We start from the raw sequence: 144179 nt of genomic DNA, 5'->3' as shown, positions 1-144179 counted from the left end.
GACAAAGGTAAAGTCAGTTTTCTCTTATGGAGAATCCCTGAATGTATCAACCACACTGCAGGACAGATCTCAGGAGTAGTTGGCCAATAGAAACTGAACTCTATCTTTTTTTTTGTCTTGTTTGGGCATTTTTTTTGTCTAATTAGTCTTTTGATTGTTTATTTTGATTTTTGTTTTTGTGTGTTTTGTTTTTATTTTATTTTTTGAAAGAGAAAGAAAAAAACATAAAGTTGGGTGGGCAGAGAGGTTGGGGAGATCTGGGAAGAGTTGGGGGAAGGAAGAAACATTATAAAAGTATATTGTATAAATGTTTTAAGATAAAAATTTATTAGTAATTATGTAATTATTTTTTCACATGAATTTCATTACTCCATTTCTGCCTATAAGTGCCAACAATCTTCCTCAATAACTAGGTAAATAATGAAATCAAAGAATTATATAATCAGGTGTTTGTGGTGTATGCCTTTAATCTCTGCACTTGGAGAACAGAGGCAGGTGGATTTCTGTGAATTTGAGACCAATCTGGTCTACAGAATGAGTTCCAAAGCTACACAGAGAAACCCTGTCTCATGCAAACAAACAAACAAACAGAATAGTAATACATAATAATATAGTGAAAACTAGACACTACAATCATGAGCTAATATCATTAATGATTTGGTACTATTTAATTTAAGCAGTACTTTTTAATTGGGAAAAAAAGTAGCTACCTGTTTGTTATTGTATGCACTACTGGTGCTTCTTTAAACATATATGTAAGCAATAGTATCATTATTTTTTCCAAAGACTCTCTACTGCTTTGCAGTTACAGTTGAGAGATGCTACACTCTTCTGTGCGATCACTAACATGGTGGGAGGACAGTGAATGTCTGACACTAAGGACAGACTCCTTGAAACGGTTAACCTGATTATCTAAGCAGAGGTTATAATAGTTACTAGTAACAGGAATAGCAGTAGTGATGGCAGCGGTAACACTAGTTGGTAATTAGCACTGTTAAAATTCAAAGCCATAAGTGCTAGTCATGGACAGCTCATTGACTGACATGACCCGCTCATATTTATAAATGATGCTTGCCATTGGAAAATCACTCAATTCTGGGATATATACTTTAAACACAGCACGCTACCATCTTTCCTTGTCATATAGCACAGAGTCATGTTCTGGACAGATGGCAGACCTAGAAATTCCATTACTTGGGATTCTAATACCGAATCTACCTACAAGCACTTTCTTTCAATTTATGTAACTAAATCAGACCCAGTGCTGTCTACCAAGTTAAATTCCTTATGTATGCTATCTGAAAAGTCATATAGTTAGCAAAACTTAAGAAATGCTGCAAAATATATTCTTCAGAAAAAGCTCAAAAAGAGATCCTGGCTGGGAAGAAGGTGTTTGGTAGAAGTGGAAGGAGGAGCTAGAGATGCTAATGATGGAGGGAAGTGAAAGTGGTCAAAATACTTCATGTAAATGAAAATGTGAAAGAACAAATAAACGTTAAAAGGTAAAATTATCTATAAGAAAAAAGTAATGAAAAAGTTATGAAGAAAAGGCATGCCCTTTGGAGGGAATGGGAGATAACAGATATTTCAGTTTGTATAATGAGTACCTTATGAAATTACTTTCAGAAATTCTGAATGACATAATCTTTATTGCCTTTCAGTATCAAATGCCTACAGTTGTAAATATTAATCATACACATACACTCGCGCATATATATATATATATATATATATATATATATATTTACCCATTTATTTGTACTAACTTCCAGCAGTCCTACTAAATCTGACAGGATTATGCTGAACCCACACAGTGTGTAATGCTATGGGTGGAAAGTATACTTTACAGTCTTCACAAATAGCTACAGCCCACAAACATCAAATTTGCCCTTTGAGGCTCTTCCAACTGGTTTTCTGGCACAGATTACTTATATTCCCCATCAGGCTAAAGTAGAGCTTGCGTTAACCATCGCTTATTAGGTGTAATGACAATGATTTTCCATTGAAGTTAACTGAATTATAGTTTTACTTGCAAATGGGTGTGCATTGTAACCATCACTGAAATCTTGGTGCTAATGGTGCAAGGCAGAATTCAAGTATTTGCTTTATCATTCTTGAAACTTTTGAAAAGATTTGCCTGGGGAACGAGCATTATTCCCCACTTTTCTGGCTTTTCAAGGAGCTGGTTGAAGCTGAAGCTACCGTGTGTCAATTTACTCTTCCTGTGTATTTGTGAAACACGTACAAAGAGGACTTTCCTGACATCATTTTCACAGCCATAGTTCAAGGTTACAGATGTGTCAAGAATGGCGTTTAGCGTACATTGGAGCCCTTCTATGATGCAGGAATTGAGGGACTTGAAATTCCAATTTCCACCCACAATCAAGAAGTAAGAAATTAGAGTTATTCTTCATGAGTGTTTCAGGTGGTGAGATTGAACTTATTCAACATATTATCCTCAAGTTTTACCCACAATCAAGAAGTAAGAAATTAGACTTGCTAAATGGAAAGATGTCTTCCTGCAAAATTGAACAAATGGGCAATTTGACAAAGTGCCATTATAACATGATGGGCTGGCTAAGCCCTTCCAAAATGAGATACCCTGTAGAATAAATGAACTCACTGGGAAAAAAAAATGAAGGAAGAAATATCTAGTGCGGAAACTCTGAACTGGGTCATTCTCTCCTAAAAGAATTTTTAATGGTTCTCATCCGAATCGAAAAGAGTCTTAATGGGGTAAGTTGGCTTCTTTTGTGGAATTTTTGTCTGGCACATTCTTCCAGCTTTCAGTCAAAATTGTAACAGCTAGTGGCTTAAATTGAAAAATTTGACAGACATTTCACCGAGTGCCTTCTTTCTCTTTGTTAAAAACAGATACAGGTCTTTAGTTGACCCAGAGGCTTCTTTCCTTTCAGGGAAGTGTTTTTGTTCATTGCAGGTTTGCCCTGGTGGTGACTGTGTATGTGGTCCTGTGGGAGTCCATATATGGACCAAATGATCGAAGAAAGATGAGTTGCTTATTAGTGTAATCCGGAAGTGTGGGTGTGGAGGCCCAAAAATGTGAGCCTATTTCCACCTTGTCTGAAGGATAGAGAGCTTTAGCTTGTTCAAAGTTGTTGACAACGAGTGTGGCTGCACACCCTGTCCTAGGGTGAGATTACTTGGTGTTTTTTGTCATTAAGATGGCCCATACAGGTAGATTCATTCCACCCTGACCAGAGGTCAGGAAATTCAAACCTACTTCTATTCCTTCTTTTGAATTAAGAGGTTTGCCCTAGGGAGTAGCTACCTTCAGGATACTAATCTAGGATGGGTTCACTGCCTAAATAACAGAATGCTTTTCTCGTGGATTAATGGCTTGATGGCTCAAAGTATTGAAGCAAGTAATTGTTCTAGTAGTCCTTTGTGCCACATTAAAGTAGTCTTTTGACGTCTTCCCCTTTTTGCATTGGGGTGTAAAAGTGTATGAAAAATAAATGTGGGTGAATTCAGCATTAAATATTTGCTGAGTTGTCTTTCCCTTACTATTCTATGTCTTAGTGATTCTTTCTTATCTCTCTTCCTCCTCCTTAATATTTTTCTAATTCTCATGCGCCTACCCTGGTAAGTGGTATACTCGTCGAAGCATGATCTCCAACATGTGAGGAACAGAAAACACTCCCCCAGCAGTGCACTATCTGTGTAATTTTTGGAATGTTGGTACAAATAACCAGAGTCTCACCTTCAAGTTTCATCTTCTTCCTGGTGGGTGAGCTCTGGCCAGTTCCTGTGTTTCCCTTAGCTTTGGTTTTCTCATCTATGAAATGGGGATTGTGAACAATGCCATGGGATGGACAGAGGAAGCAGATACCCAACACTAGGCATATTTTTTTTGTCATGCTAAAGTTTTAGATGTGATGTGAAGACTGGATGTGAAGACTCAAATGGTTTTCAGGATGCTTGGGGTGCTCATATCTAACAGGTTCATCAGTAAGGTCTTTGTAGATCACTGGAAAAAGAAAAAACAAACACAAATTGTTTCTTCACAGCTAAGCTCAACACAGTTGTTTAAATTGCAGCAGCAACAGCAACAACAACAACAATTCTTTTTTTTTAAAAAGAAAATAAACTTTTGTTTTCATTTTGCATACCAATCCCAGTTTCCACTCCCTCCTCTCCTCCCATTCCCTTCACCTTTCCCACCCCATCCACTCCCCAGAGAGGGCAAGGCATATTGCTCTGAGGAAGTGAAGGTCCTCCCCATTATATCCGGGCTGAGCAAGGTATCCATCCAGAGATAATAGGTTCCAAGAAGCCAGTCGAAGCAGCAGGGATAAATCCTGGTGTCACTGCCAGTGGCCCTGTAGTCTGCCCCAGCCATGAAACTGTCACCCACATTCAGAGGGTCTAGCTTGGTCCTCAGCAGCAGCAATTTATTTCACAGTTATAATGTCACCGTTGCACCTAGGTTCATATATCTATATCTATGTATATGTATGTGTGCATATATATATATATATATATATATATATATACATACAAGCACAATACACACACACACATATATACATATATTGTGCTTGTATTTCTGGCTCTGGATTAAGGACACCAGGAAGAGGTAGAAGAATCAGCATGGGGTTGATAGTTGAGTGACAACTATAATTTTCAATGTAACAGAATTTTTGATAACGTAAAAGCTACCTTCTACTTAGGCAAAAGTTTAATGAAATGTAAGTACAAAGCAGTGTTTTCTTTCCAACAAAGAACAAATGTAGTCACAGAATTTAGCATGTTGAGCTATTCTTTCCAAAAATCAACCACCTGAGGACCAAAGAATAAGATTTAAAACAGAACTTCTATGCATTCTTTTCTTGAATGAACAAAGCATCTGTACAGTTAAACTGGGTAGCTGTAACACAATTTGGTAATGTTTCTATTTGTTGAAGAAATGCTGAATATTTGCAGGAATGGCAAGAAGGAAAACATAATTCTCATCTGCATGTAACATAGTCATAACATAAAATTATGAGCTCAGAGATATGATTTCTGGAAAGATTGAATTAGCATTGTGAAAATAAAGCCCTCTTATTTGCATAGACCTGGGGACTGTTGCTGTATGACAAAGCTGGCAGTTTCTTTGACAGTGGTAGAGAGTGAGGTAGGGTGACATTTCTCAGCTTTTGCTTACCCATGTAAATCAGCTGTGGGAGTCTGCTCTTCCTAGAAAGATGTAGAAGTCTATACAGTGCAGATATCACTCCTAAATCAGAGCTCACCCAAAATAAAGAGGCGCCGTAGAAATGTGCATCCTTACATATAGCTCCTTGTGGTGAAGATCTCTTTGTGAAGGAAGAGCATAATTATCTGTTGAACACAAAACTTTATAGCCTTTTCAGCTTATTGATGTTTCCTCCAGGTGACCTCTGATTCTTTGAACTCATAAGAATTTAACTTGGAAGGAATCAAAGCTTTAACCTGGAAACTAGGAAGTGGCTGATGACTTTCTGGGGTCATGTGATCATTTCATATTTAGAAAGTGAGACAAGGAAAAAAAATCATTGAGAAAGGATCAGGAAGCTGCCTCTTTTCTGAACTGGCTAATATACATCATACCAAGGATCAAAGTCTTCCCTGTTCAGCAGCTCTTTTGTTACTCAACTAATGCCTAATGCCGGACTGAAGGTGCAGGAGTTGAGGTGAAGACTTGAGCATGGAGTGGAGATGGCAATGTGTCAGTCAGAGTGTTGTGTTGGGAGATGGACAGGAAAAGGAAAGGAGTGCATCATAAGTAAAGGCATATGTGTGTTTCCTTTTCTGCATATAGGAGATAAGATCTGTGGGCTGAAATGGGAGTGTATGTAAAATATGCAATGCATTGACCTAGGTATATTAATTATGGTTCTTTAGAAAAAAAGCCAATCAGAGATATAGATAACTTAGATTACTATTGCTGTAATGAAGCGCCATGACTAAGTGCAAGTTGGGTGGGAAAAGTTTATTAGGCTTATATAACCTGAATTGCAGTACATTGAGGGAAGTCAAGGAAGGAACTCAAACCAGGTAAGAACCGTGAGGCAGGAGCTCATACAGAGACCATAATGGAGTGATTCCTACTGACTGTCTCCTCATGGTTTGCTCAGACTGCTTTCTTATAGAACCCAGAACCAGCAACCGAGGGATGGCACCATACACATCAATCACTTGTTTTAAAAAATGTGCCTTGTAGGCTTATTGAGGGAGACCGCTTGTTCATTCCTGAAATAACCACACAGAAACTGTATTAATTAAATCACTGGTTGACCTATTAGCTCTAGCTTCTTACTGGCTAGCTCTTACATCTTAATTTAACCCATTTCTATTAATCTGCATATTACCATGTGACTGTGGCTTACTGGCAAGGTTCTGTTGAGCATCTATCTCTGGCAGGGCTACATGCTTTCTCCTGACTCCACCTTCTTTCTCCCAGCATTCAGTTTAGTTTTCCCCACCTAGCTCTGTTTTGCCCCGCTATAGGCCCAAATCAGTTTCTTTATTCATTAACCAATAAAAGCAAAACATAGACAGAAGGACCTCCCAGACCATATCTACATCCCAATCTTAGAGAGGCATTTCTCATTTCGTGTTCTGTCCTCTGATGTGACTGTAGCTTGTGTCAAGTTGATAGAAAACTAGCCTACTATAAGGCAAGAGGGAATTTATGATGAGGTGGGGACCATGTGATTATAGACACCAAGACGTTCCCTGATGTCAAGTGCAAGCTGGGAAAGCTGTTGCTTCAATTCCCAGTCCAAATGAAGACCTGAGTGCTGTAGAAAGTCTTACAGCTATTGGCTACCCACCCACTGGGGCATGGCCTCTTATATTATATATGCTGATGTAGAGCCTGTGTTCAGCCTCTTTTCCGGCCTCTCTGCTGTGGTTGTGAGATTTGTTTTCTGATCTCTGTTCAGAGGATTATGATTTGTGAGTCTACCCCTAAATAAATAACCATCTTTTTCTCAATTCTGTGCTAGGCTTTCTTTTAAGTGTCCTTCTTCACCTGAGAGCCAGATACTTCAAAGAGGAAGAGAGAGACAAGAAATTTTCTCTTTCTCTTTCTTTTTTGAAAAGGACTCAAGTGGACTGGACCGCACCTGCCCACACAGGTAAGGTAGATCTTCTTTACTTGAAATACTTATTCAAATGCTGATCTCTTCTGGAGGTATTTTCTTAGACACTTTCAAGAATATTTTTTCACCAGTTCTGTGAACATTTCAGCCCTGTCAAGTTGACATTTAAAACCAGTCATCAATGAAAGTGGTGTATGAGGAGTCAGTAGAGATCCACCCATGTGGGGACGAGAGCAACAGGATGTGAAACATTAAGGTGGAAAGTCTTCCTGCTTCCCTGCTGCTGAGATAATGGTTCTTATCTTCAGCCAGGCGATCAACTTTGCACCTGGGTGTCTACAGTGAGCCTCTTCCACAATCAAATTACATTTTTCTTACAGCTTCCTTTTTCAATACTCAGAGACCCAGGTTCATCTGTTGAACATTCTTGAAAACAAAAGTAAAGAATGAGTGGTAACAATTAACAGTATAGTGCATTGTTTTCCTTTCATCAAAATAATGTCCTTCCTCAAATGAACAATTAGGCAAAATAAACACAACGGCACCATAACATTAAATTTACAAGGATATTGAAAACCAAAGAATAGAGGTGGAAATGGGTGTTGTTTTCACTATGTACTAGGTAAAATGTATTCATGAACTCTTAAGCTCTGAATACTTTAATCTCACACTCTATGGAATATGAAATTCATAATAACAAAGACAATATACACTGAACCAAAAAAGCTTAGAGTGCTACATAGAATGGGGGTGAGGGTGGGCAAAAATCTAAGATGGAGGGCACCATGAAAGAGATCAGGACTTTTGTGCTTGTTTCGGTGTAAATAAATTATGTTTTTCCATTGACTATGTTTTTCCTACTCCCTTGCACTGAGAATTAGGCTTTGGGCTTCCTGCAAGCTTGTGATCAACCACTGAGTAACCTCCTCAGCTTGAGAAAATAATTTGAGGTGGTTGTGGTGGTTTGAATGTAATTGACCCCATAAGCTCATAGGGAATGGCACTATTGTTAGAGTAGGTATGGCATTGCTGCAGTATATGTGCCACTTTGAGGTCTCATATATCCTTAAGCCACACCCAGTGCCCCAGTGCCTCAGACCACTTCCTGTTGCATGCACGTCAAGAGTTTGTACGAACTCTCAATACCTTGTCCAGCACTATGTCTGCCTGTATTCTGCCTTGCTTCCCACCATGACCACAATGGGCTAAACCTCTGAACTGTAAGTGAGTGACCCCAATTAAATGTTTCCCTTTATAAGACTTGCCATGGTCATGGTATCTTTTCACAGCAATGAAAGTCCTAATTAAGACAATGGTCAAAATGTGTGTTGAGATCACTCCAGGTGAAGGTAGGTGATTGAGTAGAAAAATACTCTATCCTTAAGGAATGGGAAATTATGAAAGGAAAGGAGATAAGTAATGACAATAATTTGGAAAGACAATAGTTTAATTTGGTGTCAGATGATTCAACTAGTAGTGGAAGAATAAGGGACAAAAAGAGACCTGGTTTTTTCCACACTAATGAGTTTCATTTATAATTTAGGAATTATTACAGTAACTAAAAATTATTAGTCTTGTTGTTTTGTTTGGTTATAATGAGTAAACTACAATGGGTCAGAGAAAAGAAATTGTTTAGGAAACCATGGATTCAAAAACAGTCAACTAGAATAGTTATGGCTGCAGATAAAGTATTTTGTTGTTATAAAAATAATAATCAGTTCCAAAGTGAATATTTGAAAACAAAAGGTTTGCTTATTTATTTATTTCTGCATGTGTACCTGTATGTGCGAGAGTATTCACACCCAATGAGAGCACATCCCTTGTGTGCCTGCAGAAGCCAGAAGAGAGCACTGACCAGCCTCCTTTGTCACTCTTTGCCCATTTCTTTGAGTCAGAATCTTTCTCTGAACCTGGTGCTGTTGTTTTTTTCAGCTCGCCTGGAAGCCAACAAGACCTTGCAACCATTCTAGGTTTATTTCCTTTGGGGGTTTGTTAAGTAAATCACTTCTTGGCCAATAGCTTAAGCATATTTCTGGCTAACTCTTTTATCTGAAATTAACCCATTTCTATTATTTTATATTTTACCATGAGATTTGTGGCTGGCAACTTGCATCTTTCTCCTCTGGTGGCTCCATGGCGTCTCTCTGACTCTGCCTTTTTCTTCCAGCATTCACTTTAGTTTTCTTGCCTAGCTCTATTTCTGTTAAGCCACTGGCTGAAATAGATTTATTCATTAACCAATAAAAGAAACACATAGACAGAAGGACTTCCCACACTATTTCCTCTTTTCTGTTTAAATAAAAAGGAAGGTTTTAACTTTAACATAGTAAAATTACATAACAAAACAGGAATCAAGCAAGAATTACAATTACAATACTTATACATATCTTATCTTTTATCATAAGAAAGACTGTAACTATGAATATCTATTCTTCAACTCCATTAAAGACTGTAGAATGATATAATATTACCTAAGTTAACAGGAAGTGCATTGTAAGCAACCTCCAAGCTCTGGAATTGATAGAGACATTTCCCTGCCTGGACAGCTACCTAGAGATCTTCTGTACCATTGGGGCATCCATCTTCATCCTACTGGCCCATAGTATCTGACAGACTTTCCCATGAAGCAGGAAATTTCAAAGACAATTCCACCTATATTCGCAATTTGTTAGTCACTTTCTTCTGTGTCTTGCAGAATGTTTTGCAGACTCTTTTATGAAACAGGAACCCCTAATGACTATGTCACCTTCTTTAGGCAGCTTCAGCAGTCATTTCTCTGTGGGTCCTAAAAGTCTAATCAAACAGTCCAGGCAAGAGCAGTTTCATGTCCAAATGGCTAACAAACTCCATGAAGACCCTTTTTAATGCCCATTTTCCTCTTGAAATAATTGGTGCTGCCAGGAGCAGATGTGTCTCACTATTATGAAAAGTCCTAAGTTATTAAAACATTTTAAATGTAATATTCTGAAGGTCTCTGAAAGATTTGAAAAATACTTATCTAACAAATATATCTCTATATATCTAGAAAACCTAACTAACATGACTACAAGCTTGACTATTATAAATGATTATCTATTAACCTATATTTCTTAATTGTCCATTACAGTTTTAAATGAGTGGCACAAACACAATATCTTAGTCAAAGCAGAAATATACATATAACAATATTGACCTAAAATTTATATCAATAAACCAAGATCCATACTGATGCAAAGTATTCATCTTTATATCATGTCCCTCTTTAAGTGAAAACAAACATTTATAAACAATATTTGGGAATAGTTCTCTCCAAACTGCTTCCTGCTTTTTGTTGGGCTAAGTATTTTTGGGAATGTTTATGGTGACTTTTGCAGTGATCTTGGTACATCAAACCACATTAGTCTGGAATTAATCCATAGGTTCTCATCTTCTGTGGAAACAAAAGTAGAACCTCTTTTCTGAAGCAACAAATCCTTAGACCCAAATTTTGGAATCAAGGTATCTTTAAAATGTATAGGTTGGTTCAGCTGCAACCCATACAATGAAATGTCTCTTTGTACTTAGCTCCTTCACAGTCAAAAATTCAAAGAAAACACAATAATATATATAATTCAAACTCTCTGTGTATATTCCATCTTTCCATAGCTTATTTTTCTTACTCTATTACTTTCTTACAATTGTAATATTTATTTTATTATCTTTACTCATTTAATCTATGACTGTCTGTAGTTTTTATTATATTTACTGCCTCTTTACTCTTTTTCTTCTTTCTCCCAAGCCTATGTACATGTTTTAAACATATTAGTATACTGTACATTAGTTAGAGGTGTTTTATGTCTGAATTTGTCCTATTGTGTATCTGTAATCCTTTTCGGTTCTGGAGAGCTTTTAAAATGGTAAGCAGCTTGGTCACAGTGTCCCTGGGTTCTGGCTCTGCCTCTCTCCACCTTTCAAAGTGGTGGAGGTCCCATTGCTGCCATCTCTGGGACCACTAGGTAGAAGCTGAGCTCACCATTTTAACTCTGAGAAGGAGTGAGCAGCACATAAACCCTTTTCATCTGAGTAATAGCTAAATATGCTGTGCAGCGCAGTGTGAGGCCTGGAAATGTCTCTGTGTATGGCGGCAGGAATCCACTACACTCTCCTGCCTGCGTGTGTCTAGCAGACCTGATTCTGCCTCCTGCCCAGGTGGGGAGTGCTGAACTGTGGGCGTGGTGTCAGCTAGTTTTCTATCGATCCTGAGTGGCAACATAAACATCCGGACCCAAAGTGGGTGGCAGGCATCAGCCCCAAATATTTCAGACCACGCTGGGGAGCCAATTTGTTGGGGGAGGCTGCTTGTTTGTTCCTGGCTGCCCAGACCATGAAGCAATCACTCAGAAACGATATTAATTAAATCACTGCTTGGCTTGGCCAATCACTTAAGCGTCTTTCTGGCTAACTCTTATATCCTAAACTAACTCATCTCCATTAATCTGTGTATCGCCACATGTCTGTGGCTTACAAGGTAAAGTTTCTTTCAGTGTCTGGCGTGGTTTCTCTGGTGGGGCTACATGGCTTCTCCCTGACTCTGTCTACTCTCTCTATATATCTTTTCCAGTCTGGTTATATTCTGTTAAGCCATTGGCCGAAAGCAGCTTCTTTATTAATGGATGGTATACAGAAGGGAATCCCACATCAGGGGTTTGATATTGCAGGCTTGTGTAGGACGCCTGACTTGCTGTTTGGGTGCTGGAATCCAAACTGTTGCCCTTATGATTACATAGAAAGTATTCTTGCCTGCCTTGATATCTCTAAGATCCCTAAAGTATAGACGCTTTGATAACATTGCTCTCAGTAAAACTGAGCAAGCCTCTTTGGAAGGTTGTTTATCTCAACTATGTTCCTTGACTGAAATATCCGTCAGGAGATAAAAACCTGGAATAATGATGAGATCTATTGCAGAACATTTGATATCTCATTAATACTGTCCTCTTTTGGCCCAGTGTTTGAGAGTGTCAAATACAGCAGACAACTTCTTTTTGGTCAGGGTTTGTAATCTAGATGACTAGTTTATTTGAGAAAACTGAAAGTCAGAGCAAATCTTGTCTTCTAAAAAGGCGCACACCTAATCAATGTACTCATAGGAGAGAAAAAGAAGGGATACAAACTTATTTTATTTGAAAATTTTTTGTTCCTTTTCAACTTTTAAGTATGATATGTCAATAAGAATGAAAGGAAAAGGTGTCAAAGACCTTAAATCATTTCCTCTTTTGCCTTTTCTAATATGCAGCAATGCAACAAGTAAAAAATATTCTGGTATTGCACTTTCAGGAGTCATGCTCTATTTTATATTTTTTCATACAATTCAGTCCTCGCCTCTTACCCTTGGAGTGGAGGGAATGGATCAACTTGACTGAATAAGGTGCAGGTCAAAGCTATGTGGTTGGAGTGGCAAGGGGCCAGGTGGCTTTGGGAAGGGAGCTGTGAGAAAATCTTTGAAGTTAACACAACCTTTGTTAATGCCACACCATGAAGGGTCCCAAGACTGGCAGTGAACGCCTTTGTGTTCGCTCAGCTGGATTGCTTCATTAAAGGAAAAGGCAAGACCAAGCTTCATGCATATTCCATTGCTTCTCAAGGGAGGAAAGGGTGAGCAGAGGGGTGGGTGACTGCTTCAGTGCTTTAACACTTCCCTCTGTAGAGATGATTTCTTCGGCATCCTTTCCCTTCTCCTACACATATGCTTTTCTCATTTAGCCTGCGACCTTGAGCAAACTCATTTTTTCCTTAAAAAGGCAGATGCACACGCTTAATTATGCACATTTCTCTGGTTCGAACAGATAAGCAAACAGATAAGCAAAAGAAGAAATGAAATCTAACTTTGCAAATAAGACAAAGCCTGCGTTGCTTCAGCAGATTTTTCTGCTCCGAGATCTAGAGGCAAGCCTCTGGTGGATCCTCCTGAAGGGTGCTGCGCGAGGGAGCAGTAGCAGCTTGCGGACACGCTGGCTGTGATTGTAGATTGGTTTCTGTAAGGTTTCTGAAGTCACAAAGAATTGTTAAAAGCAATTTTAAGGCAGGAAGCCAAACAATGATTTCTGTGCTCACGAATGCCTGGTTCTTGTAACCACCTGGGTGTGCTGCCTTGCTCCAAATGCCACCAGCATTTGTCATTTCACTTTTCTTTTGGCATGCCAGAGAAATGACACTATGGGGCCTGGTATCAGTTAAGACAGAGAATAATTTGGGGGACTCTGTCTCTGTCTCTCTCTGTTTCTGTCTCTCTCTGTCTCTGTCTCTCTCTCTCTCTGTCTCTGTCTCTCTCTCTCTCTCTCTCTCTCTCTCTGTGTATGTGTGTGTGTGTGTGTGTGTGAAGTTACAAAATTAAAGTAATAGCTGAAACATCCTCTGGTTTCCAACTCAATATCAATCCCATGTGTCGGTTTGCCCAAGGGAAAAGTAGGTGGAGGGGGAGAGTGGGTTGATGAGATATTACCAGGTGCTGTTGTCTTCGGAGGCCGACACAAGGAAGATCAACTTTATTACTAATAAAAAAGGTGGAGGCAGCTGATGGGGGCAGCTAATAGGTACTTGGAGGCACAGAGATGAAAGAAAAACCAGAGAAACGGTCTCTAGTGATCCTAAGCTGAATAGACATATTTCTTTTCTAATGGTGGCGCTAATGAGCTGGCACAACTTAGGTATCACTTGGCTTTTTCCGGAATCTAAAAGTGTAGGGCTTTAGGACTGTACTTCTTTTTTTTCAAGAGACTAAGCAAGTTTCAGGGAGACCACACCTTTGAGAATCACCCAGAAAGGCTCACTAAACTCCACTTTGTTTATAAATGTGAAGAGAGGGGAATGAATCTCTTCCCATAAAGATTTATCTGATTAAAAGATGATTTAAATGAAAGAAATTAAAAATCACTGTGCCAAATGTTGATGAGGAAGTAGCTGAAAGCGAGCCTTAAAGTGGCTGCTTTCCTTGACTAGAAGGGACTCTGTGATAATAACTTATTTGGAACAACATGGTAGAGGAATGGAAAACTTCGCATAGCTTGTTAAGTTAAAAGGCATGCAGGAAGCAGCGAAATGTCAGCTCACAGTTGCTGGTGCCAACATGCAGTGTTAATCTAGTGAAAAGAATTATGAATTAAGACATAGTGCAACAGAAAGTCAACTCTGAATGCACAGTATCTGAATTTTAGCCTTAATTCAACTATTGACTACAGTTTTATAAAGCCATTTAGCTTTCCTGGGACTGACTCTTTCTACATGTATAATAAAGATGTTGAATTTGATCGTTTCAAGGAATCCTTCCCAATCTGAAGTCTCATAGTTTTTCATGCAAAGATAGTAGTTTCTCTTTCTAATTAAGCAGCTTTCATACCTCTCTGCTTAATCTGTAAAAGCTAAAAACACATATGATAAATTATCCTTAAAAGGCAAAATTAGGTAAATTATGCGCAGCATAAATAAGCTGTACTGAGTTGAAAACGATCTTGTATTCTCCAGCTAGTGACTCTGCCACCCATATGTTCCTAAGGAACACTGTGGTTGTTTTATTGTTCTCGCTGGCACTGCCAATCATCGTTAGCACTAATTAATGAAATTCCAGGGTGCTGTTTGCCAGGCGGTTCATGCAATGGGTGAAGCAAACTACAGTGGCAAAGTTTCCATCATTTATATTGCTGTGACAACATTGGCTCAAGTTTCAGAAACAGTGATTCCAGCTCGGAGTCCCTGCGAGAACAAATGTAGGTTGATTTATGTTCTGAGCCTCTCTAGCATATTGTCAACACCGTGATGGCTGCCAGAGCTCATCCGACAAAGTGCTGACATTTTCTGGGAATCTGCTTGCCTTTACACATATTCTCTCCAATAGCTTCCAATTGCACACATTGCTGAATAAAAATTTTTTTATTCTGAGGCCTAAGGAATGGGCTGTATGAAATTAAAATCAGCCAGACATTATTAACTCAATTGATACCAATACAAAATCTTTTGGGATCAAGTTATGCTCAGAACTTGAGGTGATAAGTTTTCTTTAGTTTGCATTGGTATGGCCTTGAACAGGCTTTAAATTTAGTGTGCTTGTTTTAGAATCATGTGGCTTTCTTTAGTAATTTCTCTCTCTCTCTCTCTCTCTCTCTCTGGCATTATTCTGAACCTGTTTTTATTGGTAAGTGAACCTCTCTTTTCAAATTCGTTTCTTTTAACCTAACTGGTCCCAACAGTAGGTTTCTGCCTAGCCTATTACTTTGACGAAGTGGAAGAGTTAAGTATTGCACTGATTCTTGCAGTCAATGACGGACATATTAAAGAAACATCTCCAGGTGGGTTTGAACACATACATTGAATGGCTCTCTCTACTGTGTTGTGGGACATCAAAGCCTGTCACATGACAGGTTCTTGTCTGAGATGCACATCACTTCAGAGATTCTTCCATGGACAAACTTCAGGCTTCAATAAGATTAGTTTTGTTTTTTTGTGTTTCTGAGTTGGAACATTTTTTTTCAGTTTTGAAAAACTGATGAGAAATGTAGGCAGTGTGTTCTTCTAAGTAGTGTTTGAGCAGCCTTGTGCTGAGCTAGATATGCTGTTAGTTCATGGCCTGCCCCAGCTACAGAATGAGTCCAAGGTCAGCTTGGTTAACTTGGTGAAACACTATCTTTTTAAAAAACTTTTATTTAAAGGCTTTTTTTGTTCATTTTATATACCAACCACCGTTACTCCTTTCCATCCTCCTGCTCCCCCCCCCCCATTTCCCCCCACTCACCACCACATCCACTCCCATGGGGAGTCAAAAAAGTCTGGCATAGCAAACTGAGGCAGGATTAAGCCCCTCCCCTCTGTATCGAGGCTGAGCAAGGTATCCCACCATACGGAATAGGATCCAAATGTCAGTTCATGCACTGGGGATAAAATTTGACCCCACCGCCAGTGGCCCCACAGACTGTCCAAGCCACAGACCTGTCACCCACGTTCAGGGAGCCTAGTTCTGTCCTGTGCAGGTTCCCTAGCTGTCAGTCCAGAGTCAGTGAGCTCCCACTAGCTAGGGGCAGCTGTCTCTGAGGGTTTCCCCATCATGATCTTGACCCCTTTGCTCATATATCCCTCCTCCTCTTTTTCACTGGATCCTGGGAGCTTGGCCCAGAGCTTAGCTTGGATCTCTGCATCTGCTTCCATCAGTTACTTGGTGATGGATGGCAATCACGGTAGTCATCAATCTGATTACAGGGAAAGAAGGGCAGTTCAGGTACCCTCTCCACTATTGCCAGGAGTCTCAGCTGGGGTCATCTTTGTGGATTCCTGAGAATTTCCTGAGCCCCAGGTTTCTCCCTAACCCTAGAATAGCACTCTCTATCACGGTATCTCTTTCCTTGCTCTCTCTCTCTCTGTCCTTCCCCCAACTCCGTCATTGCATTCTTTCATATTCCCCTCCCAGCTTCCCTTCACAACCCTCTCAACTTACTCAGGAGATTTTGTCTATTTCCCCTTCCCAGGGAAATAAGTGTCCCCCTTGTTATCTCGCTGTGAGACCCTATCTTAAAATAAATGAACCAGGAATATAGCTCATTGGTATAGAACTCTCCTAAATAGGCATGAGATATAGTTGCAAGCACTACACACACACACACACACACACACACACACACACATACGCACAAACACAAGTTCCCTCCCACACAAATACACATGTACACATGCCCCCTCCAACATAGGTATACATACATACGCACATGCATGTACGTACACACATACACACACGCATGTACCACACTATAGCACAACAAATTTGCACCTTACTCTTGTAATGATAATTAGACAGAACTTTTCTCACGTTCTGGAAAGACCCTTTCTCTAGTCTCCAGTTCATCTCATCTGTGTAGGGGGTGGTTACCAAAAGCTGTTTCATAGTGAAAGTGAATGAATAGTTAATTTTTTAAAATATCAGTTTTATTTTCAGTTTTTCCTTTATTGTTTTTGTCACAGCAGATTTTCTCTATTTTCAAAAATCCTGTTTTATTTATTTTTTCCTCCGAAGGCTATGGGTGCTGACTGCTGCCAGTCTAGCTGTCATTGGCTCCTGCTAGATAACTTTCTGAAGGCGGATGCTTCTTGTTGCCCCTTATTTAATTATTAACAGAGAAGTGGATTTGTCATTTTTAAAGAGATTCCCAAGAGGTTACTTCTGCGTATGAAAAGACTAGAATCTTTCAACTGTTTGTCAGTGAATTTCTTTATCGTTGCACACAATTTATTTTTATTGGTTAGCCTCTGCAGAGGGAACAAATGGAACCACATCTTCCTTTGGATTCTCATTTTGTTTGTAGTCAGCAACATTAAACTTTTAAGGTCCACTCTGATGGAGAGAAGACAGGGTGAGACACTGCGCTAGTGGGTGTCTTTAGAGGTGAGTCTAGCATCTCTCTGGGGTTCCAGACAGGAATGAGATGCAGCCCTGGCAGAGGCAGTGGGTCACATAGGCCAGGAGCATGGCTTATTGACTTCTGAAATCTGGCTTCCCTTGGTGGCCTGTGCGGAGTGCCTGGCTTCCCACAGTGGATGTCTGCAGACTCAAATCCAAGTTTCTCCACCTCATCACCACTAACCTTGGAGACTCAGTATGTACATGTGTATCAAGCAGGTAATGTTTATCCAATCCATCTCAGAAGTTTTTCATGATTTATAGCAGCCTCATACAAGCAAATACTACAAACCTGCTCTTCCCCTTTCCTTGTTAGGAAGCTGACATATAAAGAGATGAAGGGTCTTCCTCCAGTACTGAATCTTCCTTCAGTGGTGTGATTCGTCATAATCAGGTCTCACAATTATAACCTGGAGGATTTGTGCCCTGGGATACTCTGGAGTCAGGGAATTCTTCTTTGGCTTGAAGGTCTCACAAACTCTTCATAAAATGGGTTTTAGGATTTAGGAAGATGGTCCAATCCAAGACAGGTTTATGCCCCTCATTTTTCATATGATTCATCTTGAATCATTTCAGGCTTGTGATTTCCAGAAATAGCTTTTCCATGTAAATATTACTTCAGCTTAGCTCTTACAGCACTATGGACTAAGGGAATCTTTTAAACCATGAGCTTTTCAAAGTGGATGCTATTAGGATTTAAGACTGTCAGGAACCTGGATTAAGACAGCACTGGCTATAGTGGGTAACTGATAAATATTTATCAAATGATCGAGTGCTTCTCTATGGCTATTATGTCTTAGTATGTAACAAGGAATAAGACCAAAAAAAAACTGTTAAGTTTATAGCTCCATTAATACAATAGTCGAATTTATAGAAATATACTTTTATTCAAATGCCATGGATAAGAGTAGTTAAGTGAGCCTTTCTACATTGTTTGAAAATTGTTAAAACTGATAGAGGTGTGAGCTGACAGAAAAATAATGAAGGTAAGATATTCCATTTACTGGCTGATGAACAATAGCAATATACTATTTAAAAGAATAGCAAAAACCAAGACAACAACAAGATTTGCACAAAAATGCCAGACCTGGTTTTCTTTTCTCTCAGCCACTGGATCTTAAGAACTGTAGATGGCAATCCCGCCACAAAAATAGGTAGGGTTTCCTAATTTAGTAGTGGATTTTCCTTTTCATTGTGGCACACAATTATTTTGCTTGTAGAGGGTAGCATGTAAAATGGAAAATCATAAAAACAGAAGCAAATGTTAAAGAAATGGAAAACAAGGTATGTATTTTTTGCAGCCCTTTCTTCATAAGTTCCACTATACATATAAGTTTACAGAATGCAATTTTGGGCTCACGAGTTAATCAAGAAACACCATGAAGGCATTTCGAACTATGGATAGTAGAAAATCTCTGTTTCCATGGAAACAAGATACCATACATGGGAGCAGGCCACATCATATGGAAGATTTAATTACACTGAAATGATAAATGAATAAAGGAATTTTTTTAGCCTATTTGCAACTAAAGTCCATTAGAAGTCCAGTTTCCAAGGCAACTCATGTCTAAAAACAGTAATAAGAAAAAATATGGAATAAGATGAACTACACTTCAAAAAGAATTTGAAAAAAAAAGCCTCTCTGCCAGCTGAGAAGAATATTCCTAACTTTAAAAGATCCTTGTGGAGATGCACTTAGTTTTCTTATGAGAATGTTGGGCTAACTGCCGAAACAATAATGTCAGTAATTCCTATACAAAACAAAATATTGTTTGACTGAAAAGTGTTCATGAATCTAAGTTTAAGGATACAATTAGAATGGCATATTTAGACATGTTTTTATTTTGAAGTGATCTTCATTATGATATCAGAAATTAAGGCATGGCCGTGACACATAACACGATGGTGTCAGCAGGTTGCTTTGATTCCAAATGTTGTATTCTTTTTAAACCAAATTTGCTGCTTATTTATTCAAGTGTGTTCTGAATGAGCCAACAAGAAATATGCCATCTGGAGGGCCCTTTTTGTATAAGACTGTGAGCACAAAATATTCACTACCCAATGTTGTCTTCAAATAGTAAGCTTAAGTCTAGGGGCACTCAAGGAGTCCTTAAATCAGAATATATTCCAAATAGTCGGTCAGTATTGACTGGTAAGCATGTCCACAAGGTGAAGAGCTGTGATAGGGAGCATCTATTCTAAATAGTGACTATTTATTTATTTATTTATTTATTTATTTATTTATTTATTTATTTATTTGAGATAGGATCTCTCTATGTAGCCCTGCCTATCCTGGTACTTGTTTTAGAGACCATGTTGGCCTTAAACTCACAGAGATGAGCATGCCTCTGCCTCTGGAGTGCTTGGATTAAAGGCTTGCACCACCACACCAGGCAGCAGTGACATTTCAAGTCAGAAGAAAATGATCCCTGCTCTTTCATCATGGAATAGGAATATACTTAAAGCTGGGGTATGATGAACAGTAAGAGGAACAAGCCTTGGCAACTAATCCTTAGGACTGCCATGGAAAGTCCTAAGGATTTGCATGCCTTAGGACATGCAACCTTACCTTAAGCAACCTGGATTGCTGGTTTTTCAACCCTGTGATCAAGTATTTGACAAGAGGCAATGTAAGGGAAGAACAGTTTATTCTGGCTCATGATTTACGGGATGGAGTCCGTTATGGCAGCAGACAGCTCCTTGGCCATGGGATCCTGTGGCTTAGACTTGGTAGAACAGAGTGAAGAAACGACACAGGAAGCCATCTGCTATAAGCCGCAAATCCTAGCCCCCAGAGACCCATTTCCTTCAGACAGGGTCCGTATTTTAAAGGTTTCACAATCTCACCACAATCAGGGAAGCCAGTATTCATACGCCTGCAGGAGATATTTTACTCTCACATCGCAGCAATCCACAATTGTACTATCTGTGGATTTGAACTTTAAAAGACAGTTTGAAGACGATGGGCTTTAGCGTGAGACCAATATGGTTTTAAATCTCATATCTGTTCTTTATTATCTGTATATCCTTGACCAAGGTACTTGGACTCTTTGACCTCAGTATCTCTATTAGGTAAACAACTATTGCTGAGGATATTAATATCGATATATGTAAAGCAGGATTTCTCAGTCTTGCATATGGATATTTTCATATTGATATTGAACTGTCAGACAATTCATTGTGAAGTCTGGCCTGTGTGCTGTGACATGATTAGCAGTTTCTCCTATTTTTACCAAGATGACATTCATTAATAGCTTGTCCCTTTTGGCTCTGGCTTTGACAACAAAAACTGTTTTGAGAAACACAGCTGTCTTCTGAGGCTGGAGGAGCACAGACAGGAAGTAGCAGGCTAATAGTAGATAGTAAGCAAATGCTAGTTGCATGTTGTATGTTTTTGAGGGCTTAGAATAAGTGGGTAGAGGCTCAGATGATTTCTCTCATGGCCCATGCCTTTGCATACCCTTTGTTCCTTTTGGTTTTGAAAGTGTGTTGACAGCTGTCTCTTCAAGCTGTTTTTCTCTTCTGTCAATTAAGTATGCTAATGATAAGCATGTCTTTCTTATTGTACTGTGTTCTGTATGCTGCCTTCCTTCCTGGTTCTTTACCACATAGGTACTCTCTTTTCAGGGAAGTTTTCTGTTTATCTTAGCTGCCGAGTGTTTTCTCTTTAACTTCGGTGACTGTAGTTTTGATTTGCAGTTTTGTTCATTTTTTAACATCTGCTTTCCCTAATGTTCTTTATTTCCTTCCCCGCATCTCACGGTTATATAATGATAATCATATTTAATCAAATTGCATTTTTTTTCAATTGCCTTGTTATCTCTGATTTCCCAGTCTGTGCTAACAGAGATGACATGATATTTTTCATATGCTTTATAACTTTTGACAGCCTATTTTTGATGACATTAATTATTTTTTGTGTTTATTTATTTTTTGACTTATTGAGTTGACTATACAGACAATTCCATGGGTTTCTGTGGGGCAGAACCATATGTTCATTCATTTTGGGCAAGTTTGTATGGTACTTTTCTACTTCAGGGTCTCCAGGCATGTCATGAGTTTGGATAATGTATATTGGTCAGATGTAGGCTGGCAAATCTGAATTCCTGAGGCGAACTGTTTCAATGCAAGGCTCACATTGATAACTCAGTTTCCTGTCATGGCCTCAACAACTGGGACTTTGCCCAGGGGATACTTCTGACTTTAGTCCAAGATCAGAAATTCAGTTTTCTATTAGATTTTTGCTCCTTCATGCTGACAATTTTAATACATACATGTAATATCAATTGTCTTTTTACCATATTTTCTTTTCACTTTTGAAACCTCCAGAACTACATTTCTTACCTAGAATATTTAGTATTCACTGTAGATTTTTTAAAGAAAGAAACTTTGGTTAGAGGATGGAAAATCTCTGTTAGATTACAGTAGGTTCAATAGATTGTGTATATTGGTAACTACTGTTAAAAAGAATATATTCTATACTTTAATTTTCAATGACAGGTTTCAAGTGGTTTTTATCACAAAAGCTTGTAAGCTTTATAATACATAAACCATGTAGCTTCATTCACCTTTAAGTATCACCCTTATTTATCAAATATTCCATAAATTAAAAATGCATTTCTGTAAAAATATTAAAGCATTGCATTTCCCTTAAAACCTAGTATTTCCTATTCTAAAAAAATGTCAGAAACACTCATTTCTATGTCCAATTATTCTATCATCTTGACTAGAAGTTCCCATTTACATCTCTCTGAACCTCAGTTTCTGTAAGTACAGTAGTTAATGAAAATGAACTTTACATTCCCCAAAGCAATGTGCCTTACCCTCTCTGAAGAGTGGAGAAGCATGGGGTGTGTGTGTGTGTGTGAAGGGAATGGGAGGAGGTGGGAACTTGGACTGGTTTGTATAATAAAAAAAATAGTTTGTTTCCTTTTAAAAATTAAGAAAAGAATACAAAAGAGAATGGACTTTACATTGGAGAGATACTCTGAGGATTTGAGACAATGACTGTAAAACACGTCCTTCCGGGACACATAATAATTGTTCAGTGCCTGTTTTTATCATGTAAATCAGCTGATGTGCCTTTTGTTAAACTTCAGATGCTCAGCAATTCATCCTTATGTCTTAGTTCAGGTTTTTATTGCTATGAAGAGACACCATGACCATGACAACTCTTGTAAGGACAACATTTAATTGGGATGGCAGTTTACAGTTTCAGAGATTTAGTCTGTTATCATGATAGCAGGGAGCATGGCAGAGTGCAGGCAGACATAGTGCTGGAGCTGAGAGTCCTACATTTTGACTCAAAAACAACAGGAAGTCGATTGGCTGTTTTACTAGACGAAGTGTGAGAAAAAGATCTCAGAGCCCACCCACACAGTGACACACTTCCTCCAACAAGGCCACACCTCTTAATAATGTCACTCCCTTTGGGGGGCATTTTCTTTCAAACCACCATACCCTAGAATCTATAATTATCTATGTTATTATGAATCTTCACCTCATATACATCTATTCACAAACAGAAACTGGATTATAATTGTGGTAAGTTATGTCAGAATTATTGAATTATCTCCAGTCAGAAAACCCAATTATTTTGAAAATTATATACATGATATACTTTGAGTGTGACAATGGTTCCAAACTAGAAGTGATTTTTGCCTCCAAAATATATCGGGTAATACCTGAGGATAATTCTAATGGCATCAGAGAGATACTGGTATCTAGAGAATAGAAATTGGAGGTGTACAAGACTTAGACTCCTTAGGATAGAACGTTTCTTAAAACATGAGGGTATGTTACTTGCTTAATATTGTTAATGCTGGTTGTAATTCTAACTTTATAGTTGATATCTGTTCCTAATGTACACAGTTTTATATTGGGTTTGGAACTCTCTTATTTAAACAAAATGGGAGGTGCTGTGGGAGCACATTCTGCTCCTTCAGCCAATAGCCTTTAAAATATCAGCTCACTTGGGTGTGGTCTCTTATATTGTAAAAGCAGCTGTAAAGTGTGCCTCGCTCTCTTGCTTCCAGCTGCTAGACCCTGTTCCTGTTCCCTGTTTGTGTATAGGACTGTGATCTATGGCAGTGATCTGTGAGTCTCCCCTAAATAAATAACCCTTTATTGTACATAATTCTGAACTAGTGTGGGTTTATTTTGTATATTCCACCATGACTATATATTACAGGAAAGCCTCATGCAATAAAAAGTTACTGATCTTAAATTTCAATAATTAAAAATCAGTGAACTAAGTTATCAAATGTCTTCATGTTTTAAACAAACTTCTTTAAAGCCCTTTGTCTCTAACAGGTGTGGTGAATCATATTATTCATTGAGTTAACATGATGCCGCTTTGAAGAAGGTGATCAGGAGCATTGGTCTGATTTGTGGAGAACCTTGCAGTAGAACTTGGGTTTCTTTAGCAGCAGAGGATGAAGAACAGTTACCAAGTTCTCATATCAGTGTAGCAAAGAAAAGAGTTTGGAATATTAACACAAAATCACAATAATATAAGAAATACAACAACAAAGACTCACATACAGACCTTCTTGTGCATACATAAACAGCCACACACACCAAGGACAGTCCATGGTAAGAGAGAATGGTGTTTCAACCAGGGCTATCAAGATAGTATCTGACACCTTCCAACAGCTCTGCACTTGCTATGGATGCACAATTAATTTCACTCTCTCCCACTTTCTAACTTTCATAATTCTCTATTTTGTCCTGTTAATCACACTTTCTTTTTTTTTTTTTTTTTGTAGTACTGCAAATTGAACCTGGGATCTTGTAGGTACTAGGCACGCTGGCTGCAGCTGAACTACAGCCCTAACTTTCTCCTTACTGTTTGTTTTGAGGTATGATTTTACAAAACTTCCCAGGCTTACCTTGAACTCACTCTATGGCCTATGCATGTTTCGAACTTGTGATCCTCTTGCCTCAGTCGCCTGGACAGTGGAGACTACATGCCTGTGCCTCAAGCCTCATTTTTACTTCATACTGTTATAATACTTTGTGTCTCTATTTTCTAGAAATTACCTTGTCTTTCTTATTTTCATTCCTACAACACGATGTATGTAAGACATTTAATAAACATTTGAATTGCAGAAGGCAAGGTTATATCCAAGTGTACTAAGATGCCTAATGATATTTGAGGTTGTATGATGCAAGTCAGTTAGACCCTAGAGAACTCAGGAAGCAGTTACAAAATGGGAGAGAAAATATGAGCACAGACAGAAGCCCAGCCTCAAACAACACGACAAAATTGCACAGGACTGGAAAACAATGTCGGCAAACTGGGAAAAAAATGACATACAGCAATCCAAAATGAAATTTGAACAAAGACTGAAGTAATTCCTGTTGTCTCAGAACCAGACAAACATTGCTAGTCTCTGCAAATAGCAATGGCAGTCTCAAAGCCAAAAACACACTTTGCTTATGTGTGTGCTTGTGTGTCCTGAGTTGCTGTTGGTGTGAGCCAACCAGGCAGGCTTCTGCCAGGCAGAGGAGCACAGCACCCAAAACAGACTCTGTATAAAACAGATAAATTCTCACATCATCAGATCTTGAATGAACACATCATTTATTGCCAGCGCTCATACACTCAGATGTTCCATTTAGGGAAGGAGAGCAGCAGCCCAGATCTACAGAAATACAGCTTTTTGTTTTTCTGGTGAGAAATACACTTTTTAAATTCATTTCTGTAATCTTCATGGATTGACACAAGTCTAGTATTTTGTGCTCCTTCTGAGGGTAACCTCTTACCGCATTTGCAATCATGATGTTGCTATGACCTCTTTGTCTTATACATGAGGAACCTGAACTGAAAAAGGATGAAACAGCTGATCCAAGATTGGGAAGTCCAAGAGAGGTTCCAGGTTGGGTCTTTGAGTGTATGGTGGCATCACTTGTCAGGGTAATGGCTGCTTTTTGGGTGCCTTTCTCTTACATGACTGGGTGCTTGACTGGAATTGCTGCAAAGAGGAAAGATTGACTTGGTTGTTTGGTTTTAGGAGGTTTTTGGCCCATGACAGAGTAGAAGGCATGGAATTGGGAGAAGCTCTGTCGGTGCTGGTTCAGACTGTGAGGCAGCATAATATGCTGACTAGAAAACAGAAAGTGGGACCAGAGTGCTATGTTTTATCCCTTAATAGCTCATCCCCAAGAACCCACATCTAGGAGCTGGGATCCACAACCTCTCCAAATAGTACTGCCTTCTTGAAACCACAAATTTGAATACACAAGTCCTTGGGAGACATTTCAGATTAAAATTATAGCAAACATACTTGACTTTAATTTGAACAAAAGTTTTTATTCTTGGTTATAATTACTCAGAAATTTCTCTTGTTATTTAACACCGTGCTAGGTACTATATTTTTGTGCAAAAATGATGCTGGTTTCAATTTTATTAAATTTTTATATATCCCAGGCTACTAAACCTCACAGCCAGGATCTTTCTTCCTCAATTTCTTGAGTTGTGAGATTACAACCACGTCCTATACTGTCTAGCTTGATGTCCTTCTTAGGAAATACATTCTGAAGCTGGGATATGGCTCAGTCAGTAAACTGCATAAGTATGAGACCCTGCATTCAGATCCCCAGCACCTACCCACATGAAGGTCTGTACTTGGAGGTGCATGTGTGTAATCTCAGCATTGAAAGGTAGAGACAGATGGATCTTTAGGGCTTGCAGGCCTGCTATTGCTGACAAATTTGTGAGCTGCAGGTTCAGCAAGAGACCTTGTCACAAAAATTAAGATACTATGGTAGACACTTGGTTATAAATCTTTGACTTCCACATGCGTACATGTATGTACATACGTGTACATGTGCACACACACACATACACACAGAGAGATACTTTGTTTTCTCATGCATGCTTAAACAATAAAGATATTTCAGTTACTGACGAACCCTAAACTTTTTGTCAAACAGCTTTTCAATTTAGATTTAAAATGTGAATAGAGCTGGGTGGTTGTGGTACACACCTTTAATCACAGCACTCGGGAGGATCTTTGAGTTCAAGGCCAGCCTAGTCTAGAGTTCCAGGGCAGCCAAGGCTACATAAAGATACCCTGTCATAAAAAGCAAACAAAAAACCCCAAACAAAACACATATACAACAACAGCAAAAACAAAAACAAGAAAAAACCAGTGGATATATTTTTGTAAAAGAGGACAAAGAAAATATCAGAGTCCTCCACATCCTTGGTCTTTCTTTCAGAAGCAGACACCCAAACCAGTAGTTTATCGTTTGTCTAGATTCCTGAGCAGCAAATTCATTCTCTTGCTCTGCTTGTGGTACAACAGCTGAGAGGCATGACTCTGTCGATGAATTTTTCCAGACTGTTATACCAGATGGCTTCCTGGAAAGCTTTCCAATAGGGGAGGATCTGGGGCGGGGCAGTACAGGCATGGCCTCTAAGTTTTCCCCCTTTCTATCAGTAGTACATCACTTTCATCAAAGCAATGCACCTCATTATCTGTGTTCTTTTGGCAACCCCAGAGCCAATGGCCGGGACTCTAGAAACTGTGGAAGCAGATGGAGCTCCCTCCATTCAATGCCCAAGCCCACCTCTTTGAAATCTTCCTCTGTGAACCAAGAATTTAGAAACATCCCTTCTTTCTTTAGGATTTTCCAGACCTTTTCATTTTTCTGCATTTCCCCCATGTCTCATGTGTATTCTCTTATCCTTCTCATTCTTGTGTCAAATCTTCTCTGGCTGAAATATGGTTATTTTTTATTATTCTAATTGAATTTGGACAGGTGCACACTATGTCCAGGTAATAGTGCATTATTTTTCTCAGCTCTTACTTATAAAATATGACTGGAGAGAGTTCATACAAAAGTAAATCAGTAGCTAGTATTATATAAACCCAACTGTGAAGGAGATGACAGTTGGCACACATAGATGCAGATGTCCAGAACAGGAAAAGCTGTGAAGTGTTTGCAGATCACACCCTGGGAGCAACTTCCCTGAGTTCACTGGTACATTGGAAGGTAAGTAGGCTTGTCCATGGGCTGGATTTGTGTGCCACAGGGCTCACCACAGGGAAAGATTGGCAGGGCTGGGTTGGGGGAGCCTCTAATATTTAGTGAGAACACAATTCTGTGGTTTGCTTTGTATTTTTGGATTCCAAATTCACACAAGACAGTGACTAGGTCTTAGAAGCATGTGGAAACAGAATTTTCCACAGCGTGTCATGAGCATCCTCTGTTGATCTAGGCAGAAGGAAACGGAGCAGAGACCAAGACTTCATCAGTACCTAAACCTTCGAGCCACTTTGGTAAAGCACTAAGACACCAAGAAAGCTGGCCTCTTGTGTGTGGACACCAAGCCTGTGCTATGGGACCCCAGCCCAGCTATCTTCCGGGATCTTCATTCATTCTTCTTTGTTGTTTGTTTTTGTTTTGGAGACAGGGTTTCTCTGTAGTTTTGGAACTTGTCCTGGAACTAGCTCTTGTACATCAGACTGGCCTCAAACTCAGAGAGATCTGCCTACCTCTGTGCCCGACTTCTTCAGTCATTCTTAACTTAGCATTCCATTTGAGTCTCCTATGAATTTTCTGTTTCCTATGTTCTGTAAACCCTTTTTTCTTGGCTCATTCCTCCCTTTTTGTGGGGGAATTCTTTAGTAGATTCTGAGAAATATTGCATGTGAAGCAAATATATTTTAAACTCTGGATATCTAACAATAATTTTACCCCATTCTCCGATTTGATTGACAATTTCCCTGCACATAGTGCACAGATTGGGAATAATTTTCAGTGCTCGTTTTGAAGACATTTCAGAAATTTTTATTTAAACTTTCCAGCAGTTCTGGGAGGAACCTGAAGACATTCTCCCATCCTGTTCATATATTTTTTTTTCTTTTATAAAACTTGTAAAACCTTCTCTTTTCCTCACCTGCTTTAAAACTTCAGGATAGACTCACATTGAAGTGTTTCCTTTTTTGGTGTGTGTGTTTTGTGCACCCTTTTAGTTTAGTTTGGAGACTTGGAGACTCGTGTCTTATGGAGTTAGGAGAAATGTACTTGAATTATTTATTTGGTAATTTCCTCCTCTCCTTTATCCAATTTCCTGCCTTGAGCTTCTAATACACTGTACCTTTTCTCTAAGTTTCTACGAGTTTGTGACCTATTTCCCACTTGATTTGTGAATCAGCTTTCTGTAGATTTTCCATCCTTCTAACAGCTGGTCCTTTTTCATCTTTGTCCTTGGTTATTCCTGAAGAGGGCATCAGAATATTTCATTTTCGATGCCTAATAATTTTCAGCTTGTTTCTCATCTCTAGGAGATTGAGTGCCCTGAAGCTTCTGAAATCTAGCGTAGGTCTACCAGCTTTTAGCTTAGGGCATGCTTTCTTGCCAGTCCACCTCTTACAAATAATCAGTTGGGCTTTTATGTGCTTGATTCCATTTTGCTCCCAATGAAAAACCTATACCCAAAATTACTTTAAAGGCCCGCCTGTCCTCTAAGCTTCACTACAGGTGCAGTACCGTAAGACTTCCGAAGGTCCACAACCTTAAGTTTTAGAGTCTTTAGAGAGTTAAGAGCTATTTTTGTTTTGTTTTTATTGATTTTTATTGAGCTCTACATTTTTTCTCTGCTCCCCTTCCTGCCTCTCCCCTCCACTTCAACCCTCTCCCAAGGTCCCCATGCTCCCAATTTACTCAGGAGAGCTTGTCTTCTTCTATTTTCCATGTAGATTAGATTTATGTAAGTCTCTCTTAGGGTCCTAATTGTTGTCTAGGTCCTCTGGGATTGTGATTTGTGGGCTGGATTTCTTTTTTAAGAGGACTCTGTGTTAGTCTTCACTGTCAACTGGATTGGGGATAATCTAGGCTACATACCTCTGGTCGTATCTGTGAGATCATTTCCAGAAGCTTAAATTAGAGGAAAGACACTTTCTGAACATGGACAGCATCAAGCTATGGACTGGGGTCCTTGGCTGAACAAAGAGAGGAAGAAAGAAAGAAGGCAGTGGCAGACTATTAGTTTTCTCTGCTTTCTGACCACAGATGTTGCAAGATCAACTGCTTCAAGCTCCTGCTGTCTTAACTAGAGCCACCTTCCCCACTAAGCTTTCCCATAACGGTCTGTACTCTCAAAATGTGAACTCACATAAACCAACAAGACCCTCTCCCCCCATGCCCCTTCCTTCCTTTCTTTTTATTAGGTAGTTCGTTATAATAAAGAGAAATGTAATTGGCTGAAGCTACTCTTATTTCTGCTCCTTTATTTACTTATAGGCCTCTCTCTCTCCCTCCTCTCTCACAGCTGTAAACTGGACTGACTTGAGTGGTCCTCACGCAACCTGAACACCACAGACTAGGGAGTCTCTACTTTTTGCTCCTCCTTTCTTGTTCCCTACCAGCCTCCCAGATGTGTGTTATCATCTAGGCCTGGTTAAAATGGAGCATATGGCAACAAGGTAGTATGTTAGTTCAAAAGTGGTACTGAGCAGTTCTTGAAGGTAGCCAGAAAGTGGTCCAAGCTTTGGGACAAAGTTTTGTAACTCTGGGAAGCGGGGTTAGGACATGGTTGGGAATGTGTCCCTGGGTTAGAGGTAAGATCAATTTTTAATGACAATACTTTGAGAGAAGGAAGGCACACACTGTTTACTTTGTCTCTGTATTTGCTATAAAAGGGGAGGGTATGGAAAACGGACGATGCAATCACCATTCAACCTCTTTCATTTTTACTCCCTGTTACGGGGATTGAACTTAGGGCCTAAACACTGACTGAAAGTAACTTGGGGAGGAATAGATTTATTTTATCTGAATAGCTGACAGTTCATCATCCAGGAAAGTGAGGGCAGAAACTAAAGGGGGGAACCTAGAGGCAGGAGCTGGTTTAGAGGCCATGGGGAGGGGAGTGCTGCTTATAGGCTTGATCCTCATGAATTACTCGGTTAATTTTCTTATATACCCCAGGGCCGTCTGCCTAAGGGTTAGTACCACCCGTAATGGACTGGGACCTTTTAAATCAATCATTAATGAAGAAAATGCCTCATAGGTTTGACAACAAGCTAATCTGGTGAAGGCATTTTCTCACTTGAGCTCCCTCTTATGATTTTAGCTTTGTCAACTTGACAAAACACTAACCAGCCTAAACAATACTATTTTGCTCCAGGAGACTCTCAACTGTTGACCAATGATTCAGTGGGCAGAGCTTGGGATGTTGGATAATCGGAAAGTTATGTGATCACTTCAGTTAGCAAGGCTAAGCAATTTAGATTCTGTAAGTATGTATCATTTATACAGTGTGGACCTGGGTTGTAAGCAGAAGCTAGTAGACATCAATATTAGCTTAGATCTCTGAGGAGATGACAGCAAGTGAGAGCAAAAGCAATCATCGTATAGCAGAAATGCCATGAGGGTTTTACTTCTAAAATCATTGTTACTATTCTTAGAGCCAATTTGTACATTAATTGCCTGCTTCAGGTCCATCAGCTTACCACAGTCTCAGTATCGTCCCATAACTCAAGACCAGGAAACTGGATGATGTTTGCATTTACCTGTTAGTAGCTGTTGCTTTTGATTAAAAAAAATGGCTCTTATGTTCCTGTCTCTGGTTCTCCTTTATAAAAGAGACTACACAACCTGGTGTAAGTGTTAGTAAAACCCTGGCAAGCTTAATCCTTCATTTTTGTCATTAGATAATTTTTTGTGGTAAGATGTCTTAGTTCCTTTTCTTTCTTCTTTTTTTTTCCTGTGACTAAACACCATGACATAGGCACCTTATAAAAGAAAGCAGTCAATTGGGCTTATGGTTTTGGAGAGAGTCTAAAATGACCAAGCTGAGGGCTCCCATCTTTTCCTACATTTTTCTTTCATTTTTGAGATTATAATATAATTATACTATTTCTTCCCTTTATTCTCTCCAGTCTTGCTCATCTCCTCCTCCTTCTTCTTTTTCAAATTCATGCCATCTTATATGTGTGTATATAATATAATATAATATAATATAATGGGACATTTATATTCTTAAATATAATCTGCTCAGTCTGCATAATGTCATCTGTGTGTATGTTTTCAGGGCTCATCATTTGGTGCTGGACAACATATTGGTGTGCTCTTTCCTAAGGAAGACTGTTTCTCCTACTCTTACCCATCATTAGTTACCTGTAGTTCTTTGTGTTGGGTTGGGGCCTGGTAGTCCTTCCTCTATCCAGTTTGTATTCATCCAGAAGTAGGATGGAGAGAACCCTGGAAATAGCACAAGTCTTTTGAAACCTCAAAGCCTTCCCAATTGAAACATCTCCTTCAACACGAACATACCTCCTAATTCCTTATGATAGCATATAATTTAGTATTTCCAGAAAGACTACTTTTCAGAATGGAAATGCAAATTTTTTTTTTAAAATTTAAGTAAATCAAATGAAGTCTCAGAGTTATGTTGTTTGGGGACTTGAACCTAAATACAGACTATGAGGCTCTAAAGTATGCTTAGATACTACCTTTAGCCTATGCAAATCTATCCAAAATAACCCCATTCAAGATGAAAATTTTATGGACAGTTGAAAGACTGGCTTCTATTAATAACAACCAGCTTAAAGTCTTTCAGGAATTGCCAGGTAAAAGAAGGAAGTGATGAGAAGGACAATTGAAAGATTCATGGCTATGCGATCCTCCAAGTCCCCTGGCTGGTGGGAGACTGCAGGGTGGGATATAGAGAGATACACCATGCAGAGAAGGATTGGTTATAGAGTTTATTTAATGGGTAAGGGGGTTATGGAGCAGAGAGAAAGAGAGAGAGAGAGAGAGAGAGAGAGAGAGAGAGAGAGAGAGAGAGGAAGAAGAAGAGGAGGAGGAGAGAAGAGAAGAGAAGAGAAGAGAAGAGAAGAGAAGAGAAGAGAAGAGAAGAGAAGAGAAGAGAAGAGAAGGGGGAAGGGGAAGGCAGTAGTTACCTCTTCAGAAGAGGGACTTGGGGGGGTGGAGAGACAGGATGGAGAGAAGGTGCAAGATCAGTTTGCCTTGGGAGGAAGGGGAGAATGGGGGTGGGGAGGAGGGGGAATGGGATGGGCAGAGTTTGTTTATTTTTTTTCTTTGACTCTGTTTTTTTATTTATTTATTTACTTTTTGGGGGGGTCATGTTCTTTATTTTTCTGTCCTCTAATTTCTAATTCTTTCTAGTTCTCCTTTTTTTTCAAAGTTTATTAAATGATAAAAGTTTCCATTTCCGCCCCTCCTCCCAACACCCTCCCAATCCCCCCACTCCCTCTCCTCCTCCCTCTCCATCCCCTAGAGCAGTCAGAGTTTCCTGCCCTGTGGGAAGTTCAAGTTCCTCCCCCCTCCCTCCAGGTCCAGGAAGGTGAGTATCCAAACAGACTGGATCCCAAAAATCCAGTATATGCAGAGGAAACAAGTCCCAGTGTCATTGTCAATGGCTTTTCAGAAAGACTCCGGGCCAGCCACATTCAGAGAATCTGGTTGGATCACGTGCTCGTTCAGTCCCAGTCCAACTGGCCTTGGTGAACTCTCATTAGATCAGTCCCCTTGTATCAGTGGGTGATCGCACCCCTCGCAGTCCTGATTTCCTTTTTCATGTTCTTCCTCCTTCTGCTCCTCATTTGGACCTTGGGGGGCTCAGTCCGGTGCTCCAATGTGGGTCTCCGTCTGTATCGCCATCCATCATCGGATGAAGGTTCCCTCTGGTCTTGCCTTCTTTGCTCACGTTCTCTTTCCTTCTGCTTCTCGTTTGGACCTAGGGAGTTAAGTCCAGTGTTCCAATGAACACTGACGCAAAAATTCTCAACAAAATCCTGACAAACCGATTCCAAGAACACATTAGAAAAATTATCCATTATGATCAAGTAGGCTTCATTCCAGAGATGCAGGGCTGGTTCAACGTATGCAAATCTATCAATGTAATCCATCATATAAATAAACTGAAAGAAAAAAACCATATGACCATCTCATTAGATGCTGAAAAAGCATTTGACAAAATCCAACATCCCTTTATGATAAAGGTGTTGGAGAGATTGGGGATACAAGGATCATACCTAAATATAATAAAAGCTATTTACAGCAAGCTGTCAGCTAACATCAAACTGAACGGAGAGAAACTCAAAGCCATTCCATTGAAATCAGGAACAAGACAAGGCTGTCCACTCTCCCTATACCTCTTCAATGTAGTGCTAGAAGTTCTAGCAATAGCAATACGACAACATAAGGGGATCAGGTGATTCGAATTGGAAAGGAAAAAGTTAAACTCTTGTTATTTGCAGACGATATGATAGTATACATGAGTGACCCCCAAAACTCTACCAAAGAACTCCTACAGCTGATAAACACCTTTAGTAACGTGGCAGGATACAAGATCAACTCCAAAAAATCAGTTGCCCTCCTATACACAAAGGATAAAGAAGCAGGGAGGGAAATCAGAGAAACTTCACCTTTCATGATAGCCACAAATAGCATAAAATATCAACTCTGACCAAGGAAGTGAAAGACCTATTTGACAAGAACTTTAAGTTTTTGAAGAACGAAATTGAGGAGGATACCTTAAAATAGAAAGATCTCACCTGCTCTTGGATTGGGAGGATCAACATAGTAAAAATGGCAATTCTACCAAGAGCAATCTATAGATTCAATGCAATTCCTATCAAAATCCCATCAAACTTATTCACAGACCTTGAGTGAATAATAAGTAATTTTATATGGAAAAACAAAAAACCCAGGATAGCCAAAACAATCTTATATAATAAAGGAACTTCTGGAGGTATAACCATCCCTGACTTCAAACTCTATTACACAGCTACAGTATTGAAAACAGCTTGGTGTTGGCATAAGAACAGAGGTCGACCTATGGAACTGAATAGAAGACCCAGATATTAACCCACAAACCTATGAACACTTGATTTTTGTCAAGGGAGCTAAAGGTATACAATGGAAGAAGGAAAGCATCTTTAACAAATGGTGCTGGCATAACTGGATGTCAACCTGTAGAAGAATGAAAGTAGATCCATATCTATCACCATGCACAAAAATCAAGTCCAAATGGATTAAAGACCTCAACAGTAATCTGACCACTTTGAACCAGATAGAAGAGAAAGTGGGAAGTAGTCTACAAGACATAGGCACAGGAGACCACTTCCTAGGTAGAACCACAGTAGCACAGACAAAAAGAGAATCAATGAATAAATGGGACCTCCTGAAACTGAGAAGCTTCTGTAAAGCAAAGGACACTGTCAGTAAGACAAAAAGGCTACCTTCTGACTGGGAGAAGATCTTCACCAACCCCTCATCAGATAGAGGCCTGATCTCCAAAATATACAAAGAACTCAAGAAACTAGACACTAAAACTCTAATTAACCCAATTAAAAAATGGGGTGCCGATCTGAACAGAGAATTCTTAACAGAAGAACTTCGAATGGCCAAAAGACACTTAAGGTCATGCTCAACATCCTTAGCGATCAGGGAAATGCAAATCAAAACAACTTTGAGATACCATTTTACACCGGTCAGATTGGCTAAAGTCAAAAACACCAATGATAGCCTATGCTGGAGAGGATGTGGAGAAAGGGGAACTCTCATCCATTGATGGTGGGAATGCAAACTTGTGCAGCCACTGTGGAAATCAGTGTGGCAGTTTCTCAGGAAACTGGGAGTCAACCTCCCTCAAAACCCAGCAATTCCACTCTTGGGAATATACCCAAGAGATGCCCTATCATACCACAAAAGCATTTGTTCAACTACGTTCATAGCAGCACTATTTGTAATAACCAGAACCTGGAAACAACCTAGGTGCCCCTCAATAGAAGAATGGTTAAAGAAAATGTGGAACATATATACATTAGAGTTTTACTCAGCGGTAAAAAAACAATAACATCTTGAATTTTGCATGCAAATGGACGAACATAGACAATGCTTTACTGAGTGAGGTAAGCCAGACCCAAAAAGAGGACTATGGTATGTATTTACTCATGGATTCTAGCCATAATTAAAGGTCTTTGAGCCTATTATTCGTGATCCTAGAGAAGCTAAATAAGAAGGTGAACCTGAAGAAAATCATGTAGTTATCCTCCTGGAGATTGGAAATAGACAAGAGTCCCAGGTAACCTCGGGTGCATGGGGGGGTGGGAGGGTTGTTGGAAGGGGAGAGGGTTAGAGAGAAGGGAGTAGAGGAGGAATGTGGAAAGCTCGGGGGACTGGTATGGGGGGGAGGGAGGAAGAAGAGTTTGTTCCTTATAAAGACAGGGTACCCAGGTGACAAAGAGGGTCAGCAAAATGATAACAGTAACATCATATGTTTACTTATGTAGTTGCACATGTATATGAATATAGTATTTTACACATATATTAGCTGTACAATGACTTACCCAGGGAGAATTTTAAACTATATCTTGAAATTTCAGTCATCATTTTACTTTCTGAAAGTTTATTTGTAAACGAGCCAGCTGTTGTTCAGGAGAGGAAGCAGGGTAGGCCATGATCTGTTCACATCACCAGCACACATCGTTGAGAACAATGAATACCAACATCTTGAAGGCAATTGTCCCGGAACATTATTTCTCTGGATTATTGTCTAAACAAAATCAAAGGGATAGGTCAAACAGCTTGCTTTCTAGTACATTATTTACAATAGAAAACACATTAAATCCTGTTTCAAAAAGCTTCCTGACAAAACCATTTACCACTGTTACATTTTCCCTTGTTTTTTGCAAAGGTTGTCTTGGCAAGAACCTTATTTCACTTTGGTATGTTCAGGTCCTTTGGTGAATATTCTCATTACTTTGCAAGTGAACCATTTGGCCATTTGGCTTAGAGTGACTTCACTCTACTTCCAGAGATAACAAGAACTTATCCTAACATGTTTTCTACTGATGCCCTGGGACCACATTGATTACACATATCCACAAAACTTAATGCAAACTTGTAACCATGGACAGTCATTTGACCTTCTAATCTTTATTCCATTTGAAGGGTCAAGTGTAGAGTCAGGTTTCTCTAGGAGTATTTGATAGAACATGCATCATTTCTCCAAAAGCTTTTATAACACAGCTTCAACCAACAGAGCTCTAGAAATAATACACAATGTAATTTTCCATTGCAATTAATTCCATAATTATTGCATTAAGGACTTGTTTACAATTGAGAGAAAAATTAACAATATTTGAGCCATAATTTTTGAAATCTGTCTGTCCAGGTTAAATTGATCATTGATCTTCCATGCATGAGATTTCTTGAAGCCTGTTTTGAGAAATACTTTTCCTTGCATAATCAGAATTTTTGGGGATTTTATTTGTGCTCATCACACAATGTAAGAAAACGTCAGGGTCCCTCTTGAGTTTTGTAATATAGTTAATATAAGAATTTAAGAATAGACTAAAATGGAAGGTCAAGACAATTTTGTTGACATTTAAAAGAAAAGCCCAAAGGTAGACAAGCTGTAAACCTGTTCAGAAGAGAATGAAAGAGAGAAGGAAAAAAAAAACATGGCTCATTTGAGTTAATCCATAATGGAGCTGGTCACAAGGCAGACCAGTAGTTACTTAGCAGGGATAGGATCTTTAGAGAATGAAGCTCAAAGTGGGAGAGAAGCACCAAGTGTTAGGAAACCCACACATACCAAAGAGAGAAGAAAAAGAAAAGCTAGCCTCTTCTGAGTGTGGTAGTTTGAATGTAATTGGCCCCCATAAACTCATAGAGAGTAGCGCAATGAAGAGTTGTGGCTTTGTGGGAGTAGGCATGGCTTTGCTGGAGGAAGTATGTCACTGTGAGGGTGGCCTTTGAGGTTTCTTTTGCTCAAGATTTATTTATTTATTTATTTATTTATTTATTTATTTATTTATTTATTCTTCAACTCCATCAAAGACTCCCAAAGGACATAATATTACCTAAGTAAGGAGGAAGTGCATTATAAGCAACTTCCAAAACTCTAGAATTAACAGAGACATCTCACTTCCAGGACAGTCACCAAAAGTTCTTCTGTACTGTTGGGGGCATTCATCTTCAGCCTACAGGCCCTTAGTATCTGGCAGACTTTTTCATGAAGCAGGGAATTTGAAGATCTGTTTGCCTTGACTTTTAAGCAAAGTCCATCAGTTGCTTTTTCTGTGTCCTGCAGAATGTCTGGCAGACTCTTTCATGAACAGGAACCCCAAAGGACTGTCTCACTTTTAGGCAAGTTTAGCAGTCACTTTTCTGTGGGTTCTGTATGTCCAGTTCATATAGCATACCATCAAGCAGGACAGGAAAGAACAGTTTCTTGCCCAAATGACTAGCAAACTCCATAAGAAGCCTCTTCGATATTCAGCTTCCTCTTGAAGTTATTGGTGCTGTCAGGAGCAGATGTGATTCATTGTCAGGAAAAATACAAAGTTCTTAAAACACTTTAAATGCCATATTCTGTAGTATTTGAAAGATTTATGGAATGCCTATCCATCTGAAATAGATCTTTGTACATCTATAATACCTAACTAACATAACTACAAGCTTGACTATTATAGATGATTATCTATTCACCTATATTTTTAATTATACATTACATTTTTAAATTAGATGTACAAACACAATACCTTAATCAAGATCATAAATACATAGATATAGTATAGCAAAATTGTCCTTAAATTTGTATCAATAAACCTAGATCCATACCAATGCAAATCTCTATAGCATATCCCCCTTTAAATGTAAACAAACATTCATAAACAATATTTGGGAATTTGGGCTTCTGCTCTCATCTGTTGCTGGATGTAGCCTCTCTGATGATGATTGGCCTGGCACTGATCTATGAATATAGCAGAATATAAAAATCATTTAATTGACTTTTTTTTAAAGTCTTAATTCAAGATCATCAAGGCATATCTCACCTAAAAATCCTAGTTATTCAATTTTAATAGAATGGTATATTTGAGACAAATCAATATTCTTGCTATTTGTTTATCCCTTTTGCAGTTTGGCCTTGGGTATTTTAAAAGACTTATTCATACAGAGGAAGTGGAGAGAGTAAAAGTTTGTTCGAGGACTTTATCTTTTCTCCACTCATATCCTTATGAATTGCCTTAATAATTTTTTCAGTCCCTGAGTTTTCAGTTTTGATTGACTTATTTGGACAAGAATCTCTGTTAATGAAGGGCAAATCCAGGCATAATGAGCAGCTTATGGTAATGGGTAGTAGCTGAGATGTAGAATGGCTAATGCTTTTTGTCAGCTTTAGATTTAGGAAGACCCTGGTTGTAATGTGGACTATGCTGTTTACTGAGTATGTCATATTGTTCTATGTGATGCAGTTTTTATTGATCACGTAGAATATTTTATAGATTAAACTAATATATGGAGGTAGCATAGTAACATTAATGAAAGGGTTTGGAAACCTTGCTTACCTGTATTCTTTCATAGCTTGTCCTACTTCTGAAATTCTAGTTATCTGAATTAAGGAACATGTTGCTTTTGGTTTAATTCAGCTTAAGTTGAACTTTTATTGCATGTAAAATAGGGAATCATAACTGATAAATATACCTTAAGCATATTATATAGGGAAAGAAAAACAAAGAAGGAAGGATAGGAGTAACTACTGCAGAAGTCAAGGAGGGCTGGTGAGAAAATTATCTTTAGGAAAAGACCTGAAGGAAGGTTGGAGAGGCACTTAAATAGGGGCATTCTTGGCAGAGGAAGACTGAATACAAAGACTCAAAAGTACTTCCTAATGAGGGAGAAGATGTGGATGTGTCTAAATTATTAGGAACAGGTGAAGAGTATGACATAAAGTTAGACAGGTAAGGTGAAGTCGAAAGACCTTGATGGTCTTGAGGCCACTGTAAGTATTTTGGCTTTATTCTAAATTAGAGGTTGACAAAGGGGTAAGAGTAGAGATATGACATAATCTGAATCATGATTCTAAGGGATCAGATGCCATTATTTTGGATATAAATTAGGTTGAGTGCTAATGGTAGGAACAGGGATACAAAGGCTATAAGCAAGTTGGAAAGGGAAGAGACAGATTTGGAGAATAAAGGTAGAAGGCTGACGTATATTCATTCAAAGTAAATATGCTGAAGTTTTAACCTCCAAGGTGCTTGTACCTGGTGCTAGAGCCTGGGAAAAGGTAACAAAGATTTAATGAAGAGAGAAAAGAGAGGTAATATCCTGCTTGGTGTGGGATTCCCCTCTATATGCTGTGAATATGTTTATTATCATTGGTTAATAAAGAAGCTACTTCGGCCTATGGCAGGACAGACTAGAACTAGGTGGGAAAACCAAAAAAAGATATGAAGAGTGAGTAGGCAGAGTCAGGAAGACACCATGTAGCTGCCAAAAAAGACAGACATTGGATACTTACCAGTAGGCCACAGCCTCATGCCAATACATAGATAAATAGAAATAGGTTAATTTAAGATTTAAGAGTTAGTTAATAAGAAGCCTGAGCTAATAGACCAAGCAATATTAGGATAGTTAATTATATTATATAATATTTATTAATAGAATTATAATTATACTATAATTATAAAATATTGATATAGCTCTGTGTGATTATTTGGATCTGGGTGGTCGGGAAATGAACCTGCAGTCTCCAATTACAAAATTGCATCCACCATCTGGGGCATGGGTCCACACAAGACCTTAAAAATAGCTTAAGAAAAATAACAGCTTTTCTAGACTCACAAAAAAGGGAACCAAGTGTAGCTTCTTGGTAGCTGCATTTTTTCACATAGGCCCTGTTTTCGGGTGGTGAGCAGAGGCATCCTGACTCAATATTAGCAGCAAAAGCTGTGTAGCTGCTTTAAGAAATGGCAGCTTCCTGGTTTGTGCTGACAGCACAAATTCTGGCTCTTTTGAGGTCCTGCATTTATATCGGGTTTGTGAGCTCTGTGTTAGGAATTGCTTAATGGCGACACAGACCCACTGTGTACCTGAAGCTGTGGGGGGTGAGCATGGTTCTCAGAGGTGGTGAATTTACCTCTATTATATTGGACTGGGCAGAGCCAACAGGCAGGGCTGAGGAGTTGTTCCTAGCCATTAAAACAAAAAGGCGCTCCTAGTCAGAAAATGATTACAGGTACACAATAAAGACAGATTCAGATAAAAATAAACCTCTGAATAGATCACAGTTTGTTAAAAAAATGAATGTAGGCTTGGGAGACAGAGGAAAAAGAATATTGACATGAATATAGACAGTCATAGATTAAATGAGTAAAGATAATAAATATTAAAAAGTAATAGAAATAAGCCACATAGTGAAGGACTTATCACAGAGAATCTGAATTATGTATATTATTGTATTTTCTTTGAATTTTTTGACTGCAGAGAGACATTTAATTCTCAGGACTGCTATGCTAAACCAAGATATATATTTAAAAGGTGTCTTTACTTCAACATTTGGGTCTAAGGCTATGTTGCTTTGGAAAAGAGATTCTGCTTTTGTTTCCACAGAAAATGAGAACCTATGGGTTCGTTCCAGTTAATGTGGTTTGATGGAACAAGGCCCCCCCCAAAAAAAAAGTCTCCATGAACCCTAAAAACACTTCACCCAACAAACAGCAGGAAGCGGTTTGGAGAAAACTATGCCCAAATTATCAAAATGATTGTTTATAAATGTTTGTTTTTATTTAAAGGGGAATGTGATATAGAGATGAATATCTTGCATTGGTATGGTTCTTGGTCCATTGATACAAATTTAAGGTCAATTTTGTTACACTGTGTATATATATACATATATATTTCTACTCTTGTTTAAGGTATTGTGTTTTTGCAGCTCATTTAAAAATGTAATGTATAATTAAAAATAACAGATTAATAGATAGTCATCTATAATAGTCAAATTTGTGGTCATGTTAATTAGGTTTTATAGATACAGAGATATATTTCAGCTAGATAGATAATATTTAACACTTCAAAGACCTATGGAATATCACGTTTAAAATGTTTTAAGAACTTAGACCTTTCTCAACAGTGAGAAATGTCTGCTTATGGCAGCACCAATTACTCCAGAGAGGTTGATGGGCATTGAAGAAATTCCTTAAGGAATTAACAAGGAATTAATGCCTCTAATGTGACAAAGTTAGCCATTTGGGCATAAAACTGTTCTTGCCTGGGCTGCTTTATGGTATGCTTTATAAACTGGACATGTAGTACCCGTAGAAAAGTGACTGCTGAATTTTCCAAAGGATGGGATGGACCTTCAGGGTTCCTACTTCACAGAAGAAACTGCCAGACATTCTGCAGGACAAAGAAGAAAACAACTGATTAACTTTGCCATTACTAGGCAGAACAAATCTTCAAATTTTCTGCTTTATGGAAAAGTCTGCTGGATACTATGGATCTGTAAGCTGAAAATGGATGCCCCAACACTACAGAACTTTTGGTGACTGTCCAGGCAGCAAGATGTCTCTGTCAATTCTAGAAATTTGGAAGTTGCTTGCAATGCACTTCCTGTTTACTTAGGTAATAGTATATCCTTCTGGGGTCTTTGAAGAGTTAATGACAGATAGTTATAGTTTTCCTTAGTTATGATTAAAGATAAATTAGATATGAAACTTTAGACTCACAAAGCAATATTGTAACTCTAATTCTTGCTTGGTAACTGTTTCGTTATATGTAATTTTACTATGTTAAAGCTAAAATCTTACTTTTCATTTAGACACAAAAAGAGACATGGTGTGGGATTCCCTTCTGGATGCTGTAAATATGTTTTATTAGAATTGATTAATAAAGAAACTTTCAGTCAATGGCTTAGCAGAGTAAAACCAGTAGGGAAATACGAAGGGAGATGTGTATCGAGAGAGAGTAGGCAGAGTCATTGAGATGCTGCCAAAGGAGATAGATGGTGGAAACTTACCTGGCAGGCCACAGCCTCATGGTGACACGCAGAATAATAGAAACGGGCTTATTTAAGATGAAAGAGTTAGCTAGAAATATGCCTAAACCATTGGCCAAACAGAGTTTTAATTAATACACTTTCTGTGTGATTACTCAGGTCTTGGCGGCTAGGACCTTATACTTGCTAGCAAGAGTGCCCTTACAGGAAGGGGAAAAGATGCTGATCTCTCTCTCTCTCTCTCTCTCTCTCTCTCTCTCTCTCTCTCTCTCTCTCTCTCTCTGTCATATAAGACATAGAGAGAAGGAAGAGACTCTCACCAGAAACCAGTCATGCTAACATTCTGTTCTTGAATTTGCTGGTCTCTGGAGCCATGAAAAAATAAAATTCTGTTGCTTAAACCACCAAGTTTGTGGTATTTTATTATGGCACCCAAGCGACCAAATATACTCTCAATGCTGTGATCAGGTGACAAGGAAATTAATGTAGACAGATAGTGGACTTTGTTGACACAGAATTCTGTCAGAGGTAAACTACAGCAGGGTGAGAAATTTTGCTGCTAATTATTTGAGATAATTAAAGACACAGTTCAAGCTATGATCATCCTTCCCCAAATGAATGAACTCAGAGTAGCAAACTGCTGGGAGAGCTGATAATTATATCTAATGGACTGTACACAAAATCCTAAGTGCACAGCACCTTTGATTTTATTAACCTTTCATTATGTAGAACCTGTGAATTTCAGCTATCAGATGAGAGGACCTAGATCAGTTGTGCTGAAAGGATAGAGGCAAGGAGAGCAGGAGCAAGAGATACTCATAGAGCATTTGGGTCGACGAGAGTCAAGCCAAAGAATGTCCCTTTGATATGTCTTTTATGGCAAACATGTCTCCATTTAACCACCAACAGCAATACACTGACCATCTTATCATGTTCCAAAGCCAAGAAAATGCTACTCCGTTTTAAACAAGAGTCTTACTTTAATTGAAGTCTATGGCCATTATCTACAAAGTAGAAGTGAATGGCTGTGATTAGGCCCACTGAAGAATGGTGAGAAGTTACTTGTATTGTTCTTAACTCATTGCGTTGGTTTCTGGCTGCTTTTAGTTAGTGTACATGTCTATATCTCTATATGTATTTGTTTAATTAAATTTATTTAGATTATATTGATTCCCTGATTCTAACAAATTAAGATTCACGTAGATTAAATGGAAACTATATTAAAGTTTCCTTTGCACATGAACATACCCAGGAGAAGGGAAAGGAAGCAGCATTAGAACCTGCTGGCCTGTGGTAGAGGCTGGTCTGCTTTGATTAAATTCAGTTTCGGATAATACTCAATGAGTTTAATTTGCATCTAGAAAATTTGTTATACACAAAACCTGTAGCTATTTGTGATCTATTATTTCCCCTTTCTTTTATTCACCTGATAAGCAATGGTCAAGGTTTATTTGGAGATATCCCCGGGGGCCCCTGTGAAATCATTCTGTTCTCTCCCAGGTTCTGATCATCAGGAAACCTCCGGGAACAGCAGGCTCTTCTCAGATTCTGTTGATTAGAGTTTCGTCCCTGACCCTCTGTGTGTAATATCACAGCTCAGTGCCTGTCAATATTTAAATTGAAGGCCCCGAAGGAGCTCCAGTCCCTTATGTTGTCTCCCAGGGATGATTTTCATGGCCCCAGCTCTTCGCACGACCTTTATGCTCTGATATTTTGAAGAAAGATTAGATGGCATGGTACTGGGCAATGATGATGAAGGTTACTAAAATGACAAATAACTGACCCTTTAATAAGATTTAAAACAGGTTTATTGAGCTGTGAGGTTGTCAGCAGTAATGAGATTTTATTCTCATTTTCTCACATCTCTTTTAATTTACAGCAGTGTTGGGAAAAAATTGTTTTTAAGGGCCACCAAAATATGATTCATGGCTTCTGCTCATGGGTATCTTAAGCTCATTAGAAAATTATGAAGATGCATAATGCCCAGGGTAAACTAAAGGCTCATAAAACATTTTGCTTAAGGTAAAATTGATTTCAAATGTGCTGGGGGAAGTGAATATTAGTTAGCCTTAGATTAATTCTCTCTAGCTTCGAGACTACATTGTATGGGGGCAAGGTAGTTCTTTAAATTAAAGATGGCATAATTAAAAGTGCAATAAATTGAAGAAATTGCTTTATTTGATATAATTTCTATGCAGTCTGGCTGCGCTGTCTGATTCTGTTATGGTATTATCAATGAGTGGTGACGTCTAGGTGCTGGATTTAACTGTATTATTCTGCACTGTAATCACCCTTTATTGTAATAGTTATCTGCAAGGGTACATCGATCAGAAAATGCCCATTAATTACACTGTTAATGGTCAGCAAGTCAGAGGATTATTCTAGGATGAATAGAAAATGAACTTTAAACACCCTTGGGGGAGTCATGTAGCTACAGCAGTGGTACCCGGGGCAATGCAGGATTGGTAGGCAAAGCTACCAGCCAGAAACTAGTGGGCAGCTTGCATTAATGACCTTTCTTTTACTTGGAAAACTGCAGGGGACAGAAGTCCACCATTAACAAGTGGTACTCTGAGCTTGTCTGGCTTGCCAAGGTTTGCAGAGTTCAGTCCTCTGACAGTGTGCAGAGGTAAAGGTATTTCAGAATGACACATTTTCATTTTGAAGGGTGTTGATCATTTTCTTTCTGTTCTGAAAAATGAATCTGAGACTTGAATCCAAATCTCTTTATACCTGAATGTAAAATAGACCGAAAAAAATGAACTCTATATTAGTTCCTTCCAAGTATTTAGAAAGCTAATGGGTGCATTTATTCAGTGTACTCATGTGTGCAGGTTACTAATCCTGACATGCTTTATTTGGAATTATTGCAATGCTTACTAATATTCAATGCAAGACATTAAATACCACTATGTTTTAATCCATTGGACTTAAGACTTGTTCCATTGGAATTAAAGTTACATTTTGTTCCATTTAATCTATATAAAGAAAAGGCACCGAATTTCTTCAGTTTTGCACAATATTATAATATCAAGTTTGAGAGTCATAGGAAGGGAAGTTGAAGTGATTTTAAGTGACTTTAATAAAAGAATGAAAGAGCAAAATTACATAAATCCAGATGATTGTGATTCACTCACTGAAGGAATCAGTTCAAAAGTTGATTTGAAAGAAAATGGGATGGAGGGGACAGGCTAGGGAACTGTAAACACTTTAAAAGGAAATGGAATGATCTTTCCTCCTTATCCAACCTCACTGCCAGCCTGGAAGGGTGAGAACATTTCTGAACTGAGAAGTAACCCAGATGAAGAAACAAAGAAATACTGGTTTCTTGATTTAAATATACGAAAAACTGAAAATAATCATAATTGGTCTGTTAGTTTCTCGAAAAAGTAACTCAGTTTTTCAGCTCATTTCTTTGAGTTTTCTGCCAAACAACTTTGTTTTTGTTTGTGTGGATATATGGTTTGTTTTTGGAGTAAATGAGGCAATACTTCCTTTCCCTGTTCATGCCAAATATGGAACACATTGCCAGTCATCACACCTCTTAGTGGGGAATTAAAATACTATTACATTGCTTCTGAATGATTTCCTTTATTACAAAGATATATTTAATTAGGCATTTAAAAATGAAGTGTTCCTAGAAATTTGGAAGTAATTTTATTATTTCCATAATTCTCTTGCCAAATTAATTAGATATCCTGGACCAAGTATGTAGTTTGAAATCATCAGATTAATGCAAATGACATTTTGTATGTGAAATTAAATAGAAGACTTTGAGAGATTTCCTAATTTAATCTGAAAGGCAATTGTGAAAATAATTCTCCATACTAAAATTAAAGATGTTCTTTAAAATTAATTCTAAAGTTAAAGGACATGCATTACTTCAGATTAAATGCTAAAGGACGAAGATTAATGGTGAAAAATCTTTAATTAGTAGGAAGGAATCGAGTGGAAAATTATTAAGTTGTTCCTTCATAAATCTTTAAAACTAATTGATTGGTGCTCTATATTTAAGAATATAATCACCGGAGTATAAATAATCAGTGTAACCTTTCTAAATAGTGGTTAAAGCATTTCCCCAGCCCTTTGGGAGGCACTTCCTCCTGGGCTTGTTAGCTCATCCTATTCTGGGAATATGTGCTGTTGTGAGAGTAGGAAAAGAAAATTTTCATGAATTTTATAAACAGACTTTAAGTTTTGAATCTGTGTTACTCTTCTATGAATATCACACTGGATATTTCAGAATTGCTAAATTTACCACTGCCATTGAATATTTGACTCCTTAGATTCTTAAATAGTCATTTAGAAACATCCCTTAGAGTTTATTTTTAATCTGACATTTCTTAGAAGTGTCAGTACTTGTCCATTCTCACGCTGTAGTCACACTGCAGGTATTTCCAAAACGAATGGCTGCATTAATAAATGTAACTAGGAATCATTCTCTTATCTTCAGTAGTGACGGCTAAGAAGTAAGTACAGAATAAAAACTAGAAAGTATTTTTACGAGCATGTAAGTGCTTAAAGAAAAGTTATCTATTGATTTTCCTCATGAGGCAGCCATGATTAAACAATTTTGCCATCTAGTTACCCTCAAGGTCATGTGTAGGTAATGAAGAAAAACACTGCTCACCTTCTGGGGATGAGATAAACAGAATAGTTTGTATCGTTTCTAGGTGAGAGGTAGGAAGAAAGGTGGCCAATCTGTCAATCAGTAAATTTACAGCATGCTATGTCTTGTATGACATGACTAACTCTATATTGTTTGCAAAAGTCTAAGATGGTGGGGCTGGAGAGATGGCTCAGCGGTTAAGAGCATTGCCTGCTCTTCCAAAGATCCTGAGTTCAATTCCTAGCAACCACATGGTGGCTCACAACCATCTGTAATAAGGCCTGGTGCCCTCTTCAGGCATGCACGAAGACAGAATATTGTATACATAATAAATAAATAAATATTTAAAAAAAGTCTAAGATGGTACTGAGTGTCAAACAGTGCTGATAAAAGGTTGGGCAGAGATAGTTTTCACTGAAGTAGAGGCCAGGGGACTCTTCCAGACCTAGAACTGAATGCTGACATTCATATAACTAAACAAAAGCATTATATCAGAACACTACGGAAAAATATCCAAGCCATGAACGAAGCTGAAGGAGAAAGTCAGCGTAGGCTGTAATGACAGCAAAAATGGCAAACTGTGGAGTCAGAGACATTTCTCATACTTCTGGAGATTGTAAAATTCAGCATCTAGGGCTAGCTGCCTCTAAGTGAGGGCCTTCTTAGAAGGATTATCTTTACACTGTCTTACACCTATGATAGCATTTCATCGTGTCTTTTCCTAAGAAGAGTTAGATTTTATTTATGAGGGTTCTACCCCAACCCAATTTCATCCTAGAGGCCCACCCCAATACCATCACATTTGAGGATTAGAGCATCAATGCATGATTTTTTTACAGGAGGCACACATACTTTGTTGGTAGTGAAGCCCTTTGCAGGAGATGGGGGAAAGTTGTTTTCATTGAGATGTACTGAAAAACTAAACTTGGTAAGACAATACTTTTGACAGTATCTTTTTAGAAACAAAGTTTTAAAATGATTATTTGCAATAAATATATAGTAGTTTCTTTGACTTAAATAGCATTGTCACTTTTCAGAATGCCAGACAAAATACAATCTATACTAACAATAATTTCTGGAAAGGAGTTCAAACGTGGCTGAAGGTGCCACAATCATTCCTAACATCCTGTGTTTTTAAATGATGTGAACACAGGCTTAGCAGAGAGTATCCCAAGCATGAGAATAAAGTAGAGCTGTTGCTCAGTTTCTTCCATTGGCTGATGGATAACCTTAAGAAACTGACATTCAGTGATGTGTGTCATTCGTTCTTCCTTTTAATAGTACTGTGCTATTGAGCTCCACCCAGCAGGTTGCCATTCTGTCAGTGGATACTTCCTGTAAGGGAAATACAGCATTCCATCTGTAGGTTAGCTGTTTATTGGAGTAGCTTTTTGAACGGAGGGGGCTCATAACTAGACTATGTTCCTTAGACTCACTTGTGTTAGGTGCATTGATGTCATTGTATTCTAGATGTTAGAACACATACTGAGTAATGTTTATTTTACTTCCAGGTCTGACTCATAAAAATTCACACATTCTCTCTTCAATTCAATTTCTCTTTTTACTGGTTTGATGACCCAAAAATAGTGACATTAGAAGCCAAGTGAGGGAAATAATGGATCTATTTGTAAGGTATTTGTTACATATCAGGAATTTTGTTTTGAATGCTATACCAGGAAGATATAAACCTGTTCTCTTCTCTTCCTCTTCCTTCTCTTTTCTCACTCAGTCCCTTATTTTTCTACTTCTTTTGACAGATTCTATGAACACCTTTAGGAATATAAACATATGTAGCTTACATCATAGATTCAGGGAGAAGGGCAAATCTTAATTTCTTCTTTATCTCTTTGTTTTTCAGTTAACACAGTGTAATTGGTCCCACAATCTCATAGGGAGTGGCACATTAGGAGGTGTGGTTTTGTTGGAATGGGTATAGATTTTTTTGGAGGAAGTATATCACTGTGGGACTGGGCTTTGAGGTTTACTACACTCAGGGTACCGCTCAGTGTGTCAGCTGACTTCCTGTTGCCTACAAGATGTAGGACTTTCAGCTACACTAGCACTACATCTGTCTGAACACTGCCACGTTCCCTGTCCTGATGACAATGGACTGAACCTCTGAAACTGTAAGAGAACCACCCCTATTAGATGTTTTCTTTATAAGACTTGCTGTTGTCATGGTGTCTCATCATAGCAAAAAAACCCTAACTAAGATACGCTGGTAACTTGTATCAGTGTTGTGACTATCAATTTTCTCCTTTACAAAAGGAGCAATGTCTGTGTTCCTTATAATAGAAATGAAGCTAGCCAATGACTATATGGAGACAAAGCACATAATAATTAGTAGATGTTGCTATTAAGTAAGGATATCTCCATTGTAAATGCTTTCACAAATGAGAGAGTTTTGTTTGTTTACTTGGAACTTGAGTCATTGTCTTCATCTGCAAGATATTTTCTTCATTTGTAGCTTGGATCAAACTACTTGTGAGCTTTGGCAGCCAAACTATGTATTTTGTTCTGAATCCCTTTTCGTTTTCATGTCCTTAACTGCAATACCTCTAGATGATCATCCTGTTTTGAAGGGGAGAAAGAGTAAGGTGAATACTGTATTTGGCTACAATTAATCAAGAAGGAAGCTTTTGGAGAGATGAATGATGAGCAGACATTTGAAAGAGGCAAAATATAAATTTGTAGGTCAGAGGATGGGGATTACATGAGCAAAGTTACAGAGATGAAAATGAACAAACCGCACGTGGGAGATGGCAGACAGATATTGCTGGTGGGAGTGGAGAGGCTGCGGTGAGAAGTAATGAGAAATGAAGGTGGATGGGATCCTGGAGGGTGTAATATTAGTGGAAAGCTCTGAGGACCAGAGAAGGCTTGGGGTGTGCATAATAAGTGACACCGAAGCCTGGGAGATCGTTGAGCATGAAAGATACCTAAAGGAAATAGAGTTAGAGGAAACTCATTAGCTTTCCATGGAGTAGGTTTGGTCTAATGAAGAGATGGGAGGCAGAAATACCTAGTCAGAAGCCATCATTCCTGTTCAGACTTGAGCTGAAAAGGACTCTGGACTGGGTAATTGTGAGTGTGAGGAGAACGTGTATTAAAATATCATTTTGATTATCTGAGTAATTAAAGGAACTCTAAGGTTGAAGTAGCATGGTTAAAGGGAGGCAGAATGGGGGCAATGGGTAAGAGAACAGAGAAGTATGTGTACAAAACTTACACATTATTATACACAATATAATTATGGTAATGAAAACCTAGAACTGAACACATAACCTTGCATCAAAGTGGGAAAATTTACACTAAAAAATATTTGTAACACTCTCAATTTCAATCATGGGCAATCTTAAGCCACAGAATATTTTCTTTTGATTTTTCACATGGACACAAACGCAGTATACTGGACAGAAATGGTATAGTGTGAGTGTTCCCTGGGCTCATGAATCCAACTCCTGCCTTTCCTTCTAAGCATTGAGTTGAGTACCTGTACTTTGAGAATGGACATATCCGATGAAGTTTTCATGTCAATTGGTACACAACGGGACATGTCAGAGATGTCTTCAGGGTGATGGATGCAGGAATGTAGGGACTTCATTAGATGGGGAATGCCTTATGTGCCATCGAGTTGGCATGGGATCAGAGATTTTAGTGACTGGCACATGGTGAGCTCTTAGCTCCTGAAACTGTGCTCCATTTTTTGCATATGGCATTTCTTAAACATGATTGCCTTTGCAATCTCTATGCAAATTGTGCAGTCAGTATTTGGAAACAAGTTTTTCCCCATAGAAAGCTTCTGTGGATATCAGTTTCAAATGCCTTTCTCAACTTTCTCTGTGTAGAAGGAGGGGAAAACAGTGCCCTTTCAAGTTTAATCAGATCACAGAATTACTGTTATCTTTTACACCTTTGAGGTACCTTTAACTGTGAAGTAAAGTGCAAATTAGCAAGGAAAACATGTTTAGTTTGTTTTTTGAATAAGATAGGGAAGTTTCTGTAGTTCACAACTGCTGTTTTTCAGTCTCAACTTGTTCTGATTTTCATAGTGCTGACAAAACTTTTCTAAAATGAGGAATAGCTAATAAATGTAAGGTACCAGTTCCTGCCACATTTTCTGGTTGATTACATACAGAGAGTCATATACTATTCATATGAATAATGAATGTATTCAATAGTGAGCATATTATATATCTTTTGCATAATAAAGATATATGTATCTGTATAACACCTATATCTTTTTAAATTTTAATTAACTTTATTTTACTTGCATTTTTGTCTGTGTGTTTGCTGTGTACACCCACATGCATGTTCATTTGTGTATGAGTTAGTGTGTAAGTACTGTGTGTCAATGCAGAAGTGAAAAGACAACCTTAGGCATTATTTCTCAGACTCCATGCATCTCTTTTTACTAGCAATTTATTGTTATTAAGACAGAGGTTTTTTTTCTGTCTTGGAGTTTGTCATGTAGGTTAGGCTTCTGGAGCTGAGGCTCCAAAGATTTACCTGTATCTACCACTCCTGTGCTGGGATTGTGGGAAATGCTGCCACACTCATTTTTGTTATTTTGATAATTACACATGTACAGAATGTATTGTAATTATATTCACCATTACCATCTCTTATCCCTTTTCCATTATAGTTGGCTCTATTCTCCTCTATTATCCCTCCTTCTACTCCTGTATCTTTTATGTTTTTGTGTGAATCGTCTGCAGGCATCCATGACTGTTGAGTGTTCATGATTGAGACACCTTTCCTATATCCAGAAGACTGTTTCAGAGTGCTCTTCTTCATGTTCTGGCTCTAACTATTTTTCTGTCCCTTCAGAGGGCCTTGGAAGGGCTGATAGAGATGTCTACTTTAGGACTGAGCACTCAACCACTTTTTCTCAGCACTTGGACTAGTTTTGCAGTTCTCAGACTCCATATTAACTGGCGCCCATGGCAAACAGAAGCTTCTCTCACAAGTCAGTGAGTGCAAACATAAATGTTTAGAATTCCATTTGGCTATATGTGTAATCAGGAACATCCACTTTAAACATAAGTTTTTTATTTTGGAGATTATACATTATACATTTGATGATGAGCACTATAAAGAAATCCCACACTAGCTCAACGGTGAGTATAATAAAGGGTTATTTATTTAGGGGTAGACTCACAGATCATAGTCCTCTCTGCTTGAATGAGGAACAGCAACCGAATCCCGCAGCTGGAAGAGAGACCTGATGCTCTTTACGTTGGCATTTATAATATAAGAGGCCATGTCCAAGTGGGCAGGTAACTTAAAGGCTACTGGCTGTAGGAATTCCTACAACACCTCCCTCTTTTGTTTAAACAAGAAAATTCCTAAGCATAATACAAAATTATATACAATAAGAAAAAGTATCAGGTATAAAAATTACAACCAGCAAACCAGCATAAACAATATCAAGCAAGAAACATGCAATAAATATTTCAATAATTATTCTATCTTAAGGAGTTTAAGTCTTGAATTATAAATAACTTGGCCAAGTCATAAGAGGAAAGTGACTATAATTATCTGGTCTTCAACCCCATTGAAGATCTGAGAAGGGAAATAATATTACTTGAGTAAGCAGGAAGTGCAATCCAGCAAGTTCCAAAATATGCAACGAATGACATGGACAACTGACCACCTGGGCAATCACCCAAAGTCTCATTTGCAATGTGGGAGCAACAAACTTTGGCTAAGGCCTAGAGTAACTGACAGTCCATTTCTAGAGTCAGGAAATTTTTCAAAACCATCTTACCTTGTCTTGGCAAGTCTTTTTTCCTTGTCCTGTCTGGACATCATACATTTTATCAGTGGTCGATGTATGGGCTCCTTGACCAAAGGCCAGTTTTGCCAAGAAGTAAACAAGTTCCAAGGAGAGTGTCTTCAGTGCTCAATATTCTCTCAGGAATAGATTGGTACTGCTAGGAGCAATCATGTCTTACATCAACAGAACCCTAAGCTATTTAAATGCAATATTCTACAGCTCTTTGAAGTGGTCGAAGATTACCTATCTATACAGAATACAATCTTTATGTATCTAAAGAACCTGATCAGTCTAACTATAAGTATGACAAACATGGATGACCATTGGCCTGTAATTCTTAATACCTATATAACTTAAAGACTAAGACTTCATATGAGAATATTAAACAATCTTTAAACAACTGTGTAACAAACGAGAATAATGATCTCAAAATGTAAACAATGTATAAGTATCTTGATCAGAGATAGAAATGTATATTGCAAAATTATAAATATATCCTAAAATTGTATCAACATAAAAAAATGTCTTAAGCAGAGGTAGAAGTATGCATGAATACAATATGACAAAATAACTTTGTCTAGGTATACAAGTATTGTAGACAAAAATAGAAGCATGCTCAATATAATTTAAGTTTATATCAATATACAAGAATCTATACCAATGTAAATTGCCTATAAATAATAGTTCATAAGTATTCACTCTGTTACTATTATTATTAGTGCGTTAGTGTGAGTAATCTATTATTCCATCCAATTTACCCCTTTTCTCCAAAGAGATCCCTGAGCTTACATAATTCTCCTCCAACCCCCAACCCTATAACAGTCATAATCAACCCCTAAATGGTGTTCTGAACCCTGAGGACAAACTTTTTTGGGAGAGGGAATGTTGTCTTCTAGACTTACTTCCAACTGTCATGGGGGCAATATTCTTTCTTTGGGATCCTGTGAAAGTAAAATAATGGTTAAGTTTCAAGATTACTATCTGGTATAATTTCAAATAGTCTCTGAGCAATTGGGAGGGTTTTTTTAAGGTTCCTATTTGGAGTTCTTGCCAGAATGTTGTAAAAGAGTGCAGTATTTCAGCTAACCAAGTTGGAACCATCTTGAGCAGCTGGTACCCCAAACAGGGCTTATATTAGCATGATCAACATCATGATGTCATATCAACTAGGTGGAGTTGTTGTGGGGCCCCATCTTCTTCCTGGAAACTTCAAAGATTACTGCAAGAAAATTCATTGTTCATTGTGGAAAACTTAAACATTATTTATACAGACATATATTCAAGGAAAGATATGATAGAGATAAAATAGGTATGGAGAAAAGTAAAATATTTTCTAAATTCTTTCTTCTTTCTGTGCCATACCAGATGGCCCCTGACATGACACAGAAACTCTGAAATTTTTTTTTAACAACATGCTTGGATTTAGAGAAGGATAGAGCCATTGTCCAACTCCAAAACCAGCTTTGATTTTTAAGTGAATCATTCTATTATTCTATTTAAGATTCAGAGATTCTTACCCTCAGATGACTTGTTCTCATAAGTCATAATTTTCTTTGTTTGGTGATCCTATCTGAATAATTCTGTTTTCTTATTTAGGTGTATAAATGTCCAGTGTTTTTTGACTTTTTGAAGATAGTATTTTCCTGCAAAGATAAGAACAGAACCCTGCCCCAACCCCTATGAGGTTTCCTTATCACCTGATTGGTTGTCACCTCTGTGGATGAGCTGTTTATTTCTCTCTCTTAAGAGATTTCTCTTTTTCAAACTAAATCTTTATTAATTTTGATAGTATCCATTTTTCTTCTCCTGTGGAAACAAGAACAAAACCCCTTTTGCAATGTAGCACATCTTCTAGCTTCCAATGTGAGTTCAATACATCCATGAAATACACTGACTGATTTAATTCAGAAGACTTTTCTATTATCTAATGTCTCTCTGCTGCTGTTATCCCTTTCTCATTAGTGTTAAGATAATTCAAGATCAATAAAGCATTATGCAATCTATTTCTGGAGGTATATCTATCCCATTCTGTTTGTTTAACATATCCTTTATAGTTCAATTTGATCTTTCTTATTTTTATTTTTTAAATCATTTTTATTAAGCTCTACATTTTTTTCTGCTCCACTCCCTACATTTCCCCTCCCCTTCAACCCTCTCCCAAGGTCCCCTGTTGTATGAGGCACGGGCTGCATTTCTGGTGCCCAGCTAGCCTAACCCCCTAAATAACCACACAGAAATTGTATTCATTTAAACTACTGCCTGGCCTATTAGCTCTAGCCTCTTGTTGGCTAACTCTCACATCTTGATTAACCCATTTCCATTAATGTGTATCGCAACTTGACTGTCGCTTACCAGCATGAGTCTAACCAGCGTCTGTCTTGAGCAGGAGAATCATGGCATCTGCCACTCTGCCCTTCTTCCCAGAATTCTGTTTTGTCTTCCCCACCTACCTGAGATCCACCCTATCAACTAGGCCATGGCAGTTTTTTTAATAACCAATGAAAGCAACACAAATACAGAAGGACCTCCTACACCAGTCCCCATGCTCCCAATTTACTCAGGAGATCTTGTATTCTTCTACTTCCCATGTAGATTAGGTCTATGTATGCCTCTCTTCGGTTCCTCATTGTTGTCTAGGTTCTCTGGGATTGTGATTTGTGGGCTGGTTATCTTTGCTTTATGTTTAAAATCCACTTATATGTGAGTACATGTGATAAGTGTCTTTCTGTATCTGGGTTACCACACTCAAAATGATGTTTTCTAGCTCCATCCATTTGCCTGCAAAATTCAAGATGTCTTTTTTTTTTTTTTTTTTTTTTTTTTTTTTTTTTTTTTTTTTTTTTTTTTACTGTGTGGTACTCCATTGTGTAAATGTACCACTTTTTTTTATCCATTCTTTGGTCAAAGGACATTTAGGTTGTTTCCAGTTTCTGGCTATGACAGACAGTGCTGCCATGAACATAGTTGAACACAAGTCTTTGTGGCACAATTGAGCATCCTTTGGATATATACCCTAAAGTGGTATTACACATCTTGAGTAAGGTTGTTTCCTAATTTTCTGAGAAATCATCACACTGACATCCAAAGGGGCTGTGCTAGCTTGCATTCCCACCAGCAATGCAGGAGTGTTTCCTTTATCCCACAACATCTTCAGCATAAGTTGTCATTAGTGTTTTTGATCTTGGCCATTTTTATAGGAATAAGATGGAATCTCAGAGTTGTTTTGATTTGTATTTCTCTGATGACTAAGGATGTTGAACATTTCCTTAAGTGTCTTTCAGCCATTTTAGATTCCTCTGTTAAGAGTGCTCTGTTTAGACCTGTACTCCATTTTTTTTATTGAATTATTTGTTCTTTTGATGACCAATTTCTTGGGTTCTTTGATCTTTCTATAAATGCCTTGCCTGTAGGATTGTGAGGTATACCTGTAATATACTTTATATTATAATAAGCAAAAAACTGTCTCATTTTCTTAGAGATATCTGCAGGACAATTATCTGTCTTTATTTGTACAGGTATACCCATGGTGGCCATAACTTCTAATAAATGTGTGATTACTGAGTCAGCCTTCTCTCAACTCAAAGCAGTTGTCCATTGAAAACCTGAATAAGTGTCAATGGTGTGGTGTACATATTTTAATTTTCCAAATTCTGAAAAGTGGAACATATCCATCTGCCAGATTTTATTACTTTGAGTACCTTTTGGATTACTCCCTGTAGATGGTGGTGTTTGGTTATAGAAAGAGCAAGTAAGACATCTCTTTATAATCTCCTTAGCTTATTGCCATGTAATGGAAAACTCTTTCTTTAAAACTTTGTTATTGACATGATGTTTCTTATAAAATTCTGAGGCCTTCAACACATTTCCAATCAATAATTGATCAATTTTTGTATTACCTTGTGCTAGAGGACCTGGCAGACCTATATGGGATTAGATTTCCCTGCTAATCAGCTCAAATAATTTTCTCAATCATTTCAAACCTTTTTACTACTGTCTTTTGTAAAGCCTGAATCTCCTGGCCTATATATATCTCTAGTGATTTCATTGAGATACCTAGCCTCTGGTCCTCGTTCTTGTGATTCCAAGGTCTGAATTTTTCCTTTAAAGATAACATCTCATTCTTGGACATTACTTGGATAGTGTGCAGATTTCCTTCCTGGAGAGATATTCTGTTTGCTAACTTACCATACCTTTTAAAGAAATTTTGATTGTCAAATTCAACACAATGAATTCTTTCAGATAATTTCTCAGTAACCTTTGACATGGATTCAATTTTGTCTGTCACAGTAATGTTACCCTTTTCAATAGTATCAATTTTTTTCAGGTATCTTTTGATATTTGATGGTATTAACCTGTCAACTAGCTGTTCAATATTAGTCTGTAAAGACTGTGTCATTTCTAAAAGTGCTTCATTCATTCTCTGCTCTGAAATTCAAACCATTTTCTTAAGAATATGAAAAAGATAACTGAGTCTGAATAACCAATAAATGGATGTATCACAATAACCATCTAAGCCTTTCTTTAAGCTCTAGCTGCCTGTCAATCTGTCTATCTATCTATCTATCTATCTATCTATCTATCTATCTATCTATCTATCTATCATCTATCTATCTATCTATCTATCTATCTATCTATCTATCTATCTATCTATCTATCATCCTATTCCTAAATATAAAAATACAGCCTACTCAGTCTGTATACCGTTGTGTGTATGTACATGTTTTCAGGCCTGACCACTAGGTATAGCTAAACAGGGGATGTTTTCTCTTGCTCTCGGCATTCCTTAGTTACATGTACTTCTCTGATAATATTAAGAGATTTAATTCTAACAGAAAATTTCATGATTCTTTGGTGTTTATAATCTTTATTCTCTTCTGCCATAATCTCTGAGTTTTAGGTGCAGAAGTTGTTTCATAGATGTAGAAGCTATGATGGGAATCCACAACAATGCAATTTGATCGGTGGTGGTTGTGGTTTTCTGTAAAGGTCTCTGTTATAAAGACATTTCCTTGATGAGAGCTGAGACTTAGATGTAGGCATAAAGAAACATATTTAGGATATCTTGGGGGATTTTTCTGCTTTTGTTAAGCAACATGCTTCTTTTTGGTGGGTTCTTTGAATTGAACTCAGGCCCCCAGGTTTGCAAGGCAAGCATCGTGACTAAGCCATCATCCAAGACCCTGAACACTATTATTTTTGCGTGTCAATGATTTTAGCCAAAGTTTTATAAGGTCATTACTTTACTATTTTTAAAGATAAGTTCTCACTATGTACACCAACTGGCCTCAAATTCACAGAGCTCTGCCAATTACTGCCTTCCAAATGCTGTTATTAAAGTAATGTGTCAACCAAGCCCAGCTCTCAATCTGTTTTTAAAGCTAATATTGCATGGTCTAAAGATTTAGGTTAAATGTGCATATTCTATAAGTGTTTAGTTATTACCTTGAGTTCCTATCACTAAAACAAACATTCTTTCCATTATAAATAATTCACAGTACAAGTAGGCTCTGTGATGACATTTATCTGTAATCCCAGCTAATTGAGATGCAGAGGAAGGAAAATTGTAAGTTCCATGTCAATTTAGGCTACAGTGTGTGTTCAAGGCCACCATGAGCAAATTTTTTAGACTATGTTCACAAATAAAACAATTAAAATAAAGACTGCAGTTATAGCTCAGTGAATATATCTTGCTTAGCATGGGTGAGGTGCCAGGTTCAGGTTTCACACATACAAACATAACAGAAGTAACTTGCAACACAGATCTGGTATTGTAAATACGCCTAAGAAATAATGGCTGTAGAGCTCATTGGCTCCAAAGGTGTGAATATGCTTCTAACATTTTACTAGAAGACCATAGTATCAAACTGCCCTCCAAATTCTTGTCTCTGAATCCACGGATTCAGACTTCATCAGAGCTCTCAGACTTCATCAGAAAAGTTAGTGCTGTAGACAGTGGTTAATGCAGAAGTTTGCATTAATAACTATCAAACAATTATCAAAACTATCAAATATTAACAATTATCAAAGTTTGGAGAAGAAGTACCTATGGAGTACTCATCCTTAAATATCCTTTAGTGAGATGTCTATATTACACCCTTACCCACAAGGCTCATGGAATTAATAGCATAGAATGGTAGGTGGAAAGATTCTAAAGATTCAGAGGTTTGGGAGAATCGTCCAGAAACAGTATTTTCTAAACACAACAGGACTACCTCACATTGGGACTCATGGCAGCTATGGTTGCCTGCATCAGACCTACACACGATCAAGCTGATCAATATTCTAGTATGGAGGGGTTTGAGGCATCAGAATCCCCTATCCCTCACTGAAGAGTGTGTAGACAATTAACGGCTACTTGAGAGTGAGCCAGTTTTCTTTGGGGGAATGGCTCCCTGCAGGTGAACCACAGTCTGGTGATGGGGCTCAGCATGTTATATAAAAGGATGTGAAGTACAGATAGAGTGGAAATGGATTTGGGAAGAATTAGAAGGAAAAATGGGGGTAGTATAATGCATTGTGTGCATGTATGACATTCTCAAAGAACTAACAAAAATGATGTATTTAAAATAAATGAGTTATATCAAATTAATATATATTAATTAATTATATATGTGTGTATATATGTATAATTAATTATATATAGGCAAAATATGTGTAATTTAGAAGCTTACATGCTTCTTGATATGAATTAGAAAATAAACTCAACAGCAGAAAACAATATACTTAGTTGGAAAAAATTCATGCAAAATGAGCAAGTAAAATAGTCTCCAAATAAATGGTTTTCATATTTGATCAGCTCTGTGTAGAATTAGGTGGAAACCTGGGATATGGCCAGCGTGCAGGCAGAAGAAATCCTCATCTTCAAGCACACTGAAATTCCAGAAAGTGTGTTCTCTATTCCCAGTTCATTCAATGACTATAGGAGCCAGAATGTGCTTTTCAAATTTCATTCTACAGTTTTCGGACACATCTTTGAATGCATCAGCTTTTTGAAATTAAGTGATTTTGACACTCAGGCTTCTGTCAAGCAGGCTAAGCAGTTCTTAAGCCATGAATTGGAAACAGGCTCCTCTTCCTCACCTCCCCCTTTAAAAGGTTTAACAATATTCTTGTTCAAGCATTGGAAGGACACGGAGGACAGTTCCTCGGTGATGTCTCTCACAGTACTTGGACGAAAGCACAGAGCACTCACTGTTCTCCAGGATCTTGCTGGCTGACTCTGCCTTTCTTGGGTACTCATCACTTCTCTGTCATCTTAGAGGTGTTTACCCGGTCTCCAATAAAGAGACTTTCAGCTATAGCCCTTCCCTGCTCCACGCCTGACCTCTGCATCAGCACACCCACTCCTAAACCTAATTTAAAAATATTCCTGATGCAGAGGGGTCAAGGACACCAGGAGAACACGGTTTGCAGAAGCAACTAAGCAGGACTTAGCTATTAGAGATTGAAGAAGCAGTCACTGAGCCCACATGGGTCTGTGCTAGGGCTTTTGCATGTGTGTTATGGTTGATAGATTGGTGTTTCTGTGAGACTTGACCAGTGGTTGTGAATTAAAGGATATTTATCAATTCACAACGTGAAAGGTATGTTTCCTCAGGGAGAACAAGGCTGAAATGATTTTCACATGGTGATGTTTTCCCCTTATTCCACTGGGCCATCATTTTAGTGGTGGTTCCCTTCACCAAGAGACTCCCCTTTCCACTGCGTAACATTAGCTTCTTACCTAAGCATGACATTATTTGAGATTTGTTCTGAGGGTGCTATGGACAATTAACTCTCTAGAAGAAGGAAATCATTGGATGGACAGGGCTGTATGACATTTTATCCCAGAAAGAAAGTGAACTTAGCCCCTGAAGCCATGTGATCTGTGGAAAGTGAATGGGAGCGGGAGGTGTGGCTAGCAAAGCAACAGGAATCACTTCTGAGGAAAGAGAAACAATCTCTCTACTCCACATTTAGAGAGAATGCATAGATATTTAAAATACACCACATGTACAGCTCAATTCTGTATTCGATTTATTGATGGCAATACAACTATCAAACGTCATTCATATTATATACTTGAGGGAAATGTTTCAGGTGTGTATCCATAATTCTCTTTGCAACTGATACTGAAAAGACCAACTGAGATGATTTGAAACCTTTGAAATGAATTGGGTGACTAGACATGAACTTACTTCAAATGTGGCAGCCAAATTTTGAGAGCTATAAATGAGGTAGCTGAAATCAGAAAGTGAAGGAGACAAAAGAAAATTACAATAGATGCTGACGTTATGCAGTCCATTATTTATCAATTTTGTTTCAACTTAAGGATCTTCTTAAAAATGTGTTTCATATCCAAAGAATGTTGTGACATGACTTCTGAATAGAAGCCTTTATTCAAAAAGGAAATCATATATTCTGCTGACATCTTATTTATTCTTAAAAATTTACTTCAAGTAAAAATCTGCAACTGTCATTGTTTCATCCAGTTTTATTTTTTACCTTCCCTTTTCAGCTTCACAGAGTACTGGATCAGGCCTCTAGTTCCCCTGCGAATGAGATCTGTTTTGTAAACAACTGGTATGCACTGCTGACAGCTCCGACAGGTCTTGGAGATTCAAAACAAAGAAGGAAAAAAAATTATTGCTAAAATCTACATGGTTCCAAAAGTGTGAAATACATTTCATGACAATATTTTCTATTATATGTTGTTGCTCATTTGATCATCTTAGAAGGATTCATGTATACATATTTATATGCCTGTTGTAATTGATAGAATAAATTACCCCTCAAGTAGCCAGGATCTGGACAGTGTTGCCAAAATTATATTGGACAGAATTAAGCCCATAATTGCACTATCTTTTAGGAACATCTTGTCCTTTTCTATGAAGTGATATGGTTTTGCCATTCAAAGAGCTGCTTCCTAGATATACCACTTTGGTTTGAAGAGACAGAGGGGAGAGCAAAAGGGAGAGATTTGGGACAAATGGATCAAAATTGAAATTGAGTTAAAATGCAAAACTATTCAAATGATGTTGAGTACCTCTAAGTGGAAGAGTAAAATGAAGAGGAAGACTTGCTTTAGGGAATGTTCAAATATGATTGGTAGATGGCCAACTATTTTTTTTAAAGAAAATATGTATCTTGTTGGACATGAAACCAGTTACATAAAAGAATGAATCATGATGTTGCTTCAGTAAATGAGCAATGTTCATGTACATTACATATTATTCTATGTTTAAGTTTTTCAACAATTTGAAAGTATGAAACTCATTTTCAGCATGAAGGCAATGCAAAAATAGCCTTCAGTTGGATTTGGCCTGGTGGCACCTGGTTTTCTGACATGCTGTACAGATTATAAGTATACTGTTTTGGGAGATATGAATATGTGACATTTTCTTTGTTGATTCTTCTCTTGGAGAGAAGGCAATATGCAAAGCTATACACTTCATTTTAAGATAAGTGGATTTTGCCTGTATCTTTTTACGATTAACTAATTGGTGATTTGGTTATTTCCAGTGGGGATTTACCTGGTATTGCTTTTTCCTGATGCAAGTTGAAGCATTGCTTCTTGTAAACAGGATCTTTAAGTCTTGGGAAAAATTTAAAAGGCCCAGGAAGCAAATCAGGCTTACAGGCTCAGGAAGCTCTTGAGTCACAGTATTTGCGTTTCCCCTTCAGGGAAATATATAAGCAGTAACAGTTCTTAGGAGACAAGACTCTAGTGCCAGTCGAGCTACCTGCAATTCTTGTTCACAACTTTGCAGGAAAGTCACACAATGCCTGGTTAGGGCTGAAGTCCTTGTGTGTGTAATTAGGTGATAACTTAGTTTGGCTGGTCATAAAGTTTGTGTGTAAGACATTATTACAGGAGAATACTGGAAAAGTGAATGGGAACCAGAGATATTGCTGCTTAGCAGACTAGGCCATACTTCCGAAAGAGTTGGCTTGGAGGTCTTTCTGTATGAGAATAATTTGATTAACATTATGCTTTAAGTGATTTAGTGCTTAGACCAGAAAGCTGGAAAGAAAGGAAGATAAAAGAATATACACCTAATACTTTAGTTACTTGTTAAAGATTTTCTTTCATATAGGAGCCTAGAGGGGAGGACTGGTTTACATTGTATTGCATGGAGGAGAAAGGGGAGCATGTTAGTTAGTGCTCAGTTGTTAAGACATACCTGTAACAGGAAATTATATAGAGGAATTTTGATTTTGGCTCACAGTTTAAGAGCTCTCAATCCATGCTTGTCTGGCTCCAGCGCCTTTAGGACTGCAGTGAGGAAGAAACATCGTGGTGGGAAGCTGAGAAAGAGTAGAGCTACTCACCTCATGGTAGTCTGGAAGCTGATACACAGACCGATGTAGAGGCTAGACAAAACATGCCCTTCTAAGGTATGCCCTACTGACTTACTTCCTCCAACCTGGCCTTACTGCCAAAATCCTCAATAGTGCCTTCAGACCGTACATCCTTCAGTAGATCAATTCATCTATGAATCGTAGTCCACTCTCCTTCCAATAACATCTCTTGTGAGAGGCCAAGACTTCAGCACATAAAACCTGTTGAGGAAGCACCTCATATCTGGTAGAATTCTAAACTCTTTTGCTTTAGTGTAAATATAGAAAATAAAAAAGAGAATAAATTTGAAGATAACCTAATAGTTTTCTAGATGAGATGACTGAATGAAGGACTAAAGGCGCTGAGAGAATTGTTTCCTCCAAAGAAGCTTTGGTTAAGGATACATACATAGCCAAGACAATTATAGTAGGCCAGAAGACCTAAGTTCCAAGATAATGAGCTGAAAACTCATGAATCTCTTGGTAAATATGGTCTGAAAATGATTCTCAAAACAGTTCTCGCACAGATAATGTTAAGTGTCCTTGCTCATATGGGGACTTTGCCTTTGTGCTGACAATAAAAATATACTAGTCAGGGAGGAATAAAGTTGATAGTATGTATATATAAACAAAGGGACTTTATAAGATTGGCTTATTTGATATGACTTGGTTAGAACAGCCATAGCTGTCCATTGGAAGAGCTTAGAACTCAGTGGCTATTCATTCTATAAGGTCGAATATTTTAGTAGTCTCAATGTACCACTGAAAGTTTGGGGGATTCTGGGAGAGCAATTTGCTTCCAGACTTGGCAATCTTAAGAAGTTTGATTCTCATGTCAGCAGGGCATGGCACCAGCAGTGCCAGAAACAGGAGAGTAGATGCACTGATCAACACAGAGGGAAGAAGAAAGTGGAAAGCAACATCATTTCCCTTGGAACTCTGGAGTTCTGGACTGGCATGGAAGGTGTTGTTCACTCTTGGAGAGGGTCTTCCTCCTCAGTTACTCCTTACAGAAAACACACTTACAGACTTGTACAGAAGCAAGCCTCTTAGTTGATTCCAGGGCCAGTCAAGTTGACAACCAAGATCAGTGAGTATTCTAGGAAACTACAGAATTTGTGGCTCAGTAAAAAGGTTTCAATAATTAAAAATGTTGAGATTTTAAGGAAAATGTATACATTTGCATACATAGGCATACCCAAAGAAATCATGAACTTAGTAATTCCAGAAATTGAATGCATTACAGGAGTAAATTGTTTTAGTTCAGGATTAAATATGTCAAAATCCATATGTTTAGCACCTTTGTTTAACATATGTGTCTAACATATTTTGTCTTTTCTTCCCTAACATTTGGTTTCTGAGAAAAAAAAATACAGCAGTTAGGTATTTGATTCAGAGAGACATCATTGTTTGCCTTATGAATTGCACCACCTTATTTTTATCCAGAAAAGAAGATTCTTTATGAGAAGTAAACAGCTTCCCACTCATCCATCCCCCCCAAGTTTCTTGTGGGATTGGACATATGTGCCGTTGCACCCTGGCTGCCTTCTGAGTGGCTCCACTATTCTGTCAGCTTTGATTATCTGTCTGCCAACCTGCTCACATTTTATAATTTGGAGAATTAGTAACAATTTCTTGTGGTGGCATCTCGAGTGATATGCTTTATTGGTGTCTGTGGATGCCAAGGGGCCTTTCAGTCATGGTCCCTGCTACTGTCACATTCTGGAGGATGGAAAACTCACACTACTCTCCTGGCAGACAATGTGCCCAGAATTAAAGAGGTGGCATCACCTGTTTATGGTTTATTGTGAAAGGCAAGCCACTGTTGCCTGCCTCCCCTCCCATCTTCTCCCTGCCTCCTTGCTTCTTTTCTTTCTTTTCCTTCCCATGGAGCTCAGCTTAGGTGAAGAGAAGGACACCATAAACTACTTCAAATCTGCTAAGCAGGAAAGGTGCATGAAAGCTTTCACAACTGATAAGGATTCCAAGAACACAATAGGGAAGTCGCTGTACCTGGAGACCCTCCTCCTGACGAAGAAGATGCTGAAGCATGCATCTGGAATCACTGTAGTATTACTCAGGGCAAGTTATTCTGCAGTCACCAGAATAAACGAGTCAGAGTTTACCAAGACATGCTAATGTCTCACTGACAACTTTTAACTCAGTTGTTATGGAAAAGGGATGCAAGAAAATATAGTCCCCAGCTTCTCTGCAGTTAGAAGTTAATACAGTTATAAAGGAGGTAATGGCAATGACAATGAGTAGACAGGACTCTGGCACATTTCTTAGTCTCTGTCAAGCCAACGATGAATGCAGTGACTTCTACCCTCCAAATTCATACACTCTGAATATGTAGACCATGTGTTCATTTTCTAAGATGTTAAATCTTACTGAAAAGCTATGCAAGGACAAAACCACTGAGTCCAGTCACAAAATGGCTAACTCCAGTTTGGCTATATCATAAACTCCTCCCAAGTCCTTAGGTTTTCACATCTTCTTATAGGAAAGTATGCCATATAGTATTTGCCAGAAATATAAACAGTGTTCTCTCATATAGATAATATAATGTCACTAAATTTCATGCTGCTTTTAAAATAAGACTGTCACCTTCTATTTTTTTTGACTGTCACCTTCCATAAGGTATAATTCGGAGATAAGTTATTTGCAGGTTATATCTCCATTGAATGAATAAAGCCTCCCATTGTGAGTGGAGTAAAGTCTTACACAAGGAAACATCTTAAAATTTCAGAGTCGCTCTGTTCATTCGTGTGCCATATGTCACTACATTATCGAGCAGCTTTTAAATAGGATTCATCACCAAGAGATTATGGGAGAGAATGGGAAATTCCTGTCTTCATCCTGTCAGGGAGAGGTTACCTTGCCATAACACATCTGGCAGTTAATGAGAGGTGGACATTATATGCTATGAGAAATGAGCAGCACTTAGCCATTCCATTAAAGTGATGCAGATACAGGCCTGGTTTTCTCAATAGGCTGCATCAAAGTTTAGAAGAGTGAGAACCCAGTACTGAAAAGTGATGTTGAAATGGTGCATTTGAAGCAATGAGTGACCACACATCTCTACATAGACTCCCCAGTGGTCAGTGAGGTAATAAGGATGGTAATAAGAAAGTACAAAGGAGTGGCTTAAATAACAGAAATTCATTTCCCAATGATTGTAGAAGCTGGAAAGTTCTCGAATGAGTTTTTAATATGATTCAGTTTCTGGTGAGGCCTCTGTTCCTGGTTTATAGACAGTTGACTTCTTGCTATGATTTTAAATAGTGAAGAGACATCAGAAAGGAAAAACAGGAGAAAAAAGAGGATGAGGGGGAAGAATAAAGGAGGGGAAGAAGCAGAGGATGGGATAGAGGGAGGAGGAGAAGAGAGAGAAGGGAGGCAGAGAATGAGGGTAGGAAGAGGAGGAGAAAAGAGGGGATGAAGAGGAAGGGGTAGGGGGAGGAGGAGAAGAGAGGGAAGGCAGAGGATAGGGTAGGGGGAGGAGGAGAAGAAAGAGAGGGGAGGCAGAGAATGGAGGTCGGGGGGAAGAGAAAGGTAGGGATACTGTCCTCCTCTTCTTGAAAGTATATAGTTGAGTTTGACCTCATGGTCTTCTTGAACTTATTGTCTCTTAAGGAAGACTTCACTGCACACAGAAGCTGGGAGGTAAGGCTTCAGCAGGTGAACTTGCAAGACAGGCACACCCCATCATTAGGCTGCAGTACCTAATGCCATAAGCAGAGAAGATTCACCATGGCTGAAGCATGGCTTCTCTAATCTCTGAACCTGAGGTGCCCTCACGCTGGCCACTCTGATAATGTTTTAATTGAAATAGCATCACATCACTTTTCCTTCCCTTTCCTCCCTCTAGCTCCTTCCAGTTATGCCATGTCAACTCTCCATTTTCAAACTGATAGATTTTTTTCCTTTGGTTATGTTTATTACATGTAATATATATGAAAAGTAGTGTGTGTGTGTGTGTGTGTGAATGTATGCATATGCACAAATATATGTAAATAGGACCTGATGAGCCAGCTTTTATTGTTTGTGTGCATATGGTTTTAAGGTTTCATTCTGCAATAATAGAGATTTTTCTTTTCCTAGTGTTTTCACGATTTTCTTGCTATTTCATATTTGAGTATCTCTAGGTATCTATATATGTATGTATGTATGTATGCATCTATCTATGTATCTATCTATGTATCTATGTATCTATCTATCTACCTCTATCTATGTGTATTATGTAGAGATAAGTTTTTATGCAGAGGACAGTTTCCTGAAATTGACTCTCCCTTTACCTTGTGGAAGCTGGGAACTGAGTTCAGGTTGTCAGGCTTGAAGTGAAGTGTCCTCAGCAGCTGAGCTGTTTCTCTGGCCTTGGGTATCTCTGTAAATGCTGCTTGCTCAGATAGTCGTCCTGTCCTCCCCTTTACTTGGGATGGCATTCCAAAACAAACTGACTTCTACTCATTTTTCATAGTTCTGATTTCTGCCAGATTCTATGCCTTTTATGTTCCCATGGGAGCTGGTGTGAACCTCAGGTTTTCCACATACCTTTGTATTTTAATGATTTGCTTTAAGTTGTCTGCATAAGACTAAGCCAAGCAGATACTGTCCTTATGCAATTTGGCATCTTTGAGTTGGCCAGAAGTCCCAGTACAGAGCAACTACTCATTAACTGACAAATGAATGAACTAATAAAGCTTGGGAGCAGGAAACTTCTAATTGCAATGATAAAATGAATAACACAGGACTACTTTGCATTTATCCTCACTTAATTACTTTATAACTGCAACAGTATTAGAGCTTTTTTATCATAATTCTATAAAAATGATTGGAATAATAGATCTTTCATAATGCTTTGTCCAGTGCCAAGTATTCTACTGGGTGCTAGTGTGCAATCTGAAACTCTTGCAATAATGAATGAAACTGGCCTATATAGATAGTTGCCTCCCCATTAATTCAGTCTCTCCAGTTTACCTTGCAAATCCAGATGCGGAGATAAGCCCCAATAGTTATGGGGTTAAAGAGGAAATGGTCATAATTTTTATTTAGTGTTTTCCATATAAATGCACCTCATTATCTGCTGCACCTCATTATATATGATCTATTTTATGACCATTTAGTTCTCCTTAGCAGGCCCATTTTTATTTCTTTACGCTGGCTGTCTAAACTCTCAGCTTTATGACTCCATCACCCCGGCTCTCTGCGGCTCGCGGTCCCACTCCCACGTGGATAATGTAACTGTGCTGTTACCAGGCCAGCATTTCTAATAAATCCCTCACACACAGACAGACAGCAGCGGAGCACATAGCGGCCGGTGTCAGGCTTTCATATCCCATCACCAGACTCTCATTAGGTCCTTGTGAGAGAAATTACCACTGTGCCTTCTCCAGGCACAATAGCATTAATGAAGTTAGGAAATGACTCCCACAGATGTTTGACACTCAATCAATCCCACTTAATTTAATTACACTCCTCAAGGAAAGACAAAGGAGATGCTCTGGCAGTCCAACCCTTGCTTTTTATTTTCTCAATCGCTTTTACCCCCTTCTGATTTACTTAATCCTTGCTGAGAAATATCAGTGTAATTAACTGAAGTTATAATTATTTAAAAGTGGACTTTGTTATAATACCTTGTATCATTTTCTTCCTCTCCACCCCAGCACACCGTGTGTGTGTATGAATACTCTCCTATGGAACTAGAGTGGGAGAGTGGGCAGAGAGGTACTCCTGACTCCCCGATGATCCCGCCACTTCTTCGGTGTGTAATTAAGGACACCAGTGGCGCAGGCACTTAAATGCTTCTGTCTTGAAAGTTTGTTCACTAAGATGCTTCAAGGACTCCTCTTCTAAGTAAACAGATCCTGGGAAATTTTCTTCATACCAGTCTCAAAATGGTGGACTAGATTCATAAAGTACCCAAATTGGAGGAAAAACAGAAATTATGTGGCATTTCCTTGTCCATCCTCATGTATAACATTCTTTAATCTTGACAGAACTTTAGTGATATAGGTGTAAGCATTATTTTAGAGATAAAGACTGAGACAAAGAGTGGTTAGGTCATTACCTGGCTAAGATTTTACTTTCCAATACACAGTGATCTTAAAATTTTGACAGTCCTTAGTTCAGGTATTAAATAATTACTGCTGCCACACTTAAGTTCCAAACCATTTCTGACACTGAAGAAGTTGAAAGGTAAATCGTGATCTAAGGCACTGTGACAGGCAGGGTGGGAACAGAGCAGAAGGGGTCTAAGGAGTCTGGCATATCTAGTGAAGTAGAAGGGAATCGTTTGGAGAGTTTTCCCTTGTGAGGAAGGTGATCAATCTGAGTTTTCAAAGGGGTCGATTGGCTTTAACATGGACAGCATGACAGCAACCTCTCATAGCCACCATCTGCAAATTCAGTTCCAGGGAATCTGATGGCAGGGGCCAGCGGCATGCATGTGGTGCAGATGTGCATGCAAGCAAGACACCTGTGCACATGAAAGAAAGTGTCTCACAGGATGGATTCTGTGGCCATCAACCAACATGACACACATAGGAAGAGATGCTTAATGGGGAAAATATAGCAATTTGCCCTTGAACTTAATCTTCCTGATATGGGGCATTGAGATAGTCTCTGGCTCCTTACTAAGACTTCAGCTGTGGGTATGGTTTGAGGGGTATTCATGCAGAGAGGGGTGTTGATGAGCTTTCTCATTGTTGAGATGTGTAACACAAGAGCCAGAGGGGGCTGCAAGAAACATTGGGGCTTATAATAATGAATGGCTCTGACTCCTCAAGAGGGGACATAGCATCCAAGTCAACTGTCTATGCACCGGCTCTGTGCCTATGTAACAGTAGCGAGATAGGGCAGAAGGATGATTAGACTGGCTTCAAAACTCAGATCTTGTTTATGCTCAACTCATAGCTTCTCTGTGGAACAAGGATCCACCCTCAGTTCAGATTGTCAGATGCCCTGTCCCTGGAGGGAAGTGCTGTACCAGGCCCCTCCTGAACTTTCTGGCCTCTGCTGCTATGTGTGACAGAGTCTCAGTGATCAAGGCTGTAGGATGAAAGGTAACTAGATGTGGAAGACAGAGAAGGGACTGTCTAAGGCAGAATCAAGTTCTCCTGGCATAGGCAGGCTCATGTGGGCTACAGTTGCCGCCGGCATTCCTGGAGCTGCTAAGGAGAGCAGGTTTGAGAGTCATTCATCAGTTCCTCCAGCCCCTACACGTTCTACATGTTCTAGCAGTCTTTCTGGGTCTGATCCTTGGCCTCTGCCCTCTTTTGGTGATCAGGGAGGTGACCTATATAATCAACAACTGACTCCTAAAATGTTTTTGAAGCCAGGCATGGTTGCTTATGCCTTTAACTCCTGCACCCTGAAAGCAGAAGCAGGCAGATATCTGAGTGTGAGAACTGCCTGGACTACATACAAAGATCATACACAGGAAGACCTAGTCTCAAAAAATTTCAGTATATACATAACCACATTATATAATACATTGTTATGTGTATGATCATATAGTTATTAGAGAGAAGTATCATTTACTGATTTTTCTACTTAAGTGTTGAGTACATGTGCTTTTATATCTATTGTATACCTATAACAAATCATCTTTCCTTCAAAGTAACTATGTTAGGAATTATTTATCCAGAGTCTAAAAAAATGAGAGGGCTTTCTAAGAGCTCATGAAAATACAGAAGAGGTAAGGTAAATATCAATCTGAACCTCAAAAGTTACACTGTAACCTATGTTATTATTATTATTATTGCCTTCACTACTATTTGTATTAACAGGAAGTTAATTGTGATTAAAGGTAACTTTATTTATCAACATACATTTCATCAAGAATTAATGTGTTTCTCAATCCTCATCAGAGAAGCTTCTATATGTAGTAAATGAGGATTAACAAAGGGACCCACACCTGGTGCGGAGGATACACAACTGGCATGCTCAGCCCCAAAGGGATGTATGCTAGGTACAGCAAGGCAGTTCTATTCATGAGCTCACGATGGTTATGATAACATGTGCAACATCGGTGCAAGCCTAAGCCAGACCACACTGTAGCGTGGACCGGGGAGGCGGACATCAAACACTACCCCTAGAAAAGGAGATATTGGTCATCTACAGTCACACACGCACATGCTCGTGAATGTGCGCGCGCGCGCACACACACACACACACATAAAGAGAGAGGGAGAGAGAAAGAGAGAGAGAGAGAGAGAGAGAGATTTCTCTAGGAGTGTGACTTTAAAAATAATCAGGTTATAAAGCCCATAAAGTCAAGTATATAGCAAGAGGGGATGATCTGGGAAATCTTGGGGTTTTTGTACAAACTTCCCCCAAAGCTAATAAAATATATAAAAATAACCACTAGAACATATTTATGGAAAATGGCAGTAGAAGTGGTACTCATATAGCTCACCTAAGGACGTCTGACACCTCGCTAACAAAAGTTTATGTAGCTTTTCACTCGGTGTCGTCCTTTTTCTTTTATTTTTTACTTTGTCGAGCTGGATTGAGTTTGATTTGAAGTTTTTCTTAGAATTTGTATACATTTATGGAAAGTGTTTGCAGTTCTTTGAAGCATGGCTGATCTAACATGTCCTTTTCTATCCTCATCTCAAATTAGTCTGTTTCCTGTCCTCTATTTTCACACGATACGAGGGGGATAAAAGACTCCATGGGGATTATTTGTGCCAGGAAGGATCCAGTGCATAAATGTAACTGACTTCGAAAGAGTGTCTGCACCTTAAAAATTCCTTATAATAGATACCGCAGATAGCAGACACAGTACAGGCTGCCTGGTTCAGTTTGAATTGCAAACTAAAAGTGGACTCTTTTACTCTGTGTCGGTCTCGGTTGTCACTGGAGAGGGTTGAGTTGATGAAATGGGAGAAAGCCCTGGGACCTCTATTATATGCTGCACATTGGCAGGCCTGAAGTACAGTGAATCAAGTAGGGGTGTTTATAGTCTTGGGTTCCAAACTAGTGGACAGATCTCAACTTGAATCACATGGTGCTGCTGAGTCATAATGACATGTTTCATTTTGTGTGTGTGTGTTTTTCTTCATGGATGTCTGTGTGCTGTGTGAGTACCTGGAGCCCATAGTGGCTTAAAGTGTGTATCAGACCCTCTAGAACTGAAGTGACAGTGAATTCTGAGACATTTGAGGGTGTTTGAAATGGAACCTCAGTCCTCCACAAGAGCAGCAAAGGCTCTTAGCCCAACTAAGTCTCTCTCTGTCTCTGTTGTTCTGTCTCGGTCTGTCTCTCTTTCTCTCTCTCTCTCTCTGTAGTAGGAGGATGAACACTACAGAGGCTTGATACTTGGAAGCTAATTTTCACTTTAAAGCTAAGCTTTTTGAATTTTTACAGTGTGGCCAAGCCTATGCTGAGAAAAACCTGTTGTTTAGAGACATCATGAGCTGTGACAAGCAAATCAAAAGCAAAAAGTAATTTAAGAACTTTGGAGACAGACAGTTTATGTTTCAAGCTGAGCCATGCCATGTCACCTACTCACCATGTCACTTTGGGCGAGTTACTTAATTCACTGTATGGCAGGTTTTTCAACTGTGATGTGTGTCTAATGATAGTATTTGCCACCAGGAGTTTTTGCAAGACTCCAATGAGGTACTGTAAGAATGAATCAGAAACAGTGCCTGCCACATTGTGAGAGCTCTGTATAGGAACCATCCCTGTCGTTTCCCTGCAAGGAGTGCTAAGGGTCATTTATTAGCACCACCACAATTAATAGGTGAGAATTCCAAAGATTCAGAGGTAGTCTCTACTCAAAGATGTATATAGCTGTTAAGTTTCTCAGCAATTATCAGTCTATCATGCTGGGCTATAATGGGTGCCATAAGCCATTGTTCTTCAGAATAGCACAGCTTATCCAAGAATGAGCCTATTGGATAAATGCATCTCACCTAAGAGAGCTGCAGAATGGGTCAGATTTTTAAAGTGCTCTCTTTCCGCCGAAGACGGACACATTGGTTGTATAGTTGCTCCCAACGCCACTTATTACCCCATAATATTTGCCAGGGACATTTATTTACATGTCTATCTTCTCTACTGAGTTGTAATTCCTGACTTTTTCTATCACAGACTTCTCCAACTATATACCTACAGTAGGCATTTGGTGGTTTGAATTGGAACGTCATTGTTTCTTTAGAGATTGAAATGCCCCCAATAGTCCTTATATTCAAATACTACTCAGTCTGAAATGTTTAAATCTAACTCTCTTGCTAGTTTTGTCTTCCAACACCATCTGGGGCAATGTTTAGAGGAAGGAGGCTGGAGGGTGCATAATAGACTGAATGAATTTTGCAGGTGCTGCCCCTGGGACGTGTTAAAGACAAGGCAGGATGCAGATGTGAATGAGTCCCCCCTCGTTTTGGAAACAAGGAGAATCCTAAGAGAGACATGCATAAATCCCCCTGGAAAGGGGAAGTGAACAAGATCTCCTTAGTAAATTGGGGATTGGGGGGAGGGTGGTAGGGGAGTGGGGAAGGGACAAGGGGAGCAGGGAGCGGAGTAGGAGAATAGGGAGGAGAACACAAGGGATCGAGAAGACTGAGTTGGGTAAAGGACAGAGACGGAGAGCAAGGAAGGAGATACCTTGAAAGAGGGAGCCATTGTGGGGTTAGCGAGAAACCAGGTACTAGAGAAGCTCCCAGGAAACCACAAGAATGACCCCAGCTAAGAATCTGAACAATAGTGAAGAGGGCACCTAAACTGCCCTTACCTAGTAATTCGATTGATGACTACTTTAATTGTCATCATAGAACCTTCTTCCAGTAACTGATGGGAGCACATGCAGGATCCACAGCTAAACTCTTGTCCAAGCTTCCAAAATCCAGTGAAAGAGAAGGAGGGGGGATATATGAGCAAAGGGATCAAAATGATGATGAGGAATCCAACAGAAACTGCAGACTCAAGCTAGTGGGAGGTCACAGACTCTGGACTGACAGCCGAGGAAACAGCCTAAGGCTGAACTAGGCCCTCTGAATGAGGCCAACATTTGTGTGGCATGGGCAGAGTTGGTGGGACCACTAGCAGTGGACCCAGTATTTATGCCTAGAACATTAACTGGCTCTTTGGAGCCCATTCCCTAAGGAGGAATACCTTGCTCAGATTAGATATGGGGGTGAGGGGAGGGGGCTTTGTTCTGCCTCAAGTAATATGACAGACTTTGTTGACTCCCGATGGGAGACCTCACCCTCTCTGTTGTAGTAACACAACAGATTAAAAGTGTAGACTTTCATCAAGGAAGAGAAATAGGTGTGATGTGATGTGTGTGTGTGTGTGTGTGTGTGTGTGTTCTGGCAGGAGGCAGACTGAACCCTTAGAGACTTTCACATGCTAATAAAGTGCTCTACTCATTAGCTACATTGCTTGTTCTTCTCTGAGGTTTGGGACATGTAGGTACTTTAGCACATAGTTCAGTGTGGCTAGGTACCCACTAAGTAGCTAAGGATGACCTTGAATTTCCAATCCTCTGGTATTCATCTTCCTGCTGGAATTACAGGCATGAACTGCCATAACTTGCTACTCCCCCTTTTTAAATTTTATTTTGAAGCATGATCTCACAGATTGACTATGTTGGCCTTGAACTCACTTAGCAGTACACGAATCTGAAATCTTTTGTCTCTATTTCCTAGGTAGTTGAGACTGCAGTTATACTCTACCATGCCCAGCTTCAGATTTGCTTTGCCAACCAGGCCCCTCAGAGCACAATGAGATTTTATACAAACAGATACAAATGGATTTTTCTCCCAGGAAATCTGACTTAAGACTATGGCAGTGGGATAGACAGAAAAGGGTGGCCAAGTAATGTTTAGGAGATGGTGTTTAGCGTATCTTGGGTTTCATGGACAGAAGCTGGGGAGAAGGGAAAGGAATCATTCAATGATGCTACTGTTGTACTTGGCATGATGGCTCTAAGAATCAGTAAGCATCCTAGAAGACCTGACCTACACAGGTTTCCTTCAGTCCTTTCATTGCTGTCATTTGAAACAAAGGGTAACTATGCTATAAGTCTGTGTCTAACTGTTTACTAGATGTTGAAGAGGCTAGGCAGCTGGCCTTTTTCAGGTTTAAAATAGATGAGAGTTTTCGTGTGGACATTCCAGAATCGTAGGAGCAGAATGAGAGATGAGTCTGAGAAGTAATAAGCCATTTGGTCTCACTGGGACTCAGCACAATTAGTATCTAGATACACACATGAATACTTGATACACCGCGTGGTTATCACTCATCTTGCCAAAGGGATTTCTTGTCATTTCTGCTGCTTTTCTATTGTCATTTGGATTACAATTCTCCTGTAGCTAGAAAAGAAACATTGTAGATGTGACACACTGTTCCTGTGTGTCTGATTATTACTATTATAATAAATTCTAACCATTTAAAAGTCTCCCATTTGTAGAAAATGACTAATATGCAAAAGCAAAATGTACAACCGAAGCTTTAAAAATGGTGATAATTATTTCTCTTGTTTAGGAGCGAAGCACCATCTTTCCCGAAAATTGAGTGAAGTTGCACAGCTGTGTCAGGGGACAATTCGGTTCTATTTATAAAACAGAAGTTGATAAGTGGACCTTTATCACCTGCCGTGAATATTAATAGGTAAGGCTTTGTGTCAGAGCACTGGGCCATCATTTTACCACCACGTTTGCTGGTACGAGCAGGAAACTACTTGTTCTTAGTTTTAAGGGGAAATAAAACACACTGACGAGACTCGGGGGACTGATAGTGGGATTGGAAATCATGGCAACTAAAAGAGAGAGCACCGCTGGTTAAAGCGGACCCAGTTACTCATTCTTCTTTGTAAACAGATCTCCCACCATGATCATTTAGTTTTCCATTGTCCCTGGGTGAGTTTGTATATACAAATTGACTTGGTCAATGTCACATTTACAGGCATCGTATGTCTAAATGCTTACTGGATGTTTGTTCACTTGAGTTTGATTTATTCTGCTCTTACCTTTAGAAGAACACATCTTGATTAGTCTTATAGGTCCAGGAGGTGATGAGAAACAGGTAGGACAGGTCTGGATGATCCCTGCCAGATCCTATCCAGAGTAACCAACTTTCTGCCTGCTCTCCTGGGGACTGAGTGTAGACAGGTGGTGTCCATGATTGAAAGGATGAGACATTAGCTAGTAACTGGCAGAAGTGAAGCACAACAGGAAGAACTCTAAAATCTTTAGTCACAGAGGACACGTGAAACGAGGGAGAGAGATACAGACAGAGAAGAGAAGGATGGGACTGAGATAGAAGAACAGATACACATTGGCACTGGATAGGTAAATAATTCAGCACAAGAGAACATGACTGCCTAGGGTTAATATGTTAGGAAGATAAATATTACCATATATACCAAAAAACGAAGACTCGAAAGGATTCACAGCTGAAGAAATAAAAAGTCATTTGTTTGTAGGTGGCTAGGATGTAGAGATAGCTGGAATTATAAGGCCGTGTATTTCCACGAATGAATCTTTGTACTTTCCTCTGCACCCCTTCACTTTAGCACTCTAGGAGGTGTCTCCATTCCTTCCTGGAGACACTGGCTGACCCTTCTTTCAGTAATATGGCATTTAAAATGTTTAAGAACTTAGACTTTTCTTGACAGTGAGACATGTCTGCTTCTGGTAGCACCAATTACTTCTGGGAGTATGATGGGAATTGAAGGAACTCATTATAGGATTTTCCATCAATGTGACAAGGAGAGTCATTTGGGCAAGAAACTGCTCTTGATGGACTGCTTGATGGTATGCTGTATAAACTGGACATTCAAGACCCACAGAAAAGTGACTGCTAAACATTCAAAAAGACGGGATGGTCCTTCAGGGTTCCTGTCTTTCAGAAGAAACTGCCAGACTTTCTATAGGATATAGAAGAAAGTGACTGACAAACTACCAAGATAGCAATACAGTTTTTCAAATTACTTGCTTCATGAAAAGTCTGCCAGATACTATGGGCCTGTAGGCTAAAGATGGATGCCCCAATATTAAAGAAGAACTTTGAGTGACTGTTCAGGCAGCAAGATGTCTCTGTCAATTCTAGAACTTTGAATTGCTTACAATTCACTTCCTGTTTACTTAGGTAATATTATATCCTTCTGGGGTCTTTGCTGCAGTTGATGATGGGTAGTTATAGTTGTTGTTTTCCTTAGTTATGATAAAAGATAAATTAAACATAAAACTTTAGACTCACAAAGATAGAATAAATGATAGAGTATTTTTCTTAATTTACCAAATAGTAAATTGACTAAATATTATAACTATAATTCTTGCTTGATAACTGTTTTGTATATGCAATTTTACTATGTTAAAGTTAAAACTTTCCTTTTTATTTAGATGGAAAAGGGGAGATGATATGGGATTACCCTGTGTGCTGTGAATATGTTTTATTACCATTGGTTAATAAAGAAGCTTAACAGAGTAAAGCCAGGGAAGGGGGAATCAGAACAGAGAGAGAGAGAGAGAGAGGAAGAGAGGGAAAGAGAGAGAAGACAGAGTTAGAGAGATGCCTTGTAGCTGTCGAAGGAGAAAGACCAGTAGGCCATAACATAGTAGTGCTGCACAAATTAATAGAAATGGGTTAATTCAAGATGTAAGAGCTAGCTAGAAGTACACCTGAGTCATTGGCCAAGTAGTATTGTAATTAATGTAGTTTATGTGTGATTATTTGGGTCTGAGCAGCCGGGAAATAAACAAGCAGTCTCCTACTACAGCAAACTGTGGTGACTAAGCTACTTTAAATAAAAGGAGGGCACAATGAAAGGGGGTGGACAGGGTTCAGATTATGTAGAGTTCATGCCCTTTCATGGATTTGAGCCTTATTCCAAGTGAATACCACAGCACTGGGAGATTTTTACAAGGAGTACCATGGTTGGACTTGGATGCTGGAAAAATGCCTCTAAACTGCCCAGCACGCTAAGACTTGCCACAGTGGATGCAGAAGCCATTTAAAAAGGAGGGACGGGATTTACTTTTCATAGGGATGATCCATAGTCCAAGTCATGTGGGCACTTTGCTCAAAGGAGAAGGAATGCACTGGTGGTGACTATAAGAGAAAAAAAAAAAACTGAAGAGCAAGACAGAAGAGAGCAAGAGAGACAGAGTTTGCCGCTGACGCAGCAGGAACCTGCAGGGCTCTGGTTGCTGCAGGGAAGCAAAACCGCCAACCCATCTGAATCAGTTGTCTGCAACCAGAAGTGTCTTAAGACAGGAAGTTTACCTGGTCTTATGTTTTCAAAGTGGGTGTGCACCATGGCAGGTGATACATGGCAGCAGGCAACCGAAAGAGGAAGCTGAGGCCCAACAGCGATCAAGAAGCTGAGAAAGAAAACTGTTAAGTGCTGCAGTTCCACAGCAAGCCTTCATCACTGGAAGGTTCTATAATCTCCCGATGCAATGCTGCTTGTAGGGAAGTAAGTGTTCAGACATGTAATATGGAGAGTGTGGGGGACATTTCTCATTCAGATCCCCACACCCCCTGATGCTTAGGCTTTGTGAAGGAACTGCACCCCATAGCTTACTATATAGGGCAGAGAAGTTACCCAAATCAGACTTTTTGACTTGATCACCATCACACTTAGAGAATAACATACAAACTCATTTTACCTGATGTCTTTCCTCACAACCTTCCTCCACCCCTGGGAACAAGCTTCACTTATTTTTTCCCTCATGTTGCTTTAGACAGCACATTTTGCCTGTAATCTTCAAGTCAGCTTAGTGGAAACCTTTCTTGTCCCTCATGCCTCTGAGGTAACATGGTGATCATGCGTATGACACAATGGCCACACGATTTTCAGAGCAGCACCACTTTGGAAGATTTATTTACACAGCACAAACCTCAATTTTCTCATCTGTAATGTGAACAACTAAGAAATACCACCTTGCACTGTTCTGTGTAGTAAATCACCTTATTTATGTAAGAGCTAAGCTTGGTGAATAAGAAACTTTCAATCATAGTTAGCTATTATAATAATTGTTTGTTAGTAACTGGAAATGGAAAGATGAATATAAATGATCCCTACTCTCAGTGAATGCACAATATAATAGAGAAGACAAAGAGTAAATGTATAATTTTAATAAGGTGATTAATACAATAAAAATAAAAGATACAAATTACTGTAGAAGTCCAGAGGAAATGTGTCTTCCACATGGGTCTCTAATTGCAGTACAGAGCATTCTGCTGAACTCTTGACCTCTATTTCAGGCTACAATGTGATGTCACCACAAGACTTTCTAGAATAAACCCAGGCAGCACAATTTTTCCTGTTGGCAGAGGAGAAAGCCTGAATGCAATCCTAGTGCCTCCCTCCATGTTGCCCTGACAGTCACTAAATCTGGCCCCCTTTGTCTCCTTAACATCCCCCATAGTCCTTCCTCAGAGCATAGAACCAGTGGTACCATTCCCCTTGTGATAATCTCTAGTTAGAATGGCTCTAACTCTTCCTGTCCGAAGTCCAAGCTCCTTAGGCAGATCAAACTTGTTTGTCAATGCCGCCTCCCAGCCTCTTCTTTGGTTCCTGTCTTCTTTAAACAGATGTTTCTGACTTTCTGAAAAGTCTGACAGTCCATGAATGTGGATATGCCCTGCTTTTCTTATCCCTATTCATTTGCACATATGCCTGTGATTCTTTCTCTCTGTTTCACCAAAGATATAATAGCAATGTCCCTGTTTGAGACCATTTTCCTTCTTATGCCTTTGCCACAGTTTATTCCCTTCCCTGCTGTGTTAGTGTGGGAAACCACTCACTTGAAGTGGTCATGCCAAACTCAGTAGATATTAAATTTGTAGTTACTTTGGATGATCTACAATAATACAGAGTTTTTGTTAAGTGAGCTTTAAGTTGTATGAAAGCAAGGTATTAAATCTGTAGTTTTTACTTTGAAAGTATTGTGCTTATATACCTTAAAGTACAATTGAAATCATTACATTCTCCGTGAACAGAATATGTAACTCTCACCCCTGGTTAACAACTCTTGTTTAGCTAAATACAGTGTCCTTGATTCTTTGTACTAGGTTAGTTGGTGTGTATTTGATCATCTTTCCTTCACACTTAACCATCTCTATGATCCATATATACAGCTTCAACTGATTCTTCCAGGACTATAGAAATTGTTGATTGTTGTCATTTCTTCAAATTTCAAAGCAACCCTCCTTTAATTTAAACCTTTCCTAGACAATAACACAGCCTATACTTTATAAAACTTTAAAGACCAGAATATTGAGAAGCTTCAACTTTAGTTTTGGGACATAATCTAATGTTCCGATTAGTTTTACTAATAAAGATCCTCAACAAAATAATATTAAATTGTGCTAGTACTTTAAAGTTTGATGAAGTACTAAATTGAAATGAAAAAAGCAAAGTCCATGAACAGAAGATAAAACTCCTCTATGGGTCAGAAATCTAGTTAATGAGACTTGGAGTCCTTTCTCTAAAGGACAGTTATCTTAAGTAGCTTAGCTAAGTAATGATCATGGGAATAATACACTGGCCCATGAAAAGGAGTTAATTGAATTTTTTTCACCTTCAACTTAGCAGATATACATATCATAAAATCTATCACTGTCCTTTTCCCAGTGCTCAGAGAAGCACCTTGGTTAAAAATTGCATATGACTTTTTTTCAGACATGATCATTCATGACTGATATTCAGTTTGTTGATAAGCAGTATTCTATTCTATGCCCTGCTTTGGACTCTTCAAGAGAATATAAGTCTAACAAGAGCCTAATAAATAATATATATTCTGTTGTAACAGTTTCGTAATCCAGGTGGCTGAGGGAATGCGGTAGTATTGACTGATATCTTTATCGGATGAGCATCTTGGGCACAGGAAGAGATTGTTTTATTGGTTGATGGAAACAGATGTGTATGTGACAGAAAGCAATGGTGATGTGTCCATAGTGGATTTTATTTCGGTCCTTCCTGAAATGTTTTTTTTTGGGGGGGAATATATTCTTTTAAACAAAACAAAATAATCAAAAATTTTTCTCTTATCTATGAATAATTTGTGATATGGAACTCCCTTCTGTATGCTATGAATATTTTTTATTACCATTGGTTAATAACGAATCTATTTTGCTCTATGGCAGTGCAGAATATAGTTAGGTGGGAAAACTAAACTGAATGCAGGGAGAAAGAAGGTAGACTCAGCAGATGCCAGCAGCCACCAAGGAAGCAAGATGTGAGGTAACAAACCAAGAGCCTCATGGCAAAATATAAAATAATAGATATGGATTAATTTAAGATGTAAGAGGTATCAAGAAGCCTGGGCTAATAGGTCAAAGAGTATGTAATTAATGTTAATCCTTAGAGTGGCTATTTCATATGTGACTTTGGGAATAGGTGTCTGGAGAAAATCCAGTCCATGGGGACCACTGGGATGGAGAATACTTCTAGCTACCTACTTTGATTTCTGATTATTTGAAGTTGATCATTTTTAAAGAAGTAATTTCTTGGATATATAATAATACAATCTTTATTCTTTCATAATTTAAATTGGATTATGAGCTCATATATATTAAGTGATCAAGTATGCTAATCTACTCAAGTAATTTTTATTGGTCTCAGATTTTCCCCCCCAATCTTTATAGAGATATAGGGAAAAGTTTGAGTTTCCCTGAAATAGCAAGAATTGTGGAAAAAGATGAGACGATTATAAGGGAGTTTCCTATACCATGATGTAGGAGGAGGGCCCACTTTTTCACCCCACCCGCCTGGCTAGCTTAGCCTCGAAATAACCACACAGACACTGTATTAATTAAATCACCATTTGGCCCATTCATTCTAACTTCTTATTGGCTAACTCTTACATCTTAGTTTAACCTGTTTCTGTTAATCTGTGTATCGCCATGTAGCAGTGACTTACCAGCTAAGTTTTGGCAGCAGGTCTTACTCTGGCGGCAGATTCATGGCATCTCCCTGACTCTACTTTCTTCCTCCCAGAATTCAGTTCTGTCTTCCCCACCTATGTAAGTTCTGCCCTATCAACAGGCCAGAGCAGTTTCTTTATTCATTAACTAATGAAAGCTACACAGACAGAAGAACCTCCCATACCACCAAGAAGCTTATTTTTACACTTTTCAAACCACATTTCTAAACACAATCATTTATGTTTTTCATGACCACTCTAATCCATTTCAGCATTAATATCATATTGATTTTACCAGCTCTTGCATACCTACCTCTTGGTAAGCATTCGGCATATTTTAAATTTCCAATATATATTTTACTGATCAATCAGAGAGCCCCAGGAACCATTAAATATTTGGTACTGCTAAAAACTAGCAGTACCTATTTTCCTTAGCTTTTCCTCTGTGATAGACACTGTGAAAAACATTGCACACTGATTTTCTCATTTAAATTTCTGCAGTGGTCCCATGAGCTGAGTACCATATTTTCTCCATCTTAATGATAAAAGAATGGAAACATGACTAAGGAAATTTTCCCTGGGAAAAAACAGTTTAGAAGTAGTTGAGACAGGAATTCTAGTGAACTCAATCTGAGTCTCCCTCCACAGCACACGAAGAGACATGCAGATGGTTGTACTATGACCAAATACTATGTCAGAGCTATACACTTGTTGTTGTGACAGAAAAGATAAATGATCAGATTTATATACAATCATGGAAGAGTCTCGGGAAAGGTGAAAGAGAATGGAGACTGAACTCTGTGCCTTCATTTGACTGAGTGATGGTGAAGATGCTGTGTCTCTACTGTCATGTTTCCTCTTCTGGTTGTTTACTTTGGTTTCTTCCAAAGATTATAGAAACTTTGGGGTATTATGCTTTCTTTACTGGCCTTTGTGGTGTTTACCCCTCAAGAAGCAGAGCTTGTAGTTTGCAGGCTAGGTAGTGGGTGTTAAATAACTACAAAGGTTTTTTCAGTCTCTAGGTATTTCCTCTTAATAAATTAACAAATTTTTAATTTTAATTTTGGAAATGCTAAATCTCTCCCCACCCTCTCTTTATCTCTATCTATTCTCTCTTTATATATTTAATCATCTATCTATTCCTATACCTAACCTATATCTATATACAAAAGCTCTCTGAGGTTCTGAGTAGCTTTTGAAAGCATGAAATCCTGGAATTGGGAGATAGCTCAGTGGGTAAATATTTGTCATGCAAGTGTGAGTTTGGATTCTCAGGACCCACATGAAGATGAGAATGGTAGTGTGTATCTATCAGCCCAGGCTCCCTACAGTAGTAATATGGGAGTTGAGACAAAAAGCTAGATCACATTGCATATGTCAAACAAGATGATCCTGTCTCAAGCAAGGTATGAGATGAGGATTAACACTGGAGAGTTGTTTCTTGAACCACATGCCTGATAGTGTGGTTGCACTCACCCAAATGCATGGACAGAAAGAAGTTGCTGAGGGGGGTCAGGGAAAGAGGATGTGCTAGAGGGAGAGGAAGAGATATCCTAAATCATCAAAGTCAGATAAGTGTATCATTTCTATTCCAATCTTTCACTTGACTTTTGCTGTCATTAAGGAAAGCAATAATCTGATCCTCGTCACCTCATTATTCAAGTAGCACAGGTCCCCAAAGTTGCTGTGTCTAGGATTTTTGAGGAGGGTTTCAGGAAGGAACTAGTTGTACTCATCTTACCATTTTCCAGCATCTACTTCTCTTCCTCACATTGTCAATTCCCTTCTCTCGGAGTGTGCTCAGTTATTAAAAGTCTCATATGCATTCAGATTATTAAGTTATTTATCCCTTGGTCTGTAGAATGCTACCATGAAGAAATGGAATCTACTGCCTATTTTGTAGCATTAGTATTGAAATTAATTTATTCATCCATTTATCTGATACACAGAATAAGTTTTACCACCATATGTGAATTTTACACTTCGATATATACATTCAATGTGCCTTGGTCATATTCATTCTTCCATTACTGTTTCTTCTTCCTCATTCCTCTTTTATCTCTTTTAGCTCCACATCTCCAGCACTTCCTCTTGTAATTATGTCCTCTTCACTTCTCCTGCAGCTTAGACCTGTGAGTGCCAGCATGCAGTATATGTTTGTTTTGGGGTGAATGGTTTATTTCACTCAACAGAGCAATCTCCAGTTCAGGTATTTTTATCCAAAGGACATAATTTCATTCCTTTTGGCTGAGTAAAATTCCACTGTGTATAAGCACTGTGTTTTCTTTATCTATTCTTCTGTTGGTGGGGACTTAGGTTGATTCCACAATTTGGAATAGTCATAAAGGATTTACAGTATGAAAATCCACAGGAGAGTTCACCCCACGAGCCCCCAAACAGTGTCTTGTCTCAAGGTAGTTTTTCTGAGCCAGAGCTGTTCCTGGTCTTTTCACAGATGCTTCACGGAAGAATATTTGAATCGGTTTTATGTAATCATTATTTAAGAAAAAAAGAAGTCCTATTGGCTTTGCTGCCAGCCCAGCCCTATCTATGAGCAATTACTTCCCAGACTGAGCACTTGCAATACCCAGGGGCTTGTTGGGAACAGCATTTCTATTATTGTTAATGATGAAAATGTTTGGCTGGGAGCATATCCATTTTCCTGTTTGTCATTTTAATATGTTTCTCACGGTAACCCTGAGTGGAAAGTATATGTTTATGACAGTTGTGCTTCAGAGAGAGAACAGAAATCCTGAATTATTTGTTATTAAGTTTCTCCTATCTACAACCTTCTCATTTTTAAGGCAACTGTGAAAGTAGAAGGTATTTTTAATGTCAAATTAATTTTAGTATGTCATAAAGTAAACGGAAGAAAACCCTAGCAAATGTGTTAGTTCCAGACCTTGGAAACACCAAGGTACAGCATGTGTATGTGCATATACAGGGATTGGTTTGGAACATCAAATAGTCAAGTAGACAACATTGTGACTAGAAGATAGAGCAGGGGAAATAACTAATATACAAAAAGAACAAGGGGAAAGTAAAACAATTATGGATTGATACCTGAGTCCATGCCATCTAATGGTGGTGCTTTGGATACAGTGATTTGGACTAAGCAGAAAGAGTTAGGAGTGGGGAGGTATACAATGCGATTTTGGAACAGACTGCATTTGTAGTCACAGAATTTCCTTAAAGTTTTGCATCTAAAAGCTGATAACAAGAAAACTTTGAACATTGAGTCTTGATCAGCTTGATGAACGTGTACTTGGTTGAAATGAGGTAGAAAAGTCAGGGTGGGCATCATTGATGGAGGAGGGTCATTGGTCTATGTGTTACTCTCATTGGTTAATTAATAAAGAAAACTACTTGGCCTGATAGGTCAGAATATAGGTAGGCAGGGAAGACAGAAGAGAATGCTGGGAGGAAGAAGGCAGTGAGGCAGACGCTATAGCTCTCCTCTCCAAGATGGGCGCAGCTTATGATCCTTCCCGGTAAGCCACCACCTTATGGTGCTACACAGATTATTAGAAACGCGTTAATCAAGATGTGAGAGTTAGCCAATAAGAGGCTGAAACTAATGGGCCAAGCAGTGTTTAAAATGAATACAGTTTCCATGTCATTATTTCGGGTAAAGCTAGCCGGCAGCTGGGTGGTGGGATGCAGTCTGCCGCTTCCACCACTACACATCACTATTTTTAAAGTCTGATGGAGGACAAGGTATTAATTTCAACACGGTTCTATGTCAAGAAAAAGAACTCCAAATCTTGTTACATAGTAGACATGCAGAGGGTGGAGAGAACAAACATGGATATTTGACTGTGATACGGATTAATGTTGCTACTTTTAGAAAAAGAAGACCCATTTCTATGACTATTTGTGATAGTGCTAACAGCAATGTCTGTTTAAGAATACTTGGCAAACTCCAGTATCTTATTGACAAAGGTCAGGTTTTTATTCTTGATGAGGATACTGATATTCCAAGAGCAGAAACTGGTACTGTTCAATATGTACATTTAAATTCCCAACTCAAAGAACCCATGAACAAAATGAAACTGATGTGTTATGACATCAAATTCAAAGAAATGTTTTACAGCAACCCACATGTAGAGCCAGGAACAGGACTTTTCTCACTTGGGTCCAGTGTGTAGTGAAAATGGACTCTTTCCTCAGCCTTCTGGATACTTCTCTTTGAGGGTAATTCAATGAGTCAAGAAGGTGAGGGTCTTGAGTCAATTCAATGAGTCAAGAGGTGAAGGTGAGTCAAGAGCACAGGCCTCTTCAAATGTGTCTAATTTACAAAGTTTCCCCTTCCCATTTCTGCATCTTAACAGTTTTCCTGAAGCAGGCAAAGCTTTCAGAGGGAAGGGGTGAAGAAAGAGGCACCAACATTGTCTGAAATGTCCACTTAGCAGAGTTTATTATTTCTTGTGTTGTCTAATTGCTGCCACTTCCCGTGAAACTTAGTCTCTTTTTGGCATCCTAGACAAGTTATAATTTGATTTTATTTATAGAATTTATTTAATAGCTTTATAATTGTCAATGCTATATTTATAGAAGCCCTTTTTATCTAAAAGCATTATCTCAGATATTCATTTACTTCTGACTCAATTGAATTTTTGTTCAAGTTCCATCTGACGGTAAGAAGATCTGTGAAGGGCTTGGGTGGCTTCCTTGGAAAGATCTCCAGACCAGGCATACCTAGGCTGAGGAAGGGATGCAGTACTAGGAAAACACTTGTTTTTCTAGTCATGGTCTGAAAGACTGAGCAGTGCTGTTGAAGGTGAATGGGGTCAGGGTCAAGCCAGCTCAAGATTTCTCTAACTGCCCTGAGTTCTAGAGTCAGAAGCATCTTTGTTGTCTCACGTGTCTGGCAGATTATCATTTGTGTGAGCTGCTGAAGCTTAGAACCCGAATTGATGCCTGGAATTCTCAGGTTAGATACATATTTGCTCAATGATTCATATTGAGGACTATAGAGCAAAACAGTCAGATGGTAAGGGCTTTAGAAGCCAGGTATTTCTGTCGGTGCTATTTAATTCTGCTAGTGAAAACTGAAACAGATTCTATCTATCTGTCTGTCTGTATGTCTCTTTGTCTGTCTGTCTACCTATCTAGCTATCATCATCTGTCTGTCATCTATGTGCACACAGACGGGAGTGGCTGTACCACTAGAAGACTATTGACATCAGGCAGGTACTGGGCTGGATTTAGCCACAGGCCAACCTTTGTTTTAGAATCAAACAAATCTTGGTTTTAAAACTGAACTGTTTTGTTTGACAGCTGTGAAGCATTCATCAGGTCATGCAATTTATTTTTGTATAAATTTCATTATCTGTATAATAAGTACATATTTTTTAAAATAAAGATCTTTTATGACAACTTATGCTGGAGAGGATGTGGGGTAAAGGTATAGTCACTTTGGATATCAGTTTGGCAATTTATCATAAAATTAGGAAATAACCTACCTCAAGACCCAGCAATACCACTTTTGGGTATCCCAAAGGATTCTCAATCATACCACAAGAACATGTGCTCAACTACATTCATAGCAGCATTGTTTGTCATAGCCAGAACCTGGAAATAACCTAAATGCTCCTTGACTGAAGAATGGATAAAGAAAATGTGGTACATTTACATAGTGGAGTACTACACAGCAGAAAAAAATTAATGACATCTTGAATTTTGCAGGCAAATGGATGGATCTAGAAAACATCATAGAGTGAGGTAACCCAGACTCAGAAAGACAAGTATAATATGTGCTCACTCGTAAGTGGCTTTTAGACATAAAGCAAAGAAAAACCAGCCTACAATTCACAATCCCAGAGAATTTAGAGAATAATGAGGACCCTAAAAGTGGATCTAATTTATATGGGATGCTGAAAAAGATGAGATTTCCTGAGTAAATTGGGAGCATGAGGACCATGGGATAGTACTGGTATATGAAGAGGGGAGAAAAAGGGAGGGGAGCAGATAAAAATATATAGCTCAATAAAATCAATAAAAAATATCTTTTAAAGGGGAGGAGATTGTTCAGATGGTTCAACTGGTGAAAGTGGTAGGGAAAAAACCTGACAGACCGAGTTCTGCCCCTGAGATCCACAGGGCAGAAGGAGAGAATCAGACCCTGAGGTTTGTAGTCACCCCCTGCCCCGGAAGTGTGTGGAGCAGGTGTGCACACACTACTCACTAAATAAATAAATGAATGTAATACAGGCTAATTAAAATAAAAATTATATAAACTATATCCTTTAGTCACTAAGTATGGTATCTAGACTATTTTATATATTCAAGAAAGTTATTTTTATCATTTATGTTTCTATAAAACAGATAAGTACTAGCCAATTTCTTTTATTAGATTAGATTCCTATTGTTTCTATTTTGTTCAGTTTATCTCCCTATGTAGAGCCTGGAGAGATTCTTCTGTAGTCTCCAGGTTTACCTGATGTGCCATTGTCTACAAGCTCCATCAGACGTCCCCTCTTCTATCATTCTTCAGGTTATCTGCCCCTTATTGTCACTGGTGAAGTTTAGCTCCTCTAAAGAGCTTCTTTAAAAACAAAAAAAGAAAAAAAAAGCTATGCTCTTTTACATTAAAGTCTGTACTCTCCACAGAATTTTCTATACTTCTGCTTAAAATTATTGTATATATTATTACAATTATTTATATTTTAAAAATTCTTTTATTTTTTGAGAAAATTTCTTTTATTTTTTGAGAAAATAATATGATAGCATCATTTCGCCCTTCTCTTTCCTCCCTTCAAACCCTTCCATAATATACTCCTTGTTTGCTTTCAAATTCATGGCCTTTTTTCATTCTTATTGTCATATTCTCAGTCTGGATAATGCTACTTGTAACATGTTTTCAGGACTGTGCTGTTCCTCAAGAAGACTATTTCTCAGGCTCTCAGCATTTTCTAGTTGTCTATCGTTTGAGCTAAACAGTGGACTAGCTAAAACGGACATAGGAAAGCCCATCAGGACCAAATTATATTATTAATACAAATATATACCTTAAAATTTTATTATTATGTTCATTTTACATCATGATATCACTCTAGTAATTTAAAATTGCTTAGTTATGCCTGTTTTTACACACAAAGTATGAATTTCTTTTATTTTTATTTCATGTGCACTGGCGTTTTGCCAGCATGTATGTCTGTGTGAGTGTGTGGGATCCTCTGGAACTGGAGTCACAGACAGTCATGAGCTGCCATGTGGATATTGGGAAGTGAATCCGGGTCCTCTGGAAGAGCAGCCAGTGCTCTTAGATGCTGAGTCATTGCTAAGCATCTCTAAGTTCAGCATTCGAAAAACTACTTGTGTCCCTGTTTCTGCCTGTTTATCTTATTGTTTTTTACTGATGTGACCTATATCTGGCCTTATCAATATACTAACTTTGACTTTTCATCTTTATATTATATTCATAATATAATTATGATTTTATATATATAATATAATATAATTATATTACATTATAGTTGTTAATAAAATAATCTTTTCTGCTAAATTATGAGATCCTCTAAAGTACGGATTCATATATCTTCCTCTCTCACATTTTTAAATAAATGAAAAAATCCTACTTTGAACACCACAAACATAAAATGGTATCACCTTCCTGAGTAGTGAAAGGTCACATGAGATGGTACCAGTGTCCTTACAACTCCATCTTCTCGTCCTGTGGTTCTCAGCCTTCCGAATGCCGAGGGTGTTTAATACAGTTCCTCATGTTGCGGTGACCCCAAACATAACATTATTTTCATTGCTACTTCATAACTGTAATTCTACTACTGTTATGAATCGTAATGTAAATATCTGTGTTTTCTGATGGTCTTAGGTTACCCCTGTAAAGGGTCATTTGACTCCTAAAGGGGTCTGAAACCACAGTTTGAAAGCACTGTTCTAGTATCTCATTTTCAAAAAACTCTGAAATGAATCCTGAGTGATTGGTGAAATACAGAATTTTATATTGGAATAAAAGGAATAGTTCACACAGTGTGAGCTGTGGCTTCTACTGGGAGCTTTTATTCTTATTTCCTATGCTATGCACTAGTCTCTAACCTAACATTTCTCAGACTTCACTGCAATTATTGTTCATTCTTTTTTCTCCTAAATCTGAAAATGCCTAAGACATTTTATTATCTTAGCATAAGTGTCAAATAATTGCTCAAAAAAGTTTGTGGAACAGATGGGTGGATGGATGGATGAGTGAGTGGTTAAGTCCTCAAGCACCATCTCTCTGTTAATTACATCTATTAAAGCCCTAGTGTTTTACTTAATATGTTGAAATTTCTTTCTGCTTCTGAGTGGTAAGTGAAAGAAAAAGCTACTTAAGATGACAAACATCTTCAAACACTGCTGCATACTATGAATTACTTTAAAAAGTCTTGGTAATGAAATAAAAAAGCAATTAAGGAAAGCAAATTGACACGAAGGTTTGAATCACTAAAAAATAATGGGAGAATTTTTTTATGTGTGCAGATGTTTAATGCATAGACGCCAGTGCCAATAACATTCCACCATTCTGTTCCTGCAGCTTTTGCAATATTGAGAAGCAGAAGATATTGAAGGAACACAGATAGATACATGAATGACTGATTTGTTGTTTTGGAATGATGTTCTCAGATTAGCCAAATGTGAAACTTTTATTATGATTCACTTTACTCTCTTCTCACTCAATAGAGTGAGCATGCTTTGGAAATGTCAGTCCAAAATTTCCTTGCCTTGTCTCTTTTCCTGAGAAAGTGGTGAGTGTTTACATTACATGCATTTTAATCTATGAACTATATCTGTTTAAATGTGTTGTTGAAATAGGTCTATCTTTTTTGTTCAATTTTTAATTTATCAAACTATCCACACAGGTATATACATTGTGCTTTGAGATAGTTTCTCCCCTATCCCCACACTCCTCCCTTTTGCCCCACCCTCTATTTGTCTCCTTAGCCTTTAATCCCTGTTTTCACTTTCATAGTCCGACTTTTTTTCCTTTAATCGCAGACAAAATATGATGAAAATGTCATCCGTTAAATAATCTAAATATCCGCAAAAATACTAACTGATACCCTTTCATAGTATTTGTGTTAAAATGTTAGTACTTGTTGCTTTTTAGGCAAGATAGCCATGAGGCTGCTAAGGATAGCTGCAGAGCATCTTGGCAGTTGTGTCTCTGGGGCTCTGGATGTAGTTAAACTTCTTTCTGCAGAGCTTAGATTGTTCCTGCTGTGGTGTGAACTGAGGCACTTTCTCACTTGCCAAACATGTTCCAAGGAAAAGTCTATAGCCTCAGAAGTTCCTGGCTTCATCATGACATCATTAGCTGTAGTTTAAAAATTCCATGCTTAGTTGCGTGGTAAGGGATCACGGGAGGAAAAACTTTAAAAGGAAGATTTGGTTCACCTTATATGGGGACAGAAAATTGGTACCTATACCCCATGAAGGTTACCCACCTTGTAAGTATTCACAAAACATCTTTAAATCCCAAAGCACAGAGTCCACTGGTCTGCTTGCAGACTTGGATACAGCTTATCAAATCTCTCTTTAGAATGCTTGATTTGCTTTGTTAAATAAACTTTCACTTAAACTCTGTTTTTAAAATTCTTTCATTTGAGAAGACAAGCATCAGAGGACCTTAGAAGAAGTCTTTGAAAACAACATTTGCAATCTATTTCTGCCTTTTTAACCTCATTGCTTGCCAAGTTTAGGGAGTAGTTATTCCATGTTAGATTTAAAAAAAAAAAAAAACAGACAAAATCTTTTGAGGCTCTATGTCATTTAATCTGGGTAACATGCAATATGAAAGAAGACAACATTTAAAAAATAGTCATAAAACTCAACTTAACATTTTGGACCTTCAAAGCTGTTTAATGAAAATTAAACACAGAAACAAAAATTAGCAATGTCAAGGACCAGCAAAATGGCTCAACAGGGAAAGTTGCTTGGTGAAAGCCCTTATGTTCTGAGATTAGTCCCGGGAGCCTAAACAGAGGAAGGTGTCCTCTGAATTCTACACCTGTGCTACTCATGTTTGCACTGCACACACACACACACACACACACACACACACACACACACACACTCTCCGCCCACACAGAAAGAGATACGCATGCGTGTAAAATAAAAAATACAGGAAAAATGGCAAAAAAGAAGATAAGACAACAAATATACACACGAGTCAAAATCCTTTTGGGAGAATCCTGGAGAAATTTCAAGAAAGCAATTTTTATAAGGAGGTGATTGTAGATTATTGAAGTGTGTAAACAAGACAGAAGGCCACACTCTGGGAAACTCATGCCTCATTCATCAGTAAGTGCTCTGCTGAATTGTAGGGGACCATAACAAAAGCATCGGACACTTTTCATTCTCTCAGAACTTGGAGAATTTATCTGTGATCTTTCATGAAGAACCAGGGTGGGAAGCATTGTGGGTCTGATGGATAACTAAAATTCCTAGTATAGGCTTAGGCTCTCCACGGTTAAAAAGAAAGACTGAAACAAAAATTCCACAGCAAAGAAACATAATCCCGACACAGTGTTTTCCTTTGTCACAGCTCTGTAAAAACTAGAGCTCTCTGACTTCTACCCTATCATTAGAAAGGAATTACTATTTCTTTTGTTTTCTGGAGGAATATTTATTTATTTTATTTTCAATTGAATTTTTTCATACAATATATTCTGATCACAATTTTTCCCTTCCTCAACTACTCCCATATTTTTCCCACCCAACTCCATGTAGTCATTGCTTTTTCTCTTTAAAAAACAAACAAAACAATAAAAACCAAGAAACACACACTCTTTCTCTCACACACACAACAGAAAAGAAACTTAAAATATACAAACAAAAGAGCACTGAGACAAGACATGCCAAAACAAACAAAGCAATAAGAGACAAATGTCTACAAAAATATCACTGAGTTCATTTTATGTAGGCCAACTACTCCTGGGGCCTACCCTTGCGTGTAGCTAGTATAGCCAGTGAGACTCTACTGGAGAAAACAAGTTCTTCCTTTGCCAGTGGGTATTAATTACAGATAGCTTCTTGGCTAGGAATGGGAGCCCATATCCACTTCCCTCCCTCTTAGCATTGGGACCCCATCTGACTTCAACTCGCAAAAGCCCTGGGCATGCCACAGTCTCTGTGAGCTCATGTGTGTGTCAGTCCTTTTGTGTCTGGATGACACTGCATCCTTTGGGTCAACTATCTCCTCTGGCTCTTAAAAGTATTCTGCTTCTTCTTCCACATAGATTTGTGAAAGGTTTGATGGAGGCATCACATTCAAAGTCTCATTCTCTGTACATAGTTTACTTGTGATTCTCTTTGTCAGTTACCATCTACTGTAAGAAGCTTCTCTGACAGTGTCAGAATGAGACGTTGATCTATCACACACACACACACACACACACACACATACACACAGATGCACACACTTACACATATCATTGAGTAACTAAGCAGTAGGTACCTAATTATTTTTATAAGATTTCTTAATCCCACAACAGACAGAGGTCTTATCTCCAAAAATACACAAAGAACTCAAGAAATTGGTCATCAAAAGAACAAATAATCCAATAAAAAAATGGAGTACAGAGCTAAACAGAGAACTCTCAACAGAGGAATCTAAAATGGATGAAAGACAGTTAAGGAAGTTCAACATCTTAGTCATCAGAGAAATGCAAATCAAAACAACTCTGAAATTCCATCTTACACTGAATGGCCAAGATCAAAAACACTGATGACCACTTATGCTGGAGAGGTTGTAGGGTAAAGGGAATACTCCTGCATTGCTGCTGGGAATACAAGCTAGTACGGCCCCTTTGGATGTCAGTGTGGCGATTTTTCAGAAAATTAGGAAACAACCTTCCTCAGGACCCAGTAATACCACTTTTGGGTATATATCCATAGGATGCTCAACTGTGCCACAAGGACATGTGCTCAATTATGTTCATAGCAGCTTTGTTTGTCATAGCCAGAACCTGGAAGCAACCTAAATGCCCCTCGACCAAAGAATGGAGAAGGAAAATGTGGTACATTTTTATGTAGGAGGGTCATCTGTCTATGTGTTACTTTCATTGGTTATAAAGAAACTGCCTTGGTTTGATAGGTCAGAACATAGGTGGGTGGAGTAGACAGAACAGAATGCTGGGAGAAAGAAGCAGAGTCAGGCAGATGCCATGGAGCCAGCTGCCAGGTCAGACATGCTGAATCTTTCCTGGTAAGCCACCACCTCTTGGTGCTACACAGATTATTAGAAATTGGTTAATCAAGATGTGAGAATTAGCCAATAAGAGGCTAGAACTAATGGGCCAGGCAGTGTTTGAATGAATATAGTTTCTGTGTAATTATTTCGGGTAAAGCTAGCCAGGCAGCCAGGAGCCAGGCAGTACGAAAAGCAGCCCACAACTCATTTTACAACATTTACACAATGGGGTACTGCATAGCAGAAAAATATAATGACATCTTGAAATTTGCAGGCAAATAAATGGAGCTAGAAAACATCATTTTGAATGATGTAACCCAGACCCAGAAAGACAATTATCATATGTACTCACTCATAAGTGGTTTTTAAACATAAAGCAAAGAAAACCAGCCCACAAATCACAATCCCAGAGAACCTAGACAACTATGAGGACCCTAAGAGAGACATACATACATCCATGGGCAGTAGAAAAAGACAAGATCTCCTGAGTAAATTGGGAGCATGGGAACCTTAGGAGAGGGTTGAAGGGGAGGGAGGAGGAAGGGAGGGGAGCAGAGAAAAATGTAGAGCTCAATAAAAATCAATAAAAAAAAGTGTACATTATTAAGCTGTAGGCCAGACAATTAAGGTTTATAGGAACAGGCTCAAAGATATTTGCTTTAAAAATTCCACCCGAAGCACTCTAATTTGCTAATTAAATTAAATTTCAGAAATTGCCTCAATTTGACTTTTTTCTTTAAAGGGCAGTTTTTCATAAATTGCTTCAATTTTTCTTTTTTTTTTCTTAACAGAGATTGTTATGAAAATGGCCTAAATACACTGACGACAAATTCTGATTTCAGGTGACAGTTGTGTGGCAAGGGCAGTTTGTCGGGCCATTAGCAGAGAAATCAGCATTTACTCCTAATGCATGAACTGGCTCTTTGGAGCTCATTCTCTATGGAGGGATACCTTACCTTGCTCAGCCTAGATATGGGGGAGGACCTTGGTCCTGCCTCAGTGATGTGACAGATTTTGTTTACTCCCCACGGGAGGCCTCATCCTCTCTGAGTAGTATATGGGGAGTAGAGTGGAGAGAGAAGGTAAGAGGACTGGGAGGACTGGATGGAGAAGGAATTGGGATTGATAAGTAAAATAAGATTGTTTTATAAACAAAAGTAAATAAAGAATAAGTAAATAAAAATAATTCTAGAATTCTAGAGTAAAAGATGCTTCCATTATTTACGAGAAGCTGTAGATCAGGTACAGCTGAGCTGGGAAATCATAAGCCTACACTTTAAGGCAGACTAAGGACTAAGCTGAAGAAGGTGTCACTCTGTCCATTGCCTTCTGGAATCTCCCTCCACATCCCTTCTGCCTCCTCCTTTCTAGTGTTACCCCTTAAGCTCCTCAATATTCCCCTCAGTGTCTCTTCTCTCAAGCACTGTGTAATGATAATTACGAATTTAGGTCAACAGGCAGATAATCAAAGCCTACAATCATTTCTTCTCAGCAGACTGTCTTTGCCTGAATTTCCTTATCTGCCAGCTTGAATAATAAGAGCACTTCCTTCATTTGGAAGCACAAAAGACCAGCCCCCAAAGAGCTGGAAAATTGAAGTACTAACCAAACTCTAGTTATTTTATTCTCTTCTTTTCTCCTTATCCTTCTTTGTGCTGCTGTCTTTTTGAGTCACAACTTGCTCTGATTATTCACATCTAACTCTCAATAAAGAATTCATGGTAGAAACTCCATGACAGCTTCATCTTAGAAAACCTTTGCAGTTGGTGATGACCACTCTCCAGTCCTCTCTGAATATCAAGTGCAGAGCTTTGGGTTGATTTATTTATCGTTTAGTTCATTGTTATTCCTTTTGGCTGGACAGGTAGCTTTTCTCTCCTTCATTCACCAGTCTCCATTTCCATTTTTCACACACCGAAACAATCAGTTTAATGTATTCAGTGTGCATTCTTCTGTTCCTGTAGGCTGTGCATTTCTACTGTGTCTGTTGTTTCCTTTATGTAAATGGGCTACTGTATACTGAATCTCATCCTTCTGCTGCCTTCTTCACAGCCACATTTTTATGAATGTGACAGTGTCTTTTCTTTAACTGTTACATAGCATTTTCAGGTGAACGTCCACCCAAACTTTGCAAACTTCTTACCAAAGAACTTATAAAGGTTAAGGAGAGTGAATTTTACAGCCTCTGACTTTCCAAAGGGAGCTCAAACTTCTAGGCTCAAGCCCATATCCATTTTAAAGGAGTGATCTATGTGTGACAAAGAAAGCATGCCGATTTTGCATTCTGTTGCACAGCATATTCATGCTTGGATGCTAAAAATAATATCTTAGAGCATGATTAAATTTGCTTAAATTTTATTTTTGCTAAATTGATAAAATTGGCTTGCTGGTAGACGTTCTGCTGTTTTGGCTGGGAATGTCTGTGCTCCCTGCACACTAATGCTCCCAAACTTGAGAAGCATGGTCCTAATCTAAAATAAGCAATTTCTAAAGTGGGGTTGCCGTCAGAATTTTGAGGGGGGGGGGAAGAGAACCTAATGGCAGTCCCGATAAATGTACTTAGCAGTGAGTACTCAGAACACACCATTTCCAACAGTAAACTACCTAGTCTGCAGGCGTCTGCCCCATTCAGCAACAATAATAAAGGATAATGAATGTGTTCTTAAGGAAACTTGCTTTAGAAGCCAAGAGGAGTCTTGCTGTGAGGTATCCATAGAGTGGTGCCACAGAGTGTCTTATAGCAGAGTAGCAAAAATCTCCCCTCCCTTCCAGAGGAAGGGAGTTGTCAAAGCCACTCAATAAATATATAATCCAATAATAGCCTCACACACGCCCCTTCTAACAGGCGGCCTCTCGTGCACGTCTCTGTGATGACATTCTAGAGCTGGCGCTCTGCACTCCTGCGTCCCTGCCTCTTTAGTTATTATGCAAAACAATGGGCTTCCTTATGACACATTTTCCCACTTTACTTACACATCCCTTACCTTACCCGTTTCCCCAACCTGAGCCAAGGCTGTTTTAAGCCTCTTTTCTTTTACTGTTCATTCTTTGTAATTCAGGATGAAATCTAATCTATCTGTTCTATCTATCGCATACCCTGGGTTTCATCCGTTTTTCTGTTTCTCTGTACTCAATTGTCACTTAAAATTTCCTTTATTTATTCCCCAATTACTTACTCTTGTGTGCTCGCCTTGATTATAAGCTCCAGTGGGAAAGGATTATATCCTATATATTTTCAGAGTCTGCGTGCCACCCAGCACAGAAGACACAAGTCAGCTCCTCGTTTCTTACTGTCTGTTTGATTACTGTACACAGCAACTGAGACTAATTTTAATTCTATGTACACTAGCTTTGCCACCTGAAGTAGGGTTCAGAAAGGCAGCATCACTGAGAGCTTGAAAAGACAGAACCTGAGGCTAGAGATGCAGTTCTGTGGTAGAGGCTTTGCCTAGCTTGTCCAAGGTTGTGAGTTCAATACCCAGTCCTCGAAATGATGCTTAGAAATTGGGAGCCAGTTTTTGACTCTTGACTCACTTGATGTCGGAGCTTACATTTGATGCAGCATTTTAGGTAACCAAAACACACATTACAGTTACGATAGTTAGGGTCTTTGAGGCCAGTGCCATTGACATTAAGTGCTTTTCAAAGCCTAAAGAATTTGAAACAAAAGAAGTGTAGTTTAGCGCCCACATGCCATTTTACAATGTGATTTTTAGACAGCAACCACTGTTCATTGTGTAGTCTCTGAGTTAAGAATGGCTTCCACATTTTCAGATGGCTGAAAAAAATCCAAAGAATTTGTAATGAACATGACATAAATTCAATTTTGTGCTGACAGTTGAAGTCTTATGAAGCAAAGACACACACTTTTGATGGCACAGTGCGGTAGCTGATGTCTTTGTCCAGTACATAGCTGAACTGGGCAGGTGCCTTTACAACCTTCAAAGCTGGAACCAGTTAGTCCCTGACAGGTTTTCTGGTTTTTGATCTCTATTCATGATGGTGTTTACACAGAAGAAACTTACTTTTTTATTGAAAGCAGATTCTTCTCTCAGACAGTGCATCCTGACTACAGTTTTCCCTTCCTCCACTCCTCTCAGCTCTCTCTCATCTTCCCTCTCCCCTGGATACACTTTGTCTCTGTTTCCTCTTCAGAATGAAGTAGGCCTCCAAGGGACTGCAGTCAAACAGGACAAAACAAGATACAACAAGAAAAGGCGAAAGCATTTCATATTGCGGCTGGACAAGACAATCCACTAGGAGGAAAAGAGCCCCAAAAGCAGGAAAACAGAGTCAAAAAATACACCTGCTTCCGCTGTTCGGAGTCCCACAAAACCGTCAAGCTAACAGCAATAACAAAGGACCTGGTGCAGGTCTCTGCAGGCCACTAACTTGCACCTTCAGCCACTGGGGGTCCATATGTACTTAGCTTATTTAGTGGACCATGTTCTCCTGGTGTCCTCCAACACCTCTGATTGTAAAGATCATAGTTAAACTAGCGAGAAAACAATGGTGAGTGTCATTCATTTATTGATTTCAGTATTTAATGTACATATACCACAGGGTGAGGCATACAATCGCATTGCAGAATTGCATGTGAAAATTTTATTATGAAATTGTTTCACGACAATTATTTTGTGAAGTAAAGGGATTTCTTTCCTAAGTGCTTACAGGAAGTCAGAGGAATAAAAGTGCAAGAAGATATCCAGTATGTCATTGTCATTTGGAACTCAATAAACTATTACAGTTTTGTCAGGTCCAATCTCTAAGGAGGTGAATGAAAATATATATCTCAGACAATCTGACCCCTATCAACATCATGCATCGTGGTTACCCTGACATCTGAAGAAGAGCAATTCTACTCTGTCAAGTTGGAGACTCAAATTTGCTGGTAAAGGTCACACACAACTTCACCTTTAGCTACTGGACAGCAGATTGAAATTAAAGTGAGACAGTATGGAGAGAGTGTCCTACTCCCTCTGTCAAATTAGCCTCGTCCTCATTAAATTGTGCTGCTAATTCAGCATGTTCAAAGGGCTCCTGACACCATGAGAAATGTCACTTTATGACTTGAAGGGACTTTAGCGGTATGAGACTTTTTATGGTCTGAGTCTACTTTTTTCCCCATTGATCCTGGGTCTTATGGAATGTGCACCCTTCTTGGCTACTTGCAGGATGGCTGCACATCTTTCATTTTAGAAATGCAGATGCATTCGGTATTGATGGAATAAACATGAGAAAAGAAATCTAAAACTTCTTGATGTACTTGTGTTTCTATATCAAGTTTTGTAAGGGCACAAGAACAATCCTGTAAAACAATGTGATTCAAACAGTGGTAGGTGATAGATGGCTTTTATAACAGTTCCATCAGGAAGATTTAATTAATAAAAGACAGGTTTTTGCTTTGATTCACTTAAAAGTATTATTTAGCTGATAGTTTAGTGATGAACAATTAGCAAAGCATATTGCTCTTCTTGTTGCTAAAATAATTTGTAAGCTATTCCATTTCCTTATCATTCGGATTCACACACACACACATTACACACAGACACACACAGAAACACACACACATACATACACACACACACTATAGACACACAGAGAAACACAGACACACAGACACAAATACAGAAGCACACAGATAGACACACATAGAAACGCATACACACACACACACACTCACACACACACAGACACACACACACACTCACACACACACACTCACTCACACACACTCACACACACACACACACACACACTCACACACACACACACACACAGTATTAAGTAGGCTCTCACAGCATCTCATCTTTGGAAACTAAATTTCTGCGATGGTAAACAACAGTCTTAACAACACCTGAGCTCTCAAATGGAAGCCTCAGTCTGGAATGACTCATGACTAAAAGCCGAAAATGGAAATCCTCAGTGGAGTCTCTTTTGCTTATCTTTTGGAAAGAATTAGAGTTTGTAAAAAAAAAAAAAAAGGAGATGTGGGGGCCTGATTTGTTTGGATGCTCACCTTCCTAGACCTGGATGGAGCAGGGAGGACCTTGGACTTCCCACAGGGTAGGGAACCCTGACTGCTCTTAGGACTGGAGAGGGAGGGGGACGAGGAGTGAGCAGAGTGGGAGGGAAAGGGGAGGTGGGGAGGAGATGGAAATTTTTAATAAATAAATAAAAAAAGAACAAAAGGAGATTTAGTAAAGTATTCAATGTACAACTTGAAGTTCACTGGAAAAGATACTATGAAAACCCCATACTTCCCCATACTTCACAAATGTTTGATGCAGATGGGGCCATAAAAATGACAAGTACCCAAATATCATTTTAAATGTAAATTTATAAACTTTATTATAAAAACTTTCAAATAAATAAAAATAATGCACATCCAAATTATTCAGACCAAAAGTCTATGTAACAGGATGAATGTCTGCAGTTAGAAGAGACATTTGTAACAGAAGCTGTGGATTCTCACATTAAATCTTACAACATCAGTATTAAATATATATGACAGAATTAGAGTAGTAAACAATTAGCTCTATATGATTATTCATAACTCATGTCCATTACCTACATTCAGTCTTTTCTTACTGCATTATATTTCCTTTTCCTCTGTTTTTTCTTATTAAATTGTAACAGGTGTACATTTGTTTATACATTTATATACAAATACATATTGTTATATATTTGACTATGAGCCAGTATATGCACTATTTATTTCTGAGATTGTTTAACCTTGCTTAATAGTTTATATTTTAAGTCTGTTGATTTTGCTGAAAAAAAATGCATCTCTTTTTTCTTTAAAACTGAATAGTATTCCATTTTCTATATTTTCCAAATTTTTATTATCCATTTGTTTGTTGTTAGACAGTTAAGTTGATTCAAATTTTTTATCACAGTGAATAAAGTAACAATAAGTATGGGGATACCAATATTTCTATAGTTTGATATGGAATTCTTTCGGTCAATGCCTAAGAAGGAAGTAGCTGGATCATATGGTAGTCATGTTTTTAATCTCTTGAGAAATCTTGAAACCAATTTCCACTATGGCTGTACCTACCACCACCAATGAATGAGGGTTCCTTTCTCTTCACATCCCCTCAAACACTTGTAAGATTTCTTGGTGCTTGCCAATTTGATTAAGATAGGGTAGTATCTCAAATTATCCTGATGGCTTGGGATATTGAACACCTTTAAAAATAGTAATTGGCCAATTAATTGCATTTCTTCCTTTCCTTCCTTAATTCATTTTTTTCTTTTTTTACAAATTGTCCAGTTCACTTGCCTATTTGTCGATTGACAGCTTTATTTCTCTGGTATTTGATTTCTGCCCTTATTTATACTGTTTAGATATTAAACCTTTGGTTGACACATATCTGCTAAAGATTGTATTCTATTCTGTGGACTGTCTGTTAAGTCTTCTGAATGTTTCCCTTGCTGTACAGAAACTTTTTGTCTTCCTGACATCTCTTTTGTTGTATTCGACATCAGTTCCTGTGCTGGTAGAGTTCTACTGAAAAAGTCCTTGTTATCCCAGTGTCTTGAAGTGTACCCCTGTGTTTGCTTGTAAAAGTTTCAGTATTTTAGGTTTCAAATTAAGGCCTTTAATCCATTTTGAATTGATCTTTGTACATGGAGAAGCATATAAATCTAATTTTATTCTTCTGCAGGGAAAAGTCCAGGTTGCTAGCACCATTTTTTTAAATAAACTATCTTTTCTCCAAAGAATGTTTTTGTCTCCTTTGTCAAAAATTAAGTGGGCGTAGTTTTGATGTTTTATTGCTGGTCTTCTGTTCTATTCCTTTGGTCTCCCAGTCTATTTTTATGCCAGCATCAGGTTGTCTTTATCAGCATTACTCTCAGAGTAATCTGAGGTCAGAGATTGTAATACCTTCAGCATTGTTCTTACTCTATAGGATTGCTTTGGCTATTTCTAGTATTCTGTGGGTCCACATGATTTTTGATATGTATAGCATTAATCTCATATACTAATTTTGTTAATATAGACAGTTTCACAATATTAATTCTGCTTATTTAGGGACATAGAATATTTTCCAATAATCTTGTACTTTTTGTGACTTCCTTTTTACGATTTCTTTCTCTAAAGTTTTATGTTGAAGTTCTAGGCAACGTCAAGGTCCTCAGCCTGGTACCGCTTGCCTTTTTTTCCAACAGTACTCTGACTCAGGGAGTGTTGACACTATTGTTTGGTGAGGGTTGGGTGGGTTGATTAACAAATCAGCTCTTTATAGAGTGATGAAAAATATAAACCAGTGAAAAAAGGCAAACTTATTTATTGCCCTGTAAAGAAAGAAATGGACATGGGAGTAACAGATGACTGTCGCCCAATATTTGCTTAACTACACAAAGATGTGTTCCATTTGCTTAACTATGCAAAGATGTGTTACATTTGTTCATGTTACAGAATATTTGTTTAACTATGGAAATATATGTTATATTTTACCCTGCCTTTCTATGACACCTGTTTTGTCTAATAAAAAGCTGGATGATGGTGGTGCATGCCTTTAATCCCAGCACTTAGGAGGCAGAGGCAGGTGGATGTCTGTGAGTTCGAGGTCAGCCTTGTCTACAGAGTGAGTTCTGGAACAGTCAGAACTATACAGAAAAACTCTGCCTTAAAAAAGTCTAAGTGGAATTTGAGGCAGGGAGAGTAAGTAGGACGAGGCAGAAAGAAAAGAGATGCCAAGGAGACACCAGGAGCCAACCAGCCGGACATGGAGAAAGCAAGAGAGTAGGACATACAGAATGAAAGAAAGGGAACAAGCCCTGAGACAAAACACAGATGAATAGAAACAGGTTCAGTCAAGTTAAGAGCTAGTGTGACAAGCCTAAACTAAGGCTGAGCATTTAAAATTAATAATAAGTCTTTGTGTTTTTATTTGGGACCTGGTTGGTGGCCCAAAGATAATCCCAACTACAGATGAACTACCTCTGCATGGTGATGGGCTGTGGTGGGTGGGGTGTGGAATCTCTCTTTGGAAGAAGCCCTCATTTGGGATGGTTAGCACTGTAAGTACTGTTTTCTGGAAGTTGAATCTTGGAATCCCCTTTTTTGTTAACCCTACGCATTCTCAAATTACTTGCAGCTGTATGCTCAGGAGGGAGTGAAGCACTAAACTTCAGCTGAGGGTCCTGTGCCCTTCTTCCCTCCTACTATGGAGTATTAATAGTACCATTACCACTGCAGTTTTTGCTTTATCTCATTGCCATGACTATGGACCAAGGACTCCGTGGACTACCACAGTGCCAGGTTGATGATGACAGATGGTTATATCAGGCTTAGAGGAAATCTATGATTTGTAATCAGCACCCCCATCCCCAGCTTTATATTAAACCTAGTTTGTTGTATTTTTTTTCTCTCCTTGAATTATGTGACTTCATGTATTTGTTCAGTACCCAGTACAATTTACTTGACAGACCTGCATTGTGCTTTAACCTCCAGTCTAGGTTAAAAGGATGCAAATTCCTTTATGAGCAATCTTCTAAGAGACCACTCTTCAGGTCCCCTTAATATGTGGAGATAAACTTAGCAGTGGATACAACTGGCTTAATTTAGGTGATGTTTGTGGCAGAGAGTGGTTTCTATTTTTGTGCCAGTGATCACCATTTTCTGATGGATACCATGGTCATCATTTCTCCTCCTCGCTATAAAACATAGGAAAATACAATCTTTGAATACTATCTTAATCCATTAAGTTGAGACTCTATTGTATAAGAAATGTACTAAGTGCTATTTAGTATAGTTCTCATAAAAGTCTGCTTTATTTTTATGGGTTATATAATCAAACTCAAATTAAACAACCAAATAAAGAAACAAAAAAATATGAGATTCAGAATTTTAGGAACTTGGCAAAATTTACATAGTTGATAAATAGTAGGAGTTTCAAACCCTCATCAGAAGCCCGCTAAGTCTGTTGAAGCTTTTTAATCTAGCACATTGAAGATACTTTAATATTTATTTTCAAATAGCCGCTAGGGTCTTCTATTTGTATTGTATTTAAACATTTTCCCTTGATGCTGTATTTAAACTTTACATTCAACCTTATGTTTTCTTTTTACCAGAAACTTTCCACAATCATCTTTTTTTTAGAAGAGGTAGCCTAGTACATCAATCAGCACAATACAGAAAAAGCCACTATTAAAACAAACAAGTCTACACAATACTATCATGCTCAACACCTTGTAGCTGACAAAAATTAGCTGCTCATGTTACTAGAAGGCTAGGCCTGGCCACCTGCCATTTCCATTAGTGCAAGATGCTTCCCCTCAGTGATAAATTGTCTCTAGCAGCATTGACTATGCTCAGGCAGATCAGCCACCCCCTTTATCACACCAAGAAGCAAGAGCAAAGTCAATGCCAAAAGAGAACAAGAGGATATGCAGTTTGGTTCATTGTGCTCTGCCTGTGGACCAGTTGCATCATCATAAATACACTCTTGACAGTGCTCCCCATGGCTTTCATTACGGAGACAATGGGTACATTTTCAGCACAATTGCTTTGTGCATCCTAGTATTGTTCTGGATGTTGTAACAAAGAAAATAAGTAATTAGTGGCTTTTTGCACTAAGTGGTTTAGCTACAATTTGGCCAGAAGATTTAGAATTTAATTATTTCAATGGCATTAAGGTATTGTTTTGGTAAACTATGCTGTAGAACCGAGGATGTTTACCAATAGATTGGGTGAGTCCATTCATGCTCTCATTGTAAGTGTGATTATTTTCTAATCAGTATGTAGATGGTTTATTCTTAGATATCTAAATATTAGATGCTTTTTCTATAACACATGAAGGCTAAATGTATGAAACCAGTAAATGGTCTTGATAAGAACATGAAGTTTTTCTTAAAAATATAAAATTAGATTTTGCAATCTCAGAATTGTACATGCATTCTTTTAAATTCTATTCAAGTGCATAAACAAAGATACCTTTAGTTTTCATACAGAATTTTTATCTACTCTATGTAAATCCATTATTTGAGAAGTATGGTAATACATGATGTACATACCACAAAGTACATGGACATACATGGGTAACAATGAGATGTTTATTATTCATCTCATGTGCAAGATGAACTTTTCACACTTCTTTTTGTCAGGTATGGAAAATATTGCTTTGGAAGTTATCTGGGTATTTTGTCTCGTAAGGAGATGTGACTTATGTCATTTTACTGGTAGAAAATTCATAACAATTTTCAGTTCTCTAACAGATTATTCCATGCGGAAAGTTATATTGTTTATTTCTGCCATGAAAATTGTTTAAAAATTCTTAGTAGGAATCACACTCGAGGAATTCTACATAAATTTCCAGACTATGGGACTCATGCTTCTGTAAGCTGTAGTGAAGATCTACACACAAATATGTTTTAAAAAAGCAATGCAAAATTTCACAAATAACAGCTAAGCTGCAATCAGTTAATAAGGACATCACAGATGTTCTAGTTTTGTTTAATGAAAAAGATGGTACTATCTAGCATTTACAGCCAAATATATAGTAATTCAAATAGGAGCATTAAAATTGTATTAATTTTTGTTACACTGCCAAGAAATATTAAGCTTTCTTCCTTGCCCACTACAAATGTAGTACAACTTAATTTTCATCTTAAAAATGATAATATTAGGGTTCACTGTGGTGATGACGCAGAGTTGAATCTGCTTGGAAGGCTAAGATAGAATGACCACTTGAGTTCAGGTGTCTGAAGACCACCTGGGCAATATTTAATACTGTTTCAAAATTAAGCATTGTCGACCCCTAGAGAGCTTTTGAATATTAACTATGAGCTCAACAAGTGAATTCATGGGCCAAACAGGCATGCTAACTGGGGGAAGTCACTGAGATGAGTTTCTAAGAGGGAACAGTGAAGTCAAGAGACACACAGCAGGAGAACAAAGATCTCTTCGGAATGCATTCAAACTTAAAACACTCTGTTCACTTAGGGAAATGCTGTCATGGGATATTTACACAAGAGGCAGGTTTTCAACCCACAGAAGTTCAATGACTAGTCACTGCAGAGGAGGCTCGGCATGTTCAGAGAATCACTTTGTTTTTCTTTCATTATCTGTTTATTGAATACCCTCTGTGAATAAGACTTCAGGTCAGGCAAACGGAATTAATTCAGCCTTAATATAGGCAATGCTGTTTTGAAGGAAACTGTATCCCTTAACTCAGATGGCTTGTGATTAATTCTGCTGATAAAGGGTTTTTTTGTGAATATGTTTATGTGATATGTACCTGCATGCATATGTATTATATCTGTATATATGCATATATACCACACACATATTTGTATGTATATATGTACACACACATATAGTTAGTTGTGTGGGAGCAGGTGTGTGTGTGTAAGCATGTACACACATGTGTGTGTGTAACTTCAGGTGTCTTCTCCAGTCATTCATCACCATTGTTTTCTATGACTGGCTCTCTATCTGGATATAAAGCTTGGCATTTTGGCAAGTTTGCCGGGTCATCAAGTCCTAGGACCTACCTGTCTCTGCCCACCTCTAGACCTGTGGTTATAGACTCCTGTCATTGTGCTCAGCTTTTATGTGGATGCTTGGAAATCAAACTATAAGCACCATGCTTGTGTGAACATGATTGTATTTCATTTATTGGTTGGTTCCCAGACCTCCAGTATTCCCAGATTCCATCAGTGTGTCCTAGGCCTGCTTATAACCCCTTTATGCCCTCTCATACACTTCAGATCATTTCACATCCACTATAATATTCAGTGGAAGGTAAGCAGCTCTACTCTATTGTATATAGAGTAAGGAAAAGTATCTGTCAACTGATAGCATATATACAGTTGTTTCTCTTGCAAAATTTTGATTTGTGTTTGGATGACTCTATAGACATGGAACTCACTGTTGTTGGGGCTAACTGCATTCTTTACTCAAAACACAGACTCGTCTCTCAAATGTACATGATGTGTTTCTAAACTTCAGAAAAAATGTAATCTTAAAAATCGTAGCCAGGTGGTGGTGGTGCATGCCTTTAATCCCAGCACTCAGCAGGTAGAGGCAGGTAGATCTCTGTGAGTTTGAGGCCAGTCTGTTCTACAGAGAGAGCCCCAGGACAGCCAGGGCTGTTACACAGAGAAAGTGTGTGTGTGTGTGTGTGTGTGTGTGTGTGTGTGTGTGTAAGTGTGCATGTGGGTGTGCATGGATATTTGTACATATGAAGGTCACAGGCTGACACTTCCTTAGTCTCTTTATGTTTTGAGACAGGCTCTCTCACTGAATTTGGAGCCCACAGATTTGGTGTGGCTGGGTATCCAAAAAGCCACCTTGCATTGTGTTCCCAGTGCTGGGAATACAGGAATACTCTGTCTGCCTCTTTACCTAAAGGGTCCTCATGTTTGGGGAACACATGTTACTAATAAAAACCATTCCCTGTGTCTGAAATAACAATTTTACACATAATTCTTCTTCATTAACATTCAGACAGTCTTACTTTTGGGGTAAAGCTTGAAAGCACAGGATGTGGATTCAATTCATCAGCAGAGAGCCCAGATGTTTTCAGTAAGAGACACAGGATAAAAACTCAAATAAAAATTATTGGGTAGGTACAACACAGATACAAGTATTTATAACTGGATGCCTATTGAGTTTGGAGGTGTAAAAATTTGATTAAAGGAGTAAATATTTGTGGTTTTGTTCTTTTTGGCTAAAACTAAGCTGAAATGCTGACTTCTTCCTTCTATCTGATTTCCTCACTCACTTTTCTAAGGCTCCAATCTGCAAACACAAGCGTGGAATGAAGTACCAATATCTTCCAGTTTTGAGAAAGAAACTATTAATTAAAGAAGCAGTTTTACTCCAGACCTGCAGCATCTGACACCAAATGAGTAAAGAGCATCAGAAGAAGGTTTTCTGCCCATTAGGAGCTACTTGATTCAGTTAAAATTTAACTCACATTTTTACCCTTGGAGACAATAGAAAATAGAAGATACTTCATCCATCACATATGAACACTTAAACTGATATAAAGATGATCACATAGCTATATAAAAGATTGTCCTATGCATCTATGGGGAAGGAATATTTTCTTACCGTGATGAGAAAAGGAATTACATGCACCCCTCTGCAAATGCCCACAGTTCTTCAACCATAGGAAACCAGGCCTCCAAAGTCTGGTGGTAAGCATGTTTCATATTTTCAGATATATTTGAAATCTTGTTGTTGATGGGGATAGGAAATAAGTACGGAAGAATCCCTTAATACTGCAACTCTCAGAAAAAATAAAATCTCTTCTTGACTCATTATGTTAAAAATGAATCCATTTATACTAAAATATAGGAAATCAGGTAATGGACTATTTGTAATATGCTTTCATTTGCTTAGAGAATATGAAGATGGAAGCATTTCGCTTTGTAAAGCAGGCACTAATGACCATCATGGTTATTAAAAGAGATTTCAAGGCTGCTGTGCCCTTGCCCTTGCCCACTTACAAAGGAGTACTTTTTATGATGCAATTCTCCCAGGAATCTGGGATACAATCAGTAATTGATTTTTGCCAAGTGATTTAATTGTTTGATAAAAGCATTATTTCATCCTTTAGAATGGTAACCTTGGAGGAAAGAGATCCTGACCCTTCTCTTTTTAATAGTCCTGAAAAGATATGTCTCTAGATTGAAAGGCACTGCTAGGTTGATTTTTGAATTAATTGATTGGTCAATTCAACCAAACAGTTCACTTATCTTTTTATCTCTTTTCCCATTTATTTAGTTAAATTTTTTTGAGTTTTCCTCCATTTATTTCCTTTGGTTTTTCCATGTTTCAGAAGGCAGAAACAGACCTCTGGTAGTTCAGAATCAGAGTTTATATTCCCCTAGGTAGAAGAAGTAAATTGCTGAAAGTCATACAAACCCTTGACCAAAGCTTTTCCACTGAATGTATAAATTTTAAGATGTAAAAACTTTGGTGTTTATATGTTTTCCTCCATTCTTTTCATATACTATATTTTAAGCACTTTCCACAACTTCTCAAACTTTTCCACTTCACCTCTCTACTACCCATGTTACTTTCTCTCTCTCTCTCTCTCTCTCTCTCTCTCTCATCCTTTAGAATGAGGAGATCTCTCTCTCCACTCCTACAAAAGTCAGAACAAATAAGCAGAGACCTACAAGGCAAAATATGACAGATGACGCAAAACGTTCACAGAAAATGTGGAGTTTGTTTTGTGTTGGCCAACTACTGGGCATGGAGTCTGCCCTGAAGTGTGGTTGATAGACAGTGACACAACACTAGAGAAAAATGAATTTACCTCTTCTAGTGGGTAGCAATTGCAAATCACTTCTTGGTTAGAGGTTGGGCACATGTCCACTTCCATCTCTCAGCACTGGGACCCCATCTGGCTTAAACCTGTGCAAGTCTCGCACATACGGCCACAGTCTCTGTGAGTACAGCAGTCCTGTTGTGTCAGGAAGCCACCGTTTTCTTGTGTCATTCATCCCCTCCGGCTCTTACAGTCTTTCTGCCTTCTCCTTTCATCCACAAACCCGCAATCTACAACAACAACTTTCTGCAAGATATACTGGTGCAACAGTGGCCCAGATATTATGAAAGTAGCCAGCCCACCATTTTTATTGGATTTAAGGCCCATTCCATCATTGGCCTTGAGGAACTGGCTTTGATGGAGACATCCTATTTAGGACCGAGTGCTCCAAAATCTCCTACTCTCTGAACTTTGTTCAGTTGTGGGTTTCTGTGTTAGTTACCATTCAGTCAAGAAGACACTTCTCTGCTGAGGGTTGAGTGAGGCACTCATCTATGGGTTATAGGAGGAATTTTATTACTGTGTTCTTTTAGAAGAATAATAATATTGACTTTCCCTGTAGGTCAATGACCTATCTTGACTCAGGATCTTGTGCATTTACCAGTGTTTTCATCTCATGTATATGGGTGATATTGATGACTGACTTTCTCCAATGCATCACGAATGATCGTGAGTATGAGCGAAGCTTCTTTTTCATGTTTGATGACATAGGCAACGGTTGCCTTCAGCAATCACATCTTGCCATCTGGTTTAGGGGAACAACCAATAGTCTGTGGTATTTGGGTGGTTTTATGGGACCTCTTTGGCCAACGATGCAGCAAGATATAACCCACTCCCAGCGCTGGAGCTTTTACTTGGTGGCATGTCTACTTGGGCCATAATGACTTCATTTAGTTCCCTTTTGTATATTTATAAATTTTAGCAAGCTTATGCAGTAGTAGTTTTCTACATGTTTGTTCAAATGTTTGTTAACATTATTTTTAATTAATTAATGTTAAACATTAATGCTTTTAATGCTTGTTAACCCTCTATATATTTCCTCCTTTACCCTTCTCTTCCATTTCATGCCTACATAATACTCTGGTTTACCTTTTGTCTCTCTAAAACAGTATATTCTGTTTCCCTTTCACTGGGAGATCTCCTCCTTGCCACCTGGTCCCTTACTAGATGTCCAGTTGTGTGGTTACTTGGAGTATAGCACAACTTTTGAAAGCCTAAAGACTAGCATCTCTATGTAAGAAAGAACGTATGCTATTTGACTTTTGGGGTCTGGCTGATTTTACTTGGGATGATGCTTTTCTAGCTTCATCCTTTTACCTTCAAATCTCATAATTTCTTTTTTTTTTCAACAATTGAATCACATCCCATTATATGAATGTACCACATTTTTATTGTTTATTCATCAGTGGATGGAGAATTAGGCTGTTTAAAAAGTCTTTAATTTAGCATAATCTGGTGAACATTTTTCACCTTTGATTTGTTCTGTCTACAATCTTCTGCCACTCATGATTCCCTTAGAGTAAGTGACTGCTAATCGCTTTGCTCTTCTGTTCAGAAGCACTTGATTTCTCACTGTTTACAACTCAAAATTATTCTAGGAACTTTGAAGTCTGATGGTGATGCCTTTATTTTACACCAATAACATAATTAATATTTTTTTTCCTAGCAACCCTTTAGAGAATTTGTTCTCTGAAATTGCCGTATCTAGGCTTTTGTTGACCTGGTTCAGTGAACTTAAGAACAAGTCTTTGTTTTAATTTATTTTTTTAAATTTCATTCTACATTTCATCCACAGTTCCCCCTCTGTCCCTTCCCCCAGCCCACTTCCCATCCTCTCCTCCCGGTGGTTAAGTGCTCCCATGGGAAGTCAATAAAGCCTGGCACATTAAGTTGGGACAGGAATAAGCCTTTCTCCCCACTGCCCTGCATTAAGGTTGAACATGACATCCCCCTATAGAGAATGGTCTCCAAAAAGCTGGCTCATACACAGGGGATATATCCTGGTTTTACTGCCAGGTTCCTCACAGATAGTCCAAGCTTCACCACTGTGTCCCACATGTGGAGGGTCTAGCTCAAACCCATTCAGGTTCCACTCCTGTTGGTCTAGAGGTCATGAGTTTCCATGAGCTTGGTTCAGCTGTCTCTGTAGATTTCTCCATCATGATCTTGACCCTCCTTGCTCATGTATTCCCTCCTCCCTCTCTCTGATTGGATTCCCAGAGCTTGGTCAGGTGCTTCGTTGTGTATCTCTGCACTTGGTTCCATCAGTTGCTGGATGAAGGCTCTGTGACGATAGTGGAGGTATTCACCAATCTAATTACAGGGAAAGGCCAGTTCAGACACAGTCTCCACTATTGCTAGGAGTGTTAACTGGGGTCATTCTTGAGAATTCTTGGAAATTTCCATAGCATCACCTAATCCCTAACCCTATAGTGGCTCTCTCTAACAAAATCAGTCTTTAATAGGCATCTTGGCCATGAATTCAATGAACACTCCTGCTTTATGTTTTGGTGGAGTTTCTTAAACTTTGATTTGTGAGCACATATGACACTGTGAAACTGAATATGTAGGTCATGAAAAGGCTGGTGACGCTGCGAGGTTTCTGAATGTACAACAACCAAAATCAATCCAAATAAAACGTGTTCTAAATCTAGAATGTTTCTGTCATTGCTCACCAGGGTAGTGTTGTGGCAATCACTACAACCTTGTCCTAAACACACAACAGGCACACTTGGCATGGAGCATGTTGCCTTGCCATGTTTGACCAATGACAACTGTTTTAAGTACCTCAGGTCAGATTTGAGACTATGGCGTGGTATGAATTGCGGGGATTATGAATTCTCTTCCTACAAAATGGTTCTCTGTGTGTATGAGAATATGATGGCTTAATGATGCAAACCAAGGACAATGTTTTCTAAACATCATTTTTCAGGATGTAAATATCGCGCTCTTGTGTGTTTCATAAAACTGATGTTTGAATTAGAAAATCTTTAGCCTATTATGTAGGGTAACGTGGTACTCCAGAAGGGTTAAGGACTATGGAAACGACAACTTAGGGACAAATTCTCTGGCTGTGGATGCCGTCACTGTCGTGCAGTGGAAAACTGAGCTTCTGAGCATTTGCTCATTTGGCTTCTGCTGAAAGGCTAACTGAATTTTACTGGGTTGATAGGATTTTTTTGTGTGACTTTTGAGAAAGATTTTTCCCATTTATTTATAACTTCCACTCTGCCAGTCACAGAAAATTTCAGGCTTGCTGTAAGAGAGTTTGTGTATTTGAGCTTGGGTAAACTTGACTTTGCATGCTGCACCAGGCAATACTTTAATTTTTCTTTTTTCAGGTTGGTTTCTACTTTTTTCACTGATATTATAGTCACCAAAAATCTTAAAAGAAATCCAACACCATAGCCAAGAGGCACTAAAAGAGCTACCAAATATTTAACAAAGAACTGATTCCATCTATTCTTAGGGTGGTTGTGATGGTTTTAATTGTCAGCTTGAAAGAATGGAAAATGGTCTGGAAGAAGGGTCTCGGGGCATGCTTGGGAGGGGTTTTCTTTATTGCATAATTGAGGTAAGAAGACCCACCCACGATGGGTATTCCATTCCCTCACTAAGATTGTGGACTCTACAAGTTGGATAAACGGAGCTGAGCAGCAAACAGCATGCACACCCTCCTTCATTTTTACCTTCTGACCATGGGTGCAATGTGACGAGCTCCCACTGCCCTGTTCCCTCACTTCCGCTGAGGAAATGTATCTTGAATTGTGAGCTAAATAATTGCTTTGTCCCACAAGTTGTTTTAGTTAGGGTATTTTATCACAGAAACAGGAAAAGAAACAAATAAGGAATTTGTGAAATAAGACTCAAGAGAATTAAAATTACAAGACCAGAAACAATTCTTTGAAGGCTGACATTCTGAGTTAATAAAACTCAAAGCATTATTTTTGAGTTTTTGACTTCCTTCACAGGAGTGGAGCTCTGTTGCCTGTGAGTCTGTTGGCCTTCTTTGGATAAGAGTCAGCTTTGCTCTCAGCAGAGGGCATGTGCTCACACTCAGTGGCTTTCATACAGAGGAATACCTCATGGCATGCACTTTAGCTCATTTTCAATGAGGAAGCTCCCATCCATCTAAAAGTAGTTTAGGAGCTAAGATGTCACAGTAATATGAATTACTATTTTGATGAAAACTTTGTGAATTTTATTAATAGTCCATTTTTACTTTTTCTACAATTGACATTGCTTTGACAGGAAAAAAAATCTATGTTCATAATGAACATAAGTCCTGGGATTCACATTTGCATAAAACATGGTGTAGAACCAGACTTCATGAGCCGGAGTGTCAAAGACTGTCAATAGAAACAAACACAGCTGTGGCACATTCACTAGTCACGTGACACAGAGACGTGTGCATCAGAGGGTTCCGTTCTCTCCCAGGCCTGACAGCAGCAGCCTGTCACCATTCTCGCACTTCCCGCTCACACCCTTTCCCACCCCAGTCCTGGCCCAAGTCCCTGCCTTCTGTCAAACTGCTTATTATTCCTCTCAGTGACCACTTCTTGCTCATCCCATGGAGTACTTGGCTTTTGTGTCAATACATGTTTCACGTGTACCTTTGTCTTGAATCCCTTTCTTCCCTTGGCTTTGTAATAACATAGTCTCTACATAATCTGCTCTTCTGCCTCCTGACAGTTTGGTTATTCTTTCTTGATTTCCCTCAGATGAGTATTTCTCCATTCATTGCTGTTAATGCTGTAGCTTAAATTACCTTCTTTGACCTTTTCTTTTCTTTTTTTTAAATTTATCTATTTATTTATTAAAAATTTCCACCCTTCCCCGCCTCCCTTTTCCCTCCCTCTCCCCACCTCCACCTCGCTCTCTAGTTCTAAGAGCAGTCAGGGTTCCCTGCCCCGTGGGAAGTCCAAGGTCCTCCCCCCCCACCCATCCAGGTATATAAAGGTGAGCATCCATACAAACCAGGCTCCCACAAAGTCAGTCCATGCAGTAGAATCAAAACCCAGTGCCATTATCCTTGGCTTCTCAGTCAGCCTTCATTGCCAGCCACATTCAGAGTGTCCAGTTTGATCACATGCTCCATCACTCCCAGTCCAGCTGGTCTTGGTGAGCTCCCATTAGATCAACCCCACTGTCTCAGTGAGTGGATGCACCCCTCATGATCTATGCACAACTTCCCTAAATGTTCTTATATGTTTGGTGATGTTATAAGAAATCACTTGGAGGCTGGATAAATTATGAAGAAAACAGGCTTATTTTAGGAGACAGTTCAAAAAATATAGAAGTCTGCATTAGCATTCGTTTGCTGTTTGGTGAGAGCTTTTGTGCTGAGTCATGACATGGGAGAGTGCATACATCTAATGAGACAGTGAAAATAAGCCAATGAATTCGATTTTATGTCATAACCACTCCTATGATGGCTCTTTAATCCATACACCCACAAATGTGTGGACTGATTTATTCATGAATCAGAATCTTCATGTTCTAACCACCACTTAACATTTCCACTTCTTCACATGACCAATGCCTTACAGTATACCCTTAATGGGATTACTTTAGGTAGACACAGTCACAGCTTAAAGTAGCTTCTTGCAGTACTGTGGCATTGTTTTTCATTCATATACTCTGATGATGAATCTTGATTTTCAACTTGACTGACTTGAGAAACTCCTAGATTGGAGACAGACACCTCAGTGTGTATTTGAGAGAGCTTTTTCAGAGATGGTTGGCAGGCAGAACTACAATTGTTGGGGAAGCCTCACTTGAAGGCCGATGGCACCATCCACTAGAATGAGGGACCAAATAGAATAAAAGAACAAAGAGGCTAGCTGGCCCAGGCTTGCCTTATTTCTCGCCATCTCTCTCTGTTTCTCTGCAGACATGAGGTGAATGTCTCTGCCGTACCACCTCCTTCCAACAATGTATTCTGTTTCCCTGCAGACCCCGAAAAAATGGAGCCCTATGACTATGAACTGAAATTTCTGAAGCCATGGTCTCAGATACATATTTCTTCCTTTAAATAGTTCTATTCTGTCATTTGTAGTAGTGAGTGAATGCTGACTGACACAGCTTTCAAATGCTAGTCTGTCTTCTGAACTCAATTCAGATGTCTGCAGTGAACAATTAAGGGGATACTGTGTTATGGTATGAGTCTTTCCTGTACTACAGTTGGTTTTCCCCAGGATACCAGGATGTAAGCTGGACCAATAAATCTGTGTCTTGAACTTTTGAGGGTCAAGACTGGGAGCCATAAAAACTTTTTATCTTGAGGTCCTGGTTTGGAACTACAGAGGATGTTCAGTCTGTGTACATCAGGGTGATATATGGGACCTGGCTTGTCAGAGCAATCATTAAGTTTCTTAAACATCATTTGTAATTGTGCAAGCAAAGATAGAGTATTTTTGCCTTTATGTGAACTCTACAAACAGAGAATGCCAGTTTATAAATCAGAATAACGAGGATTTTATATAAGTAATTATATATTAAAATATGGTTGGAAAATAAAACACAGAAAAGAAAGAAACAGAGATGAAACTGAGGGAATCTAAGTGCTTCCGTCCCTGAATTCTCTGGTGACTGAGGCCCAGATGTTGCTTTGGTTCAGAATGTTCATAAGCTGTGCGGTTGGGGAAGATTTGATTCAAAGCTGTGATGAAACACCATGACCAACAGCAACGTGGGAAGATAAGTGTTTATTTTACTCACAGTTTCATATAACAGTTCATCATCAATAGCGGTGAGGGCAGGAACCTGGAAGTAGAAGATGATGTCATGGAGGAGTGCTACCTTCTGGCTTGCTCCTCATGGCTTACTCAGTTTACTTTCTTTTTCTTTTGTTTTTTTATTAGAATTTTTAAAAATACCAATCCAAATTCCGACTCCCTCTCCTCCTCCCATTCCCTCCACACACCCTCCTACCCCAACCCCTTCAATCTTAAGAGAGGGCAAGGCACTCTGCCCTGTGGAAGGTCCAAGGCCCTCCACACTACATCTAGGCTGAGCAAGGTATATATCCCCAGAGAATAGGATCTTAAAAAGCCAACACAGGCAGCAGAGACAAATCCCAGTGCCACTGCCAGTTGCCCCAGCCAGTCAACTGTCAGCCACATGAAGAGGGACTAGCTTGGTCCTATGCTTGTTTTTTCCCAGTCCAGCTGGAGTTGGTGAGCTCCCATTAGCTCAGGTAAACTTCTTCAGTAGAAGAACCACTTATGGTTTTGACCTCTTTGCTCATATTCTCATTCCTTCTACTCTTTAGCTGGACCTTGGGAGCTCAGTCTAGTCCTCTGATGTGTAACTCTGTCTCTGTTTCCATCTGTTCCTGGATTAAAGTTCTATGGTGATATTTAAAAGCATTTGTTCAACTATGTTCATAGCAGCATTATTTGTAAAAGCCAAACCCTGGAAACATCCTAGATGCCCTTCAACTGAAGAATGGATAAAAAAAGCATGGCACATTTACACATTATAATAGTACTCAGTGGAAAAAAACAATAACATCTTGAATTTTGCATGCAAATGGATGGAATTAGTAAACACTATAGATGAATATGGTATGTACTCACTCATAAGTGGATGCTGGCTACAAATAAAGGACAATGACCTATAGTGCATAATCCTAGAGGAGCTAAGTAATAAGATGAAACCAAAGAAAAACATATATGGATCCACCTGGGGGTTGGAGACAGACAGGGTCACCTGACAGTATTGGGAGCATGGGGCACAGGGTAGAGGGAGGAGGAGAGGGGGAAGAGGAGGGGAGAAGTGGAGGGTTGAGGAGAACTTGAGGGAATTGGATGGTTGAGATGGAGGGGAGACAGATTTGAGAGCAAGGAGAGAGATATCTTGATTGGAGGAGCCATTATGGGTTGTCAAGAAGCCTGGCTCTAGAGAATTTCCCAGGAATCCACAAGGATGATGCCAGCTAAGAGCCTAGGCAATAGTGGAGAGTATGAACTGGCATTGCCCTGTATTCAGATTGATGATTATCTTAAATATAGCCAGTTTACTTTCTTATAGAACCCAGGATCTCCAACCTAGGACCATCTACAATAAGCTAGGCCCTCCCCTGTCAATTAAGAAAATGCTTTACTACAAGATCTTTTGGAAACATTTTCTCTTCAGGTAAGTCTACAGCACAAAAGCTGTATGTGTCAAATCAAACAAGCAAACAAACACCCAACCCTAACTGATAAAAAAGAAAGTCTTTTAAACAGATCTACTTCTACAATCTATGGTTCTAATTCTATTCCTCCTTCACTAGTATCTTCACCTCCCAGCCTGATACCTGTCTGCCCTGGCCCCCCACCCCCAGTTCAGCAAGAAGTGTTTTTATTCATCATCCAGTTTACAAGGTCATAATAATTTTGGCTCCTCCCACATCCTCACCTAATCAGTCAAATCCCGCTACTGATCTGCCTATTTGCTACTGTGGCCACCCTAGCACTCAAGTCCAATGACTCTTCCCTGATTTGATTATTTTGTGACGGGTCTTCCTGCTTCCTAGTCCTGCCATCATTCAGTGAGCACGTCCTCCATCGTGATGCTTTAAGCAGCAACCATAACAAAGACCTATGTTCAGAGTTCTTCCTGGTGAACCTCACTGCTGCCTCTTTATCTCTATACCACTCTCTTTGTATAATGTACATAGACTGTCTAGGAACACAGACAAGGGCACTGCATGGAATACCTTCCTTCTATTTCTCAATTGCAGCTGCTTGTTTCTTTACAGTCTATAAGTTCCTTACAGGTGGGAATGATATTCTCTGCTTCTTATTTTAAAAAGGAATTTGTCATGTGGTATTCATCTAGTAAATATTTTATGAATAAACGCCTTTGCTGTGAGTATGCTTCTATCCTGATAGAAATATAGACACAAAACTGCTGGCTTGAACTTGCCACACAAGCTCCCTTTCAATGAGCTACATCTGGGAATGGTAGCAAGACTAACTCTGGGTTCAGTTTTTCTGTGTGAATTACTGTTTAGCAATCTGTATAATTTTGAACAGACAGTTCTTTCTGCACTAGTTCACGCTCATCCGTGCTCATCTTTTGGAACAGGCATTGATTCCCTAACACGTAGCTAGTCAGGTAAAATAGATTTTACTCTCTACAGATGGGGGCATTTTTTGTGTGCTTTAAGTTTTTAGGTCCCTAAATTTTTAAAAATTAATTTGTGAATACTGCAGTATGAAGGCTTTTAAACATTAACAGTTGTGCAGATCTGAGAATAACTATTTAATTGTGTGAATCTGAGCCTGTTTGGATCATTGCTGGGTTGATTTTGGGGTGGTTGAGAAGGCTAGACAGCATGTGAATGTGAAATACCACCAGAGATTGACTAATGTGCTTGATTTCAAACTTCTCAGGATTAAAACTAGTATATCCTCCCAGTTTTAGTATATATATGTGTGTATATATATATGTATACATACACATGTAAATACACACGATATTCACACACCCACTCTCATATATATATATATATATGATATATATATATCATATATATATATATATGATACATATATATATATATCAGCAAATGGTTAGAACCCTACACCTCTTGTTAAGGTTTGGCCATAGAGAAGTAGAAGTTTATTTGTAACCAAAATATATGTGAACTGGAATTATCATAACCCCCTTACAATTTAGCAAAGACAGGACCATATTTCCTTTTCTTGACTTGTGAATGTTCCCTGCCTTTTTAAAGGTTCTTGTGAGTTCAGAAAAGGCTTAAGCTTTTGTGGTTACCCGAATCCAAGGTCTAGTATTCCCTGACTTCTCATTAATGCCTTTTATAGATTCTGATCTTGGACCTCCCATTGTAGTTACTAACCTTGGTGGGCATGCACCTCTTTCTTGATTCTGTATCAAGACAACTAAGACTAGTATATAGTTATACACTGTTTGACACAAGTTATTGAAAGCATAAGTATGAAATCATAAGCTTTTAAATGTATGTTCAGGGCTGGAGAAATGGCTCAGCGGTTAAGAGCACTGGCTGCTTTTCCAGAGGACCCGAGTTCAGTTCCCAGCACCCACATAACAGCTAACAACTGTCTGTAACTCCAGTTCCAGGGCACCTGACACCTTCACACCAATGCACATAATATGACTTTAAATAAACTATTAAAAATGTATGTTCAAAATTTTCTGTGGGTGGTACTTGTTTGGCCAAACTGCCTGCTGAGGGTCCCATTTCTGACATTCTGTGGTACTTTTCCTACCTCCCTTTTCAGCCTCCTGAGAATTTATAATTCCCTTGAGTTGTGCAGAATGATTCAGCTTTCTCTAGCAGTTTTCCCACGTCTGCATTCTTTGCAAGCCTGAAATGCACCCAGTTATTCAAACAGCAGAAATATGGACTCATTTATGAACACAAATGATAACTTGACTCTATACTCCCCTCATTCAGATTCATCTTCTTTCGAAGACTTATGGTTTAAAGCTGTTCTTTCTTTTCTGCCTACTATAATACATTTATTCTGAGCTGGATGTAGAGAAGCAGAGTTTTGGCTAGTATGCAGGGAAATAAAAACTGGAACTCATCAATAAACAAGTGGCCTGATGTTTTAACAGTGAGTTGTCACCGACTCCAACCCACTGATCCTTACAGAGCAAAGAAAGCCCCTCAGCTTCACCACAGATCCTTTTCACTATGCACATTCAGAATTACTTGAGTGAGGAGAATTTTTTCCTACTGTAGTCACCTTGCTGAGCAAGGACATATGACACACAAAAGCCTGTTTGCTTTGTCTTTATGCCATTTTCCTTGTGAGGCCTTTCCTGATGGAAAGAGTTCAAGCAAGGGCCAAGGAGAAAGGATACATATGGCCATCAAGCACAGAAATCCATCCAATGCAGAGATTGCATCTGCCTGTCTAGACATATGTTATATTGATTTTCACTTTTTCCTGCCTGGGGTGATCACTATTCTTGCAACATTACCTCAATTTAAGAGATGTTCACACATTGAGCTGTGATTTAGCTACTTAGAAAACTTTTAAGAATTTCTCTAGGGGTTAATAATCAAATGATTTACCCAGGACATGGTTAGGTAGGAGCTGAAGGTTATGGGGGGAAAAGATCTATACCAAGAAATCAGAAGCAAAGATATTTGTTTCCTTTACATAGTCAGGGAGGGGTCAAGACATTAAGGAGAGTATTGGTCCCTTCTTGGTAGGATCTAGAGTTTATATAGAGTTGAGTGAAGCTAGTCACTGGTTCCAGAGTCATCTGTAAGATCGAAGAATTTCCTTAATTTATTCATGAACCTATAGATGTCACATGGTAGACGCAGTTGTCCACTCAGCTAAGGTTCTAAGAAAGTTAAGGATAAGGTCAGAGAGAAGCCATTGTTGAGTTAACCGCCATATAAAGTATGGTAATTTCAGACATGAAAAGAATCCAAGTAAAAAAAGTTGTTGGTGATGGCAGAGATCTTCTGATCTCTCCAGCAAGGGAAACTTGCAGAACAAATGCCCAAGAATGAGTCTGGCCAGGGCTGGGCTGCCAGACCCTTTCTTCAGATATTGGAAAGTAAAATAATTTCTCACCCGAAGCAAAGATTCATGGTTGGAAAGTTGTTACCAGTTAAGAAAAAAGAGAAAAACAAAAACTAAGTAACTGGTGAATCAAACAAAATGGGCTGTGAGGCACGCACATAGGCTTCAAACATAGTTTAGTCAAGATGGATCTGAAGGTCATGACTATTTGACCTTGTCTGCTCTGACTATGAAACTTATGTAGGTAGTGTGTGTGTGTGTGTGTGTGTGTGTGTGTGTGTGTGTGTGTGCGTGTGTGTGTATGTGTGTGTGCACGTACCTGTGTGTGTACGTGTGCATACATGTGCATATGTGTATATGTATGTCCATGTACAGCTTTGTGGGGACCCAAAGACCAACTTGGTGTAATTCGTTCCTTAGGCCGTTCCTTAGGCAGTGTCTACCTTGTTTGATTTTTGAAACAGGGTCTTTCACTGACCTTGAATTTCCCTAGGCTGGCTGGCCATTGAGCCCCATAGATTCATTCCCCTGTCTCTGCATCTCCTACGTGAATCACCATTCCTGGCTCTCTGCCCATGGATTTGCGGCTTCTTTGTGCTTAGGAAGGGGAGCAGAGAAAAATGTAGAGCTCAATAAAAATCAATAAAATAAAATAAAAAATTAAAAAATAAAATAAAATATAGTCACATAGGAAACAACAACAACAAAAAGACCACACACAAAAAAAAAAAACCAAGGTGAGTACTCTGACTGAACAGTTCTCAAATCCAGTTCAACTGTTTGCTAATCCACCTTCTATTACATTTTTTTCTCCTCCAAAAATGAGGAAACTAGTTCTGGTTTTCTTTGGTATTTTTGTATTTGCTATAGCTTTGAATATATTTCTGGAATTAATGACCCTCATCCCCGGAGAGGCAAGCTTGTGCAGGAATGGCTAAACCCACTATCGCCATAGAAAGCATTTCTATCACTCTGCAAGGTTCCGCTGGGTTTATCACTATTAGCACACCATTTCTTAGCAGATTTCAGCTCACTGTTCTTCTTAAGCTCCTTTGAGTCTGGATAAACCACCAAGGTACACTGATGTGGCTCATGTTGAGCTAAGGTAGGATTTTTAGATTTAACAAATATTCAAGACCGAGGCATGTTTTACAGAACACCTTGCCAGTACTCCTCAGAACTGCCGGCTCATGAATAAAAAGCAGTCTGAGAAATTGTCATAGCCCACAGGGCACAGGGGAGTCATGGCAACTAAGTGCAATGTTGTATCCTTGAGAGGATGCTGGAATAGGAACAGGGCATGGATGGAGAAGCAGGTAAATTCTGCATGAATTCTGAGTTTGAAATAATGGCAAGGTACCACTGTTGTTTTCTTAGATTTGGTGAATGCACAATGAAGACACTAGGAGAACTGAAACTGAGTGGGGGACACTCAGGAATTGTTTGTACCACCAATGCAGATATTCTGTAAATGTAGTCATTCCAAACAAAGAATTATAAAACATATTCAAAATTTTAGGTGTATAAGAGATTAAAAAAGATTTGTATTATAAAATGCCTGAATTCTGAATCAGATCCATTTGCAATCAAATATCATCTCTTGCTAGCACTTGCAAACATAATTAGGATTCATTTTCCTGAAGTCATAATCATTTTCTTTCACATACTTCTCTGTACCCTTTTAAGTAGCAATAGTAGCTTCAAATCAAGTATCAAAGAACATTTGCAAGCTGGAACTATATTGGACAGATTAACCTTTCTGAACACTTGTTTTCACATCTGTAAATTGCAATAATTCTTATTTCACGGGATTCATCTGAAGACTAAACAGAGAAAACAATCCATGGAGAACAGCATAGGACTGAGTCAGGGCTCCTTTCTTCTTCAGCACCATAGCTCTTGTGAACTAGTGCAACTCCAAAGAGAAAAATTTATGTTAAAAGTTTGTAAGTGCATAAACTTACCCTTTACGAAATGGAAACATAATACAAATTAATCATCAGGGAACCATTGTCATTCTAGATACTTTGTTGACTAACTTCTCAATGTCATGGCAACTGTGGACCAGGGGCTCCTGTAATTCTTGGAGCTCCTCCAGGCATAATGACAGTGTGTTATGTACTAGAGAGAACTTCTGACTAGCTCTGGAGGAAATGCCCTGACCTCCCATGTGCCATTGCTCTCCAGTGCTTGATGCAAGATGATTCTGCTTTGTCTTAATGACAAAGTCATTGAGCTCTATCATTGGGGACATATTAAAGTTACTTCACCTTTCTCCAAGGTTTAGGCTTGAAAACATTAAAACAGATGGTGGTACTTGGAGGGTAATTAATTTTCCTTTGGAGGAATAATCACTTTCTTTAAAAATAAATTAATACCCCCTCTTTCTTTTCTGAGAGGTAATGGTTTAGTAAATTGATCAATGAACTGGGCTGCCCTTGACTAGGGCTTAGGGGGATAGAAGATATCCTTTTTGATTCTGCCTCTGTCTGGTTGTATACATTTGAGATCTCCACTTCTTGAGCTGATGGAGCAATTAAAGCAATCAAAATAGTTTAGGTCCTTAGCATGTGTCCAACACAGAATGAGACAATTTCATTAGTAGATCAAGAGGCATGTGCACTATCAACATGTTAAAAATATTTTATGGCAATAAGTTTTTTCAGGATAATGCATAAGAATATTCAACAGGGTTCTGATATACAGGATCTGCCTTCACAGTGGCATTTATAGAATTTATTATTGATGCATAACCAAGTTGTCCTTCACATTTTATGGTACATAAATAATTTTGGGAGACAGTTTCTTTTTAGGGCATGTAACTCCCTAACAAAATTATAAAATGTGATCTCACTAGGGGTTCATATTTTAATATTCTAGGGAACGTTCTTAATATATTTCAATAATAAAGCCTTCTACCTGTTCATAATTTAAATTTTCTGCATTCCTAAATTTTGAACTTCCCATCAGTTCTGGGATACTAAGTATTCTGTAAGGTCAAAACACATTTTGTTTTGTTTACATCCACAAATATTCATGTAGCTTTTTGCTACTTAAATTTTCATAGTTACCTAAATAATATAACAACACCATTGGGGAGAAAAGTTATTGCGTGATCATTTTCTTGAGCTTTTTATGGGTTTAGTTTCTGCCAGGGGCATATTTATTGGGTAGAGATTATCATAGCATCCATATTTTAGTATAATGGAAGATGTATTTTAATATTTAATTCAAAATAAGAAGTGATTATTTGTGCAAAAAATGAATTTTAAGCTTATTTTATCTTTTTTCACAGTGTGTGGAAAGATACTGACAGCCCCGCCCCCCTGGGAACTACACTGATAATGTGGCGACAGTAGAATCCATATTCCACTCAGCACAAACTGCTCAGGGCTTCAACAATAGCAACCATAATTTGCTTTTTGCAGAATATGAAAGGGAAAAACGCATCCTTTCAAACATTACTGACAAGGAGTGTTTAAAATTTTTTTTGAGCAAGTAAGTAAGGGAAGGCTTCATTTTTATTTTTTAAATATGTTTTTAATTGAAAAAGAATTGCTTTACTTTCTCCCTTCCATTCCTCTCTCCAGTCTTCTCTCCTGCTACCTTTCCTCAAATTCATGCCCATCCCACTCACTTTCCACTCTCTTAAAGTAGATGCTTTTAAAAATATTGATACATGTGGTGTAATGTGTGATGTGGTATGTAGTAGTGTTATGTGTATGTGTCTGCACACACACACACACACACACACACATGACCAAATGAGCCTAGTTTTGTTGTTGGTGTGTACAGGGCTTCAAGGCTGACCACTCTCCTTAGACAACCAATAAGGGGGCTTGTCTCTGGGAAAGAAAGGCTTCTTTTTTTGTAATTTAAGTTTTTGTCTTCTATTTTTTTATTTTTGGAGACAGAATTCCTCTGTGCACCCCTGGCTGTCCTGGAACATTCTCTGTAGAATAGGATGGACTTGAATTCAGAGATCGATCTGCCTCTGCCACCCGAATGCTGGGACTAAAGGCATCTGTCACCTTCTCCCAGCAAGGGAGATATTTTTAAGGGAATGAAACCAATAATCAGAGCTCTCAGAGTAGATGACTTAGCATAGGGCCAACGTGTGACCCAGCAGAAGTCTCCTAACACAGTAAGTTTGGTCTTCTCTGGGATGATCAGTTGAAGGTGGATGTCAGATCCTATTGAATATCCTTTAGGCTCATTTGTATATTGGTCTACAGAGAAAACTGAATTTAATTCTCATTTTCTTTTTCCAGAATGGGAAACAATTTGGAACAGTGAATCAATACCACTGGTCATCCTAATAATGTTCTGAGTCAAGGGAATTTTTAGGTTCTTTTATGAGTGTAGTTAGAATCTGGACTGATGAGGAGATGTAGAAGACATTCAGAGGTCAATTGTTGACATTATTTTAGTGTTTCCTGCTTGTAAAAAATGCATTCGGGTGGGGGAATGATATTGCTGGGCTTCTGGAATGAGACTGTAGGTAGCATTTTTATCATCATTATTATTAGATATAAAATCTTGTCATAAATTTAAGATTGGAAATGTAACCATGATCTAGCAATTAGATTTTCAAAGTTTATGCATTGGCTCATTCCTTGGTCTTCATTCTGTCTTCATGGAAAGCAAACCTTCCAAGCTCCTGCCCCAGTGAGACACAGTATAGAAAATGGCTTTGCCTCTGAAAAAGGAGATAAGCAGTCTTTTCCTCCATTCTCAGTATTTCCTAAATATTTGTTAACTGAAGTTTCTAAAAACACAAGATTTGAGAAAAATGTGGGGAAAGTGAAAGGGAGTACAAGGGCTCCTTTTCAAATAGTGCCTCAGTAGTTAGCGTGTTTCCTGCTGGCCTAAGGGAGCTTCTAGGCTTTCTTGCCTCTGGTGACTTTGGATATTTTTTTCCAGAGGACACATAGGTTAATCACAACTACTTTAAGTAAATCAGTATATCTATCTTTTTGATTTCTTGCTTCTGAACTTTATGGCACCTCTAATATTCTGATTACTATCTCTGGAAACTCACCATAATTGTGTCCTGTCTCTGGTTGAATTTAGTTTTTAAAGATACATTTAAATTTTGTTTTAAATCATCCAGGGAAGTATTGTGGCTCTTACCTAGAAGTCAGACATGTGGGGTGAAAAGGGAAAAGGATTATAAATTTAGGAGCTGGGTACATAGTGAGGTCCATGTTTTCAAATCAAATTTAATAAAACAACTTTACTGCAGAGTCCTTATTCTGGCTGAGATTAAATGTACCTGAAAAGGTTCTATGTATCTTACCCCTAAATATATAAACAAGACCTAACTTGGATAAGAGGTTTTTGAGGATGTAATTAGGAATTTTTAGATGAAATGAGTCCTTAACTCAATTATTTGTCCTTATAAGAGAAATATAGATGGAAAAGAGACACAGAGGAGAAATCCATGTGAAGATCAAAGTAGAGATTGGAGCTAGAAAACCCTAAGCATGGAATTCCTGGAAGTACTGGAAGCTCAAATAGCAATATGAAATAATTCTCTCAAAGTTCCTGGTGGGAGCTTGATCCTGTCTAACCACTTGATTTTAGATTTATGGCATCCAGAATTGTAAGAAAATAAATTTGTAAGCTTTAACTTATCAAGCTTGTGGCAATTTGTTATGGCATCCCTAAAGAAATAACAGCCAATGGCTGAATAGGAGTTGGTCTTCGGCACGTGTCTCAGACACAGACCACTGGCTGATTAGCCTGCTTCCCATGTAGGCATCCAATACCATGGTGTGTCTGTATGACTCCAGAGAGTGGATCTCATATTCTCCAAGTAGTTTCCCAAACTTTCCCTAGTCTTGCAGTAAGAAAGAAACAAGCATCTTATCAAATCTGTTTCTTTGAAGTGGAGTGTATGTTGTGTGATGTTGTGCCTGAAGAAAGCAAAGCTAATGTCTACTCAATTCAGAGAGTGAATTGACCACAGATAAAAGTACAGATACCACCAAAGTTCAAGTTCACAAACTAATGAGTTTTATTGAAGTTACTTGTAAGGCTGTGGGTCAGAGTTGTTGGAAGGAGCAGAAATGATTAAATACTAAAAAACAGCTCTGTCACCAAAGCCCATTTCATTATGGTCAACAGCTCATGGAAGTTGAAAAACGTGTAACACTTGGTACAACCTGTAGGCAACTCACCAGGTTGGAGTCCATTTCAGACCTGAGCTTCTTCCAGGCAGATCAGGGGATCTACCCTTCTTCTAGACAGCTCAGTTTGTCCAGAGTGTATCTCAGCAGTTCTTGGTGTTTATATATACTTGGGAAAGGACGGCATAATGATTTGAATGTGAAATGTCCTCCATAGTATCAGATATTTGAATATCACAGTTGTTGGTACTATTTGGGGAGTATTAAAGGGTATAATTTTATAGTAAGTATGTTACTGGAGGCAGGTTTTGAGATTTTAAAGATTCGTGCCTTTTCTAATTCACTGTCACTGTTTTATGTTTGTAATTCAAGATGTGAGCCCTTATGTTTCTGCTCCTGCCACCATTTGTTCTACCATTGTGGATTCTAAACCCCTGGTACCACAGGCCCAATTAAACTCTTTCTTTTAGAAGTTGCCTTGCTTGTGATTTTGTCAAAGCAATAGAAAAGTAACGAACACAGGAAGGAGCTAGTAAATGTGCTAAGTTTCAGAAGCTTCCTTAAGCCATTGAGTTGTTTATCTTCTGAGTTTAACAAGCTTCCCTACAGGGTGAAATATCCTGTCCCCTTAGAAACCATCCTGTGTCTTAAGAAGGTTTTTTACAAGATAGTTTTTCATCTAGAGGAAACTGCTGCCCAGCAAATTATCACATGGCTCAATCAAAAGAAATCTTGAAGCTTTTCTTAGTTTTCCTATGGCTATTATTTTTACATTCACCTCTTTCTTTTTTTTAAATGTTATCTCAGACATCAAATTCATACCCAGTAAGCAACTTACCCACATTTGGAACCTACCCACTTTAGTCTATTTCATCCCATATAATTGCAATGGCAATGTAAAGATTTAACCAACTTCTCAAAACTTCAGTGCCATGCTAGATAATAAAAAGGACCATAACAGATAAAATGCCTTGATTTTGTTTTAAATGGATCTTTTTCTTAGGGTTTCAATGCTTTTCAACACTTCAAGGACATTTTTTTGTTGTTTTTTTAAATTAATTTATAAAAATTTCCACTTCCTCCCCTCCTTCCAATACCCTCCCACTCCCCACACTCCCTCTCCTCCTCCCTCTCCAGTCCTAAGAGCAGTCAGGGTTTCCTGTCATGTGGGAAGTTCAAGTTACTCCCTCCTCCCTCCAGGTCTAGGAAGGTGAGCATCCAAACAGATTAGGATCCCAAAAAGCCAGTACATGTAGACGAAACAAGTCCCAGTGCCATTATCAATGGCTTCTCAGACAGCCCTCATGTCAGCCACATTCAGAGAATCCGGTTTGATCACATGCTCATCCAGTCCCAATCCAGCTGGCCTTGGTGATCTCTCATTAGATCAGTCCCCTTGTGTCAGTGGGTGAACGCACCCCTCGCAGTCCTGACTTCCTTGTTCATGTTCTCCCTCCTTCTGCTCCTCATTTGGACCTTGGGGGCTCAGTCCAGTGCTCCAATGTGGGTCTCTGTCTCAATCTCCATCCCTCGTCAGATGAAGGTTCCCTCTGATCCTGACTTCCTTGCTCACGTTCTTCCTCCTTCTGCTTCTCATTTGGACCTAGGGAGTTAAGTCCAGTGTTCCAATGTGGGTCTCTGTCTCTATCTCCATCCATCGCCAGATGAAGGTTCTATGGTGATATGCAAAATATTCATCAGTATGGTTATGGGCCAAGGCCAGTTCAGGCACCCTCTCCTCTGCTGTCCAGGGAACAACCTGGGGACCTCTCCTTGGACCTGGGAACCCCTCTAGAATCAAGTCTCTTGCAAACCCTAAAATGGCTCCCTTAGTTGAGATATATACTTCCCTACTCCCATATCCATTCTTCCTCCCTCCCCCCATCCCATTCCCCTAAGCTATCCCCAATCCTCCCCTTCTCCCTTCTCTCTAACCATCTCCCCTACTTTCACCCCCCACCCCCCACGCACCGAAGTTTACCTGGCAATCTTGTCTACTTCCAATATCTAGGAGGATAACTATATGATTTTCTTCAGGTTCACCTTCTTATTTAGCTTCTTTAGGATCACGAATTATAGACTCAAAGACCTTTAATTATGACTAGAATCCACTTATGAGTGAGTACATACCATATTCCTCTTTTTGGGTCTGGGTTGTAACATGACAGCCGGCTTGTTGGGGTTTCTGTCCTGACCAACACCCCAACAAGTTGGCAAACCCCAAAGAAAATCACACACAGGACTCCATAAGGTTATAAACTGATTGGCCCTTTAGGTCAGGCTCCTTATTAGTCCTTGTAACTTATATTAATCCATTATCATTATCTATGTTAGCCACACGACTCAGTACCTTTCTTAGCATGGCAGCTCACATGTTGCCTCTTGGGTGATCTGGGCAGGGGTGGGGAGGGAGCTTCTTGCTTCCCAGAATACTCCCATTCTCTTTGCTCCACCCCTACTTCCTGTCTGGCTTTCCCACCTATACTGCCTGCCTGGCCAATCAGTGTTTTATTAAAACATGATTGACAGAATACAGACCATTCTCCCACACCATAAGTTACCTCACTCACTAAAGCGGTTTTGATTTCCATCCATTTGCATGCAAAATTCAAGATGTCATTGTTTTTTACCGCTGAGTAAAACTCTAATGTGTATATGTTCCACACCTTCTTTGACCATTCTTCTATTGAGGGGCACCTAGGTTGTTTCCAGGTTCTGGCTATTGCAAATAGTGCAGCTATGAACATAGTTGAACAAATGCTTTTGTAGTATGATAGGGCATCTCTTGGGTATATTCCCAAGAGTGGAATGGCTGGGTCCTGAGGGAGGTTGACTCCCAATTTCCTGAGAAACCGCCACACTGATTTTCACAGTGGCTGCACAAGTTTGCATTCCCACCAACAATGGATGAGTGTTCCCCTCATTCCACATCCTTTCCAGCATAGGCTATCATTGATGTTTTTGAGTTTAGCTATTCTGACAGGTGTAAGATGGTATCTCAAAGTTGTTTTGATTTGCATTTCCCTGATCATTAAGGAGGTTGAGCATGACCTTAAGTGTCTTTTGGACATTCGAAGTACTTCTGTTGAGAATTCTCTGTTCAGTTCAGTACCCCATTTTTTAATTGGGTTAATTAGAATTTTAGTGTCTAGTTTCTTGAGTTCTTTGTATATTTTGGAGATCAGACCTTTGTCTGATGAGGGGTTGGTGAAGATCTTCTCCCAGTTGGAAGGTAGCCTTTTTGTCGTATTGACAGTGTCCTTTGCTTTACAGAAGCTTCTCAGTTTCAGGAGGTCCCATCTCTTCATTGATTCTCTTATTGTCTGTGCTACTGTGGTTCTACCTAGGAAGTGGTCTCCTGTGCCTATGTCTTGTAGACTATTTCCCACTTTCTCTTCTATCAGATTCAAAGTGGTCAGATTAATGTTGAGGTCTTTAATCCATTTGGACTTGAGTTCTGTGCATGGTGATAGATATGGATTTACTTTCATTCTTCTACAGGTTGACATCCAGTTATGGCAGCACCATTTGTTAAAGATGCTATCCTTCTTCCATTGTATACCTTTAGCTTCCTTGTCAAAAATCAGGTGTTCATAGGTTTGTGGGTTAATATCCGTGTCTTCTATTCGGTTCCATAGGTCGACTTTTCTGTTTTTAAGCCAATACCAAGCTGTTTTCAATACTGTAGCTCTGTAATAGAGTTTGAAGTCAGGGATGGTAATGCCTCCAGAAGTTTCTTTATTATATAAGATTGTTTTGGCTATCCTGGGTTTTTATTTTTCCATATAAAGTTGATTATTGTTCTCTCAAGGTCTGTGAAGAAGTTTGATGGGATTTTGATGGGGATTGCATTAAATCTATAGATTGCTTTTGGTAGAATTGCCATTTTTACTATGTTGAACCTTCCAATCCAAGAGCAAGGGAGATCTTTACATTTTCTGGTATCTTCCTCAATTTCTTTCTTCAAAGACCTAAAGTTCTTGTCAAATAGATCTTATACTTCCTTGATTAGAGTCATCCCAAAATATTTTATGCTATTTGTGACTATCGTGAAAGGTTATGTTTCTTTGATTTCCCTCCCTGCCTCTTTATCCTTTGTGTATAGGAGGGCAACTGATTTTTTGGAGTTGATCTTGTACCCTGCCACATTACTAAAGGTGTTTATCAGATGTAGGAGTTCTTTGGTAGAGTTTTTTTGGGTGCTTATGTACACTATCATATCATCTGCAAATAATGAGAATTGAACTTCTTCCTTTCCAATTCGAATCCCCTTGATCTCCTTATGTTGTCTTATTGCTATTGCCAGAACTCAAGCACTATATTGAAGAGGTATTGAGAGAGTGGACAGCCTTGTCGTGTTCCTGATTTTAGTGGAATGAATTTGAATTTCTCTCCATTCAATTTGATGTTAGCTGTCGGCTTGCTGTAAATAGCTTTTATTATATTTAGGTATTATTCTTGTATTCCCAATCCCTCCAACATTTTTATCATATAGGGATGTTGAATTTTGTCAAATGCTTTTTCAGCATCTAATGAAATGATCATGTAGTTTTTTTCTTTCAGTTTATTTATATGATGGATTACATTGATAGATTTGTTTATGCTGAACCAGCCCTGCATCTCTGGGATGAAGCCTACTTGATCATAATGGATAATATTTCTAATGTGTTCTTGGATTCAGTTTGCCAGTATTTTGTTGAGAATTTTTGCGTCGATGTTCATGAGTGAGATTGGCCTGTAATTCTCTTTCTTTGTTGTGTCTTTGTGTGGTTTTGGTATCAGGGTAACTGTAGCTTCATAAAAAGAATTTGGCAATGACTCTTCTGTGTGAAATACATTAAGGAGTATTGGTATTAGCTCTTCTTGGAAGTTCTGGTAGAATTCTGCATTGAATCCATCTGGCCCTAGGCTTTTTTGGTAGGGATGTTTTTGATAACAGCTTCTATTTCTTCGCTACTAAGAGGTCTATTTAGATTGTTCACCTAGTCTTGACTTAACTTTGGTAAATGGTACTTATCTAAAAACAATTCCATTTCTTGTACATTTTTCCAACTTTGTGGCATACAAGCTTTTGTAGTAAGATCTAATGATTCTCTGAATTTCCTCTGTGTCTGTGGTTATGTCCCCATTTTCATTTCTGATCTTATTAATTTATGCGTTCTCTCGCTGCCATTTGATTAGTTTGGCTAAGGGTTTGTCAATCTTGTTGATTTTCTCCAAGAACCAACTTTTTGTGTTGTTGATTCTTTGGATTGTTTTCTGTGTTTCTATTTTGTTGATTTCAGCCCTCAGTTTGATTATTTCCAGTCTTCTAGACCTCCTGGGTGAGTCTGCTTCTTTTTTTTCTAGAGCTTTCAGGTGTGCTGTTAAGTCTCCAATGTGTGCTTTCTCTGTTTTCTTTAACTGGCCTCTTAGTGCTAGGAACTTTCCTCTTAGCACTGCTTTCATAGTGTCCCGTAGGTTTGAGTATGTTGTGTCTTTATTTTCATTAAATTCAAGGAAGACTTTAACTTCTTTCTTTATGTCTTCCTTGACTCAGGGATGATTCAGTAGTTGACTGTTCAGCTTCCATGAGTTTGTAGGCTTTCTGTGGTTAGAATTGTTGTTGGATTCTAACTTTATTCCATGGTGATCGGAGAAGACACAGGTGGTTACTAATATTTTTTGTATCTGTGGAAGTTTGCTTTGTTACCGAGTGTGTGGTCAATTTTCGAGAAGGTTCCATGAGCTGCAGAGAAGAAGGTATATTCTTTCTTATTTGGGTGGAATGTTCCGTAGATATCTGTTAAGTCCATTTGATTCATTATCTCTATTAATTCTCTTATTTCTCTGGGTTTCTGTCTGATTGACCTGTCCATTGGTGAGAGAGGTGTGTTGAAGTCTCCTACTATTAGTGTGTGTGGTTTGATGACTGCCTTGAGTTCTAGAAGTTTTTCTTTCACATAAGTGGGTGCTTTTATATTAGGGGTATAGATATTCAGGATTGAGACTTCCTCCTGATGAATTGTTCCTGTTATGAGTATAAAATGTCCATCTCCATCTCTTCTGATTGATTTTAGTTTGAAGTCAATTTTGTTGGAAATTAGAATGGCCGCACCAGCTTGTTTCTTAGGTCCATTTGCTTGAAAAACCTTTTCTCAACCCTTTACTCTGAGTAGATGTCTGTTTTTGTGGTTGAGGTGTGTTTCTTGTAAACAGCAGAATGTTGGATCCCGTTTTCATATCCAATCTCTTAGCCTGTGCCTTTTTATAGGTGAGTTGAGTCCATTAATATTAAGTGATATTAATGACCAGTGGTTGTTGACTCCGTTTTTTTTTTTTTTTGTAGTAGAGTTTGTGTGTTTCTCTTCTTTGAGTTGTGCTTGTGAAGGGTCGCTAGATGTCTGAGTTATTGTAGGCTGTGTTGGCAATGTTAGATTCCTTGGGTTGCCATTTTCCTTCTATTCCTTTCTGTAAGGCTGGATTTGTGGCTATGTATTGTTTAAATTTGTTTTTATCCTGGAATATTTTGTTTTCTCCATTGATAGTGAACGATAGCTTGACTGGGTATTGTAGTCTGGGCTTGCATCCATGGTCTCTTAGTTTCTGCAGTACCTCTATCCAGGACCTTTTGGCTTTCATTGTTTCTATAGAGAAGTCAGGTGTAAGTCTGATAAGTTTACCTTTATAAGTTACTTGACCTTTTTCCTTTGCAGCTCTTAATATTCTTTCTTTAATCTGTATGCTTTGTGTTTTGATTATTTATGGTGAGGGGATTTTTTTTTTAATCCAGTCTATTCGGTGTTCTGTATGCTTCTTGAACCTTCATAGGAATATAGTTCTTTAGGTTGGGAATGTTTTCTTCTATAATTTTGTTGAATATATTTTCTGGGCCTTTGATCTGCAATTCTTCTCCTTCTTCTACCCCTATTTATCGGCGAATCAATCCCACACCAGTTATGTTTTAAGGGGTTATTTATTTTGGGGGGTAAAACTTACATACACCATAAGCCGTCAGGAAGGGAGCCTAGTCGCAGGAGCCAGGAGCAGGAGCCAGGAGCAAGCACCGGAACCAAGAGCAGGAACCAAGAGGGCCTATTCCGGACATGTTTCTCTTTTTAAAAGAGAAATATACCACGCCCCAGTGGGCTGGTATTTCAGCAGCTATTGGCTGACGGAGCGGAAGTCGCTCCCCGCTGCACTGTGGGCTCGTATTTCAGCGACTATTGGTTGAGGCAGCGGAAGTTACTCCCACAACACCTCCCCCTTTTGTTTAAGTAAGAGAGTTCTAAGCCTACTACGAAATTATATACAGTAAGTACAAACCTACACAATTATATACAATAAATACAAATATCCTATTCTAACTAGCTTAAGTCTTGTATAAGAAATAACTTGGCCACGTCATGAAAAGAAAGTAACTACGTTTATATAATCTTCAATCCCATCAAAGATCTGAGAAGGGAAATAATGTTACCTGAGTAATTAGGAAGTGCAATCAAACTTCCAGAACATGTAACAAATCACATAGACAATTGGCTACCTGGGCAAACACCCAAAATCACGTTTGCAGAGTTGAAGCAACCAACTTTGGCTAAGGCCTAACGTAACTGACATACCATTTTCAAAGGCAAGGAACTTTTCAAAACTATCTTATCCTGTCTTGGCAGGATATGACAGTCCTGTTTTATCCATTTACGGATACTCTGTAACTCTGTCAGTAGTTGAGGTATGGGCATTTCTTTATCCAAAGGCCAGTTCTGCCAAGAAGAAAGGCTCCAGGTGGAGTGTCTTTGGTGCTCAACATTCTCTCGGGAATAGATCAGTGTTGCCAGGAGCGATTGTATCTCCCTACCACAGAACTCTGAGTTAGATTAAAGGCCATTTTCTACAGCTCTTTGAAGAGGTTGAAGATTATCTATCTATACTGAATATAATGTCTATGTATCTAAAGAACCTGATTAGTCTAATTATAAATGACAAATTTAGATGACTATTGATCTATATTATTCTCAATATCTATCTAACTTAAAGACTGAAATAGTAAACAACTGTGCAATAAATGGGGACAATATGACCTCCAAGTATAAACAATGTGCAAGTATACATTGCAATATGGTAAATATATATATCAATACATAAACAATATATAAGTATCTTAATCAGAGGTAGAAGTGTACAATGCAATATGGTAAAATATACATATATCAATACAATATATATATGTCAATACATAAAAATGTTTTAAACAGAGGTAGAAGCATGTATGCCTAAAATAGTCAACATAATTTAAGTTTGTATCAATATATAAGAATCAATACCAATATATTTGTCTAAAAACAATAACTCACAAGTACAAAGCTATTATCCCATAATCCAATTATCCCTCTTTTTTTTTTTTTTTGGATTCCTGCGCTTATAAGCCGGCAGAGACTGTCCGGACCTGTGTATCCTGGGAGGCCGAGCTGGGGGTGGGGGGGTGGGGCAGTTCTTAAACCAAACGTTGGGCGTCAATTATCGGCGAATCAATCCCACACCAGTTATGTTTTAAGGGGTTATTTATTCTGGGGGGTAAAACTTACATACACCATAAACCGTCAGGAAGGGAGCCTAGTCGCAGGAGCCGGGAGCAGGAGCCAGGAGCAAGCACCGGAACCAAGAGCCGGAACCAAGAGGGCCTATTCCGGATATGTTTCTCTTTTTAAAAGAGAAATATACCACGCCCCAGTGGGCTGGTATTTCAGCAGCTATTGGCTGACGGAGCGGAAGTCGCTCCCCGCTGCACTGTGGGCTCGTATTTCAGCGACTATTGGTTGAGGCAGCGGAAGTTACTCCCACAACACCTATTATTCTTAGATTTGGGTTTTTTTTATTGTGTCCCAGATTTCATGAATGTTTTGTGATGAGAATTTGTTGGATTTGCCATTTTCTTTGATTAGAGCGTTTATTTTCTCTATGGCGTCTTCAGAATCTGAGATTCATTCTTCTGTTTCTTGTATTCTATTGGTTATGCTTGATTCTGTAGTCTCTGTTCGTTTACCTAGATTTTCCATTTCCAGCCAGCCCTCGGTTTGTGTTTTCTTCATTGCCTCCATTTCAGCTTTCAATTCTTGAACTGTTTCCATTATCTGTTTGATTGTTTTTTCTTGGTTTCTCAGGGTATCATTTACGGATTTACTCATTTGTTCAAACTTTTTGTTATACTTCTCATCCATTTCTTTACTCATTTGTTCAAACTTTTTGTTATACTTCTCATCCATTTCTTTAAGGGAGTTATTCATATCCTGTTTAAGGGACTCTATTGCTTTCATAATGGCACTTTTTTCCACTTCTTCTGGATTAGGGTGTTCAAGTCTCTCTGTTGTAGGGTTGCTGGGATCTGGTGTTTTCATGTTGTTTTTCAGATTGTTGGAGGAATTCCTGCCTTGGTGTCTGCCCATCTCTTTTTTTCAAATTTTCTCTAATGGATCTTCTGGTAGCGGGTCAGGATCCCCCCTCTGCTGAATCTTCTACTAGAGGATCAGTACCCCTTGCTGGCCAGGAATCTTGCTGAGCTGACACAAGGCCTACCTTTCCACCTGCAGGCTATTGAAGCACAGGAACTCCCTCTTGCTGGGTTGCACTTACAGCCCAGTCCCAGCATGCAAGGCAGGTGAGCTGGATCATTTTATGTCTCCAAGGAGGAAGGGAGGAATAAAGGAAAGGTTTCCTGGGTGAAAGCTGGGATGGGATGGGAGGCGAGAGGGCTTAGGAGGGTGGAGCCGCCCCTGCAGAGTGACCAGGGAGTCAAGGGGGTCAGGGAATGTCTGAGCTCCTCCTAGTCAGTCTTCTGCCATGGGTCAGGAGCAAACTCACCCCTCTGATGGATCTTCTGCTAGAGCAAAATTTTTTATTTACAAAGTTTGCAGTGAGTTTTCATTGCCACTCCTGACCTCTGGTAACAACTTTCCTGATACTATCCCAGGTGGTGTACACTTGCCCTAAGCCTTGTCCTTCATAGAGCTTCTCCCTAGCTAAATAAATCCTGGATGTTGCACAAGAAACGTCCGTGCTCCTTTTCCAGGTTCTTTCAGCATCCCAGTTTGCCTAATATTTGTAGAGGGATAATGCACAGTTTAGAACTCAGCAGGCCCTTTGTCAGTTCTGGGGTACCAAGATGGAGAAACTGAAAACTATCCCTCCCTGTTGGGCTTTGTCCTTCTTCTTGGCAAAGGAAACTATAGCTTCCTATTAGGAGAGACACATGGGGAAGTTATTTCATAAATACTAGAGTGTCACGGTCACTCTGGGATATAGGGTGTTGCTCAAGAGATGACCAGATCCTACTTCAAGAAGTAGTCATGAGATCTGGTAAAATAAGAAAACAGCCTCTCAATATTCTTTTGATTATTGTATCTGAATTCTTTCTATTTTTTCTATTTTTATTTTGTATTTCTTTATTTCCATGTATCCAAACTCACTTTTCTATTAACAAATGTGTGTTAGTACACTATGAGCACTTTTAGGCAGGCTAAGAAATTCACACCTCCTGTGGCTCTTAGACCTTTCCCATCAAATGGCTACAGGGTGACAGCACCAATTCCAGAGAAATTTCTGGACTGTGTTACTTACTAATCCTCAAGCTTCCTGTAACTTGTCTTCAATATGGTCTGAGTAGTAGGCCATTACAGGGGTGGGGGGGTGCAGATATTATGGACACAGAAGTTCAGAGAAGTAAGGGGATTGGAATTGTTGAAATTGTAGCATTGAACTTGTTACTAAAGCCTGAACTGACAAAAGTTCTGTGTTTGGATTAATGCTTCTGAAAGGTTTCTCATTGAGGCAGAGTAATAGAGTTTTACTTGGTGTATGAGAAGATATCAGATAAAAGCAGGCTAAAGATGGAAATTTATCCTCATTAACCAATGGCTGCTCCCTAACTTAAGTACTGATGTCTCCTGGAATCACAGCTATACTACTGGCTAGAGGTTTCACCCTCTGAAGAGTTAACTCCTGTCAATGACATTGTCATGATCGATTGTGCAGAATCGGTCTTGGGTTCAACGAGGCTTTGAGTTTAACCCTCTTCTACTCCCAGCCTCTAAGGCTCCACTCCCACTGTGAAGATGAGCAGGGATTCCTCTATGGGGCAACCTGTCTGATGATTAGAAAATGTGCTAGCACAAATAATGTACATGTTTTGGCACACAGCAAGAACTCAATCCACGGTGACATTGCAGCTATAATTTCATAATTGTCATTGGCATGCACAACTTTTGGTTCACACCTGTCTTGTCTGTTACTTCCAGGAATCTCACACACTTCTCTCTCACAATTTGGTAAATTTCTTCATTTCTTCTTAGCCCTTTATCATTTAGGAACCCATTTTCCCTTCCTGCAAAGACTTTACAGTACTCTCCCTACTCTCATGCATTGGGGTTCTGCAACACAGACATGGACTGAGAACAGAATCTCAGCCATCTGTCTTTTTTAGAAAAAAAAGAGAGAAAGTATCTCGTTAGGAACTTAGTGAAGAATCAAGAGGTATTATGAATGTCTGACAAACACAGAAGAGCTTCAGGGGAGAGACTGTAAGACAAGTACAATACAGCCTCACTCTAGGCAACTGAATAGAAAGCTGTTTGCTGAGAGACCAGCCATACACATCCACACACCTGCTGTCTAGTGGTTCTAGAATCATGCAGCAGAGAATGTACTGGAACAGTTCCCTGAGACCACTTCTTACCACAGAGAGGGGTTGGCTAAACCCACCTAGACTGGCCTATGAGTTACAGGTATTCCTTGACTTACAACTGGGTAATATCATGACCAATGATCACAAATGGAAAGTTATGGATCTAATGCATTCAATGCACATTGCCCTATGGAACATCACAGCTTAGCTACACAGTACTCTATAGAAATTATTAGTTCATTTATCATCATATGGATGATGTCCATCTATTATTGGTTTCCATAACTACAAAGAATGCTACTGAATGCCCCTGGCTTGCAAAAGATCAGAAGCCAGTGATACAGAGATTTATCTGATGGGGGAGAGAAAACCAGCACAAAAATGTCCTGGATGTCAGGACCTCATAGAAGCCACTCAGTCAGGTTCTGTATGGGTCACTAATCTGCTTATTCTATGAAAATCTGCAATTCCAGACTTTCCTTCACCTTTTGCAGGAATTTGTGTACTCATAATTTATGTACCCGTCATAATATAGTGTCTCAAGTGAGGTGTCTCACTTCCATAGAATTTTGAACAAGTGATTCATTATACATTCTGTTTCTAGCACTTTGATCTCTACTAACCCCCTCCAAATTGCATTATTTACTTATAGTCCCTACCCAGCTCTTTGAAGCAGCTCATCAGTTTGGCAAGCTTGACCTAGCTCATAACACAGTATACCTTCAGTTTTGCTAGCTATACCTTCAGTTTTGCTAGCTATAAGAGAGGATCTTACACATTTTACTCATATAGACTGTCTCAGATGTTCATTTGAACCAGACTTCAACAGGATAAAATGCTTTGGGGGTATGGGAGATAAGATTTTTTTTTCTCTTACACATTGTAATTGCCTGCAGGTAGATGAAGTTTCTTTCAAAAGGACATTTTCCAAGAGAAAAGTTCTGGGATCTCTTTTTCTTAGGCAAAGCCATGCGGAAACACCAAAGCTTTCCTATGAAAAAAATGTTGATACATGATATTTATAAAACAAAACAAAACAAGCAAGCATCCCTCCGTTTACTATTGTGAGCTGGTGTTTTTTTTTTAATCCTTTCTTGAAGTAAATGCCATGGCAACCTGGAACTGATCATTCCTTCAGATTATAAAAGGGTTTTCTTGACCTACTGCTTTCATTCAAGGCAGATCTTGTGACTCTATTCCAATTTACACAGACTCACAGGAAAATGGAGCCAAATTCAAATGTTTTTTATTTTCTATGGCATGAACCAGACCACATGTTCAGGTTGGTAGATGGGGCCAGATGAAGAATGCTCCAGGGTAGTCATCTCAGGGACCTCCTATGAAGCCAAATGAAGGAAGAAAAAAAGACTCTGGTTTCCACAAAAACAGGAGCTCAGAGCTGATGCTAGAAGTGCTGACTTGCTTTGTTAAATCTTAAAGACTGTAACTGCTTGTGCAGGAATATGAAACAACTTAATCAATATGAAGTATGTGGGTCTTTTGTAGTTTCCTTAAATATTTATAGGGATTATGTTTTAAATTTCAATATTATCAAAGTTGCTAAAATATTTGTATACAAATAGACTCATTTGTAATATTTTTATTTGGAGGTCCATGTGAAATGGATAGAGCAGGTGTGAAATTGAAATGAATCTCTTGTTTTTTTCCAAAGAAATCCCACTATGATAGTTATTTTTTGATCATGAACCAGCAACTTTGAAAACATGGCTTAAGACCCAGTCATAAAGCATAAATGTTTTTATAAATATATTTCCTTAAAGATGATGTCATCACCATATGCCTATTTACATGTACCAAAATAACACATTAAACATTGTATGTGTATATATGTATGTATATATGTATATATAGCCAATCTTAGTTTCCCCTCTCTGTATTCCCTGTCCAGACCCTTTTTTTCCTCCTTTCTCCCCATTTGATCTTCAGATTCCAGTCCCTGCCTTGTCCATCCTTAGCTATCTTTTCTATTTCTCCTTCCTCGGGAAATCTATCTCTTTCACTCATTTTCTTACTCTATACCTCAGCTCTAGTTCTATGGATTGTAGCTTTGTTATCATTGATATAACAGATAATTTCACCATAAAAGTTCTAGTTCTATGGATTGTAGCTTTGTTATCATTGATATAACAGATAATTTCACCATAAAAGTGATTACATAACATGTTTGTCTATTTGGGTCTCAGTTATCTCAGTAAGGATGGTTTTTTAATAGTTCTATTCATTCACCTATAAATTTCATGATTTCCATTTTTCAAAGCTAAGTAATAGTCCGTTTTATAAATGTGCCATTTTCTTTATATATTCATACATTGGCATACATTCAAGTTTTTTTCAATTTCTGGGTATCATAAATAAAGGATCAATAATATGGTTGAGCAAGTGTCTCTGCAGTAGTATGAAGTATTCTTTAAGAATATCCCCAAGAGTGGTATAGCTGGATTTTAAGGTAGATAGAGTCCTATCTTTTTGAGGAAGCTCTATAGTGATTTCCATAGTGGCTCTGCAAGTTTAAACTCCCACCAGAAATGGATGAATGTTTCCATTGTTCCACATCCTCACCAGCATGAGTTTTCAGTTGTTTTATTGCTCATAGACAATCTGATAGATGCACAATGAAATATAATAAAGTTTTTGATTTGCATTTCTAATGAGTAAGGATGTTGGACATTTCTTTTAGCAATTTGCAGTATTTTTACTTTCCTCTTCTGAGAATTCTCTGTTTAGATCTGTATCCCACTTTCTCACTGGATCATTTGTGTTTTTTAATAACTAGATTCTTGAATTCTTTGTTTATTTTAGATATTAGATGTGTAGTTTGCAAAGTCTAAATAATGGTGTCCCTTTCTATCCATAAGGGAGACTGGTTTGTAACTCCTTCTATTTTTGAGTTTTCATGTGGTTTCTTTATTATTTTCTGTCTTGACTCGTTTTTTACTCAGTGGGGAGTTGTTCACTTTCCATTAGTTTATAAGCTTTCTGTTGTTTCTATTGTTGTTGATATCCAGTTTTTCCGTGGTGGTCAGACAGGGATGTAGCCTGTTACTTCAATTTTCTGTACTTCAATTTTTCTCAGTTGGTAGAGCATGAGACTCTTAATCTCAGGCTCATGGATTCAAGTCCCACACTGGGCTCCAAATATAGCATGAATTCTAACTGTTCTTAATAAAAACCTCAAGTAAGATATTAGGGGATGAAAGCAGTGAGATCAGAGAAGCAGAGTGGCCAATCACTAGAGAGAACTTTGACCTCTACCAATGCTTGGACCAAAGAGGCAAACTTATCCCCAGACTGAGTCCTCAGACTGAGTCCTCTTACTGCATCTTCAAACTGCAATGAACTCCTGTCTTCTCCCTCCTTATATTCCTCTCTCCACTTAGTTATATCAGTCCTGTCTCTACCTTCTTAGTGCTGGGATTAAAGGTGTTGGAACCCAAGAGCTGGGATCACCTTTATGTGTGTTCTATTTCTCTTATAGACTGGAATAATTTCATGTAGTCTATGGTGGCCTTGAACTAACAGAGATCTGTCTGCCTCTGTCTCCTGAGGTCTGGGATTAAAGGTGTGTGCCACCATTGCCGGGCCTCTACTGTCTTACCTCTGCTATCTTCAGGCAAGCTTTATTTGTTAAAACACAAATAAAATATCACTACATTTGTTGAGACTTGCTTTCTGTCAAAGTATGTGGTCAACTTTGGAAAAAGTTTCATGATGTACTGAGAAGGTATATTCTTTTGTATTTGGATGAAATGTTTGTAAATATTTTTTAGGTTCATTAGGTCTATAATTTCAGTTATCTTCAACATTTCTCTGTTTAATTTTTATCTGCATGATCTGTCTATTGGCAAGAGTGGGGTATTAAAGTCTCCAACTATCAGTGTATGAGGATCAGCATGAGGATTAGTAATTAAGCTGCAATAGTGTTTCTTTAATGAACGTGGGTGCTTGTGTTTGGGGTGTAGATGTTTAAAATTGTCGTGCCCTCTTGGTATAATTTTCCTTGGATGAGTTTGGATGAGTATGTACTGTCCTTACCTATCTCTTTTTATTAGTTTGGTTCAAAGCCTATTTTGTCCGGTATTAAAATATCTATATCTGATTGCTTCTTAGGCCTATATACTTTTAATATCTTTTTCCATCCTTGTTTTTATCCTGTGGTGGTGTCTATCTGTCTATCATTGATGTTAAGATAGATTTCTAGATACAGCAGGAAGATGGATCCTATTTTCACATCCATTCTGTTAGTCTGTGTCTTTTAATTGGGAACTTGAGATCAGTGATACTGAAAATTAGCAGTGAGTAGTGTTTGTTAATTCTCATCATGTAGTTGCTGTTTTTTTCTTTTTTCTTTTTGTATGTGTGTGTTTGCCCTCTTTTTTATGTGTGTATCTTTTCTCCCTCTTTTCCCTCCTTTGACTCACTGGTCTGGAAATTTTTATTCCTCAAGTTTTCTTGGATGTGATTAACAACTTCAGGTTGAAGTTTCCTTTCTATTGCCTTCTGTAGGACTGGATTTGTAGACAGTGCTTAAATTTAGTTTTTATCATTTTTCTCTTCCTCCACTAATTGTGATGAAAAGTTTTACTGGGTATAGTAATCTAGGCTGGCACCTGTGGTCTCTTAGCGTCTGTACAGCTTCTTTCAGCTTTTAGAGTCTCAACTGAGAAGTACGTTTATTTTAATAGGTCTGCATTTATGTTACTTGGTCTTTTTCTCTTGTAGCTTTTAACATTATTTCCTTGTTCTGTACCTTTATTATTTTTATTATTATGTGATGAGGGAACTTTCTTTTCTGGTTCAATCTCTTTGATGTTCTGTATGTTATTTGAATCTTGATAGACACCTACTTCTTTAGGTTGGAGAAATTTTCTTCTATGATTTTATTGAAAATGCTTTCTGTTCTTTTGACATAACTTTATTCACCTTCCTTTATTCTTATTATTTATTTTGTTTGCTTTTTTTCATCATGTTCCAGATTTCCTGGATGTTTCATGCATTGAGTATTTTAAATTTGAAATTTTATTTGACTGAGTTATCCATTTTTTTGCATGACTTCAATGCCTAAGATGCTTTCATCTCTTGTATTCTGTTAGTGCGACTTGCCTCTTAGATACCTGTTTGAGTATCTAACCTTTTCATTTCCAGATTTTCTTCAGTTTAGGTTTTATTTACGGATTCTATTTCACTTTCAGGTCTTGAACTCTTTTATCCATTTCCTTGCTTGTCTTTATTTCACAATTTATTTAATGCATTTTTCCATTTACTATTTAAGGGCCTCTAATATATTTATAAAAGTTATTTTGAAGACATTGTCTGCAGTTATACCACGTTTCTCAGGACCTACTATGATAATGTTGTTGAGCTTTAGTGGCAGCACATTGTCCTGGCTGTAAATGGTTCTTATTTTTTTAAACACTGGCATTCTGGCAGCTGGCTTCGAGATGACTGCAATTCTGGGTACTGATTTCTGGTATTATTTTTCTTTGTTGAGTGGTTGCTTCATTTCTTTGCTTCTGTTGCCATTTCTGATAGA

Source organism: Myodes glareolus, chromosome 8 (assembly GCF_982192425.1).
Source record: "Myodes glareolus chromosome 8, mMyoGla1.1, whole genome shotgun sequence".
Classification (NCBI taxonomy): Eukaryota; Metazoa; Chordata; class Mammalia; order Rodentia; family Cricetidae; genus Myodes; species Myodes glareolus.
This window is presented reverse-complemented; position numbering follows the sequence as displayed.